Consider the following 144,179-nt stretch of genomic DNA (forward strand, 5'->3'; position numbering starts at 1 on the left):
CCAGGTGGTTGTGGCCTGGGTGGGTGTGGCCTACTGGGTGGGCGTGGCTAGAGTGCGTATGGCCTACTGGGTGGGCGTGGCCAGCTCTACATTGTTCGCATCAAGGGTGCCTATGGGGGCCTGGGCAGGAGTGGGACGGATCTGAGGGTCTCTGGCAGGAGGAGGGTCTCTGGGCCAGGGCCAAGGCAGTGGGGACCGTTCCCTCACTGTTTCCAGGATGGCTTTGTGGGCCACATGAAACCACTTCGCGGGCCGGATCTGGCCCCCGGGCCTTGTGTTTGACATGTCTGATTTAAAGCTAGTGTTCATTTTTGGACCAAGAAAGGAACATCGATGTATAGTTGACAGTGGCAGTTCTTTTATCTCACCAAGGAAAACTTTTTTTCAAATGCATAGGTGCAATAAGCCATGAAGGATCGACTTATCTTCCTAATAATGAAGGCTTGGGTTTGATCAACTCATCTGAGTTCATACCTGCTCACATGCAAAGTGGAAGGGCATGCCTTAGCTGATAAATATTCTAAATAAATTATCAAGGCATCTAAAAGCTTTCTTCCAAATATGTTTTTGATGAGCCTTACTTGTCTGTATTTCTTAGTTAAAGAGGGGAAATAACTTATTTAAAAAGACAGAAGACAGTTTCTTTCTTTCTTACAAAAAAATAATGCGGAAAAAAGCAAAGTGGATTTTATAAGGATTTGAATCCCATTCTAACCCTGATATTATATTCCACCATTCCCTTCCTTTCTCATCTCTCTCTATTAGCTTGTTAGTTATCAAATTACAAACTGCCCAGACAGGGATAACAGAATAACAGAGTTGGAAGGGACTCTGGGTGGTATACAGATAAAATATTGAAACACTAAAACTGTATATAAAATTTAAGTAAGAGACAGTGATAGTTAAAATTTAGCATTAAAAGTTAATTAAAAGGCAAGGGAAGGACCATCAAGGCATCAACCAGCCCTATGGCTGTGTGCTCCTTTCTAAGTGCAGTACAGCCATGTTTGCAAACCTTTCTAAAAGACCAGGAGATTAGAGGTTGCCTCAATTTTTGTGGGACCATATTCCAATTTGTATGAAGAATGAGCATGAACAATGCACATACCATGAATTGGGGAATAAATTCTATACCTGTTAGGGTCAACTGATAGTAAACACATTCATTCTAGTAATGAAAGCCAAGACAAAATGTATCTTGCTTTACAATACTTGATGAAGTCTTGCTGTCCTAGAAGTTAGAATACTTTTGAATATTCCATGTTGCAGTAGCAGATAAACCCATAGCATGATTGACTGAATATTGCTGGAAAAAAGGGAAGAACTCTAAAGGGTGACAGATTTTTATATAAAGAAGACAGAAGTTCTCAAACTGTAGGTGGAGACTTCTTGGGGCATTGCAATTTGGGGAATCCATTTTTTAAAAAAAAAATAACAAAAAAATATCAGGCTCACACAGAGAAATCATTCTTAAAGCTCACCCAGCTTTGTAGCAAAATTTTGATGAAGTTTTAAACAGAGAGGTCTCACAAATTCCTTTTCCATTTTCCACAAAGTTGGAGAAACCTGACATAAGGATACCCAAGCTCTCACTCTGTCACTAGCCTTCTATCCTCACCCATAGCTCACAATTTTGAAACTGGAAAAAGACAAATATCCAATCAGAGGAAAATTAAGAGACAAGGCAAAGGTTAAGCAAATTAAAGCAGGGGTCCCCAACCCCCAATTCGTGGACCGGTATGGGTCCGTGGCATGCCAGAAACCAGTCCGTGCAAACCAATGAAGCCCCATCTGTGGGATGCAAGCAGCATGCAAACCTACACCCCCTCCGGTCAGTGGAATAACCTCTCTCCATGGAACTGGTCCCTGGTGCTCAAAAGGTTGGGGACCTCTGAGTTAAAGGGAACAAAGTAGATTGGGACTTGCCAGAAAGTCCAATCCAAAGTGAGCTACTTGCTTATCCATCCAAGTCCTTCTTCATGACTCTCCTTTCCCTCATCCATACATTGTCAACCTTACTCCTTGTCCTCTTTGCATTCAGTTGAGAAAGGTTTTTCAGAAAGTATTTCAGAAATCTACCACCATCTCCCTTTTCTACAGATGGGTGTTTTGATTTGTGTATAAGGCTGACCGACTCTTAAATAACTTCCACATTTTCTCCTAGCTTCTTTGGAGCGTGCGACAACTTCCTTTTCTTTTGAGCTCTCTCCTGACCAGAAAGGATAGAGAGGCAGTTGCACAAGAAATGCAACTATTTCCTTTGTGTATTTTTTTTTCTAAAAAACACATATAATTACAAAAACACTCCAGTGATCCTCCAAATATATATAAAAGCACCAAATGCTCCTTCCATGAAGCAAAATATTAGTATTCTCATACTTAATGTTTCCTCAATAAGCACATAAGGGAGCATAATTTGGGAACTTAACACGCTAATATATCCCTTATACTGTTAAAGTGATCTTCCATTTTAACTAAATGATGAGTTAGTTCAAATCATTTGGAATCTATTCCACAAATCCAAACTGTTTCATCTGATCTATATTCTGGAATATGGATAACATTAGTGAGACAGGCTTCAGCTTTCGACTTATTTTATTAAATTATATTAATGTTTTGTTACAAGGGAAGGCAGAGACAGTAGGGACCGAAGAATGAGGAGAAATCTCTGCATCCCCTTCCTCCAAGCTTTAATTTTAATCCAGCTACGTCTACTGGGATTAGATTTTGATTTTTTGAAAGCCAAGGCTGAGATGACCATGGTAGGAACATACGCAATATAAAATGAAAGCTGAAATAATGATTGTGCATAATCACTAATTTTGTGTTTCCTGCTGAGCTTCAGAAAGGTGGGTCAGTCTTATTCCTTTCTCTATCACTAATAGGTTAAGACTGTTTATTTTGGCCATTTAGCTAATTTTGTCCTGCAAAATGGTTTGGGGTTAAGAATTGTTGATTGATTTGTGAAGATATGTACCTGCAGCATAATCATAACAAAGATATTGCACCAATCAATTATGCCTACGGTAGGCAAAAACATCTTGGGCATGAGATTTTAACATTAATGGCAGGCAAATATGGAACAAGACCCGTGCAGGCATATGGCTGAACTAAACACAAAGGTACTGATAGTAAAAAGGTTGCATTTTGTCTCATTATAAGCATCTTGAAATAATTATAGAGATCGCCAAAAAAACGTTCCTCCTTTGTATTTGTTCCTACGAGATAAGATGAATTTATGAGGACTTGCATTTTTTTTAATGTATTCAAATTCATGAATTTTTTCTGTCACACAGAAATATCCCAGTTTCATCGCTGGGAAATACTTGCATAATTTTTTTACAATATTCAACCATTTGCTTTGCCTTTCTGTTACATTTCATGCCATAAAGTTCTTCTAAAAATGGAAATTTGTAGCAAAATTTTGATGAAATTTGGGGTTGCTTTTAGTATGAATAGTAGGAGTTTGCCACAATGGCTTTTATCTTTGCCCCTCAGAAACAAGCCCCAAAAATCAGTCACTAACATCTACAGGGAAGAAGAGGAAATTTATTTATTTTTATTTATTTAGTTATATTTATATACCGCCCTATTCCCTGAGGACTCAAACCAAAATTCCAGCCATGTGAAATGACATTACACATGCTATGATGTCACCAGTGCTCCTTATGGATCTCTTGGGCCATATTTATTTATTTATATTTATCAAATTTATATACCGCTCATCTTGTGATGTGAGGAGACACTGAGAATTTTACAACATAAGTTGCTTTTCAGTGATATCAACAAACACAGCTGGCAGAACCCTATTGTGCTGCCACCACGTGGCTGTTTTGGAGAAATTACAATGTGGGCAGTCAGACCCTCCTACTCCATGATGTATTTCCTATTCCCTCCCCTTTCTGGGATGGACTTCCTCCTCCTTTGTCCCTGGAGATTTCTCATCCTCCATTAACCAGCTAACATGTGATAACAGCAGACATGTGCAGACGCTGGAAGTATTACCATTTTCCGACCTTGGAGATACCTTGGAAATATCTTGGAAATGCTGTACAAACGTCATCTTAATGCACCACACCTACTGTATTCGACTCTACATGCAATAAAGGTATTTCTATATGATAAAAGGTGTTTTCCATGAGTTCAACTATCTGGAGAGAGCTGTTAATGTTAAGGACATCTGCTTATTCTAGACCATAGAAGTCTTATCAAGAGATTAATTAAAGTACAATGGCTTGGATCCAGAATACCTATGATACATGCAGGATTAATGCTTCCTTTGACAAACACAATTAATTTAGCTGTTTGTTACCAAGTACTTTTTGAAACTTTTATTTCTTTATTTAATTCCTGGTCTTATTTCCTAAACATCTGCAAAGGAGTAGGACAGAGGTTGTGGAACATGAAGAAATGGGATGAAAAAGATCTACATATATCCATCCTCTGTGGGTTTTTTTCTCTGTATCAACCAGATGTGTTTTCCAGAGGATATACAAAGATCAAGAATTTTAGGAACACTTATCTTTCTTTATTGATCATTTCATTGTGGGATCCTACAATGAGAACGCACAAAGATCTGTGAGGGTTTCATGATCACCAAACATTGTTTGAACGTTATGGTTTGAGAAAGATCTCCTATAATACCATCCTCCCTCCACAGTGGGATGGGTTTGGGCAGAGACTACGTCTGAAGCCTTCTCAATTAAAGAAAGGATGAGAGGTAGTTTAGATAGAAGGCAAAGTGGATAGCATGGCAACCCTCTTGCTGGTTTTCAGGAAACACAACAGAGAACTCTGGACAGATGTGCAGGATAGACCCAATATCTTGGGAAACTGAGGTTCTTTCTCAGATAGCCATATAAAATAGATTAGTTCATGGAATCAATTATCATAGGACATACAGCTCCCCAATATGTAAATGTGGAGTGGATAAATAAAGAAAGGACTAAACCTTACAGAGGGCATTGTAACTCAATAGGTAGTCTCACTCTTTGCCCAAACTCTTTATCTTGGAGTACCAGATAAATAAATGGACCGATAGAGGATGGCCACCAAGTAGAAGAAAGATGGTGAAGCAACTGATATCCAGTCTCCCAACACAGTCAATGTTAGAGCCTGGGAATTGCAGTTTAGCAACTTCTTCAGGACTACAGATGCTCCAGTCTTGGAGTGATGATGGCGTGACTCTGCCTTGAATTATAGGAGGCCCCTAATCGAAGACTGAAATAAAAAAACAGGCAGAAGATTTTTTTTTAAAAAAGGAAATCCATCAATGTCAAAGTCCTCAGAAGCTGGTCCAGCAGTTTCTTGCGTGGTCCTGGACATCTTCACTTTTGCTGGGTTGACCTCCAGTCTTCTTGAAGCTTTATGAACCCCAGGATTCTGGTCGTTTCTCAGCTCTGTCCTCCTTCACAGGATGGCTCTGGAAAGTCACTTAAGTCCCTGCCAATGATCTCAGTAACTGGGGACAGTAGTCAGAAAAAAAGAAAGGGAGAGAGAGAGCCAATGTGAAGGAAAGCTCACCACACAGCAGCTTGTGAACTCACTAGGTGGCCTTAACCAAGCCACTGAAATTTCTAAGGCTTAGTCTGCAACCCTTGTCATTGTGGGAAATTATTATGAACAACAGTGCTGGAATTATAATTCCTAGGATCTGTTTCAAGCAAGGGTAGTGTGTTAACAGCCTACCAGGCCCCAGTGGGTGGATAAAGACCTTCTAATTTTCATCTGCTAGTTGGCTGCTCCATTGGTGGCTTAAGTTAATCATCTCATGAGCAAAGGAGGAAAAGGCAAGAAGATTGGGCAGAAACAGTGGGCAGTAATTTATTTTTCACGCTCATGAGATCTGCAGGGATTTGAAGGGGGAGACTAAAGGAAGTATTCAACCAAGTACTCATTTTGAGGCCCAGAGTCTCAGATTTAGCTTCTAGTATTTCCAGGTATGTGCACTGGAAAATTGAGACAATAATCTAGATCAGCAGCTGGAATGTAACATCCTCAAATTTATAATATGATCAATTTTAGTTCGGGTTGGTATATGATCTGTGAACCCCAACCACCATGGCTTATAAATCATGATTTATGATTTAACACTGTGTAAGTCTATAGACAATGGCAGTAGCTAGCAACCTTTAAAGTACTGAAACGGTAACGGGCAGTGGTGGCGAACCTATGGCACGCATGCCAGAGGTGGCACTCAGAGCCCTCTCTGTTGGCATGCGCACCACCACCATCAGCAGCAAGTCCATCAGGCCTCCACCACTGCCCGGAGCAGGAGCCCTACCCAGCACAAAGGAGGTGAAGCGGCTGAGTAGAGAAGGTAGAGCACAGGTCAGCAACCATTGTCGATTGGTGGACTGGAAGAAAAGGGAGGGGGAAGCATTTTACATGCCTGCGCGCACGCACGAGGCTGCGAGCATGCACGCGCTGCAAATGGGGCAGGGCTAGTGCCTGCGTGATACTCACTAGCCCTGCCCCGTTCTGCGTGATACTCACTAGCCCTGCCCCGTTCTTGCGTGGTGCAGCACCTTGAAGTACAGTGGCCCACTTTTGTGCCCCTGGTTTTTGCGTGCCAGAGGCGGCACTGCCCCCACCCACAAGGGCACCATAATGCTGATGCGCCCCTGGCACTTTGCAATAAATGTGGGTTTTGGGTTGTGGTTTGGGTACTCGATCTCTAAAAGGTTCGCCATCACTGGTATAGGGTTTCCTGCCTGAGGAGGGGGTTTGACTACATGACCTCTAAGGTACCTTCCAATTATTATTATTATTATTATTATTATTATTATTATTATTATTATTATTATTATTATTGTTGTTGTTGTTGTTGTTGTTGTTATTGTTGTTGTTGTTGTTGTTGTTGTTGTTTTGTTGTTGTTTTGTTGTTGTTATTATTATTATTATTATTATTATTATTATTATTATTATTATTTTACTAGTAGTAGTAGTAGTAGTAGTACTACTACTACACAGGGTTGGATTGAGTCTATTCTTGAATGAGAGACCACAGGGAAATCCCAGCTTTCTTCCTCTATAATTCCACTAAAATTCTTTGAAATTGTAGCCAGTCAATGCCCACTACCAATTGCTCCATCATTCAAAGTTTAAGGGTAGGTAGGACTCAGCTGGAAGTTTAACTCAACGTCCAATACTTTGAAAATAAGTTTAAGGTTAGTCCTATGAACACACTTGGGTTGTAGCTTATTTTCAAATTAGCCTGATTGGACCTATCTCTTGAGAATATGAGGGTTGGCTTAGGTTGGTTCATCTCTTTGAACAGGAAGTGGAAAGACTATAAATGCTATTTATTCTGGGCCAGCTGCCTTCTGCAGCCTGTCATTTTCTATGACATCATTTCTATGACTGTCATTTTCTATGACAGTGCCAGCATCATTCTGCTCTCTTTGCTAATTTAGTATTATCAGCAAGACACAACTCTGACACAAATGAATCCTGCTGATGAAGAAGGTTACTTTTTCAAGAGTGGCAAGCTGTCCAGCTAGCTATGCCAACCTTCCAACTGCCCTATCTCACAGGGCTACCAGATCTGGACTGCAAACCTCCATATGACCACTAGATGGAAGCAAGAGAATTTTCTGTCTCATTCCTGCCATCTTGGGGTGATTTTGATCTCTGCAGCTCTGATCTGAAAGCTTCAGGCAAACATTCAGACCAGGAGCCCTGGTAGCACAGTGGTTAGAATGCAATATTGCAGCTGAACTCTGCCCACAGCCAGGAGTTCGATCCTGACAGGCTCAAGGTTGACTCAGCCTTCCATCCTTTTGAGGTCAGCATATTGCCCCTCAGATTGTTGGAGGCAATATGCTGCCATTGTAAACAGCTCAGCGAGTGCTATAAAGCACTATGGAGCAGTATCTAAGTTGAAGTGCTACTGCTATTGCTATTCTGTCATTGTGACCTGATTTTGGCAGGGCTGAGTTTCCATATTTTGCAAACTGAAAAAAAGAGGAAAAACCCTGTCATTCTTCTTAAATTGAAACCAAATCTTATTGAAAGCTTCACAAATATACCTTTACCTTCTTCCAGTGTGATCCCATGGATAGGCAAGTTTTCCCGGAAGCCACCGCTGAACCCTGATTTCTCCAGTTCCTTGGGGCTAAACTCCTGGGATCCAAGGTCTGGATCTGTCCATTCTGGTGACCTCTCCCCACTGTGGGTTTCTCTGTGTCCTGGTGGGTGAGGACTGCGTTGTGGACTAGGAAGCTGGAAGTGTGGATGGTGGCAATCTAAAGCGTGAAGGTGGGGCAGGTTTGGAGGAGCAAGGTGGGGTACAGAGAGATTAACGCCCCCATAGGTCTCACTGGGAGGGAAACGGAAGGCTGGGCTGTAATGAGGAGGGGTTGAGAATGAGCAAGGGCTCCAATTGGGGCCATAGGGGGAACAAGGTGGGGAGCGCTCAGGACTATAAGAGAAGGGAGGTCTGGAAGGGGAGAAATCCATGGCCCCTTGTGCTGGCGGTAGTGAAAAAGGAACATTGGGAGTGATGTGTGTGAATGTATGAGGTGTGGAATCCGGATGTGGCTCTTCTTTGAAGATCACTAGAGAAGAAGAGGAGACGGTTGGCAGAGATCATCAAGCACAATTTAGCACCCAACCATTCTCATCTCCCATCTCCAGTTCTATCTACCAGGCAAATATTTGAAGCCTTGAGCTGGACTCCTTTTCCGGCGCCCATTGGAAATATAGAAGTATGTCTGAACGGGCCGTGAAACTCTCTTGTTGCTGTATTCGGGAACAGTGAGGGTCAGCAAAGCCTGTGGAAGGAGAAGAAAGTGATGTCAAGGCAAGTAAATCCAATAAAGAACGTTAATTCCACAATCTGGGTTTGTTTGTTTTTTCTTCAGATATAAGGACTTCAATCCCCCAGAATTTTCAGCAATGACCATGCTGAGGTATGTAAGGAATTCTGGGAGATGAAGTCCACATATCTGAAAGCAACCAAGTTAAGGAACCCAGGAACAGAATGTTTTTACTTCGATCACTGTCCATCATCTGCTGCTATGCTGAAAAAAATACTACCTCATGGCTAGGAAAATTATCTCCAATATTGTCCCCATAGATGATAGTTTATAATTCTCATTCTCACCTCTGTGCTTTTCAAGCGATTAACGTTTGCTTCCTCTTCCCACTGGAGTTTTCCATCTGAAACCACAAAGGAACTAGTTCACTGTGAGGCCAAAGGATCAGACATCTGTATTGGTGTAAGAGAGGGAGGCACAGTTTTCTGGATTAAGCCAAAGAGTCACTTAATCCAGCCAACCCCTTTGTGAAGATCAGAAGCAGGAGATGCTAAAAACAATCACAGCCCACACTTTGTGTCCAGTGGGCCCCATGACTGATGGTTTACTAAACCTGTCAATGGGAATTGTAGTCTTAGCTTTTAGAGATCACAACTATCATATTAAATCCAGAGAAAAATGTCCCTGAGTTTAAGACAATTCTTTCCCAAAAGAATGAGTAGAAAAACAAGCTCATGCTGTGCCAGTTTTCTGACCTTGTTAGCCCCAGTATTAGAGCTTTCCCTGTGTGTGTGTGTGTGTGTCCTTCCTTCATACAATCCCACATTTTCTTCTGAATAAATATTTACTGAAAATTTTAAAGAGAATATAAATACTAACTGAAACAAATACAGATTCAAGGGGGGTGGGGAAGAAAAAGAAAAAAGGAGAAAATGAAAGAACAAAGGTGTGGAAAGAAAAGATAAAGAGAAGTAGGAAAAAAGTTTATAATTCGTTTTGCAGCAAATACAAATATAATTGCAAAGTTATTCGATGGTTACAAAAAAGAAAACTTTTAGTTTTTTTTATATCCATCAATATCCCATTATTTTTTTCTCTGTTTCAATGCAACAAGTCTACAGGTTGACTTTAGAATATGGAAGTTGACTTTTCTTTAATCAAGGAAGTCAATTTAGCCCTCTCTGCAAATGTCATCATCTTCACCAACTACGGTATTCCTCCCTTGTAGGTAGCATTGAGCCTTTCCATACGTGAGCATGCAATAATGTCACTGCAGTTGTCAGATATTCCCCCCCACCCCATTTCCAACTGTTTTTAATATTCTTACCTGCAAATACGGCTACCGCAATTTGCAGGCATTTATATGGAGGGGTAAAGTTGTTCTCCAATTAAGCAAATGTGGTTAATTCAATTTGAATTCCATTCTTTTGCTCAGACGCCATTCTTTTCTGCCATGCAGCAAGGGAAAGAAAAAAGAAAGAAAGAAAGAAAGAAAGAAAGAAAGAAAGAAAGAAAGAGAGAGAGAGAGAGAGAGAGAGGGAGGGGGAGGGAGGGAGGGAGGAGGGAGGGAGGAAGGAAGGAAGGAAGGAAGGGAGGGAGGGAGGGAGGGAGGAAGGAAGGAAGGAAGGAAGGAAGGAAGGAAGAAAGAAAGAAGGGGAAGGGGAGAAATAAAGAAAGAGGAAGGGGAGGGAAGGGAAGGGAAGGGAAGGGAAGGGAAGGAAAGGAAAGGGAAGGGAAGGAAAGGAAAGGGGAGGGGAGGGGAGGGAAGGGAAGGGAAGGGAAGGGAAGGGAAGGGAAGGGAAGGGAAGGGAAGGGAAGGGAAGGGAAGGGAAGGGAAGGGAAGGGAAGGGAAGGAGGAACTGAACCAGACCTCACTTACCCGGGCCTCGTTCGATGAAAACAACCTTTGATTCTGGCAGAAAGTTGGCTCCGCTGATGACCATCTCTTCACCACCGTGCACTGAGCAGGCGCTAAGGCTATAATGCTCTACTTGTGGGAGTTCTTGAGCTGAGCGCTGGGCTGCAAAGAGGGACCAGGGAGAGTCTAAAAGTCTTACCTCTTGCATAGCAGAATTGGGGAATGAGATTACAGACCAACTCATCCACTGTATCCTATACATAAGAATAGCTTCCTAAAACATTTCTTTAATACCAACTTTCTTTTCTTCCATGTTTTCAAAAGCCAATCATTGCTGGGAAGGTCTTTTGCGCAAAACTCAACACCCTTCCCAGGCAAACTGGACACTGCAAAGTGTGTTTTAAAAGAAAAAAGAAAAAGCAACAAAATGCACTTGGATCTCTCCTATGCCTTGTGAGATTTTAGCAATTTCCCTTTGAGATCTCCTAGTGTAATCTTGGGGAGTTAGTTCTGGCAAACTCACAAGCTTCAAAAATAAATAAAATAAAATAATAATAAAATAAAATAATAAAATAAAATAAAATAAAATAAAATAAAATAAAATAAAATAAAATAAAATAAAATAAAATAAAATAAAATAAAATAATAAAATAAAATAAAATAAAATAAAATAAAATAATAAAATAAAATAAAATAAAATAAATAAAATAAAATAATAAAATAAAATAAAATAAAATAAAATAAAATAAAATAAAATAAAATAAAATAAAATAAAATAAAATAATAAAATAAAATAAAATAAAATAAAATAATAAAATAAAATAAAATAAAATAAAATAAAACAAAATAAAACAAAATAATAATAAAATAAAATAAGAGGCAATCCCATCTTCTACCCCTGTGCATCCTGTTCCTTCCCTCCTCATCTTTTAATTATAATTTTAACTGGATTGGAATATCTAGTTTTATTGTCTTGGATATATTTATATGTTATGATTTTAATGTTTTATGCTGTAAACTGCCCAGAGTTGTTTCATTACAAGATGGGTGATGAATAAATTTAATAAATAAATAATAAATAAATGTGTAACCGTGTGTGTATGTGTGTGTGTGTGTTACTTGTACCTATGCACGAGTATGTTTGTATACACATGGGCACAAATTTTGGAGTATATACTTTAAATTGACTGCCATTTTCCTTTATGTTCTCAAATCTGAAGTTTGCCTGGATGTTTTAACTCAGCACTGGGTAAAGGAGAGATGTCCCCAGGCAAACTTTGAACAGGAATAACCTTCTCAGTTGCTGGAAGCATCTATCATGGATGAACAGGTGAGTCTGCTGATGATGGACGAGAACTGAAAGGTCCCCTCTTTAGTTTCACGTACCCATCACTCTCAATATGGAGTCAACCGCCTCAACTTTCCTTTGAACCATCTTGAGGACAGACCCCAGCAGTCAGTTTAATACCCTGAGGTAGCAATACTCACAACATTCAATGGGCACAGAAGCCGTCTGGATGGAGACTACTTTGCCATTTCCTTGTGGGACATGAACCCGAAATACCAGCCGGACCCGTGTGTTTTTGCGCCCAATGTCCGTCTCGCCCTTGCGCAGCTCAATGTCTGAATTACGCAGTTTCAGGATTCCTGCACAGTCGATGCTGGAGGGTTGGGGAGTGGGGAGGAAGAGATCCAGTAGAGACCAAAGAAAAAAGAGAAATGAAAATTCTTCTGCTGGATCAATGGAACCTAGGTATCTTTATTTTTAAAGGAGTGAGTTCTAGTCCTATCTTAGGCATGAAAACCAGGTGACTTTGGGCCAATTATTCACTCTCAGCCCAACCCATCTCACAGGATTGTTGTTGTGGGGAAAATAGGAGGAAGAAGTATTGGGCGTGTTTGGGATTGGAGTCTAAACCATATGAAGAACGGTTGTAGGAATTAGGTGTGTCTAGTTTAATGAAAAGAAGGACATGACCGCAGTGTTCCAGTATCTATGGAGTTGCCACAAAGAAGAGGGGGGGGGCAATCTATTTTCTAAAGCACCTGAAGGCAAGAGAAGTAGCAGTGGATGGAAACTAATCAAGGAGAGAACCAACCTAGAACTAAGGAGACATTTCTTGACAGTTAAGGTAGAACAATTAATCAATGGAATGTTTTTGTTCAGAAGTTGTGGGTGCTCCATCACTGGCGGCTTTTAAGAAGAGATTGGACACCCATTTGTCTGAAATGGTATAGGATTTCCTGCCTGAGCAGGGGGTTGGACTAGAAGACTTCCAAGGTCCCTTCCAACTCTGTCATATTGTTATTATTTTTTACTCTGGTTTCAGGGCTCATAACAAGTTTTTCTAAAGTAGCCCATGAAAAAAATGGCAAAGGGAAATTGGAAGTATCTTAACTTAAAATCTGATCACCCATGATATTAATCAAGAAACATTTTGGATAACTGGAATATTCTAGTTTTACTTCTCTTAAATCAATAAATTCAAAAACAATCATGGATGAAGAAAGAGGATGAGATGGAGTGCAGCCTGGGAAAGTAGTAACAAATTTACTTGTTTTTATCTCACCTTTATTATTTTTTATAGACAGGACAGGACAGAACAGAATAGAACAGAATAGAATAACAGAGTTGGAAGGGACCTTGGAGGTCTTCTAATCCAATCCCTTGCTCAGGCAGGAAACCCCATCCTATTTCAGACAAATGGTTGTTCCACTGTTCCACTGGAGGCAGGTTGTTCCACTAATTAATTGTTCTAACTGGTAGGAAATGTCTTCTGAGTTGCAGTTTCTCTCCATCCATTGCTTCTTGTCCTGCCTTCAGGTGCTTTGGAGAATAGCTTGACTCCCTCTTCTTTGTGGCACCCTCTGAGATATTGGAACACTGCTATCATGTCACCCCTAGTCCTTCTTTTCATTAAATTAGGTAAAGGTAAAGGTTCCCCTGCACATGCATGCTAGTCGTTTCCGACTGTAGGGGCCAGTGCTCATCTCCGTTTCAAAGCCGAAGAGCCAGCGCTTGTCCAAGGACGTCTCTGTGGTCATGTGGCCGGCATGACTAGATGCCAAAGGCGCATGGAACACTGTTACCTTCCCACCACAGTGGTCCCTGTTTTCCTACTCGCATTTTTACGTGCTTTCGAACTGCTAGGTTGGCAGAAGCTGGGACAAGTAACAAGCGCTCACTGTTACTTGGCACCCAGGATTCGACCCGCCAAACTGCCGACCTTCTGATCGACAAGCTCAGCGTCCTAACCCACTGAGCCACCACGTCATTAAATTAGACATACCCAATTCCAGAAACTGTCCTATATATGTTTTAGCCTCTAGTCTCCTAATTATCCTTGTTGCTCTTCTCTGCACTCATTCTGGAGTCTCAACATCTTTTTTACATCATGGTGCCCAAAACTGGATGCAGTATTCCAAGTAACTCAAGTATTCCAAATAACTCAAGATGGCAAACATGCACAATATTTTCACCTCCTCTTTTCCCCACAATAACAGCTCTGAGGTTGGGCTGAGAGACAATGATTGGCCCAAAGAAACTCAGCCAGTTTTCATGCCCAAAACAGGACTACAACTAACAATCTGTTGGTTTCTGGACTAGCACCTTAACCACTACACAAAACTATCCTTCCCTATCTTTTAGAAACAACATAACATAACCTTTTAAGGTGCATAATAATATGTAATAATAAATTATACTGAGGGTATCATTAGGTGGAACTATAACTGTATTGTATTAGGTTTTATAAGGTACTACTGTAATTTATTGTTACATTGACTCTGGCTAATGTTCTTGTAAAGCGTTTAGAATCATCTGACTGAATCAGATTATAAATGTATTCATTCAGTCAATCAATCAATGTCTGAAACCAAGACTATTCTATTATTGTATTATACAGGTAGTTTTCACTTACCAATCACAATTGGGACTGGCAACTCTGTCACTAAGTGACATGGTGATAAAATGAAGTATCATGTGACCTTACTTAACAATAATTCCAACTGTGACCATTAGCAAATCACTGCATGTTGTTAAGCATGATGTCACATCACCATGACTTGTGAATTCCTACCAGCTTCCCCAATGACTGCCTGTTGGAAGTTGGTTGCCAAATAGTGATCGTGTGACCATGGGACGCTGGTACCTTTGTGAATGCAGGCCTTTTGTAGGTTATATCCCTATTATATTTAATTTAACATTCAACTGTTTTGTGAATACTTGGAAGATATGAATAGCCAAGAGGGAACACCCACAACAGATTGCCAGCAATAGGTTATTGATCTATGCTTTAACTGACTCTTTTCCAACAAAGGATAAGAAGAGAATTTTCAAGGCCTTTGGTCAAATGACGTTTCAACATTAAGTCTATGCTTATGTATTTTATTGAATCCCAAAATTTTTCCCAAGGCAACTGGACTTTCTTGTTTTTCTTTGAAGACGTTTCGCTTCTCATCCCACAAGCATTTTGCTTAGACGAGAAGCAAAATGTCTTCAAAGAAAAACAGGCAAGTCCTATTGCCTTGTGAAAAAACATCTTTCGGGTAACTATGACCTGGATGACTGAGAATCTCCATAGATATTTTATTGAATATTTTTATTTTCCTCCTTTTTTCATTTATATTTTATACATTAATTTCGCCATGTTTCCCAGCTGAGATCATCTTGTTTTTTAAAATTTGAAATGAACTGAAGATGATATTTTTAGGTTCTTCTCTTTCTCCTTCTTGAAACAAAAATTAAGAAGGAAAAGAAAAGCATGAGATTGAGAAAGGATCAGATCTTTCTTCATCTTTACATCATCACCATCACCCAGAAGGACAAATCCTCATCTCACCTCCTCATTTTTGGCTCCTAAAGGCAACTTACTTGGCTGCCATGTTATTCTCGGGCAGCAGAGACATCTCAAGAACTTTGGTTCCACTGATGATAGATTCATAACTTGTGGTGGCCACCATTTTTCCAGTGATGCGATGCACCTGGTAGAAAGCATGAGGACGTAGGTTTCGCTCATCTGCCGTACCAATGAACATTTGTAATGTCAGGGGTTTTTCATCGTAACCTAAAAGCTTGATTGGAAAAGAGAAGAATGTCATAAACCCATTTCCTTACTCAAAGCACAAATGACTTGAAATAAGGGGAAAATATCTATTATCTATTCAACACATACTTCCATGTGTCAAATATTTGGGGATTGGGGAGGACAATGCATTAAGACCTGGCAATGATTCTCAGACAACAGATTTTTAAATCCAACATTCCAAGCATTGTGAAATACATAATTTTAATGTGACTTTGTTCCTAGCCAATTGGCTGTGGATGCCTATCTTGGGTATTTGGTAGGGATCTTTTTTTGGGGGGGGAGATTTCCTTTTGTTCTTGATACAGGTAATCCTTGACTTACGAATACCTGTGAGACTAAAGTTTCTGTTGCTAAGTGAGACAGTTGATAAGTGAGTTTTGCCCCATTTTATGACCTTTCTTGCCATAGTTATTAAGTGAATCACCGCAGTTGCTGAGTTAGTAACAGAGTTGTTAAGTGAATCCGGCTTCCCCGTTGACTTTGCTTGTCAGAAGGTCGCAAAAAGGGGATCACGTGATCCTGGGACACTGCAAACATCATAAATATGAACTAGTTTCTAAGCATCCGGATTTTGATCACATGACTATGGGGACGTTGCAACGGTTGTAAATGTGAAAAACAATTATGTGTTGTTTTTTTCTGGCAAGCAAAGTCAATGGGGAAGCCAGACTCACTTAACAACTGTATTACTAACTCAACAACTGCCATGATTCACTTAACAACCGTGGCAAGAATGGTGGAAAAATGGGGCAAAACTCACTTAACAACTGTCTCGCTTGGCAACCTAAATTTTCGGCTCAATTATGATCATAGGTCTACCTATTATAAGACTACCTATATTTAAATGAAATCTTTTGTTTGTCCTGATTATTTCAGGTTTCAATTTCATTGGGTGAAATTGGTTCTAATATTTGGCTTCTAATATTTAGGATAGAATAGGATAGGATAGGATAGGATGGGATGGGATGGGATGGGATGGGATGGGATGGGATGGGATGGGATGGAATAGAATAGAATAGAATAGAATAGAATAGAATAGAATAGAATAGAATAGAATAGAATAGAATAGAATAGAATAGAATAGAATAGAATAGAATAGAATAGAATAGAATAGAATAGAATAGAATAGAATAGAATAGAATAGAATAGAATAGAATAGAATAGAATAGAATAGAATAGAATAGAATAGAATAGAATAGGACCTTGGAGATCTTCTAGTCCAACCCTCTACTCAGGCAGGAAACCTATACCATTTCAGACAAATGGTTGTCTGAACCATTTGGAAAAGGGGAAAACAGATCTTCCTTTACTTTGTCCACCATGCATAATTCTGTACACCTCAGTCATATCACCTCATTCTCCTCTTTTGTAGAGTAAAAAGCTCCAAATGACATGACTTTCTCTCATACAGAAGCCTCTCCAGCCCTTGATCATCTTAGTGACCCTCCTCTCAACCTTCTCCAGCTATGTTATGGTGTTTTTTTTTAAATCTGGTGGGATCAGGATAGGTTGTTTGTGCTGCAAAACCAGGAAATAAAAGAAAGGACATCTCAAAGCTCAAAGCTTCCAGGAGTCTGGAAACTTATCAAGGAGAGAAGCAACCTGGAGTTAAGGAGAAACTTCCTAACAGTGAGGACAATTAACCAGTGGAACAGCTTGCCTCCAGAAATCGTGGGCGCCAGCTGTCTGAAGTGGTATGGGGAGTTGGAGGTTGGACTAGAAGACCTCCAAGGTCCCTTCCAGTTCTATTATGATTAAGTATCCTTGAAAATGTCATGCTTTCAGTGGGGAGAAAGTGCTCAGGGGATGCATGTACTGTAGCAGAATTCTGTAGCAGAATTAATTCTGTAACAGAATTAATTCTGTAGCAGAATTGATCTCCAGATGCAAAAAAATAAAAATAAAATAAAAAAAAACCCAGATTTAGTTGGCACCCATCACCACTTCCAACCAGTAGGAGGAGAAAAGGGGTACCTGAATAGTTATCAAGAGTTAGTTGAAGGGGAAGGGCTGGCTGATATGACTGTGTCCTTCAGCTTCTCCAGAAGGCTAAATTCTGGAGGCTACAGGGCAAATCCCTGGCTTAAATTAAACCTCCTCTTCTATACCATTCATTCCTTGCCTTCACTACCATTCTCCCTTCCTCAGGAACCCACAACAGTGCAGCTGGTGACTTCAACAGTTCGGTGGTCTCGCCTCAAGGGGTTGGCCAGATGTTTTCCATCAGAAGCCAAGCAGTCACAGCTGCACCCGATTTGAGATGCTCCCTTTTTACATTTCTCTCCCCCCCCCAAGCTTACTGCAGATGGAACATTCCACAAAACTGGAGGGGGCTGGAGGGGAAACTCAGAGAAGCAGCTTGCCAACTTTGGAAGTGGAGGGGGGGGGGGGTTTGAAGAAAATCAGAAGCAAGTTAACTGCAAAAGTACTGTAAAAATGGAAAGAAGAAAAAGCTTCGATTAAAAAAAACTAAACTAAAAAAATAAAAAATAAACCAGAAACCTCAACAAGGCAGGACTTGATCTTTTAAGGAAAAGTGAGGCTGGAAAGCCAAGGAATTTGTCAGAAAAGTACAGGAGTAAGGAGTCTTTGTTTGTGCACAGGGTTTTCCCGTCTCTTCCAGCGCCACTTGCTTTCTCTACAGCTCACAATCTCGTGACGTAGAGATGGACGGAGCAAAGCAATGCTGTGATTTAGGAATTCGGAGCGTGGGAAAGGGCAGACTTGACTTGTGGCCTGGAAGGGGAGATTGAAGCAGGCCCAGGACGCAATGTCTAAATGGGAGGGTGGAGAGATAAATTGATCAAAGCCAGAAAGACGCTCTTTTCTTTCTCTCCAGTTAACCGGGGTGAAAAATCTCACAAATGGAAAATTTGAAGGATTAAAGTTATGTGTGAGGAAGAAGGACTGGGATCTAATACAATGAAGAGTTCATGATGGTCATATCAGCGAATGGAATGGAACGGAACGGAATGGAACAGAACGGAACAGAACAGAACAGAACAGAATAGCAAAGTTGGAAGGGACCTTGGAGGTCTTCTAGTCCAACCCCCTGCTCAAGCAGGAAATTCTATACCATTTCAGAGAAATTGCTGTCCAATCTCTTGTTTAAAAACTCCCAGAGCTGGAGGAACATCAACTCAGGCAAGCCATTAATCATCAACTCAGGCAAGCCATTAATTGTTCTCGCTGTCAGGATATTTCTCCTTAGTTCTAGATTGGTTCTCTCCTTGGTAAGTTTCCATCTTGTCCTGCCTTCAGATGCTTTGGAGAATAAGGTTGACCCCCTCTTCTTTGTGGCAGCCCCTCAAATATAGGAACAGAGCTATCCCATCACCCCTAGTCTTTCTTTTTGTTAAACTTAGACATACCCAATTCTACACTACACTTCTCATCATCCTATCTCATCCTGGCCCATCCTGGTGAACGATGGGGATTGTAGTCTAATGCAAAGAGAGGACATTTACACCCAAATGACATCAGGCTGAAAACCCAATTTTCCATCTCCATCTTTCTTTCATCATTATGAGCTCAAGCTGGCCAAATATCACCCACTCACTCCCATATTTAAAAGAAAAGGTTTTGCTAAGCTAAATATAGTGGGCATCTATTTCACAAGTTGTGAAGAGAAAAAAAAATCTGTGACATTTGTGCTGGGCTTTGTTTTGTTGCTTTGTACACAGCAAGGGAAGTCTTTGAAGTGGGAATAGTTTTCGTCTTTGGGATTTCTGGATGAAGCTTTTCCAACTAGACATTCCACCCCCCTCCAATTCCTGTTCCCGCAGCCTCTCAAAAGCTCTGACTTTTCTTTGCAGATTACTCCACATCTGAAAATGTCATACCACACAGACACATGCATACACAAACAAACAAAAAAAAAAATAACAGCCGGAGATTGGATGTGAAATGAAGAGGGATTCAAAATATAAAACAACAACAACAACAAAAAATAATCTTCAGGACAGCAAGCCGTGGAATCATTCTTCTTGAAGGCAACTGAGTTTGTAACATAAAAAAAGATGGAATTGTAATTATGGGATGACTTCAGAAAGGCATCAGAATATGCTCAGAAAAAAGTCTTGCCTTAAGTTCAAACTTAAATGAAGGCCAACAGAAAATTGTCTGCCTCTTTTCAGCTACTAAATACACCCCAAACTGGAAGAGATGTGAACAATTTCCTTAAACTGACAGGGAAATTTGTGTCACTGATGTCCTATTTTGATGTGTGTCTGAAGGAAGGAAGAACATGTAAATCCAATTTAAAACACTTTGCATTTTATAGAGCACTTCTGTACATAAAACATCCCTCTCTGACTATATTACCATATCTGAGAGTTAGAATTTGGCCTCTCTCACAGACACAGAAGGATATGGTTGGAGAAATGCATTTCTGAAGGAAAATGAGAAATACATATTTTTGTTCCAAGCTCCTTACCAACAATAGAAAGAAAGAAAAACCTAGCACAGTGTTTCTCAACCTTGGAAGCTTTAAGCTGTGTAGATTTCAAGTCCCAGAATCCCCCAGACAGCATGCTAGCTTTGGAATTCTGGGAGTTGAAGTCCATACAGCTTAAAGTTGCTAAGGTTAAGAAACATTATGCTAGCACATAAGGGGAAAAGATGGCTGAAAAATCATATTCTTCTCCCTTTTATACTGAGATACCAGGGTCTCTGATGGACTCAGATCCTGAACACAGAGTTGTAAAACATTCAAAAGTGAGACTGTCCCATACAATCTCAAGTGAAACGCATTATTTTAGAAGTTGGACTACAATGCCCATTGTACATTAATGGCAATGAGTGTGATGGGAATTGGAATTTGACAACTCCTGGTAAGATTCAGCTTCTTTCAGTCTGAAGCATCTGTATAAGACTAAGATATCTGTTGTACTTTGAAAATAAAGGTTGACTGATTGATTGATAAAGCATCTGTATAAGACTAAGATATCTGGAGGAGATCTGAATTGAGCCCTTTCTATTTAAGTCATGCTGTGATTCCTTGACTTTTGGCTTAACATGTTGCCCAGACTCAGCCACTGTGTTTGACAATCATCATGCAAATGAACTCAACTGTGGTTAACTTAAACGTGGCTTAGTGAGAGCCCTAATGAGAGGGACATTATTTTTTTCAAATAACTCAAAGTGGCAAACCTTCCTCTTCTTATTTTTCCCACAACACCAACCTTGTGAGGTGAGTTGGGTGAGAGAGAATGACTTGCCCAAGGTCATCCAGTTGGCTTTCATGGCTAAGATGGGACTTTGAACTCACGGTCTCCAGCTTTCTTGCTTGGTGCCTTAACCAATAGACCAAACTGGCTCTTTAATGTACTGCTTATTATGATCAAAGGACCATCATGGCAGCTAATAAGAAATTATGCCTAGCATGTTATCCCTCAGTTACCTTCACCACAGGATGTCCTCCTGGAGTGGCTTTCACGGCACCCCTGCTGCCCTCCGTCTCATAGTGGGCGCGGTGATGGGTTCGAGGCTGCACTTCGATCTTCAATTCATACTGCTCATACTGACTGGGGAGAGGCCAGTCCAGAGGTGGAAGAGCAGAAGATCTGTTGAGAAGTGAACGAAAGCAGAAAGACCTTTGAGGTTGACCTTGGTAGATCATCTCTACAAGGTGGAACAGAGGGATGTCAGGTCAATGTGATGGTAAGATTGGACAATTCAAGAAGCCGAAAGGCTGCCATCTCTGCAGTCAGATGAATATCCTGGAGATCAGACCATTTTTTTAACCAAATCTTGGTCATTTGGACAGCTGCTGAGGGTTGAACCCAGTCTCTTTTTGGCATAAAATATGGGGTTTACCACACAATTAGGGCTCAGATCAAAATCCAAGCAACACACCAGCAAAATAACATATTCCATCCCCCAAATATCACATCTGGCTGCCACTACAAGTCTTTAAACTTCTTCCCACCTCTAGTGTTCATAACTACTGGACATAACTATTCAGAACATTTAGAATCAAAATCAGCTGGAAGGAACCTTGGAGGTCTTATAGTCCAGCCTCCTGCTCAAGCAGGAGATCCTATACCAGGGGTCTTCAAACTTGGCCCTTTTATGACTTGTGGACTTCAACTGCCAGAATTCCTCAGCCAGACACGCTGGCTGAGGAATTCTGGGAGTTGAAGTCCTCAAGTCATAAAAGGGCCAAGTTTGAAGACCCCTGTCCTATACCATTTCAGACTAGTTGCTCTCCAGTCTCTTTTTAAAAAGAGAAACACCCACAACGTCTGAAGGCAAGCTGTTCCACTGGCTACTTGTCCTCGCTGTTAGGAAGTTTCTCCTTAATTCCAGGTTGCTTCTCTCCTTGATTAGTTTCCATCCTTTGTTTCTTATCCTGCCCTCCGGTGCTTTGGAAAATAAATGGACCCCCTCCTCTTTGTGGCAGCCCCTCAAATACTGTAATACTTCTATCATGTCCTCCTAGTCCTTCTTTTCCCTAGACTAGCCAAAGCAAAATCCTGCTACTTCCTAGTTTACTTCCTAGGTTACACAGGAAAAACCTCTATTGCAAGCATTTAAAACACTGCCCTCCCAGTTCAGCTGGAGAGATATTTTCAGTTTAGTAGAAGGAAGATCCAATCATATTCCAACTTCCCTTATGTCAGATTTTCAGTGCAAGAAGAGCTTTGCTCTTTACAACTAAAGTTTATCCATCTTCTATTCAGTGGCAACAAATACAGATAGTCCTCAATTTACAACCATTTGTTTAATCACTGTTCGAAGTTAGAATAGCACTGGAAAAAGTGGCGTATGACCATTGTTTCACACCTACGACCATGGCAGCATCCACATGGTCACTTGATCAAAATTCAGACTCTTGGTAACTGACTCATATTTGTGACTGTTGCAATGTCCCAGAATCATGTGATCACATTTTATGACCTTCTGATAAGAAAAGTCAATGGGGAAGCCAGATTCACTTAACAACCGTGTTACTAACATACCTATAGTGATTCCCTTAACAACGGTGGCAAGAAAAGTCATAAAATGTGGCAAAACTCATTTAGCAACTGTTTTGCTTAATAACAGACATTTTTGACTCAGTTTGTGATTTTAAGTCAAGGACCACTTGTATTTAATCCTGGTCTTAGAACCTGGCATTCTGAGGATATACTGCTTCAAGCTATGGAGGCTTTATTGTAGCTCAGCAAGTTGTTCAATTGTGCAAAGCCTTGCCATCATAGAATGCCATACTGAATTCCATGTATTCATTTTACAGTTATTTTAAATTTTGTAAAGGCAGTTTGGGGCTCTTTATTTAAATCAATTTCACAGTATCATTTCATCTGAAAGCGAAGGAGGAAAGGAGGGGAGGAAATCCTCTTTGTGCTGTTGAATATTATTCATAATTTTATGAACTTGCTTTACACCATTTTTTTGTTCATGTGGAAAATATTGATATTATATAAACGTGGAGGAATCAGGCGGTCTTGAGCATGTTATCTGGACTGAGTTCGACCCTGTTTCCCCTGATGATGTGGACAGGATCATGGGGAGACTGAGCACCACCACCTGTTTGTTGGATCCGTGCCCCTCCTGGCTAGCTTATGCGGCTCGGGAGGGAACACGAGGCTGGTTCCATGCAGTAATAACTGCTTCTTTGAAGGAGGGTGTCTTCCCTGCCGCCTTGAAGGAGGCGGTGGTGAGGCCCCTTCTCAAGAAGCCTGCTTTGGACCCGGCTGTTTTAAACAACTATCGTCCAGTCTCCAACCTTCGCTTTCTGGCGAAGGTTGTTGAGAGTGTGGTGGCGCATCAGCTCCCTCTGTTCCTGGAGGAAACTGATTATCTGGACCCGTACCAATCGGGCTTCAGGCCCGGACACAGCACGGAGACGGCATTGGTCGCGCTGGTGAATGATCTCTGGAGGGCTAGGGACAGGGGTTGCTCCTCTGTCCTGGTCCTATTAGATCTCTCAGCGGCTTTCGATACCATCGACCATGGTATCCTGCTGCGGCGTCTCAGGGGGTTGGGAGTGGGAGGCACCGTTCTACGGTGGTTCTCCTCCTACCTCCAGGGCCGCTCGCAGTCGGTGTTGACAGGAGGGCAGAGATCCGCCCCGAGGTCTCTCATTTGTGGAGTTCCTCAGGGGTCGGTCCTCTCGCCTCTCCTTTTCAACATCTATATGAAGCCGCTGGGCGAGATCATTCGTGGTTTCGGGGTGGGGTATCACCAGTACGCTGATGATACCCAACTTTTTCTTTCCACCCCGAACCAACCCAGCGATGCCCTCTCCGTGATGTCCCGGTGCCTGGAGGCGGTTCAGGTCTGGATGGGGAGAAACAGGCTTCGTCTCAATCCCGCCAAGACTGAGTGGCTGTGCATATCGGCATATCGGGTTAACCAACTTATTCCACCTCTAACGATGGGGGGTGAGGTGTTACCCCCCGTTGATAGGGCTCGCAACCTGGGCGTCCTCCTGGACTCACGGCTCAATTTTGAAGACCACATAGGAGCCGTGACCAGGGGGGCTTTTGCACAGGTTCGCCTGGTGCGCCAGTTGCGTCCCTATCTGGACCGAGACGCCCTACGCAGTTACTCATGCGCTTGTTACCTCCCGTCTGGACTACTGTAACGCTCTCTACATGGGGCTGCCCTTGAAGACCACTCGGAGGCTTCAACTGGTGCAGAATGCGGCCGCGCGAGTTGTAATGGGGGTCTCCCGATACTCCCATGTAACACCTCTACTCCGCGAGCTGCATTGGCTTCCGGTTGCCCTCCGGGTGAAATTCAAGGTGCTGGTTATTACCTATAAAGCCCTACATGGCCTGGGTCTGGGCTATTTGAGGGAACACCTGCTGCCGGCATCAAACGCCCTTCGCCCAGTGCGCTCCCACAGGGAGGGTCTGCTCAGGGTGCCGCCGGTGAGAGATTGCCGGCGGGTGACACCCAGGGATAGGGCCTTCTCAGTGGGAGCGCCTGCCCTCTGGAACCAGCTGCCGGTGGAGCTGAGGACTGCCCCCGACCTCCGATCATTCCGCCGGGGCCTGAAGACCTGGCTCTTTGAGCTCTCGGGCCCAGGCTGAGGAGAAATTTTTAATTGGGGTTTTAAGTATACAGGGTCAATTTAATATTTTTTAATTTGGTTTTTTTAACTTTTGTACGGTGGATTTTTTAATTTCCTGTAAACCGCCCTGAGTCCTCAGGGAATAGGGCGGTATATAAATGTAACTAAATAAAATAAATAAATAAATAAATTTAACAGTAGATCTTCTAATCTCTGTGATGATTTAAGTTAATCTGTTCTTATGTTGTTTTTGGTTTTATGGTACCCATTTTAAGGTGGGACCTCAAAATGCTCAGTTCATGGATTTAGTTAAAAGTGATCCTACAATGTTGAATAATAATAATAACTTGGGAGTCCTCCTAGATTCACGGCTTACTTTGGAAGATCACATGGTGGCCATGACTAGGGGGGCCTTCGCCCAGGTTCGCCTGGTGCGCCAGTTGCGGCCCTATCTAGACCGGGATGCCCTGTGTACAGTCACTCACGCGCTCGTGACCTCTCGTTTGGACTACTGCAACGCTCTCTACATGGGGCTGCCCTTGAGGACCACTCGGAGGCTCCAACTGGTACAGAATGCAGCCGCGAGAGTCGTGTTGGGAGTCTCCCGATACTCCCATGTTACACCTCTACTCCGTGAGTTGCATTGGCTCCCAGTTGTCTTCCGAGTGAGATTCAAGGTACTGGTAATAGTGTTCAAGGCCCTACATGGCATGGGTCCGGAGTACCTTAGGGAGCACCTGCTGCCGGCATCAACTTCCCTCCGCCCTGTGCGTTCCCACAGAGAGGGCCTCCTCAGGGTGCCACCAATCAGAGAATGTCGATTGGTGGCCCCCAGGGGGAGGTCCTTCTCTGTGGGCACCCCGGAGCTATGGAATCGGTTGCTGGTTGAGCTCCGGATGGCGCCCGACCTTTGCTCCTTCCGACGCGATCTGAAAACACATTTATTTGAACAAGCCGGCTTGGCCGGATGGGGGGTGGGTTGGGTTTTTTATTGTTCTTAATATTTGTATTTATTGTTTTTTTTACCTTGGGCATTATGTTTAATTCCTTTTAACTTTTGTATTTTTTGTATTTTATACATTTGCCCTGTTCACCGCCCTGAGTCCTTCGGGAGAAGGGCGGTATACAAATAAAATTAATTAATTAATTAAATAAATAAATAAATAAATAAATAAATAAATAAATAAATAAATGATAATAATAACAACAACAACAATAACAACAACAACAACAACAGACTTCCTTCAGTACAATTCAAAATTTAAATAGGGTTCTCAAAAGAAACTGGATCATCATCCATGGGGATGGAAATGACATTTGTTTGGTGTGTGTTTAAATAATAGTTACACCACTGTCCCCATTTTCATTTTCTGACACACTGCAAGGATGCAATTTTCATTTCTTTTCCTTTTTTCTTTTTTTCTTTTCTTTTTTTTTGCAATGTAGTTTTAAAATACAAGGATTAAAGAAAACTGCATGTAAAACAGTATCAGCTTGCTGTATGATTAAAAAATAGCAAATTTGTGTAAAAATGGGATGAAACTGTATAAGGTGTCCTCAACTTATAATCATAACTGGGACCAGAAATTTGGTCGTATGCCGTGATGGTTGTAAGTTGAGGCACCCAAGTTACCAGACCCAATGTTATGACCATTTTTATAGGGTTGTTAAATGAATCTTGTGATCATAGGTACAAACCCATTCTTCCAAACTAACTAAAAATGATGCGAATCGGGGTCAGATCACTGCAGGACGTTGCAACCAGTTGAAATGTGAGCCGATTGTGAAGTGCCTGAAATGTGGTAATGTGACATTTTACAACCATCGGAAGTGCTATATTTAAAGAACTCTTTCCGAAGCTGTTGTAACTCCAAATAGTCGTTAAATGACTAGTCATAAGTCAAAGACTACCTACATTTCCGAAAAAATTGACCTTTATAGCCAATGAAACTATCAAGTGATTTCCCCCTGCCCCCATCTTTATACAAAGGTTTCCTTAATCCTTTCAAAGCATCAGACTTTCTAAGGAAAAATATCCTGAATTTAGCCGCTCATGAACCTAATCTCAACTGCCAAAATTATTCTTAAGAAAACTGAAAAGATTGACTGGTGACCTCCCAATAGGTCCATTATCAGGACAAGAAGCAACGGATGGAAACTAATCAAGGAGAGAAGCAACCTACAACTAAGGAGAAACTTCCTGACAGTTAGAACAATTAACCAGTGGAACAACCAGCCTCCAAAAGTTGTGAATGCTCCAACACTGGAAGTTTTTAAGGAGAGACTGGACAACCATTTGTCTGAAATGGTATAGGATTTCCTGCCTTAGCAGGGGGTTGGACTAGATGACCTCAAAGGTCCCTTCCAACTATTCAGTTCTGTTCCGTTCCATTCCATTCCATTCCATTCCACTATTCTATTCTATTCTATTCTATTCTATTCTATTCTATTCTATTCTATTCTATTCTATTCTATTCTATTCTATTCTATTCTATTCCATTCCATTCCATTCCATTCCATTCCATTCCATTCCATTCCATTCCATTCCATTCTATTCTATTCTATTCTATTCTATTCTTAACCTATCCTATTAGCAAATAGTTCGGATCTTCATTTTAAATTCTTTCATTTTACATCCACTCTATTTGACTTTGGGGGAAAGCACTCATTAGAAATGCTGCAGATAAATTTTGAAAAGGACTTTTGAAAATTCTAACTGGTGTTTCTTTACAAATAAATAAATAAATAAATAAATGATGGGGTATAGTATAGAATGAAGCTGACCCTGAACTCTGGAATTATAAAAGGGACTGGCGGCATGCACCAAAGTAAAAAGGCTGTTCTACCACGCAGGCAAAATTCTTCAGATCCAACTGCTTACCTTAACAGGGAACGAAACCACAGTCTGTTTATGCCAGCAACCCATCTCAACAGCCCTGGAGCTGGGATCTGGGATGTGTAACAGGAGACATCAGCCTTTCTGCCTGGGCTGGCTTGACAAGTTGTTTTTATACAACAGACCCACTGGCAGTCAGACCAAAAAGCTGACAGAGCCTCAAGTGGCAAAGTCAGGCCAGCAGGTTTTAAGATGGCTAAAAGAATGGGGGTCTGGTGTGCCCTATCACCCATCACCCTGGGCCAAAAAACCCTAGAATTTGGGGGAAGGGAATGAGAGCTACAATCCGGCAAAAGCTTTTGGAAAAAAGATCCACGCTAAACTAACTACTTGGTAGAGTAGGGATGATAAAAGATAAAAAGGCAGATGCTGATTCCAGACTACTGTGGTGTTCTAATGATGAAGGGGATGATGAAAAGTGGGTACATGTAAGTCCTCAACTTATGACCACAATGGAGCCCAAAATTTCTGTTGATAACCAAGACATTTGTTAAGTGAGTTTTGCCCTATCTTATGACCTTTCTTGCCACAACTGAATCACTGCAGTTGTTAAGTCAGTAACATGGTTGTTAAGTCTTCCCCACTGACTTTGCTTGTCAGAAGATCACAAAACCCAGGACACTGCATCCGTCATAAATACATGCTAGTTGTCAAGTGTTTGAATTTTGATCACGGGGGATGCAGCGTGAGAAATAGGTCACTTTTCTCAGTGCCGTTGTAACTTCAAACAGTCACTAAATGAACTTTTGTAAGTCTGCAATCAAGAGCACAAATAATACAGAAAGAAACCAGTGTACAGACCTGTGTGGCTGAACTGAATAAGCTGTAACTTTCCATGGTTAAGGAAGAAAAGTCAGAAAACTTTCTCCTTGCAAAGTCTGTCCCTATAAACCACGGGTGGCCAAATGTTTACCAAAAGAAGTCCTTTTTTTTTTGGTTAAGGATTTGGGAGTAAATCAGAGGCAAAGGGAAGTAATGGCCCTGATCATGGCTGCTTTGAGAGTTACTAGTAAATCAAGCACAGGTTGTTTTGCAAATCTATAGAATTCCTAGAGAGCCAATCAGCATTTGCCCTTCCTGGAGGAGACCTGAGTGCAAAGAATTGTCAGCCAATCAGGGCTTATTTGCTTCCCAGGAAATCACATTTTTCTTCCACTACTTCATGGTCGCACCCAATAAAAAGAACTTAAATTGGTAGGGGTATGCCCATGATGGTGGCATGCCCATAGCTGCGTGGGCCTCTTCACCCAAGTATGCCAGCCTGCTGCTACAGTGAGATGCCAGCAGCTGCAAGATGAATGCAGCAGATCCTCTCTGAAAGGAGTGTGCAACTTGGCTTTAAATGCAAGGAAATGCCTGGACACCAAGGGAACAAATCATGTCATCAAGGCATGATGAGACCCAATAACACTAGCATCTGATTACGAGGGGTCCTCAACTTACAACCACAATTGAGCCCAAAATGTCTGTTGTTAAGCGAGACAGTTATTAAATGAGTGTTGCCCGATTTTACAACCTTTCTTGCCACAGTTGTTAAGTGAAACACTGCAATTGTTAAATTAGTAGCACGGTCATTAAGTGAATCTGGAATCCCCACTGACTTTGCTTGTCTGAAGGCCGCAAAAAAGAATCACATGACCCTGGGACACTGCATCCGTCGTAAGTTGCCAAATGTCCAAATTTTGATCATGTGACCATGGGGATATTGTAAAGGTCATGAGAAAAATGGTCATGTCACTTTTTTCAGTGCCGTTGTAACTTTGAACGGTCACTAAACAAATGGTTGTAAGTCAAGGACTCCCTGTATTTGATTACTGGAGGGCAACCAGTCTTGGTTTACTACACTCTGGAGTTGTAGAGGCAGTGAGGCGTTATCCCCCATCGTGCCTTGCTTCAAGGCATCTGCTTGACAGCTTCATAAAAAATGTCTCTCAACAAACTTTGGTGAGCTCCCAAAGTTTGCATTTCTTGACAAGAAATGGAAAGGGATGTTCTCCTGTCTCACATGAACCTCACGTACCTGAAGAGAGGACTGTGGCCTCCAAGACGTGCCTTGGACCAGGACAAGGGGGACGGCACAGCCAGATAATCCATCCCTTCTTTACGTGCGATCCCAAGTCCCCCGCTACCCATGGGGCCACCACCCACATCTTCTCCATTGCAGCTCCCTTCCTCCTTCCGAGTCAGTGCCACCGTCTGCTCGGTTGAGGTCTTGCGAGCTTTTTGAGGGATGCTTTCTGCTAGCCGGGCAGCAGGGCAATTAAACGGGACCACGTCATTGGCCAATTCCAAGGGGTCCCCTGGAGCCTCCTCACCCAGGCTACCCCTTCGGGAGAGGCATGGAGACACGGAAGTCTCCGAGCTGGAATAGCGTCTTTTGCCACAGGGGGAAGCTGGTCGAGGTCCAAGAAGCATCCACGTGTCCTCCGTTCCTCGACTTGGGGAGTAGCTGATACTGTAAGATGGCCAGGATTCTTCAGCAGATGACCATGGCTTGGGAGATGCTCGGGGCGAGCCCAAGGGAGAACTAAGAGCAAAACGAGCTGCAGCCTCATTTAACTCATGTTCCACATCATCTCCAGCAGGGGCCTCATCGTCCGAAAAAAAACTCCAAGGGGAGACACTGCCACTGCTAGCAGGACTTGGGGTGAAGAATCCGGAAGAAGGAGCCGCTTCCCGGTAACCCCCAAAAGCCTCCAGCAAGAGATAGTCCCGAGGAGAAGAGTCCCAATCATCTTCCTCCGTCCGTTGACTTGGAGAGATGGTGGTGATCTGGATGCTGGGGCATTCGAGCACCCGGGAGCCTCCCAGTCGTACCCGCCGGGCCGGCTGGCTTTCAAAAGTGTCACCATCCAAGTTGGCAGGGCGGGGTGGAGGAGAGTGCATGCCAGCATGGCTCCCTCCAAGATGCATAGGACACGGGATGCCCAGAGGAGAGGCATAAGGCGGAGGGTCCCCAAGAGTGAGCGAACAATAGCCAGGGAGAGTGTCTGCTTCCAGGTCTGGGGAAAAAATTAGAATTAGAATTAGAGTAACAGAGTTGGAAGGGACCTTGTAGGTCAGGGGTGTCAAACTCAATTTCATTGAGGGCCACATCAGCATTGTGGTTGCCCTCAGGGGGCTGGGTGGGTATGGCCAGGGTGGGTGTGGCCTAATGCGGCCCTATCTGAACCGGGATGCCCTGTGTACGGTCACTCATGTGCTCGTGACCTCTCGCCTTGACTACTGTAATGCTCTCTACATGGGGCTTCCCTTGAAGACCACTCGGAGGCTCCAACTGGTACAGAATGCGGCCGCGAGAGTTGTCTTGGGAGTTTCCCGGTACTCCCATGTTACACCTTTGCTCCGCGAGCTGCATTGGTTACCAGTTGTCTTTCGGGTGAGGTTCAAGGTTTTGGTTACGATCTTTAAGTCCCTACATGGCATGGGGCCGGGATATCTCAGGGACCACCTGCTGCCGGCATCAACTCCCCTCCGCCCTGTGCGTTCCCACAGAGAGGGCCTCCTCAGGGTGCCGCCAGTCAAGGAATGCCGACTGGTGGCCCCCAGGGGGAGGGCCTTCTCTGTGGGCGCTCCGGCATTATGGAACGAACTGCCGGTAGAGCTCCGGACGGCATCAGACCTCCGAACTTTCCGTCGTGGCCTGAAGACCCACCTATTTGAAATGGCTGGTCTGGCCTGATGGGGGATTATGGGTTTTAATTTGTTGTTTTAGATTTGTATTACTGTTTTAACTGGGCATGGGTTTAATCTTTTTTAATTTTTGTATTGTCTTTTTTATATATGCCCTGTGAACCGCCCTGAGTCCCTACCAAGGAGAAGGGCGGTATACAAATTAAATAAAACTTAAACTTAAACAAGTGGAAGTAAAAGATGGCGGCTAAACCTCCCTCAAAAACTCTTCGGAGTGCTGGAACATCTCCGACGCAACAATCATCATTGCAGGCGTTGCATCCTCCTGATGTATTGACACCGAAGGATCTACAAGATGCTCTTGAAAAACATGCTCAGGTAATTCTGGAATCAATGGGTGATAAATTTGCACGGATGGAGGAGAAATTGGAGAAATTGGAGGAGAGAATGGAAGAGAGGATGGAACAGAAGTTCAGTGTGATGAAGGCAGACATTTTGTCTTCAGTGTATAAAGTGGCTGAATGTGTGGAAGACCTGGATGAAAAAGTGGAAGATTTGACTCAAAAGAATGCCATATTAGAAGCAAAAGTATTGGAGAATGAAGATTTAAGAGACAAAATGGACAGAGAATTGAGTCTTGCTCAATATTACCAGATGCAGTTTGCTGTTAGAATCAGAGGCTTAAAAGAGAATATTAAGGAAGATCTAAAGCAGCTGATTTCTGAGGCTCTGGAAGTGGTATTGAATCAGCCAGCATCTGAAATAAAGGGAGGCATGGATAAAGTGTTTCGTGTGAATTCATGGATTGCTAGACAGAGAAAGCTGCCTAGAGATGTGGTGGTTTATTTTGTAAAGAGGGAAATTAGAGATGAAGTTATACAAGCTGCCTTTGATTCTAAAGTTGTGATTGCTGATCAAGAAGTTTTGGTTCTAAAAGAAATTCCTCCAAAGATTTTAAGGAGAAGGAAGGATTTTACATTTCTTGTGCAAGAGCTCAAACAACGAGATATAAGGTTCAGATGGGAGATCCCAGTTGGGTTGATGGTGATGCATGAAGGTAAAAGGTACCGTTTGGTTACTGTGATGCAGGCGCGTGATTTTTATAATAACGTTTTAAAAGCAACCCCATTATTACTTTTGGAAGCTGCAAAGAGATCTGGAGAAGGAGAACATCAAGAGGTTGAAGATGGACAGGCAGAGGAGAACGGTGCTGGAGGAGATCAAGCTACAACTTCTTTGGATGATCTTAGAGAGCAGAGGGTGACGCGTGCTGCTTTAAAACGATTAAAAAATAAAAAATAAAAGAACAAGATCAGCAGATGCCTATGGAACTTTCACAACGTACTTAAATCCAAGCAGTGGGAGGAGCACGGCCTAAAAAAGATAGTCCTATCAGAGCAGCGCTTTAAGAGCTTTGGGATGATATGCATGACAACTAAATTTTTAACTTGGAACGTTAATGGACTAAATTCACCACAGAAGAGGAAGAAAGTTTTTCAATATTTAAAACAATTCAAGATAGATGTTATATGTTTGCAAGAAACGTATATTAGGGTTGTGGATCAAAAGTATTTACTGAACTCAAGGTTGGGTATGCGATTTGTTGCTTCTGCAATGAATAAGAAAAATGGAGTGGTTGTTTATGTTAAAAGTGCTTTAACAGCAGACTTAATTGAAGCAGATAAGCATGGAAGATACGTTATGATAGAGCTGCTGCTAGAAGGCAAAAAGACGCTTTTAGTTGGATTATATGCTCCTAATCAACAACAAGCTGACTTTTTTAGTTTACTTTATACAAAGCTTACCCAGTTGGATTATAAATCTGTTATTTTTATGGGGGATTGGAATGGTGTTTTGGATGTACAGATGGACAAGGCTGGAGCTTTTAAGCGCGTCCCAAGTCATGCTAGATTGCCTAAATCTTTTTTTTTTTTTGAAATGAAGATTTTATATTAATAGTGTTTGTAGTTATTCTATATGAGCTAGAGAGTGATAGATTTTAGAGTTTACGGTTGTTAGCATGTGGTTGTTTATGATTCTTTTTTTTCTGTTTTTTATACCTTGTACTTAGCTCTGGGAAGTCGGGGGGGGAGGGGGGGAGGGGTAAGGAGGGAGGGATAGGGGAGGGGTAGGGGGGTTTGTTAAAGATAAAATGTATGATAAAACTTTTTAATAAAAAAAATTCTGTTGCTAAGTGAGACATTGGTTAAGTGAGTTTTGACTGATTTTATGACCTTTCTTGCCACAGTTAAGTGAATCAGTGCAGTTGATAATTGAGTAACCCGGTTGTTAAATTAACTTTGCTTGCCAGAAGGTCACAAGAGAGAATCACACGACCCCAGTACACTGCAACTGCCAAGCATTTGAATTTTGATCACATGATCATGGGAATGCTGTAAAGGTCGTAATTGTGAAAAATGGTCATAAGTCGCGGTTTTCAGTTCTGTGGTAAATTTGAATGGCCACTAAATGAACAATTGTAAGTCAAAGACTACCTGTACAGCACTAGTGCAGCTTTTTCAAAGAAGATCTATTTGTTTTCAAAAGCTCAGGTTTCTAGGTCTCGAGTCTGTCAAAACGAACACAACTACTGTCTGTTGTGGATGTGAACAAACATGTAGGTTTCAAGCTTGATTCAGCCTTCCAAGGTCAGTAAAATGAGGACCCAGATTGTTGGGGGCAATAAACTGACTCTGTAAACTGCTTAGAGAGGGCTGTAAAGCACTGTGAAGCAATATATAAGCCTAAGGGCTATTGCTACTGCCATTTATAAAAATGTGATTAATTAAACTATAAGCAATCTTGGATGGGTGTGGTATAGTTAAGATGTTGGTCCAAGTACATCCATAACCACAAAAATCCACTAGATCAGGGGTCCTCAGCCTGTGGGCCACAGCCCACTATCGAGCCGCGATCGCTTGGCCACCGGGCCACATGAAGGGTTGGCCAGTGCATGCGCACACCCTCCCACATTCAGGTTAGCGCCACCCCGAGCATCCCGCCGGTGCTAGTACCACCCCATCCCAAGCGTCCCACTGCCCTAGCACTGCCCTGAGCATCCTGGTGGAGCTAGCGCCACTCTGACCCTGTGTGTCCCATTGGCACTAGTGGCCCCCAAGCATCCTGCTGATGCTAGCACCGCCCCAGAATGTCCCACAGGCACTAGTGCTGCCCATTGTGTCCCACTACCACTAGCGCTGCCCCATTTGCAGCACTCAGGCCTGCACAAGCCCATTTGCATGTCCGCATGTGCTTGCGTGCAGCCGTTTGCAGGTGCGCATGCGCTCACGTGCTACCCATTTGCGCGCGCGCACGTAGTGGTGCCTGCCTCCCTTTCCGGGCCGCCAAATCAAAAAGGTCGGAGACCTCTGCACTAGATGACTTTAGGCTAACTCTTTTTTTCTTTCTCTCTGCAGGTTGTCCTCGACTTACAATGGTTCCCTTAGTGACCATTCAAAGTTCTAACAGTACGGAGAAGAGAGACTTATGACCATTTTTCAGTTACAACCTTTGCAGCATCCCCATGGTCATGTGATCAAAATTCAGGCCCTTGGCAACTTATGCTTATGATTGTTACAGTGTCCCAAATTCATGTGATCACCTTTTGCGAACTTCTGACAAGGGAAGTCAAGGGGGAAGCCAGATTCACTTAATAACCGGGTTACTAACTTATCAGCTGCAGTGATTCACTTGACAACGGAGGCAAGAAAGGTTGTAAAATGGGGCAAACCTCACTTAACAAATGACTCACTTAACAACAGAAATTTTGGGGCTCAGTTGTGGTGGTAAGTCAAGGACTACCTGTATTTCAATGCCAGTCCAAACTACTCACAGGGTTGTCGTGAGGGAGATGATGATGATGATGATGATGATAATGAACAGAGTGCTCCTGGAGAAGCTACCAATTTAAGTAGTAAATAAACAAACCCACAGGCTAGCCGCATGAAATGCCAACTATGCAATCCCAGCCTTGACTCGACTCCAGAGCCAAGAGTCCAAAGAGAAGGAAGGAAAACTTGAGCTGCCTCGTTCGGAGATTAGTCACCCAGATTTCGGTTTGTGGCCATCTCCTTATGCCAAGAGCCCACATTGAGCCCCGGGGCCTCTAAGTTGGGTATAAACAGTTGGTTAGAAAAACCACCCACAATAGAGAAAGGGATTGATTTTCCTAGAAGAAACAAACATTTGGATCAACATAAGAAGGGTATGAAAAAAATGGCAGGGGCGGGGGAGAGAGAGAGGGATACACTGATTTGTTCAATTTCCCCTCTTTCTCTCTTCCTCCATGTCCTCCAGCTTAGCCCCCCCCCTTTTGCAAAAATCTGCTTCCAATTTAAAGTTTTTTTCTCCTTCCCTTGATTTCATCTGCTCTTGAGAAGCTAGGCCTAAGCTCAGGAGACTCCAGGCGCGACTCAGCCTGATCCTGTCTCTCTCTCTCTCTCTCTCTCTCTCTCTCTCTCTCCAGCCTGCTTCCCTCCCTCCTCACCCCAGAGTTGTCCTTGGCTTTCTACGCAACACCATTTCCTGTTGCCTGCCCTGGAGTTTTGGCAGCCGACCCCTGTAGCTTTTGCTTTAAAAGACTTTTTTTCCACTGCCGTGCAAGAGGGGGAACATGCCTAAAGCTTTGCCTGGTGAAGCCAAACAAAGAAAAGTGGTTTCCTCTGTTTTTAATCAATACAGGCGAGCGAGTAGGAGCAATTCCAGCAATCACACACACACACACAAACAATATCTGGAAAAGCCAACAAATATTACATCAGACCCTGGAGTTTCCCTGAAGGCCAACAAAGAGGGTATTTTACAAGCAAGGGTCCACTACCAAAAAGGCCCCGTTTTTAGGATTTGTCTTTCCAACTGTTCTTGAAGAAAACTGTCCATGGCTTACAACCATTTGATTAGTGACAGTTCAAAGTTGCAATGGCAATGAAAAAAAGTTGCTTATAATTTGTCCTTGCACCTATGACTCTTGCAGCATTCCCCCCAAGGTCACCTGATCAAAATTTGGATGCTGGGAAAATGACACATATTTACCATGTTGATCCAGAATCATGTGATCACCTTTTGTAATCCTCCCAACCAGCTTTCCACAACGGTGAAAGCCAGATTTGCTTAACAACTGCATGATTCACTTAACCACTACAATGATTTGCTTAACAGCCATGGCAAAACAGGTCATTAAATCTGGCAGGATCCACTTAACAACCGCCTTGCTTAGCAATGGAAATTGTGTTCTCAGTTGTGGTTATACATCGAGCAATAGATGCCTCTTTCTACTTGTTAGTAGACTAATATGAACAAAAGTAAAAAAACCAGCTTATTGAAACCAGCATGTCAAACCAAGTGCAGCAACACAGGGGCAGATAGTTTATATATATCAGACAACTACGCAATACCAATATACCAGGGTTAGAACAATTAATCAGTGGAATGACTTGTCTCCAGAAGTTGTGGATGCTCCAACACTGGAAGTTGTAAAGAAGAGATTGGACAACCATTTGTCTGAAATGGTATAGGGTTTCCTGCCAGAACAGGAGGTTGGACTAGAAGACCTCCAAGGTCCCTTCCAATTCTGATATTCTGTTATACTTTTTATCTTATACCAGCTGAATAGTCAAAATCGTTACAAAAAAAGCAACTCTCAGTAGTATGAATAACGTACTCTAATTACAACATTACACCACTGTGATGAACAAAACAAGAGCTACTTATTAAACAGGAGGTGTGCAATAATTATTAATTTATTTAAAATATTAATACTGATACTTAAGGTACCACTCATTTTAAAGCCAATATACTCTGGGTAGCATATATCAAATGATAGAACAATATGTACAAATAATAAAAACAGAATGAAGAATTAACCATTGAATGGCCTGATTTGGGTCTCAAATTAAATATTTAAACCGAACAGGTCAAAGACTGAGATATTACTCACTCTTTTAATTATCTAGAAAATACATTTTACATACAGGCATGGTAAATCAAGCCTCCTCTTTCAATCTGATTCTAATGTTTCAAAGAAATTGAGATGAATGTGAGTAAATCCACCCAAATCCTTTTCTCTCAGCTATAAATTTCCCCTCTGTACAGAATACAGCACGAAGAGCACAGTGCATCTCTCTTGTAGGAAACACATCCAGCTTTTAGCAGGCCCATTCATATACAAACAGCTGAAAGCAGCTTTTTAAATACAAGCTTCGAAAAAGATGTGGCTGCTTTAATCATGTGCATCCTATATGTGCTTCACACACATTCTTGCACCTTGTGAAGAATTCACAACATCAAAGAATTCATACTATCTTACTGTTATTGACATTTGAGTTTCTTCCAGTTGCAGAACCTAGGAAAGTCCTCAAATCAGTATAAGGTAAAGGTAAAGGTTCCCCCCCCCCACATGCGTGCTAGTCGTTTCCAAGTCTAGGGGCCCCTTGCTCATCTCCGTTTCAAAGCTGAAGAGCCAGCGCTTGTCCGAGGATGTCTCCGTGGTCATGTGGCCGGCATGACTAGACGCCAAAGGCGCACGGAACGCTGTTACCTTCCCACCTTAGTGGTCCCTATTTTTCTACTTGCATTTTTACGTGCTTTCGAACTGCTAGGTTGGCAGAAGCTGGGACGAGTAACAGGCGCTCACTCTGTTACGCGGCACTCGGGATTCGACCCGCCAAACTGCCGACCTTCTGATCGACAAGCTCAGCGTCCTAACTCACTGTATAGGAGGGAATTTATCTCTACCTTTAATAAGATATATTTATTTATCCAGATTTTTTTCATCTATAGCAGTGTTTCTCCACCTTAGAAACTTTATGATGCGTGGACTTCAATTTCTAGAATTCCCCAGGCATATTCTGGGAGTTGAAATCCACATATTTTACAGTTGCCAAGGTTGAGAAACACTGGTCAGTAGGATCTCCATCTCAGCTGATTTAAGGATCAACTGTTTTGAATGTCCTCTGTTTTAAAACTTTAAATTCCAAGGTGCACAAGGTCAACACAGAATGTGACAGAACTTCACAGGTGAAGTCCACTTTCTGGGCCTGCTCCTACAGGAATACCAGTGATGAACATGGTGACCCCAGGTCCCATCTAGATGAACAATCCAGAAAGACTGCACTGGTCATCATGTCAAATACCTTAGAGAGCAGAGCAGAACATCCAACACAGTTACACTCCCCAGTTAATAGCTGGAATAAGTCAACTACAAAAAGACCAAGATTATTAGGATACATTCTGGAGAGGACAGGAATAAATCAAATAACCAGCAGCTTCCAAGCTTAAATTGAGGAGTCGGACATGTTCCATCGCGTTGTCCAATAATGGCAAAAGTCCAACTAGGTGGCAATTGTTTCAAGGCCATCTAATAGACAGTTTGTCAACACTGTCTGACAAGTTAGGCAGGATCACCTATTAAGAGGCACTTATCCCTTTCAGGGTAAATACACAGTGCTGATTAATATTCCACAGTTAGGTGTTTATGGCACCAAAGTAGAGTGACTATAGGTTTCATCTTTGAAACAGTTTAGGTATATCCTATTCTTCATCCCATATTTTCTAAAAATATCCATAATACTGCAAATAGCAAAATAGTTTCTGGTTCCATCTTAGATTTGGCTGGAACAATGCAATATTAAAGTTGCTTAAATCTGTGATAAATCTGAAAAATAAGGTGAAGCAAATGGATCTCTGCAGCCCTTTGAGAAGTAAGCCTTCCTCAACCCCAAAAGTTATGTTAAATCACACCAAATTGATCAGGAGAAAAGATCCTTTTGCAATAAGCATCAATGCAGAGTATGGCCAATGTCTTAACTAGCTTTAGCTCCCCTCTTCAAACCTTCGGCACTTGTAACTATCAACCAGGTTGTGTGATTGTTCACACACAGGACCTGAGACTATCATACATCATACATACCATACCATTTCATAAATTTCTATACATGGGTATGGGACATTTGGGAGAAATTAGGTTCAAGTGTCCAGGGAGATAGGTTTGGGGCCCAAGGTGGTTAAAACCTGCAAGAATCTCCCTGAGAAAAGATCTTCTAATCTTAGGACAATTTTTACCAAAAGAAATGATGGGTGGCTTTAAAAGCTGAAACAAACAGAAGGTGTCTACAGAAAGATTAAATGAAGAAAGAAAATAGATCTATAGTGTCTAATAGAGGATGGAATAAGGACATAAAATGTGCGTCATGATGGACAATTTGTCGCTTCTTCTTCTTTAGGACCAGGAGATGGTGGAAGAGGGTGAATGTTTAACCACAAGTCAAATGCTATGTTCTTCTCTTCAGAAGAACCCCATACATCCGTAGGTAAATAGGAGAAAGCAGATAAAGAAAACCTAATATCATCATCTTAAATCAAGTCACATTTTGTATTTACAGATGTCCCATTTGCTGAAAAATTGGCAACGCTGAAATTTGGCCACTTAAGTTTGGAGTAATTCAGGATGACACTATTGACACTTTCCCATCATCTTATAAAGCTTTGGATTTAATTGCTATCTCATCCACTTTACATTTCCCTAGAAAGGCAATTTTCTATCTTGCAGCAAGGGCAGAAACATGCAATAGGAAAATTTCTGCACTTAAACTCAATCCTGCAGATTTAGAACACTCTTTCGAGGAAATTCTGATTTTTATAGTCTAATATTATCTCACAGAAAGAAGAGTTGAGGCAGGCAAGTGGCTGGTGGTATGCCACATGCCATGAATGCAAACTACATGCTCTCTCTCACACACACACAAATAGACATATGCACACCACAAAGTTAACAGTCAGCATCTCTAGTAAAAGGGCTTAAATAACAAGTGCTAGGAAGATCCTGACATTTCCTTCCCTCATTAGAAGGAGGGACAACCCAAACAGATAGAATGCCTTTGACAAATCATAAAGGGGGGGGGAATTGACACTGTTTTTATCACCAACCTGATAGAACCTCCAGATCGAAGGCAGTATACCTTGAATTTCCAGATACTTAGGACAAAAAAGAAATAAGGATCCCCATTGCATACTTTCCAAAAGAACTAGCATGTCCACTCTTAGCAAAAGGAGGCTGGAGTTTGGTCCTTGAAACATCTGGAGAGCCCGGGGTCATCTGCTTACGCCCTAACACTCAGCACCTTGAACCACCTTTCAAATCAGGGTCGAGTTTCCAGCTGGCATCTTCCTTGCATCAGGAGGGGTGGGCTCAGCCCTCCCTCTCTTTACCTTAGAAACAAATACTTCGGAAAAGTTTGTTCCAAACTCCTCCTTGAACTAAATCCAATCCTCAGCTGGGCCTCCACCCTGTTTGGTGGGCCAGAGACAAACCCGAGACTCGATGCAGGGAAAGGGGAAACCAACAGTGTCTGAATCCAATTAAAGGGCCATTTCCCCGAGTCCCGGGCTGGGCTGGGCTGGCAGGGACCCCCGTTGCCTAGGAAATGGGGCGCAGACTCAAAAGACTAAAACTGGGGGGGGGGAGAGAGAAAGAAAGAGCTTTGCACTGTTGCAAAAAGCGCGCGTCAAGATGCAGAAGAGAGGCTTCCCTCTTCCCTACCCACGGCTCTGTCTCTCCCACCCCCGTTCTTCCCCTGCATCAAGCTTTGGATCCTGGCCAGTCTGGAGGAACTTAATTCTGTGGGATCCCAAGACCATCACAGCCCTCATCTGGATTTCATTTGAACCAGACGCAAGCCTGCCCAGCGACGGGTTGACCTTTCTTTTTGGCAAAAAACCCAGTTTCCTACCTCTTGCCTTCGGAGAGGCTTCTCGGCAGGGCTGCCAACTTCCTCACAGCAATGCCCCAAGCCAGAAAGCAGAGGGGCTCAAGCACCCCCACCCCACCCCGATCCACTTCTACACAAACCCCCCTCCCCACCTGCAAGGCTGCCAGGGGATCCTGAAATCAAGAATACGCCTTTTGCAACACGACCTCCCCATCCAGGAGGCACTTTTGCCTCTCCTTCTCCTTTCTGGCAATCAGGCTAGTGGAAATGCATGTCAGGCAAGCCACATTCCTTCCCCCCCCCCCAGTTTCGGCTTCCAAGCTGGCCCTTCCCAATGTGGTATTTAACGTTGAAAAGGTCATGTTCTAAGGAAACCACTTCAAGCAGATGTAGAACAGAGAGTATCAGATGACAATGGCTTGCAGCCCCCCCCCCCAATAAATGCATTGCAAGCTTGGTCTATTTTGTGCCCCGTATATCTTACACAATAACCCCATCCCACTAATTCTTCTTTCTAGATTTTGCATTTTAGGGTGTAGGAAAATCTGGCATTGGAAGAGAAAAAGAAAGAAAGAAAAAATACCTTGAGAAAAATATCCATAAGATACAATTCCTCAGAAGGACCAGGAACATTTTCAACTTTGGTGATGGTCCCTAAGAGTCTGGCTAAAGTCATACATCGTGTGCAGATAATGGGAGGTCAATTAATCTACATCAGCAAGGAATACAAATTAATTCTAAGTTTTGGTTCCTTGGCTCAATTGTTGCAAAGTTAAATTAATTACTTTGCTGGTGCAGACCCACCATTTTGATGATGATGATGATGATGATGATGATGATGATGATGATGATAATAATAATAATAATAATAATAATAATAATAATAATAATAATAATAATAATAATAACAACAACAACAACAACAAAAACAACGATGATGATGATGATGATGATGATGACAAGATCCAGGCACAATTTTTTTCTGTGTCTTTTTAATTTTATTATCCCTTTAATCTTATTATACATGTGTTCTATAATGTCTTTTCTTCCCTCAATAGATAAAGAGCACAATAACCGTACAGGATAGGCAATCATTAAATATATTACAGCCAAGGCTAGGAGTCAATAAACCAGTTTGCTTAAAACAGCAGGGTGTTCATATCAACACTATAATTTCATAAAACACACCTTTCCTGCTCAAATAGCTTGTAATCACCTTGAAACACAACTTTTACTTAAAAACAAAACAAGGTTAATTATTGGTCCAAGGCCACTTATTCCTAGAAAAATGCCAGGAATTTTATGTCATTTGTAAAAACTGACACACTTTTTTCCCCTCCCTCATTCACTTTCTCTCTCCCTCTCTCTTCTAATAACCAGAATCCCTTCATTTGCCTCTTTGACACACAAACGTAAACTTTCTGAAGCGGCAACGCAACATCTGGTTTGAAAGACAAAGAGCAAATGGAAAATTTAAGATTTTAATTCTGCACATTCACAGATGTGCACGCACGATAGGTCTGTAAATAGATGGGCATATACATGTACTTTCTCCTTAAAAAAAAAATTAGGGGGATGCAGTTCCTCAGTTGAATCAAACACGCCAGAAACGCACCTTTTCACAACTTTTTCCCTGCCATTCTTCCCTCCCTGAACTTCAGCATCCCTCCCTCCCCGTGCAAGTAAGGCATTGCCCAAATAGTGATCGCCCACCTCACCTTCCAAGGGGACCCCCATTGTTGGAGGGTCTTTTTCCTCCTCTCCAAAAATCAGCTTGAATTCTAAATCTTCATTTTCGCAGTTTGCAGCACCCATTTTTAAGACAAGAGAAACAGACAGACAGACCGTAAGAGAAACACAGAGAGGAAAATAGTGGAGTAAATGGATAGACGGTGCCTAATATGGTTAAGGGAAGAGAGAAAAAACACTTTTAAAACATTTAAAAGAAAAAAAGGATGGAGACCTCTGGGGATGGAGAAGAGAAAGTGGAAAGTGTTCCTTTTTCTAACTCAGAACTTTTCTTTTGTTGTTTCCCACCCTCAATATTGAAGCAATAATCATTATTAAAAAGAAAAGTTCCCCCAAGTTTTCTCTCTGCTCTAGTTGCCTGCTTCTCACTCCCTTGCTCTCTCTTGATTGGTTCTTTAAAGACCTCAAACCAGGCCCCCAGATGTCAGATTAAGCCCCACCCACCCAGAGGCTTGGGAAAGGAGGGGTAAGAATGTGCAGTGGGCTATCCTTTAATGCCCACTCCAAAGGGAAAGAAATCTTTGCCCCCATCCTCCCCTGTCTTCTTCTCCAAGATGGATGAGCCTACCTGGAGCTCTAGGAAAAGGCTGTGCAAGGAGAAAACTTCTAACAGTCCTCGGTTTTGAGGCTTGCTTCATGAGGGCGAGGTGGATGCAGGGCTCCGAAGCAGCAGAATGAATTTTTGAGTTTTGCAAGCCTCACGAATACTGTGATGAAAGCAAGCATGACGCTTAAGAAACTCCTAGCCATATAAATTGCAAGTTTCTGCAGAAGACTGGGAAACATGATGGAGCTGCTGCTCCAGAGAAGGAAGGGAGGGAGGGAGGGAGGGAGGGAGGGAGGAAGGAAGGAAGGAAGGAAGGAAGGAAGGAAGGAAGGAAGGAAGGAAAAGGAAGGAAGGAAGGAAGGAAGGAAGGAAGGAAGGAAGGAAGGAAGGAAGGAAGGAAGGAGAAGGAAGGAAGGAGAAGGAAGGAAGGAAGGAAGGAAGGAAGGAAGGAAGGAAGGAAGGAAGGAAGGAAGGAGAAGGAAGGAAGGAAGGAAGGAAGGAAGGAAGGAAGGAAGGAAGGAAGGAAGGAAAAGGAAGGAAGGAAGGAAGGAAGGAAGGAAGGAAGGAAGGAAGGAAGGAAGGAAGGAGAAGGAAGGAAGGAAGGAAGGAAGGAAGGAAGGAAGGAAGGAAGGAAGGAAGGAGAAGGAAGGAAGGAAGGAAGGAAGGAAGGAAGGAAGGAGAAGGAAGGAAGGAAGGAAGGAAGGAAGGAGAAGGAAGGAAGGAAGGAAGGAAGGAAGGAAGGAGAAGGAAGGAAGGAAGGAAGGAAGGAGAAGGAAGGAAGGAAGGAAGGAAGGAAGGAAGGAAGGAAGGAAGGAAGGAAGGAAGGAAGGAAGGAAGGAAGGAAGGAAGGGAGTGGGAGCAGGAAAGGACTTCCCCCACCCCCCCAAAAAAGATATTTGATACTTTAACATAACTGATGAAGATGTGAAGGTATCAAACCAGATGATATCTAGATTTTTTTGTGAGGAGAAGGATTTATATTCCATGTTTTTTTCTTCTTCAGAGGGTTCAAAAGGGTTCTCATATTCTACCAGCCTCAACCACTCTGTAAGGAAGGTGGAATTGAAAGACAGCTCAACCAGCCCAAAGTCATCTAGTGAGTTTTCATGGCTGAGGCTGAGCTCAAACTATGAGTGTTCTGTTCACTTCTAGACTCTGGGCTATAAAAGTCTCTGCACTCAGTTGCTTGGGCAGTGTATAACATCAGTCAGAGACAATGCAAGCCAACTTCTCCAGCCTTAGCTGACTAGAATTATGGGAACTGTCGAGCAGCAACATCTGAAACAATGACAGATTTGAGATGGAGAGCTCCTAGTTTAGAAGATACTGAATGATGTGTAAGCTTGCAGAAAGGATAAAAGGATGAGGGAGATCGAGAAACATCCTATTTGTTCTTTTTTTTTTCTTCTTTATCCAGAGCTCAGGGTAAACATTTATTTTTCCCTTTCCTTCCCTTTATCTTCCTAATAACCCAATTAAGTAGTTTAGGCTTAGAAAAGCAGTGTTTACATGGCAGTTGATGCATGGATAGCTAGAACAAAGTTTACTAACTAGCCCAGTCTTCTTGGTTCATGTGTCACACTGAAAGTATCCCCACTGGTGCACAGACAACAAACTATTTTTATTTATTTATTTATTTTAATTCTATTTATATCCCGCCCTTCTCCGAAGACTCAGGGCGGCTTACAAGCTTAGCAGTAGCCTTCATTCTATGTATATGCCTGCTTATTAGGGCTTTCACACACACACCCCAAGCGGCATTGTTACAAAGTCATCTTAATTGCCCCCAACAATCTGGGTCCTCATTTTACCTACCTGGGAAGGATGGAAGGCTGAGTCAACCTTGAGCCTGGTGGGACTCGAACCTGCACTAATTGCAGGCAGCTGGTGTTACTTAGGGAGGCATTAGCCCACTGCTCCACCAAGGCTCTTGATGGGAACATGTGCTAATTTGAGGCTCAAGCACCATGACATCCCAGATTGGATCTAGTTAATACAGGTAGTCCTCAATTTACGACCACGATTGAGCCCCAAATTGCCATTGCTTAGCAAGACAGTTAAGTGAGTTTTGCCCCCTTTTACAACCTTTCTTGCCACAATTGCTAAGTTAGTAACACAATTGTTAGGTGAATGTAGCTTTCCTATTGACTTTGCTTGTCAGAAGATCTCAAAAGTTGACCCCGGGACACTGCAACCATCATAAAAACATGTCAGTTGCCGTGTGCCAGAATTTTGATCACACAGCCAAAGGGATGCTGCAATGGTCAGATGAGTGGAAGACAAGAGCCATGGAAGATAAGAGCCATGGTGGCGCAGTGGTTAGAATGCAGTATTGCAGGCTGATTGTGCCCACTGCCGGCAGTTTGATCCTGACCGGCTCAAGGTTGACTCAGCCTTCCACCCTTCCGAGCTCAGTAAAATGAGGATCTAGATTGTTGGGAACAATATGCTGACTCTGTTAACTGCTTAGAGAGGACTGTAAAGCACTATGTAGTGGTATATAAGCCCAAGTACTATTGCTATTGCTATAAGTCACTGGCTAGGGAATTCTGGGAGTTGAAGTCCACATATCTTAAAGATGCCAAGGTTGAGAAACACTGGGGTTAGAGACCACAGGAAATCCCACATTATTGGCTAGCCTGTGAAGTCAGATATCCATTTCAGAAAGTGGCAAGGAGATTCTATCGTTGTACTATTCCAAGAAAATTCCATAGATGTGTTCATGAAGGCACCATGAGTTGAACTTGGCTTAAAGGAGTAGTAATGGCTTTGATTACAGCCAGGTTTTAAGTCCTACAATATTTGCTATTTTCAAAAGTAGGCAAGTTAGAATGGGCTTTAATTCTGCAAATTCAGCCCAGGAGAACAAAAATTCCCCAATGAACTACCTGAGGGGAGGGATATAATAAATTTTGCGAACAGCTCTGACAATTATATTTCCTTATGTGGGTTAGAAATGTATACTTTGTACTGAGATTGTGTTCTTCATCATGGAAACTCTGTTGGGGCAATCTTTACACAACAGACAACAGTAAACTAAGGCCAGTTAAAGATTCGTGACCGTATCTCTATAACATACAAAATTAAGCTGATTGAACATGCCAGCTTTTGGTGCAAACCTAAGCCATTTTGTTACCATATGGTATATGGTCCCATCTACTATGTGACTGCTAGATTAAGAAACTAGATTAAGATTGAATGAAGGCAATGAGGGCAAATATATATGCCCCAGCATGCCCCAGCATGGCTGGCTCAGGAATTCTGGGGGTTGAAGGCCACAAGTCATAAAAGAGCCAAGGTTCCCCACCCCTGCCCCAGGGTAATGTTGCAGGATCCTATCTGGGTTGGTCATTGGGATCAGAGGATTAGTTTTCTGAGCTTTCAGACTTGTGCTGGAGCCCGTCCTCAGGGAATTTCTCTCTCACCAGAATGTATGCTTTGGGCTCTTTTATACATAATTCTATGCAAAATACTACACACAGATTAGCATATATTCTAGTGAGAGAGAAATTCCCTGGGGATGGGCTCCAGAATGAGTTGGAAGCTTGGAAGAATAGAATAGAGCTGGAAGGGACCTGGGAGGTCTTCTAGTCTAGCCCCCTGCTCGAGCAGGAGAACCTCTAATATTTCAGACAAGTGACTGTCTAGTCTCTTCTTGAAAACCTCCAGTGATGGATCACCCACGATTTCTGAAGGCAAGCTGTCCCACTGGTTAATTGTCCTCACTGTTAGGAAGTTTCTCCTTGAATCCAGGTTGCTTCTCTCTTTGGTCAGTTTCCAACCATTGTTTCTTGTCTTGCCCTCTGATGCTTCAGAGAATAGTTTGACGCCCTCTTCTTTGTGGCAGTCCCTTTGTGGCAGTCCCTCAGATATCATGTCACCCATTTCTTCTTTTCTTCAGACTAGCCAAACCCAAGTCCTGCAGCCATTCTTCATATGTTTTAGTCTCCAGGCCTTTGATCACTTTAGTTCAGACATGTCAAACACAAGGCCCGGGGGCCAGATCCGGCCCGCGAAGTGGTTTCATGTGGCCCTTGAAGCCATCCTGGAAACAGTGAGGGAACGGTCCCCACTGCCTTGGCCCTCGCCCAGAGACCCTCCTTCTGCCAGAGACCCCCAGATCTGTCCCACTCCTGCCCAGGCCCCCATAGGCACCCTTGATGACAAAGATGTAGAGCTGGCCATGCCCACCCAGTAGGCCATACACACTCCAGCTGCGCCCACCCAGTAGGCCACGCCCACCCTGGCCACACACCCCCGGCCCCCTGAGGGGAACCACAATGCTGATGTGGCCCTCAATGAAATTGAGTTTGACACCCCTGCTTTAGTTGCTCTTCTCTGAACAAAGACTAAGCTTTTGGTCCTGAGGACTAACCCTTGGTCCTGCTAGATTAAGATCATCCTCCAGGACACAGAGAGGCAACAGTGACATATGATCAGAGTTCAAAGAATGTATCTTATGCGCTTATGGCAGATATTGTGACATAGTACTAGGTTTTGTCCTTGATGTGATTAAGTTGTGATGGTATTTTCATATGGAGGACCCTCCCATTTGTGCAAATGAAGCTGGTAGAGAAGAATTGCTTGGCAGAGAAGCACCTCCACCAGCAACACCAACAACATTGCTAAAGGCGGTTTTGATTAACCACCTAGAAATTCTTCCACCAGTTTTTTGGGATAACTAATTTCACTCAGTTTGCTTTCTTTAAAAGTGAAGAGAAGAGCAACAAAGATGATCAGGGGACTGGAGGCTAAAACATATAAAGAATGGTTGCTGGAATTGGCTATGTCTTAGTTTAATGAAGAGAAGGACTAGGGGTGACATGATAGCAGTCTTCCAGTCTTCTTTGCCACAAAGAAGAGGGAGTCAAGCTATTCTCCAAAGCACCTGAAGGCAGGACAAGAAACAATGGATGAAAACTAGTCAAGGAGAGAAGCAACCTAGAACTAAGAAGAAATTTCCTGACAAGTTAGAACAATTAATCAGTGGCACAACTTGCCTCCAGAAGTTGTAGGTGCTCAAATATTGGAAGTTTTTAAGAAGAGATTGGACAACCATTTTTTCTGAAATGGTCTAGGGTTTCCTGCTGGAACATGGGGTTGGAGTAGAAGACCTCCAAGGTCCCTTCCAACTATGTTACTCTATTCTGTTCTAAAAACCTAGAAATTGTCCCTCCACCTTGGAATGAGACATCTGAGCCAGAAGGTGGGTTAGGACAAGCTGGTGATTGGCTGGCTCAAGGAAATATGAACCACAAACGAGCCAATTACATTGTTATACAAATCCAGCTGTGGCTTCATTTGTGATTCACTGCGTCATTCAAAATCAGAAAAATGAAATTAGGGGCAAGTTTAGCCATTCGGTTAAATGTGATTTGCCCTGGCCTGCAAAGAGGCATCGAGTTGACTTTTTTTTTGCAGTGGGGGGGGGGTTTCCCCAATATATCCTGACTCAACACTGCCTTGAGTATAAATTCACATATTATGCTATTCCCTTATGCAAATCCTGATGGCAGGGGTTGCAGAAGACCTTAAGAGTGAGCCAGAAAAAAAGCATAATAGTTTAACGTGGTCTGGGAATTCTGAGACTGTCCTAAATCTGCCAGTTTTAACAAATGAGATTTCCAAGGGCTTCAGACCCACCACCTGAAAAGCCCACATCCCATCATTCTTAACTGTATGGCATTGGATGTTCCCCAGAGATTAACAGGCCTCCATTTCCCGTTTCCTTGGCCCACGGGAGGAAAGAGTGACGCATGGCCTCTGCAGAAATAGAGACATCATAGCCCAAAGCATGCACGCACGCACACACACTCCTTCCTTCCCGCTCTTTCTTTCTTTTCTTCTTTTCTGTTTTCCTTTTTCATTACCTTAATCAGAACCATCCCTTTTTTCAGCAAGCTGAGATGAGGGAGGCAGAAACTCAGTTGCAGAGAGCGAGCTTGGTTTGAAAACTTTTAACCACCTCTCTACACTGGAAGGGTGGGAGGACCTCTTAATAAGGTCAGTTGCTGTCCTTGAGGAGGTTTTCATGCCTCTTTCCAAAGCAATTTAGGGACTTGTTAGGAAAACTCTGGGAAGGATTACCCTTCAGCTTGGTTTCAAATGTCTCCTTTCATGTCCAATATATGTCTGGCTTTATTAAATAACAGACATGGACAGTGCTTTTTGCTGAAATTTCCTACCCATTGTTATACCTCCCTTTCCTCTCCTCTCCTCTCCTCTCTTTCCTTCCATTCCCTTCCCCTCTCCCTCCCTCCCTTCGACTTCTAAAATCAAGACTATCATACAAACCAACATCATATTGTTAGAATTCTATTAATTTAGAGATACCTGCAGAGCCTTATCATACATTCAGGATGCAACTAAATATCATTCTGACATCCATTTGGTATCATCGGAGGTTATTTTATTTCCCTTAATTCATCTGAACAAGCGACAATTGATCAGGCTTTAAACCACACTGGAGACCGCAAAGCCTGGTTTTTAGCCACACTGGCTGAGTTCGTACAACATCCTAAGTGACAAATAAGTGAATCCTATTTGGGATTCTATAAGGGACGCGGTGGCTCAGTGGGTTAGGATGCTGAGCCTGTCGATCAGAAGGTCGGCAGTTTGGCGGGTCGAATCCCGAGTGCCTTGTAACAGTGCCTGTTACTCGTCCCAGCTTCTGCCAACCTAGCAGTTCGAAAGCACGTAAAAATGCAAGTAGAAAAATAGGGACCGCTACGGTGGGAAGGTAACAGCGTTCCGTGTGCCTTTGGCGTCTAGTCATGCCGGCCTCATGACCACGGAGACGTCCTCGGACAAGCACTGGCTCTTCGGCTTTGAAACAGAGATGAGCACCGGGCCCTAGAGTTGGAAACAACTAGCACGCATGTGCGGGGGAACTTTACCTTTTATTTGGGATTCACAGACCTGGATTTGGGCTGGTGTACCTTACATACAGACACTTATCATAAGGCAGTTTGTCCAGCTTAGTAGTTTCTTGTGCACTACTCCTTTACAGTTGGACACCTATTGCAACTTGTGAAAACAGGCTGCACACTCCATTCCTTACTCACTGCATCTCTCTCCCTCTCTCTCCCCTTCCATCTGTCCATCCATCCATCAAGTTTCAGGATACAAGGAGGAAAGGCACACCCTTTCACAAAGCAGCAGTGAGAGCTACCACAACATTATCCCTTTTGCTGGATTTAAGAGATTTGGAAAGCTTTTAAAAATAATGGCAAACCCCTAGCCTAGTGGAACCAAAGAAGAGCAAAATCCAATAAGTAGAAATAAATCAATCCAATAAATAGAAATTTCTAGGAAGAAAAAATTCCCAGCTAACAACTAGAACAGAGGCAGCATTTGTTTCAAGGGGTCATACATCCCCTATAGCAGGGGTCTTCAAACTTGGCCCTTTTATGACTTGTGGACTTCAACTCCCAGAATTCCTCAGCCAGCATGCTGGTTGAGGCATTCTGGGAGTTGAAGTCCACAAGTCATAAAAGGGCCAAGTTTGAAGATCCCTGCCCTATAGGAATGGGAAAACATTTGGATAAGAACTGTGCTAAATTTCTTTTATATATATATAAAGGGTATATGACAATCTATTGTTGCAATTTCAACTGTTTCTTTTTTTTTTTGAACTCTCATCTTAGACCGGGTCTTTTTTATATATAACTTTATTGATTTTCAAAAACATCAGATTAAAAGATAAGCAAATAAGAACAAAATAATTTTAAAAATAGTATCAAGAAAAAGAGCAGATAGAGGTGCAAAAAGAAAAAAAGAAAAGAAAAAGTGAGAAAAATAGAAAAAGAATGACTTCCAATTTTCTTTGGTACAGATATTTACGAAAAGGATACATCAAATTCTTACTCTAGGGTTATAATCCTTTATCATTCTGATCATCAGATTCCAAAACCAACATTTCATTTCTTCCAGTCTTTCACAAAAAAATCCAAAGCTGATTTCCAGGTAGAAATAAAATTAGTCAAAGTCTTTTCTTTAATCAAAGCTGTCAATTTCTCCCTCTCCTCCGATTCCATCAGCTTCATCATCCATTCTCCCATTGTAGGTATTGGCGAGTCCTTCCATCTTTGTCCATATAAAAGACTCGCCACTGTTACGATACATAAAAGCAAAGTTCCATAAAACTAAGTCTTATATTCTGAGCTGAATGTAATTTGGAAGCAGTTTTAAGCTTCCATTAAGCTACCATTAAGCTGACTTTGTAATAATGCCGCTTGGGGGTGTGTGTGTGAAAGCCCTAATAAGCAGGCATATACATAGAATGAAGGCTACTGCTAAGCTTGTAAGCCGCCCTGAGTCTTCGGAGAAGGGCGGGATATAAATGGAATTAAAATAAAAAAATAATAAAAAAGTTTGTTTTCTGAAAGATTGCTTGCTAATTATAACAGACGAGTGCCATCTTGTGGTTCATCAGTTGCAACGTTTTTTGGCTTTTGTATCTTTTCTTAAATTGTCTCTAGTTGGTAGGTCTCTATCATCTGTCTTTATCTACTTTGATAAAGGAGAATATTTCAGGTTAGGATAAGAGCTTCACACTTTATCTTCCCTTCCTTCTTAATAAAGCTTGATTTTGCTAATCATTCTGAGAATGGGCACCTTTAACTGTTCTTAGTTAAGTGTTGTCCTAGAGATGAGTGGAAAGGCTGCAACCTAGTACAACATTTCTCAAACTTGGCCATTGGAAATAGGTGAATTTCAACTCCCAGAATCCCCCAAACAGCTAAGCTGATTAAACTAAGATGTCTATGGAATTCTGAGAGTTGAATCCATCTTCAAGTGCCCAAATTTGAAAAATATTGCTCTAATCACATGTCTCTGTCCTGCAGAGAGGAGGTTTATAATACAGTATAAAAATTATTTCACCTGTAACTTTGTTAAAAGCTAGTAAGACAGCACAGGTTGGGGGAGGCTGACCTCTCTCCCATGTTAAATTCTGGGGAAGAAGTTAGGTGAGATACATCTTCTTGAAGACAACTGGTGGCATTTTTATAAATAGTTTTAATTTTAATATGTATTAATTATTATGGGCATAATGGTTTAATTGCTTTTTAATTTTTGTATTCTGTTTTTTATTATGTATTGCCCTGTTCACCGCCCTGAGTCCTTCGGGAGAAGGGCGGTATACAAATTAAATTATTAAATTAAATTATTAAATTAATTAAATTAAATAACTCCTAAGCAGATACACCATGGCAAATGGTGGCATTAAGATGGGGACACCCAACAGGTTTCTGGAGAAGGAGCTTTGAAACCTTCCACCTTAGAAGCTAAACTGTGTCCCCACATATGTTCATTTTGAATCTAGGAATGGTCTGTAGCCTTGAAAGGCTTCTGGACCTCTAATTCCCTATTTTTATCTCCCAGGGGAGGGAAATCCTCAATTTAAGATGATAGAAAAGGAAATGTGGACTACATTTATCAATTTGTTTGCATTGCATCACCAACATTTTACTACACATTAGCTTTCTTGGGTCCCACATCCAACAGGCAACTTCAGAAATTGATTGCATTCTTGTGGCATTCTTACCCATAGTTAATGATAGGTCTGTCTTTCTTTGTGAATGGACCATGCATTTCCCCGCATTCCACATTCCTACATAGTTTTCAAATTAGCAGCAGTTGTTTCCAGTAGAATAATAACAGAGTTGGAAAGGATTTTGTAGGTCAGCTAATCCAGGCATGTCAAACTCACGACATCATGTGATGCCGCGCGATGTATTGTGACTTTTTCCCCATTGCCGGCAATGGGGTAGGCGCGGTTTCAGCATGGCGCATCCAGCCCATGGGCTAGCAGTTTGAGATGCCTGATCTAATCCAATCCCCTGCTCAAGCAGCATTTCTGGCAAGTGGTTGTCCAGTCTCTTCTTGAAAGCCTTCAGTGATTAAGCACCCACAACTTCTGAAGGCAAGGTGTCCCATTGGTTGATTATTCTGTCGGAATGTTTCTCCTTAGTTCTAAGTTGCTTCTCTCCTTGATTAGTTTCCTTCCATTTTTTTCTTATCTTGCCTTCTGATGCTTCGGAAAATAAGTTGACCCCCCCCCTTCTTTCTGGCAGCCCCTCAGATACTGGAATACTGCTATCATGTCACCCCTAGTCCTTCTTTTCTCTAGACTGGCCATACCCAAATCCTGTAACCATTCTTCATATGTTTTTGTCTCCAGACCTGTAATCATCTTAGTTGCTCTTCTTTGCACTTTTCCCAAAGTTTCAACATCTCTTGTAATGTGGTGACCAAAACTGGATACAGTATTCCAGGTATAATCTTACTAAGGCTTTATAAAGCAGTACTACTACTTCACGTGATTTAGATTCTATGGATTGGTTAATACTATCAAGGATTGTTTTAACTTTTTTGGCTGCTGCCGCACACTGCTGGCTCATGTTTAAGTGATTCTCCACTAGAATGCCAAGGTCCCTCTCACAGTTACTGTTTTTGAGCCAGGTTTCACCCACTCTGTACCCATAGCTTTGGTTTTTCCTGCCTAACAGTAAAACCTTGTTTTTCTCCACATTAAATTTCATGTTGTTTGGTAGGGCCCATTGTTCAAGTCTTGTCAAGATCTTTTTGAATCCTGAGCTTGTCTTCTGGGGTGTTGGCTATTTCTGACAGCTTAGTGTCATCTGCACATTTGATGAGTTCTCCTTTTATTCCTTCATCTAAGCCATTTACGAAGATTTGAAGAATACTGGGCCTAAGGGTATATGTATGATGGAAATATGTAGTCAATGTTGTAAGGCATAAAGAATTTTAAAAAAATTATATACAGGTAGTCCTTTACTTAGAACAGTTTGTTTAATGATGGTTCAAAGTTAAAAAGGCACTGGAAAAACTTATGATTATTTTTCACCTTTACCTTTGTTGCAGCATCTCCATGGACACGTGATCAAAATTTGGCAACTGGCTGACATTTATGACGGTTTCAGTCTCCTGGGGTCAAGCGATCACCTTTTGTGAACTTCTGATAAGCAAAGTCAATGGGGAATCCAGATTCACTTAACAACCCTGTTACTTAGCAACCCTCCCCGCTACCAGTTCACCTCCCAATGTCCCTGACCTGATGCAACCTCCCATTCACAAGACCCATCACAAGCTTCTCACAGATGACTCATACCTGACCTATCACAAGACCCTCACTTGACATACCCACCCTTATAAATAGAAGAACACTAAACTCCGCTGAAGATGTTACCTAGCCTGGTAACGAAACGTTCAGAAACAAACCCACAAGCTCGGAGAACGAACCTTCACCCCCTAACAGTAACTTACCCACTGAAATGATTCACTTAACCTGTTGGTTCATGAAAATGGACCAAGGTGTGAATCCTGTTCAGTTTTCCAGCACTGGGGGGTGGCATTGAAACCTGCAAATTTTTGTGTTGAGTAGGATCTCTCCCCCACCCCCATGCCACCCACCAGTGCTGAAAAACTGAATAAGATTTGCACCTTGCATGACATCTATCAAGATTTTCTATAGATTCGCTGTTGCTGTACATGGGCTTCCATCCTCCATGGACTCTATGGACTTGACTGGACTAGACTAGACTAGACTAGACTACACTACCTTGGAGATCTTCTAGACTAGTCCAACCCCCCTAGGAAACACTATACCATTTCAGACAAATGATTGTCCAATCTCTTAAAAACCTCCAGTGTTGGAGCATTCACAACTTCTGCGGACAAGTTGTTCTACTGATTAATTGTTCTAACTCTCCAGGTGCTTTGGAGAATAGCTTGGCTCCTTCTTCTTTGTGGCAACCCCTGAGACATCCATCCGTTTGCCTTGCCCCTTTCACGTGGCTGCTAGAAGAGGATTTCCTTGACTCTCCCCTTCCCCCTCCCTTCGACAAACGGCGGGGTTTCCCCGAGACTGCGCTACTTCCCTTCCGTGCACGTGGGAATGGTGCTCTGTTGGCTACGCAAAGCCCAGCCTTTCTATCCGGACGCTGGAAAAAGAGAGAGAAGAGGGGGGGAAAAAAGGGAACGAAAGAAACATCCTGAGGACCTGAGACCTCCCAAGCAATGATCAAGGAGGGAGGGAGGGAGGTGACGGCCAAATACATTTTCTTGCCTTCTTCCTTTTCGGAGATTTGCGCTGCGTAACCCTCGCCCTGCACCCTGGACGAGCCGGCCTTAGTTCCAGGCGATTTAGCCTGGCCGTGCCCAAAATTGGGAAGAAATCGACGGGCAAACGTGTCCTGGGAACCCAACCACGCCTACGCGCTAATAACTACAGATCGCAAGGCGTGTCGCTCGGTCGAGGACAGGAAGAAAGTTGGCAAGTGTTCGATGGGGCATCTAAACCGAATTAATTCCATCGTTACCCTTGCCTCCTTCCCTGGCCAGGTCGCTATTTATATCTGAATCTGAAAATGCGATTTCCCCCAAAATGATTCAATGGGGGGGAGGGGGGTGGAAAGTAAAGCCGGGGAACTCCTGTTGTTTTGATCTCTTCCCCAACCACACACACACACACACTCACACAAATAGAGACACAATTTCTCCGTTTTGATTGGCTCCCTTTCCCTTCAACTGGCTTTTCATTGGTTCCCGACTTCCGCCCATTTAAAAAACTTTCAGCAACTTCCTGAACTTCGCTTTTCTCGTCGGGGCGGCTTTTAAGGTGATCGTTTTCCCTCCGGGTAGTTAAGTTCAAGAAAGTTTTAATCCGCTGCGATTCCAGGTGAGTTTTCCCGAGGGTCGGACGAAGGGGCAGTATTGGGGAGTTTATTGCTGTGTCTCTTGCTTGCTTGCTTGCACGCATTCTTACGATCTATAGGCCCGCGGATCCTGGTCTGCTATAACGTGGGGAAGGATGCGGAGATTGGAATTCGGCGCTTTCCAAGGCGGCCTTAATTCTGCCATCTTATCTGAACATTAAACTGCATGGGCCGGTTTTAAAGAGGTCAATTTCCAGGGCTGTCAGAGGACCAGTTCAGCAAAGTCTTCTCTTCTTTTAAAAGCAGTTCGACCTAGAATGAAAGTACAATCACGACACTTTAGAGCAGGGGTCTTCAAACTTGGCCCTTTTATGACTTGTGGACTTCAACTCCCAGAATTCCTCAGCCAGCGTGCCTGGCTGAGGAATTCTGGGATTTGAAGTCCACAAGTCATAAAAGGGCCAAGTTTGAAGACCCCTGCTTTAGAGCAGGGGTGTCAAACTGCCGGCCCGTCGGCCGGATGCGTTACGTGGAAAGCGCGCCCACCCCATTGCCGGCAATGGCAAAAAAAAGTCCCGATACGTCGCTCACATGTCTGTTTTAGAGATATGGCTTAAATAAGCAGCTCTTCAAAGACAGAATTTACAAGGCTCCGTTTTGAAATTGGCACATTCTGCAAAGGGAAAGTGAGGCAGGAGAAAACTAATCGATTGGGCTTAATTCTTTAGCGAGGGGGGGGGGGTTTGGTTTTTTTGTTCTTGTCCAGTTTTCCTTTTTTTAAAAAAACGGAATAATATAGATTAAAAACTTAATAAATAAGAGACAAATGTACATGTAGCACATGGTTTTCTAAACAGATTGAGCAATGGTTGTCAAAATTCATCTATTTCCTAATAGTACAAGCTCTGAAACTTGGCTACTTTGGGAAGTGACATTTTTATCATCTGTGAAAAGTAATGACATTTAGGATTCCAGAAGGGAATTCACTTAGACTGGTGTGAAAAACAAGCAATAGGTTTTATCATAACATTGGAAGCACAGTAGCATATTAAAGAGATCAGGGCTACAAGAGGCAAATTTATTTATTTTTATTTTATTTTATTTTATTTTAATTCCATTTATATCCCGCCCTTCTCCGAAGACTCAGGGCGGCTTACAAGCTTAGCAGTAGCCTTCATTCTATGTATATGCCTGCTTATTAGGGCTTTCACACACACCCCAAGCGGCATTATTACAATGTCAGCTTAATTGCCCCCAACAATCTGGGTCCTCATTTTACCTACCTCGGAAGGATGGAAGGCTGAGTCAACCTTGAGCCTGGTGGGACTCGAACCTGCACTAATTGCAGGCAGCTGGTGTTACTTAAGGAGGCATTAGCCCACTGCTCCACCAAGGCTCTGAAATCCCTAAGCTAGTTGCAAATCTGTCTCAGTTGCATCCTAATCAGCCTGATTGTGATGGTCATTGTGGCTGATTTTTTGGCCTTTTGTGATGTCAGCATTTCAGTGTTGCCAAGAAAAGAACCTAAGAGAGGGTTTTTTTTAAAAAAACAAACTGTAGATGCAACCTAAGTAAATTAATCTAAATTGTAGGGACTTTGGGGCTCTCTGAGCTTGGTTGTTTTCTTGCAGACATTTCATTACGCAACTAACATCATCAGTGCTAGAAGGGAGTAGAACAGACATGTCAAACACAAGGCCCGGGGGCCGGATCCGGCCCGCGAAGTGGTTTCATGTGGCCCACGAAGCCATCCTGGAAACAGTGAGGGAACAGCCCCCACTGCCTTATCCCTGGCCCAGAGACCCTCCTTCTGCCAGAGACCCTCAGATCTGTCCCACTCCGGCCCAGACCCCCATAGGCACCCTTGATGCGAACGATGTAGAGCTGGCCACGCCCACCCAGTAGGCCATACGCACTCCAGCCACGCCCACCCAGTAAGCCACACCCACCTTGGCCATACCCACCCGGCCCCCTGAGGGCAACCGCAATGCTGATGCGGCCCTCAATGAAATTGAGTTTGACACGCCTGGAGTAGAACTTCTAGCACTGATGATGTTACCTAGCTGGATAATGAAATGTCTGCAAGAAAACAACCAAGCCCAGAAAACACCCAGGACCCCATACTTCAACCTGCAGATGTTCTTGTCAAGGTTCCGACTAATGATCCCAGCAAACTAAGCACAGCTGAGACTATCAAATCTCTAATGCAAAACTTTATTGGGTAAATCGTTTTGGCACAGTTGAAAGGAAAACCAGCTCCGGTTATTTCACGCCTCAATCGCTATATTAAAAGTATAGAAACCTCCCTTCCCTTATTGGTGCAGGTACAGTTATAAGTCAGAAAATTATTATGAGATAATGTCTTCAGTTCTCAGGAAACAAAATTTTGAATGACCTTGGTTCTCAGGCTTAGCAGCTCAGCACCTGCAATGCACATTCCATTCTTTCCCCTCTCCCCCTGGGTCTGTAAAAGGTAAAGGTAAAGGTTCCCCCGCACATGCGTGCTAGTCGTTTCCAACTCTAGGGGCCGGTGCTCATCTCTGTTTCAAAGCCGAAGAGCCAGCGCTTGTCCGAGGACGTCTCCGTGGTCATGTGGCCAGCATGACTAGACGCCAAAGGCGCACGGAACGCTGTTACCTTCCCACCGTAGTGGTCCCTATTTTTCTACTTGCATTTTTACATGCGTTCGAACTGCTAGGTTGGCAGAAGCTGGGATGAGTAACAGGCGCTCACTCTGTTACGCGGCACTCGGGATTCGACCCGCCAAACTGCCGACCTTCTGATCGACAAGCTCAGCGTCCTAACCCACTGAGCCACCGCGTCCCTTGGGTCTGTAGGCAAGCCAAAAAACGGAAATAGCAGAAGCATGAAATTTCTTTGAGCTTGACAGTTCTCTTCTATTGATACTTGGATGGCTTCACTTCCTTTTTTTCCCCTGGCAGGTGATTGGGGTATCTCTCCTTTGTCATTATCACCACACAAAGGCAATGAAGCCACGGCGACTCTACATAGCTATGAAAGATTTCACAGGGGAAGCTAGAGCAGGTGGAGAAGTCAAGATATCCAGGGGTACTTTACTAAGCCAGGAAGATGCCCGCGGGGTCTCCCCTGATGGAACATTTTGGGCCAAGGTCTTGGATGCAGAAAAGTTGGTCCGGGTATCACCACTGATGGCCAGAGAACTGAGCGGAGCCCAGTCTGGTTTGCTGGAAGCTGTGACCAACGGAGATGAACGTCTGGCACTCTTTAAGCAGGGACGGTTGATGAATAAACTCAGTGCCCTGGGGAAGGGTGACCGAGTGAGGGTCCAGATCACCTCTGCTTCCGGGCAGAAAGTTCCAGGCATTATCCGATACCGAGGACCCATAGACAAGAGCAAGCAAGATACCAGCATCATCTTTGGGGTGGAGCTGGTGGTGAGTAATACAGAATAAGAGGATAACAGAGTTGGAAGGGATCTTGGAGGTCTTCTAGTCCAATCCCCTGTTCAAGCAGGAAACCCTATACCATTTCAGACAAATGGCTGTCCACTTGTCTACTTAAAAACCTCCATGTTGGAGGTTGGAGCATTCACAGCCTCTGGAGGCAAGTTGTTCCACTGGTTAATTGTTCCCACTGTCAGGAAATTTCTCCTTAGTTCTAGGTTGCTTCTCTCCTTGATTAGTTTCCACCCATTGCTTCTTGTCCTGCCTTCAAGTGCTTTGGAGAATAGGTTGACCACCTCTTCTTTGTGGCAGGTGTGTGGACTCTTAACTCCCAGAATTCCCCAGCCACTAGGAAATTGTCCACACATCTTAAGCTTGCTGAGATCAAGAAACACTGGCCGAGAATTTGGGCTCACATGGATCAAAAAGGCTCTTATCCTCATTGGACCACCAGAATTCAGTGGTTAGCCTTGGGCATGGGTAGGCAACCTTGGCTCTTTTATGACTCATGGACTTCAACTCCCAGAATTCTTGAGCCAGCGTGGCTGGCTCAGGACTTCTGGGAGTTGAAGTCCATGAGTCATAAAAGAGCCAAGGTTGCCTACCCCTGGCCTTGGGAGATGCGCAGTTTCTCAGCTAAATATACTCCCACCAGGGTTGTTTGGAGGCTAGAGGGATGGAGAGTGAGATGAGGAATAGAGAATCTTTCTGGAAGAGCCATTGTCCTCTTTTATAGGGCTCAGCCGCCGGGAAGGGTTTTACAGATGGCTCCTTCAAAGGCCAGAAGTTCTTCTCCTGCCGTGAGAACTGTGGCGTCTTTGTACCTGTCAGCCGGATTGAGCCTGACAAATCGGTGGAAGGTAGTCCATCAGCACCTCAAAGAGGAGGCATCCGGGAATGTACAAGAGTCCAGCTTACAACAGGAGATCCCTTGTCGACCCCAGGGCTAACAGTTGGAGACCGGGTCTTTTTCAAGATGGAAAACAACACCCCTACTGGCAGTGTGGTATACTGCAACCATCTTCCAGGGAAATTTGAAGCCGGAGTGTTTGTGGGAATATTTCTGGTAAGTACTCGTCAGTTTCAGAGAATTTCAGTTTCAGAGAATCTCCCAAATGTTAATTTGACACCTTTTTTCAATACTTATTTTTTAATATACACTCTTTTCATAAAACTTTTTTCAATACTCGGTATTTTTTTATATAGGAAAGTCACATTTCTAAAAATGTTGAAACAGTGGGGGGAAACGTTGGCTGTTTTGTTTCCTCCACCAGTGGAAATTTGGGCGAAAATGGAAAACGTTTGTCATGCTGAATTTTATCAATAGCTTTTCAGATATAAAGTCATGTTAGTACTTTGTAGACTTTGTTAAATGTAATGGGGTTTTTTTCTTCCAGACATTTTGTGTTGTGAATGCATGTCTGTGTAACTCATTGAAATATATTGTTGATTCATGCAATTATGCATATATTGTTTTTATTTTAAGATATATATTGATTACTGTATTAATTAACTCAGTTAACTCTGGGCTCCTTACAGAATAAAAGTACGTTTAAAAAGCAGTATATATAGCATAGAAAGGAATGAATATATTTTTTGTTGTTGTAGTTGGAGTTACAAGTTGCTGAAATGTAGCCTATTTAGAAGAAAAAAAGGTCAGCATTGAAAAATAAAGAGGTTATGATTTTTGGATTTAGATCCCTCTACATCACGGGTCTCAAACTCAATTTCATTGAGGGCTGCATCAGCATTGCAGTTGCCCTTGGCGGGCCGGGTAGGTGTGGCCTACTGGGTGGGCGTGGCCAGCTCTACATCATTCGCATCAAAGGTGCCAATGGGGGCCTGGGCAGGAGTGGGACAGATCTGAGGGTCTCTGGCAGAAGGAGATGGGACAGGGGCAAGTGCCAAGGCATGGTCCACTGGAGGAGCCTCACTGGCCTCTCAGGCCTCGGGGGAGGGTTGGACGGTGGCGTGGAGGTCAAATCCCCAGCCCAGCCGTCAAGCACCCATGGCACTAAGCCCAGCTCCACTTCCCCAAGGTGGCGGCCAGCTGCACCTACCTCCTCCTCAAGGCTGCTGCTGCTGTGCTTGCTCTCCTTAGCCAGGTTGCTCATGATGGGTATGAGGGCAAAGTTAAAAGGGAGGCCCACTCCCTCTCCATGTGAGGAGACCTGGCTTTGTATCCAAACCTTTCTTAGCAATAGGATTGGAGACCCCCCAGGATAGGCCAGGAGGAGGGGGCAAGGGGATGGTGAAAGGGCAGCAGGGAAGGACTAAGGCAGGATTTCCCTCAGACCCTCCCTCCCTCACCTTCCTTCCTTCCTTCCTTCGAGTGGTGGGGAAATATTTGAGATGAGGCAGGGAGAAAAACAGGCAAGAAACGCAGCTGGGGAAGTGTCATCCTTCATGAGGAATGAAGAAATGCACCACTGCCTGGAAGTGGCCAGCACATGGCCCTCACCTACTTCACATATCCATCTTGGTGGGCTCTGAGGGAGGGGATGCCATGAGCAGCATGAGAGTCGATGTTACCTGCACAGTGCTGCCCAGCCCCCAGCCTGCCCGGTTTTGGCAGGCAGTGGGGCACTTTCCTGACAGTGCCGAGAGGCTGAGCCGGATGGCATGAATCTGAAGAGAAGCACAACGCTGCCCAGGCCCTAGCTTGCCCAAAGTAGGCACGGTCACATGTTGGCCACTTCCAGGCGATGGTGCATTTCTTCATTCCTCACAAAGGGTGATACCTCCCCAGCTTGCGCCCAGGGGGCAGTGCCGATGCGGCATGGGCAGGTCCCTCACTGTTTCCAGACGGCCTTGTGAAGCTAAGACTGAATGTATTTCAGCATAGATGACCACCATAAAATTGTACATTGGCTCCAGCTGGCCTGGGCCAGGGCCAAGGCAGCAGGGACCGTTCCCTCATTGTTTCCAGAATGGCTTCGCGGGCCACATGAAACCACTTCGCGGGCCGCATCCGGCCCCCGGGCCTTGTGTTTGACATGTCTGCTCTACATCAAACCAAGAAAAATTTTCAGCAAAAAAATAAAAAGCTGAGAAAAATGGAAAGAGAGAAATGGAAGGTCACAATTAGGGATCTGAAGCCCAAAAGATGGTTTAATGTGAGCACACAAGATGTATCTGCCAGCTGTGTCTGCCAGCTGTGTCTTTTCCTGGACGTGCTTGGTTAGACTTCCTTAACTTAAATGTCTCTTCATTCATGATTACGGAGCTACCATGTGAACCCAAGAAAAGATGCAGCATCTTTATAGAGAACTGCAAACAGGTTTGGTTTGCTCTAAACTTTACATCCAAAGTCTTTGGGTGGCTGGGGAATTATGGGAGTTGAAGTCCACACTTTTCAAGTTGCCAAGGTTGAAAAACCCTAAGGTATTGCTATTCCATCCATCTTCTTGACCACTTCTAAATCTTTCGGTAGGATGAGCCTGTGGGATCCTGGGATGGTTACTTCAAAGGCAAACCTCTCTGTCATTTTCCATCACCCAAATATGGGATCTTGCTCCCCATTTCCAAGGTGCATAAAGGTAAGATTTATCCTAATCAAGGTTTGGGAATATTCATGTATTTTTCACATTCTGCCAAAAATTGATCCTGTGTGTTTTTTGAACGAACTTTGATCATGGTTCATTTTTCAAAGATTCTGGGGAACTACCAGAGGACTGGAAAAGAGCTGATGTAGTTCCCATCTTCAAAAGAAGAAAAAAAAAATAGATCCAGAAAACTACAGGCCTATCAGCCTGACCTCAATACCTGGGAAGGTTCTGGAAAAGATAATCAAATAACAAATCAGTGAACACCTAGAGGCAAACAAAGTCATTACTAAAAGCCAACATGGGTTTGTCAAAAACAGATCGTGCCAGACAAAACTTATTGCATTCTTTGACCAAGTGACAAAACTAGTGGACCAGAGCAATTCTGTGGATATAATTTACTTGGACTTCAGTAAGGCATTTGATAAAGTAGATCACAACCTACTACTTGATAAGATAGAAAGATGTGGGTTAGACAGCATCACCACCAGATGGATTCGTAGCTGGCTGACCGGCCGTACTCAGCATGTGGTCCTCAATGGAACTACATCTACATGGAGGGAAGTGTGTGGTGGGGTGCCCCAGCACTCTGTTCTGGGCCCAGTGCTCTTCAACATCTTCATCAATGATTTGGATGAGGGGATAGATGGGGAACTCATCAAATTTGCAGATGACACCAAGCTGGCAGGAATAGCCAACACTTCAGAAAATAGGCTTAAGATACAGGAGGATCTGGACAGACTTGAACACTGGGTGCTATCTAACAAAATGAAATTCAATGGTGAAAAAAGTAAGGGTCTACATTTAGGCAAGAAAAACCAAATGTACAGGTATAGTATAGGTGGTACCTTGCTCAATAGTAGTAACTGCGAGAGGGATCTTGGAATCCTAGTGGACAATCACTTAAATATGAGCCAGCAGTGTGCTGCAGCTGCCAAAAAAGCCAACACAGTGCTAGGCTGCATTAACAGGGATACAATCAAGATCATGTAAAGTATTAATACCTTGGTAAGGCCATACTTGGAATACTGCATCCAGTTTTGGTCACCACGATGTAAAAAAGATGTCGAGACTCTAGAAAGAGTACAGAGAAGAGCAACAAAGATGATTAGGGGACTGGAGGCTAATACATATAAGGAATGGTTGCTGGAATTAGGTATGTCTAGTTTAATGAAGAGCAGGATGAGGGGGACAAGATAGCAGTGTTCCAATATTTCAGGCGCTGTCACAAAGAAGAGGAAGTCAAGCTATTCTCCAAAGCATCTGAAGGCAGGATAAGAAGCAACGGATAGAAACGAGTCAAGGAGAGAAGCAACCTAGAACTAAGAAGAAACTTCCTGACAGTGAGAACAATTAACCAGTGGAACAACCTGCCTCCAGAAGCGGTGAATGCTCCAACACTGGACGTTTTTAAGAAGAGACTGGACAGCCATTTGTCTGAAATGGTATATGGTTTTCTGCTTGAACAGGGGGTTGGACTAGATGATGTACAAGGTCCCTAACAACTTGATGATGATTTTTTAAATTATTATTATTATTATTATTATTATTATTATTATTATTATTATTATTGTTGTTGTTGTTGTTGTTGTTATTGTTATTATTGTTATTATTATTTTCCCTGTCAAACATAGACATCTTGGATAGTGATGCATTATTTTTTAAAACCACTGCATGTTACAATCTATTGAACATTCTCTGCAAATCATTTGGGTTTTCAACCAACAATACAGCCTTGTTTGCCTCCATATGATTTTTCTCCCCAACCAGCACATCGTTGATTAAGGGACAAGCATTCCTTATATATCTGTTCATAAATAGGTTAAATAACCAAGGAGGCTCTCCCACATTCTTTTTTTTGTGAGATTTTATTAAAACTTGCTCTGGAACTGTTGAGCTTTTCATTTTAATTCAGATTATTAGAAGGATAAGTTGTGGGTCCGAGCTCCAAATTGCACACTGGGAACAGTTCAGTTAGTAACCATTCAAAGTTACAGTGGCACTGAAAAAAAGTGACTTATGGCCGTTTTTCACACTTACAACAGTGAGTGTGATCAAAAATTCAGATGCTTGGCAACTGGTTCATATTTATGACGGTTGCAGTGTCCTGAATCTCGTGATTGCCTTTTGAGGTCTTCTGAAAGCAAAGTCAATGGGGAATCTAGATTCACTTAACAACCATGTTCACTTAACAACCATGAGCCTTGGTGGAGCAGTGGGCTAATGCCTCCTTAAGTAACACCAGCTGCCTGCAATTAGTGCAGGTTCGCATCCCACCAGGCTCAAGGCTGACTCAGCCTTCCATCCTTTCGAGGTAGGTAAAATGAGGACCCAGATTGTTAGGGGCAATTAAGCTGACTTTGTAATAATGCCGCTTGGGGGGTGTGTGTGAAAGCCCTAACAAACAGGCATATACATAGAATGAAGGCTACTGCTAAGTTTGTAAGCCGCCCTGAGTCTGAGTCTTCGGAGAAGGGCGGGATATAAATAGAATGAAAATAAATAAATAAACTTAACAACTGTAGGGATTCACTTAACAATTGTGGCAAGAAAGTTTGTAAAATGGGGCAAGGTCACTTGACAAATGTTTCACTTAGCAACATAAATTTTGGGGTCAATTGTGGTATCTTGAGGATTACCTGTATATTGGCATGAGATTGTGGTTAAAATATCTAGTGTTCTCTCTCTCTATCTCTCTCTTCCTCTCCCCCCATTCAAGAAGAAGTTGATAAAAGTCAAGAGGTCTTGAACAGCAACTCCTCCACCCCAACCTCAGATGAATATGAAGACTGCCCATCCCCTTCCTCCATCAGATATCCTCCACCAAGGAATGAGTGTTTATCCCAGAACTCTCCACCTTCAGCCCCTTCGTCAAATCTGGAGAACGTCAAGGAAGAAGAAGCACAAGTTTTTGAGAGAAAGAAGAAGAAAAGTGAGGCAGAAGAATCTGAGGAGGACAAGGACAGCAGCGAATATGACTACCATCTCTTAGAAATCAATTCCATGGTGGAGGTTTATAATCCACCCATCTATGGTGTGATACGTTGGATCGGAGACCTACCAGATGTAGATGAGACAGTTGCTGGCTTGGAGCTGGTGAGAAAGTGGAAGAAGAGAGGCACAGCCGAGGTTGCTTTTCCAAAAGGCAACTGGACTTTGTTGTTGTTTTTTCCTTGAAAACATTTCACTTCTCATCCAAGAAGCTTCTTCAGTTCAGAACTGAAGAAGTTACTTAGATGAGAAGTGAAACGTTTTCAAGGGGAAAAAAAGTCCAGTTGCCTTTTGGAAAAAACATCTTTAGGACAACTATGATCTGGATAATTAAGAATCTCCATAGACAAGAAGAGGCACATTTGCACATATCATTCTTACATTGCATTTCCATAGATATGCAGTCATTCCACATCACCTTCAGAGCGTTATTTCTCAGATATGTTAGATGCCTGCTAATTCCTTGATGCTAATCAAAATGGAGCACTAAATCAAAATCAGTCCTATTTATGACATTCTGTTAGAGAATAATAATGTGTTTCTCAGCCTTAGAAATTTGAAAACGTGTTGACCTCTTGCTGGTTGGAGAAGTTGAAGTCCATACATCTTCAAACACTGCATATTTTAACATATTATGGACATAGGGTCAACTGAATCCTCCTTTCCACTTTAGGCCAACAAGGTGTTCTTTACAAGTGTCTTCCACTTACAATCCTAGTTGGGGCTAGAATTTCTGTTGCTAAACTTGAGAATTTCTGTTTACTAACAGTAAGATATGTTAATAAACAGAACTGAAAGATGTCATAAATCACAGGACAGAGGGAAAAGGTTGAAGGCAATTGGGGATGTATAAACTCACCTCTTTTTACTTTTTCTAGGAGGAACCACTACCAACTGGCTGTACAGATGGAGAATATAGAGGGATCCGCTATTTCAATTGCCAAACAAACAAAGCCCTCTTTGTCAAGCTGCGCCACTGCCATCCTGACTCGCGTTTTGACACCTTGCAGAGTCCCGAAAATCCTGTTTTGCGATGCAACTCCCTAGGTATGGCTTAGAGCAGTGTTTCTCAAGCTTGGCAACAGTAAGATATCTGGAGTTCAACTCCTGGAATTATGAAATACTAACTACATAGGGGAATGGAATTCTGGGAATTGGTTTCAGATTTCCTGGCTACCCTATGGTTTAAAACAGCATTTCTCAAACTTAGCAAAAGTAAGATATGTTGATTTCAACTCTCAGAATTCCCCAGCCCACACACTGAGGTATGGAATTCTGGGAGCTGATGTCCATACATCTTAAAAGTTGCCAAGTTTGAGAACTGTTGGCTTAGAGAGACTGAGAGCAAAGCAGGCTTGAAGATTGGAAAGTTACTACTTCCTTTTATCCTCAGCAACAAAGGTTCTTGCAGAAGTCATTAGACTAAAGACAAGTCTCCAAACTTGGCAACTTTAAGACTTGTGGACTTCAACTCCCAGAATTGTGCAGCCAGCATGGCTTGAACCACAAGTCTTAAAGTTATTAAGTTTGAAGATGCCTGGACTATGAAGCATCCACCATCCCATAGATGTTGGATAGATTGGCTGGGAATGGAGGATGTAGAATTGTAGCAACTTCCAAAGGGTTATCAGTTCTCCTCTGGAACTGCTGATTAAACTTTCAGTTTAATCAATAATTCTCAAATTAGGACATAAAAAGGTATGAGTATAGACTGGAGAACCAAGTTATTACATTAGGTCTTCTTCAGGGATTGGGGTACAGGACCTTTCGAATCCCCATCTCCTTCTTGTTGCTTTTTTCTTCCATTGAAGTGAATGACCTGGTAAATGGAAGGATACAGGAAAAACTAAATCACTGAAATAATTATTTGCTTATATTTTAATACAGATCTTTTGGTTGGTCGGTTGGCTTTGCTTATGTTCTGGGGTTTTTTTTAAGTGGAAAGTCTCATCTCATTGGTTTCCAACACTAAATTGCTTTGGAGGAACACCCAACCTCTGTTATACATGTCTGTGTTGGAGGTAGAAGTTGTCTTGACACTCTTGATTATTTCACTCACTATTCCCAGTGTAAGGATGTTGATCTTATCATAATGAAGAGATGGGAGAGGACTTACTGATTCCTATTTTAGCCTATTTTAGTCCTGATGGGGAATCTTGGGATTCCTAGAAAGGATGAAGGAGCAACCATGCAAGCAGAGTGCTTGCATGGTTATTAGTTCTGTCCTTTGCTCTTTTCTCTTAGACTTTCGGGTTTATGCCAGTGTCAAGGTAGAAGAAGATACTCCACCACCACCATTGGGCAATCAAGGTTTGGAACTTCTCTCAGGGTGGAAGAAGGGGATCCAAGGTCATTGCAACTCTTGCTACCTCGATGCTACTTTGTTCTGGTAAGACTGGCTCTACCACCAGAGAGATGTATTGTTCTAAATTGGCAAGACCCTGCCTTTGATTTCCTCTTTGGGCCTGAAATGTCTGTGACCTACAATTAGTTGAATCTGGGAAGGCTTACCAAAACTTGGGAAATTGAGAAAAACATTGGCAGATTGTGTTCCTTTTCATGCAAGAATAGGATTAAGGATAAATGATGTGGAGAGCCACAATCATGTGGTGACTAAGGTCTTGGATTTGGTTGAAGGGAGCTCAGGTTCAAGTTTTCACTTGACCCACGGAGGCTATCAGAAAGGTGTATGCTGTCCACCTTCCCTTAAGCTCTCAAAGCACAAAGAGACACATGTTGCATTATGTCAAGCTCCCACATTCAGGGCTTTACATGACTTCTCCCTGGTGCCTCCTAGAGAATAATGTAACATGATTACGGAGCCCACTGGTAAGGAAGTAGTCCAGTCAAAAAGTCAAACATGACCTAGAGGGGTCTTGTTTAGAGAAGACTTCCCCTATTAATATGTACAACCATATGAATGAAGTATCAATACTGTATCTATTTCTTTCATTGTTCAGTGAGTTCTGGCTAGATTATCTGCAAAATACCTCACTGAAAAACAACACGGGTAGTCCTCAACTCACAAAAGTTCCTTTGGTGACCATTTGAAGTTACAACAGCACTGAAAACAGTGACTTACGACCATTTTTCACACTTACAACCATCATAGCATTTCCATGGTCATGTGATTTACATTCAGATGCTTGACGACTGACTCACATTTATGATAGTTGCAATATCCTGGAGTCATGCGATCCCCTTTTGTGACCTTCTGACAAGTAAAAGTCAATGGGGAAGCCAGATTCGTTTAACAAGCGTGTTACTAATTTAACAACTGCAGGGTTTCACTTAGCAAACGTGGCAAGAAAAGTCATAAAATGGGGCAAAACTCACTTAACATCTTTCTCACTTAGCAACATAAATTTTGGGTTCAGTTTGTGGTCGAAAAATTGAGGACTACCTGTATTGTCCCATTTTCCTATTCTATTCCCCAGTTTCCCTTATCCCAATTTGTAACCCACTAGACCTTCATCTCCTCTGCAAAGCTGAGGGAAAAAACACCAAAAATCCCATTTTTCTGCCCTGCTTACAGTATGTTCTCCTTTACTTCTGTGTTGGATTCCATGCTGCTACGCCCAACAGACAAGAACGATGGGGAATCTTACACCAAGACGCGAGATCTCTTGAGAACAGAGATTGTCAACCCTTTGCGAAAGTGAGTTTAAGTTTATTCTTTAAAAAGGATCCAGTTGCTCTTTTTGATGTATACATATTCAGTAAGCCAGAGAACAGCTAGGAACTTCAAGAAGCCTGGCATTCTGACACAATCAGTCATCAATAGACACATAGACATTAACAACATCTAGAGACTATGCAAAAACTAGCCAGGGATAGGGAACTTGGCTCTTTTATGAACTTGTGCACTTCAACTCCCAGAATTCCTGAGTCAGCAAGGCTGGTTCAGGAATTCTGGGCACTCAGATCAGCATACATTAACTCCAAGGTCAACTTCACACCAGCAATCAAGTAAGCAATACCCCAATCAAGAAACTGCCAAAGAGCCATTAAATAAATAAATAAACCTTTATTGTCAAAGTACAACATGTGTACATTGAGATTAGCTGAGCCTCCCCCCCCCGTGCTCTCTCCCCCCAACACACAGTGACAACAAACCCTCCATCCTACCACACCATGTGAACCAACTACACCACCCACCGGCCTCCCAAGTCAATTCTGCATAAGATTATGTCCCATTTAAAAGCCTAACAGCCCACGGATAAAAGCTATTTTTCAGCCTGTTGGTACGGCTGGCTATACTCCTATATCTCCTACCGGATGGTAAGAGAGTAAAGAGTAAAGACTCACTCCAGGGTGTGAGTCATCCCTGAGAATCTTCATTAGTAAACAGCCCAATTGAAGAATCCCTAAGAGCACCCACTCAGACACGCAAGACACCAGAATATAAACTGACAGAAAACAGCACTCCTTACTAGCACTGATGATGTTACCTAGTTAGGGTAATGAAACTTCTCCAAGAAAACAAGAAAGCTCAGAGAGCACCAAGGACTGCTCACTTCTAAGATTGCCAAACATTTCTTGTGTGGTATGGTGTGAGAATGTAGGGGTGGATTCCTGCAAGAGGGAGATTTCCCAAGAGGGTGAATCATCTTGAGTGTTTCTTTCACTCACCCTGAAATAGATTATTTGATCACATGCAAATTCTGAAAATCCAGCACATAACAGTAGCTAGTAGCTATTGTTATTGGTAATCATGGCCTTAATGGAAAGTTTTGGAAATACCTGAGCACTCTTTGGGCTTCACCAGTGAAGAAAAGATTTGGGGGATCCTTTCACAAATTCTGATAACTGAGCAAGATAAAACACATAGTTGCATCTTTAATGAAAAGCAGGACTAGGGGTGACATGATAGCAGTGTTCCAATATCTAAGGCAGGGGTGTCAAACTGCCGGCCCGCAGGCCAGACGCGTCACATGGAAGCCACGCCCAACCCATTGCCAGCAATGGCTAAACAGTCCTGATACATCGCGCAGCGTCACGTGATGTCACAAGTTTGACATGTCTGATCTAAGGGATTGCCATAAAAAAGGGGTGGGTGGGTGTCAACCTATTCTCCAAAGCACCTGAAGGCAGGACAAGAAGCAATGGATGGAAACTAATCAAGCAACCTAGAACTAAAGAGTAATTTCCTCACAGTTAGAAGAATTAATCAATGGAATGACGTGCCTCCAGAAGTTGTGAATGCTCCAACACTGGAAGTTTTTAAGAAGAGACTGGGCAGTCATTTGTCTGAAATGGTATAGGGTTTCCTGCCTGAGCAGGGGGTTGGACTAGATGACCTCCAAGGTCCCTTCCAACTCTGTGATTCTGTTCAACAAATTGCTACTGCAATTTAAAGTGTCATTTCAATCCCATTAGGATAATAAGGGAAACATCACCACTTCCTGCTCCGTTTTCACTTTATTTCATGTCTCTTAGTGGCAGGGTTGAATCCAGTTAATAGTGGGGTGGATGCCTTTAAGAATTCTCAGGGTTACTCTGGGAGAAAGGGGGAAAGGAGAAGGAAGGAGACGATTTTCCAGGAAGAGGTTTTTGGCTGATGGATCCACCCAGGCTTTTAATCGGTGAATCACATGAACATTCACAAGGCTGGTAGCTTTCAGAAATAAAGGCCTGTCTAAGGAACTGAATTCTGTGGCTAGGGAATCCTCAGGCTATTTTCACAGGCTGGACTCTCACACTTCCATTATCCCAGAATATGGTTTATTTGTTCTGGCTTAGCCTTATCTCCCAATCAAGCTGCAGTGCAGTTTGCAAACCCATAATAGGGGTAAACAAATCAAAACCAAATCACTGTAGTTTAGCCATACATGAGATCCAACACGAAATTTGTACAGATAGTTCTCAATTTAACGACCATCGCTTAACGATTATTCAAAGTTGCAAGAGACCTCCATGGAGGTACTTACAACTCCATTCCAAAGTTCTAATAGCTGTACGCCCTCCATGCTGTCACATGTCAGATGTTCGTCAGGCAGCACACGTTTACCTATATTTGCAGCATCCCGTGGTCACATGACTGCATTTTACAATGGGTTTTTTTTGTTTTTTTGCTGAAAACCAGCATTTACTTCTGATTTTTAACAAAACCGGCCCATAGTGAACCATTGCTTCGCTTAACGACCATGGCTTTTGCTTAATGATCAAGCAAAAAAAAAATCATAAAATTGGTTCGCTCACAAATTGGGTGTGGTCCTATTTTAAGATTATCATGATTTAATCCCATGATGGGCAAGCTCCATTATGATCATGACAGGAACTATTTGTAGCTCTCATGTATTTTATGGAAAGACTGACAACTCCTTATCTATCACTCTCTTGCCATCCCTTGAAAAAAGCAAACTTGGTGACTTTATAACCCTTTTGAGCGCATTTGTGTTGTGTGTTTTTTTTTTCTTTTCACCTGACAGGAATGGTTATGTGTGTGCCACCAAAATCATGGCCTTGCGGAAAGCTTTGGAAACAGCTGGGCACTCCTCTGGCTTCACCAGTGAAGAAAAAGGTTTGGGCCTGTGCATGTCTGAATGTGTGTGTGGGGAAGAGTTGCATAGTAAGGACAAGGAGTCATCTGGGCAATTGTGAAAGATGGAGAAGAGAAGGGAAGAGACAGGAGGGCGGGTGGAGGGGGAGAGATAAATATAATTTAGTGTGAAACTGGTCTAGTCTTCTAGCATATTATTAATTCTGGACCATACAGAACCATGTTGATGCATCTTTCTATTTTGTGGAATATTGTGTTCTGTCATAAACTGGTAGTGAGCACATCTCTGGGATCCTCTCTTGAACATCAGCAGTGTCCCACCTCTTTCCACCTACCTATCATCATTTAATGATCTTCTGGAAGTTGGGGCAATTAAGCAATATGAAGAGGTCTCCTTGCTACCTGAGATGGTTCCCAATGCTATTGAGCTTCAGAGGAAAAATGGGGACATAATTGGAAGGGTGTGTGTGTTATTTTATTTCTATTCTACTCTTCCTTTCTTTGCTCAAGGGAAGGCAGGTCTGTCTGAATTGGGCGTACAAAGAGGCAGACAAGATTGCCTCTCCATCTTTGCCTCTTTCTCTTGGCAGACCCAGAAGAGTTTCTCACCCTGCTCTTCCGAGTGCTAAAGATGGAGCCTCTCTTTCAGATCCGGTGAGAAGGATGAGCTGCTTTCTATTTCATAGTCTCATGCTGTACATTTGTGGTGTGCAGAACACCAGACTGTCTCAGATTCAAGATGCCCCATTTTGAGGCTCAAAACATTTATGTCTGTTTTATGTTTTATGTTCAAAATGAGGCGATTTCAATTACTCGGAGGAAGCTTGAAACACTTCAAAACAATTCACAAAGCAGTCCATTTCATACGTTTAACAACTGTTTCAAACTCAAAGTGGGGCATTTTGGAAATAATATGTATAGGCCTCTGCTGAACATTCATGACATTTTACACCAAGGTAATTTAAAATTAGAAGTCACAGATATTTGTGTGTGTGTGTTTGATTAGCTAGTATAGGTACAGGATAATCATAATATATAATAATTTTTACTTATAGAGCAATGAAGTTACTGTGACCACAAACCACCCCTAAATTTCTATTTGACCTTATTTTGATCTGTTTTGCTAGGCAGTATCTCTGTACTCCTTAGAATAGTTTTGCAACCCTGAGGGATAGAAATTTTGACAAAGAAAGTAATCCAGGGTAGACTGTTGCTTACATTCCCTACATTTAGAGATTTTCTCACAGTATATTCCAGACCAAATAGTATCCCCCAAATAGAATCTAATTCTCTTTTTTTCCCCTTTCAACCTAGCTCAGCTGGCCAGGACCCTCATGGTTGCATTTTCTACCAGATATTTACTGAGGGTCACCCAACTCACGTGGTCCCAACAGTTCAAGAACTTCTGGAGGGATCACTGATGACTGTGGATCTCAAATTCACAGAGGTGAGATGCAGAACCAGAAGGATAGGAAGATGTGACCTCAGATACTGTTTTCAGCAAGATAATTTGTATGACATTTGAAGGACCCCCTGGGGTACAGAAAGTTGATCTAAGGTCAGGCACATCAACAAGACGTTGGTTGTGCGATCAAAGTAATTTAGATCAATTATTGTAGCCACCATCTTTACTACAGAGTCCTCGACTTACAACAGTTCATTTAGTGATCGTTCAAAGTTACAACATCACTGGAAAAAGTAGCTTAGAACAGTTTTACACACTTATGACTGTTGCAGCAAACCCCCCCCCCCATGGTCACGTGATTAAAATTGGGATGCTTGGCAAGTGATTCATATTTATAACAGTTGCAGTGTTCCAAGATCATGTGATCCCCTTTTGTGACCTTCTGACAAGCAATGGGGAAGCCAGATTCATTTAACAGCCATGTTACTAACTTAACTGCAGGGATTCACTTAACAACTGGGGCAAGAAATATTGTAAAATGGGGCAAAATTCACTGAACCACTGTCTGACATAGCCACAGAAATTTTGGGCTCAATTGTGGTCGTAAGTCGAGGACTACCTGTATTAGATGTTCCTACCTTGGGCCAAGATGCCAGGATAAGATTTTGCCAAGTCTCCATGTGATGTTTGGGTTCATTCCCAAAGTCCTTTGGGATTTTGTAAATATAATAAATAAGTAAATGCTGTGGAATGGCCCTATTTGGAACGCACAAAAAGGTTTTGTTTTTTGTTTTGTTTTTAAAAAGAAAAGTAATTTTAAAATAATATTGTACTATGTGCATATAAGTAATATATCCCTATTTTAGTTAACTGTAGCTGTAAATAAATTGGAATCAATTATAATTTCTCATTTGGCTGTTCCCAATTCTTTAAATTATGTTTTAATTGTAATTGATGCTCTTTTTCTCCTTTAATCCAAGAAACACAGTGTGAAGAAATTATTTTTTTTAAAAAAAAATCCATGGTTATATCTTGGGGATATAAACTTATCTGCACATTCATCATTGCTGAGAGAACAAAAATTAACTCAAGTTAATTTTTAAAGCAGGACTGCCTTGAGTATCCTTGTCCAAGGCAGTTACTATGTATGCAGTACAGGTGGTCCTCAACTTATAACCACAATTGAGCCCAAAATTTCTGTTGCTAAGCGAGACATTTGTAAAGTAAATTTTGCCACATTTTATGACCTTTCATGCCAAAGTTGTTAAGTGAATCACTGTAAGTTGTTAAGATAGTGACAAGGTTGTTAAATGAATCTGGTTTCCCATTGACTTTGCTTGTCAGAAGGTCAAAAAAGGGGATTGCAAGACCGTCAAAAATACGAGTTAGTTGCCAAGAGTCTGAACCCTTTGATTATGTGACCATGGGGATGCAGTCAAAAACAGTCATAAATCACTTTTTTCAGTGCCATTGTAACTTTGAGAATGCTCACTAAGCAAACTGTTGTCGTTTCATGAAGTGGATTTGAAAAAACTGAGATTTGCCTTTTTGAGTTGAGTGTCCAAAGTGCGGGCTCATCATCTATAAAAATGTAAAGGTAAAGGTTCCCCCGCACATGCGTGCTAGTCGTTTCCAACTCTAGGGGCCGGTGCTCATCTCCGTTTCAAAGCCGAAGAGCCAGTGCTTGTCCGAGGACGTCTCCGTGGTCATGTGGCCAGCATGACTAGACGCCAAAGGTGCACGGAACGCTGTTACCTTCCCACCGTAGTGATCCCTATTTTTCTACTTGCATTTTTACGTGCTTTCGAACTGCTAGGTTGGCAGAAGCTGGGACGAGTAACAGGCGTTCACTCTGTTATGCGGCACTCGGGATTCGACCGGCCAAACTGCCGACCTTCTGATCGACAAGCTCAGCGTCCTAACATCTATTCTTCCTCCCAATCTCATCCGGGTGCTTCCATTCTTCTTGGCAGGCCCCTTCATGCCTTATCCTTCAGATGCCTCGGAATGGGAAGAACTTCAAAGCTTTTCGAACAATCCAACCCAGCCTGGAACTTGACCTCACAGATCTCCTGGAAGAAAGTAAGGGATGAGAGAGAAAAGTACATATCTCTGTCCTACAACTTCAATCCTGTTGTGGCTATACATCATCTGAGAATCTAGAACAAGGTTAAGGGCAAAACCTGGTTCAGTTTAGCCTCCTATTTCTTTATGTCAGTCCAGTGAGATAGACTAGACCAGAAAATCACAGGAAAGCTAAAGCTACTTTGTATTAACATAAACTATGATGATAACAACAACAACAACAACAACAGAATCTTGGAAATATGATTGTGCATTATCTCCCCTTGCTTGTGATAGTTCAGTGAAATTGGGAGGTGTTTGCCTGAGCCATTTCCAAAAATCTCCTAGTTCTGGACTTCAGCCTCTCTGGCTTAGGTAAAGATTTCTGCATATCTCCATCAACTTTACCTTCCTTAATCTCTTTGCCTATTATGCCAACTCAACATTTTGTGGAAGCTCCCAAACTGAAGTAACTACTTTCTTCTACTATTTACTCATAGCAGTTGGTTTCATGTAGTGGTGTAATGGTTAAAATGGTGGACAGGGGCCAGAAAGACCAAAGCTGATACGCCCTTCTTAACTATGGAAATTTTTTGGGTTACTTTGGATCAGTCTTACTCAATCTATTGAGGTGGTTGTGAGAAAAGGAAGAAGGAATGCTGTGGATGCTGCCTTGAGATCCTAAAGAACGGTGGGTTGTAAACCTAATGACCAATCAAGTAAGTAATCATGGGGAAGTTGGACATTCCCTTTGAAAACCCCATCTTCCTCTCCGTTGAAGCTTTTATCTTCCACAATTTCCTAGTTTGCCTTCTTTCTACCTAAACCTGTGGCCTTCACCACATCTTAGAACAATGGAGGACCATAAATTAATTCCATTCTTGCTGTAACCACCATTTCTTTTTGTCTGTTGGTGGCTTTCAAGTCACCAACTGATTTTTTCCCCCAGTTTTCTAGGCCTGGAGAAGGAAAGAAATGTTTGTGCCAAATGCCTTCCTCTTTATGGGGCAAACAAAATTTGCATCTCTCTTTTATTTCCCAACTTGGCAATCAATTACCGAGAATTGAATGTCATTTCCCATAATCCACAGCCAGCATGTCACTTTTAAGATAACCTTTATTGTCATTTTTTTTTACTATGGGCACACTAACACATTAAAAATGAAATTCTGTTGCCTGGTCTCAAAAGTGTACACATATAAACATGCTATATACAACATATGTATATACCTATGCCCTTAAATATAAATACCTACAAATAATAATCACTGTCCATCTTGAATACATAAAAAGGTTCACAAGATTAATATCATATAGAACAAAACTGTGACTGAATCTGGATGTTCTGCTTCGGATACCACTTCTAACCAACATTTCTGATTTTCCCATTGCAGCTCCCCGTGAGTGTTCTGTATGCCAAGGACTGGCTGTGATGGAGTGTCCAGATTGCTACCAGGATCCTAGTTTTGGCATCAGACACATCAAACAGTTCTGCAAGGTTTGCAATCAGCAGGTATCTTTACACTAGCTTTCTATTCCACGATACTCCTTTTAGCTATGCTTGTCTGATAAAGAATATATAGCCAAAGGATGCTACAGACTTTTCTAGTTAAGATCCTTGATGCAGAGTGGGGATGTGCACACACACACGTTCGCTCACTCGCCCACCCACCACTTCTGTGGCCCAGTCATCAATCCTACTAGAAAACCCAACAAAAGAAATCCTGAAGGCAATTAAGTCCCAGCAGGCAAAAACTTTATTGGGTACAGCATCTCAGAACTAAAGAAGCAAAACCAGCTCTGAGTTTTCCCACGTGAAAGCTTGCTTAGTTAAAAGATAGATCCGCATGCCCCCACCCCTTGGGTGTTCACATTGTCCAAGAGTACTATTTCTTTTTGTTATTGGAACAGTTCACTTCTCCATCGAGCATCTACAGCAATGACCTTGGCATGGTGCAGGCTCTCACAGTCCATCAACGGCTTCTTGGCATTCCATTCCATTCCCTCCCTTTTCTTTGACAAGGGGATGAAGCTAGCAGGCATTGTAGCAATTCAATTTTGACACCTCTGCTTTAGCAGATGTAATTCTGCTAAAGCTCTCAAGAGGACAAAGCCATGAGTATCATTGCCAAACTGCTCTTGGCAAAATCCAGTGTCAGTTGCAGCTACAGAATTAGCAATTAATTCAAGGTTTGAGCCTAAGACCCCAAAGCCATTTAAATAAAATTCCTGTGCTTGCCTTGCCTTATTTTTTTATTTGTTAAATTTATTTGCTGCCTATCTCACCATGAGGCTACTCTAAGTCAGCGGTCTCCAACCTTTCCAGCTTGGCGGTCCAGCCCAGCGCTGGTGGCAGGCATGCTCATGCCCTCCATTCGCACAAACTCCATTCGCGTAAGTGGAGGGCGCTCGTGTGCAAAGCTCCACTTGTACAAATGTAGCTTTGGGCTCATGTGCCCTCCGCTCACGCGTGAGTGCAGTCGTTCTCTGCTCACACAAATGGAGCTATGCACATGAATGGAGGGTGTTTTGTGTTTGCGTACGAAGCTCCAAATTTGCAAGTACCAGGCTCTTGCGCTCGTGCATAAAGCTCCACTCACACGAGCGGAGGATTTTTGCACACAAAACTCCACTTGCATGAATGGAGCCTTGCACGCGAGCGCAAGCACATTTTGCTTGCGAATTTGGAGCTTCGTGCGCATGCTTGCCCATTTCTCCTACGGCCCAGTTTCAAACATTCCATGGCCCGCTAGTGGGCCGCAGCCTGGGGATTGGAGACCCCTACTCTAAGTGGCTTATCCATCCAGGTATGTATAGTCTTTAAAAAGGTGAATGAGGAAGGATATAATCCTCTTCTAATATCTGAGAACTCGTTGAATAGAATACCTGCCCTATCTTCCAGAAAGAAGGATTTGGATTAAAGGAGAAAGCAGATAGTAGTTAATCTGTTAGAAGATGCTTATATAGAAGATACTTTAGAAGAGAAATTGGACAGTGGAAACAATTACTCAGCGATATGGTTCCTCTCCTTTATTGGATGTGGTCAAATGTAGATTAGACAACCATATGTCTAGTAAGGTTGGGCTTTCCAGAATTTAGATTCCTACACTAAGCAAAGGTTTAGGATTTGATGCCTAAAGGCTTCATAGATTCTGAGATAGGAGATACAAGCTTCTAGTTTTGTTTATAGTGGACCTTTTAAAAAAAAGAAATGATGTAATCAGTAATCAAGAAACCCCTTTGCAAAAAGAGCTATCTGAGTTTAAAAGGTAAAGGTAAAGGTTCCCCCGCACATGCGTGCTAGTCGTTTCCGACTCTAGGGGCCGGTGCTCATTTCCGTTTCAAACCCGAAGAGCCAGCGCTTGTCCGAGGACGTCTCCGTGGTCATGTGGCCGGCATGACTAGACGCCAAAGGCGCACGGAACGCTGTTACCTTCCCACCGGAGTGATCCCTATTTTTCTACTTGCATTTTTTACGTGCTTTCGAACTGCTAGGTTGGCAGAAGCTGGGACGAGTAACAGGTGCTCACTCTGTCACGTGGCCCTCGGGATTCGACCCACCAAACTGCCGACCTTCTGATCGACAAGCTCAGCTTCCTGGTGTTACTAAATATTACATCTATAGGCTTGCCCAATTGGAAAGGCTCAAGGTAGCTTTGTTTAAAATCTTGTGATGTTCTTTGGCCATTACTCTATAGGTTCACAAGCACCGGGCTCGACGGTACCACCAGCCCCGTCCACTGTATCTGCCTGAGGAGCTTTCCCACTTTGGCTCTTTTCCAGAGACCGTCCCACGTCAGAAAATGCAGCTCTTTGCAGTTCTCTGCATTGAAACAAGTCATTATGTGGGTTTTACCCGCCACGGCCCAGATGCCCACCAGTGGCTTTTCTTTGATAGTATGGCTGACCGTGAGGGTGAGTTGTTTCAAAACATCTTTTCCAAAGAAAGCCAAAGGTTTGCTTTTATCAATGTTATGTTTAACTTGTAAAATCGGACGAGAATCTTCCCTCTGATTTGTTGAATTCATTAGATTCAACTGACTTAAAGGGGGAAAAAAATCTGTCTGAATGTTGAAACTGAATCCTCAGGTTGGTTTGATTTGGGTTTTTTTTGAAGGGATTCAGAAAAAAATCTGTGCGCATGGGTCAAAGTATTAAATATTGTTCAGATTGACTTGAAAAGTATCCAATTCCACAAATCAATCAACTCTTCCAGTTTGCAGTTTGGTTGAATCAATCTCACGCCTATACTATGATTGCTTATAGCCAAGGTTATTTCTGCACACAAGTGAGATTTTAAAAAGTAAGAAATGGAAACTCTATTAACCTGGGCTCAGTTAAAATTTATCTAAAATAAACTGAAGTGAGCCATAACAGCTGGCAGCCCCTAATTAACTTTGGCTCATCTGGAAAAGCTGACTTTGATCAGACCTGGTTTGTACTTGGATATGGACCTCTAGAAAATCAGCATGGCCCTTGGCTAGAGTCCAATGTTTTTCATTCTTGGCAATTTGAAGATGTGTAGATTCAAATTGCCAAGATTAAGAATTACTGTGTTGGATTAAAAAATAATAAATTAACGATCAGTCGATCTATCAGAAGGTGGCAGTAGCAAGCTACTTTCATACTGGAACCAAGAAAATTTCTTGAATCCCTTCTTATAATCACCAGGCACTGAGATTTGCTCAATGGAATCTATACTTTTCTCTTACATTACAGAACTTGAAACATTTGATTCAAGTATCCGTTAGAACAGAAGCCATGTTATCCGCTGCCTGAAATCTAGACCAGATGCTTTGTTGCTTGGATAAACATTTTACAATGGTCTTCCAGCAAAAGCAAACATGGGGACTGGATGGGAATTTTTGCTTGGTTTGGAAAAATGTCCGCTCCAATGTCAGAAAAATTAGTACTGGGAGACATCTTCAGAGATGCCGCTGTTTACTGAAAGCATTTCCCATTGCTAAAATCTCACTGGTCAAAGATTGGAATTCTAACATTAAGTTGATTTACTTTCCTCTTCTGATTCTTCCCATGCGTACCCTCAGTCCTTATGCCTGTCTTTTGTTTCCCAAGGTGGATTGAATGGCTTTAACATCCCACGTGTCACACCCTGTTCCGAGGTAGCGGATTACTTGGAAATGTCCCCTGAAGCTCTGCAGGGCTTGAATCCCAAATCTTTGCCCTCTTATGCCCGCCGCTTGCTCTGTGACGCTTACATGTGCTTCTACCACAGCCCTTCCCTCAGCCTCTACAAATAAATGTTTGGATGAGAGACAGGAGATTTTAGAAGAGAGAGAAGTTATGTGACTGCAGAGATCCCTGGCAGATGTGGCTGGGAACTCTGAGTGTTTAAACCAAAACTTTTGGGAGAAATAACCACTGAGCAATTCAGAAATAAGGGCTATATATTGTTACCTAGAATTTTTCAGATAGACGCAATATTGGAATCTCTTCCTTCAGGACTAATCTCAATGAAATATTTAAAAACATTATATATAACATCCCCTGACCACTCTTCACCATTCATACGTAATGGCATCCACTTTAAGCAGCTTAGCAAAGGATATTTGGACAGTGTATGTGAATACAAAAAGATAGACTGTCATGCCTCTAAACCCATCCTCTACTTGGGTACTTCTAAACCAATCCTGATGAGTCTTTTTCTACTGCATGAAACGTTTGGGCTCTTACAGTCTTTTCACCAAGTGGTCACACTCCCAGATTAAAGAAGTATCAGAAAAACTGGATCTTCTCAGTGGTGATACCTTGTCTCCAGATACACAGACCTGATGCCAGTTCTGAGGTCCTTTCAAAATCACGTGGAGATTTTGAATTATGAATTGAAGATTTTTTTTCCAAGAGAGATTAAAAAGATGATGTGATATGGAAAAGCAATAGCACTTAAGACTTATGTACCGCTTCACAGTGCTTTACAGCCCTCTCTTAAGCAGTTTACAGGGTCAGCACATTGCCCCCAACAATCCAGGTCCTCATTTTACCGACCTTGGAAGGATGGAAGGCTGAATCAACCCCGAGCTGGTGAGAAACTGCCAAACTGCTGGCAGCCGGCAGAAGTAGCCTGGAGTATTGCATTCTAACCACTATGCCACCGCGGAAAAATTGGATGGAAAGACGACGATAACTAATTTTTAACAGAGTCTGTGTTAAAGAGACCAAAATTATCTACCAGATGTAACCTAGTGGTTATATTTACAGTTACATTATTTGCTAACAACATTGGACCAGCAGTATTTTTAGCTTTGAGACTCTTGAGATATTAGAACTTGTTAAATCCTTTACATCTTTTTTAAAAAAAACAACCTATTTTTGTAGATATTTGTTATCAATAATTCAGTATGATATGAAGATCCTAAAAAATAGCGGAATAAATAATTTGAGATTCTTATAATGGCCAGACAATGGGAGACTGAACTTCTCTAGCAAGAGAGTCACTGGACCTCAAATTATGATTTATAGAACAAAAACATTATTTAGAATTTATTGCACTATGTTATATATGTATAGAAAAGGATTTTTAAAAACAACATTTTGTTGGAGATAAAGAAGGATATTGGTTCTTTAAAACACACATTTTTACATTGTCTTGCACTTACCACGTTTTGGGAGAAAGTAGTAGATTATATAAATATAATTGTGACAAAAAGCTAAAATTTTCAGACAATAATATACCTTTGACCTACATATCTTGTATTTGGAATTTGATAAATGGGCAATGAAAATGGATTTTCTGTGTCCTTATTATGGCCAAATAACTGACATTATAGCATTGGTAAGATAAAGGTATGCCTCTTCACTCAATAGATTGAGGGCCTGGTTGCACTTATCACCTATAAGTGGACTGGCTATAGGTATAGTATATCGACAAATATAATGAAATGGGCTCATTTAAACAAAATGCCAAAAGTTAAAATGATTATATATGTGTGTGTGTGTGTGTGTGTGTGTGTGTGTGTGTGTGTTTTCTGAGGTTTTCGCGGGTGTTTGTATGTAGATCTTTGGTCATTCGGGTTTTTCCCCACATAGAATTGAAGGTATAAGAGCAACGTTTCGACGAAATCTCATCCGTCATCCTCAGGCTGGTGGCTTCAGCTTCGTTCTTCTGGGAGAAGTGTGTGGTAGTGGAATTTATAAATAAAGTGTGTGGTAGTAGAATTTATAAATAAATTCTTTGTCAGCAAAAAGAAATTCAAATACATAATGGATCGCAGTAGCAACTTGAGCCCTGCTTAATGCTCCTAGGTTGGAGCTGCAAGACAAAAGAAATCATAATAGAACTGCAATATAGCAGTTCAAAAACCTAAGGTGCATCAATCAGACCGGTCTGACCAGGAAAAAAACGTACACATACACACACACACACACACACACACGTATATGTATATTCATATATATATATGAATAATAATTGCATTAGATAACTAAATTCCACTTAGTGGAAGCCTGGGAAAGGGCAGCCACTGAGGCACTTGACCGGGTTGTACCCTTGCGGCCCCTGACCCGGTGCAGATCCCAGCGAGCTCCATGGTTCTCCACGGAGCTCCGGGAGATGAAGCGTCGGAAACGGGGCCTAGAGAGTCGTTGGAGGTCTAGCCGATCCGAACCCGACCGGTTGCGGTTAAGAACCTATATTAGGTCTTATCTCGCAGCGATGAGGGTGGCGAGGTGTAATTACTTCTCCACCCTCATTGCGTCCGCAGATAATCGCCCGGCCGCCCTGTTTAGGGTGACTCGCTCACTTCTTAATCAGGAGGTGAGGGAGGATCCCTTGCAGGGTCGTGCCGAGGAATTTGGTCAACATCTGTCGGATAAAATCGCTCGGATTCGGACCGGTTTGGACTCCAACTGGGCAGAGTCAGGCGATCAGGACACGGGCGGTCTTGTCAATGTTACCTGGGAAGAGTTTGATTCTGTGACCCCTGATGAAGTGGACAGGATTATGGGGAGGCTGAGCTCTTCCACATGTTTGTTGGACCCGTGCCCTTCCTGGCTGGTTTATGCAGCCAGGGAGAGGACACGAGGCTGGCTCCAGGCGGTTATATCTGCTTCCTTGAGTGAGGGTTATTTCCCCACCGTCTTGAAGGAGGCGGTGGTGAGACCTCTCCTCAAGAAGCCTGCCTTGGACCCAGCTGTATTGAACAACTTTCGTCCAGTCTCCAACCTTCGCTTTCTTGCGAAGGTTGTTGAGAGTGTGGTGGCGCATCAGCTCCCTCTGGTCCTGGATGAAGCGGATTTTCTGGACCCCTACCAATCGGGTTTCAGGCCCGGGTACAGCACGGAGACGGCATTGGTCGCTCTGGTGAATGATCTCTGGAGGGCGCGGGACAGGGGATATTCCTCTGTCCTAGTCCTATTAGACCTCTCGGCGGCTTTCGATACCATCGACCATGGTATCTTGCTGTGGCGTCTCAGGGGATTGGGAGTGGGAGGCACAGTTCTTCAGTGGTTCTCCTCCTATCTCCTGGGACGCTCGCAGTCGGTGTTGGCAGGGGGGCAGAGATCGGCCCCTAGGTCTCTCGTTTGTGGAGTTCCTCAGGGGTCGGTTCTCTCGCCTCTCCTGTTCAACATCTACATGAAACCGCTGGGTGAGATCATTCGTGGTTTTGGAGTTGGGTATCATCAATATGCCGATGATACCCAACTTTTCTTTTCGACCCCAAACCACCCCAGTGATGCCCTCGCTGTGATGTCCCGTTGCCTGGAGGCGGTTCGGGTCTGGATGGGGAGGAACAGACTTCAACTCAACCCTGACAAGACTGAGTGGCTGTGCATTCCGGCATCCCGGGACATTCAAAATGTTCCATCTCTTTCTATGGGGGGTGAGCTCTTACCCCCCGTGGATAGGGCTCGCAACTTGGGAGTCCTCCTAGATTCACGGCTTACCCTGGAAGACCATATAGTGGCCGTGACTAGGGGGGCTTTCGCCCAGGTTCGCCTGGTGCGCCAGCTGCGGCCCTATCTGGACCGGGATGCCCTGTGCACGGTCACTCATGCGCTCGTGACCTCTCGTCTTGACTACTGTAATGCTCTCTACATGGGGCTTCCCTTGAAGACCACTCGGAGGCTCCAACTGGTACAGAATGCGGCCGCAAGAGTTGTCTTGGGAGTTTCCCGGTACTCCCATGTTACACCTTTGCTCCGCGAGCTGCATTGGTTACCAGTTGTCTTCCGGGTGAGGTTCAAGGTCTTGGTTATGATCTTTAAGTCCTTACATGGCATGGGTCCGGGTTACCTCAGGGACCACCTGCTGCCGGCGTCAACTCCCCTCCGCCCTGTGCGTTCCCACAGAGAGGGCCTCCTCAGGGTGCCTCCGGTAAGGGAATGCCGACTGGTGGCCCCCAGGGGGAGAGCCTTCTCTGTGGGCGCTCCGGCACTATGGAATCAACTGCCGGTGGAGCTCCGGATGACATCAGACCTCCGAACCTTCCGTCGCGGCTTGAAGACCCACTTATTTGAATTAGCTGGTCTGGCCTGAAGGGGGAATATGGGCTTTTAAAATTGTTGTTTTTATTATTGTATTATTGTTTTTATTTGGGCATTGGTTTAATCTTATTTTAACTTTTGTATCGTAATTTATATATGCCCTGTGAACCGCCCTGAGTCCCTAGGGAGAAGGGCGGTATATAAATTAAATAAAACTAAACTAAATAAACTAAAACTAATAGAATTTTAATTACTGCTAAAATGCTACACCTTTTTTCTTTTTCCTTTGTATTTTTTATTTTTTAAAATAACTTTCTATGTATTTTTTTCCTTTTGGCAAAGTATGTATTTTTATCTTACCCAATGTTGTTTTATTTTAAAAAAAAGCTATAAAAGAATTTTAAAAAGAGATTTAATGGTTTTTCAGTATTGGGAAAAGTAGGCATTGCAATGTTGAAATTATGGGTTGGTTACTTCTTGTTTTTTATGGCTTTAAGGGCTCCTACTCCGTCTTTTAAAATGAAGTGTATTTATTAAAATTTGTCAAAATTTCCTTTGACAATCTAATGCAGGATTTAGCTTCTTTAAGCATTGACTATCATTGCACATAAAGGGACGCGGTGGCTCAGTGGGTTAGGATGCTCAGCTTGTCGATCAGAAGGTCGGCAGTTTGGCGGGTCGAATCCAGAGTGCCACATAGCAGAATGAGCACCTGTTACTCGTCCCAGCTTCTGCCAACCTAGCAGTTCGAAAGCACGTAAAAATGCAAGTAGAAAAATAGGGACCACTACGGTGGGAAGGTAACAGCATTCCATGCGCCTTTGGCGTCTAGTCATGCCGGCCACATGAACATGGAGACATCCTCGGACAAGTACTGGCTCTTTGGCTTTGAAACGGAGATGAGCACCAGCCCCTAGAGTCGGAAACAACTAGCACACATGTGCGGGGGAACCTTTACCTTTACCTATCATTGCACAATGTTGAATTATAGTATAGACACTATACAAGACAAATTTAATTTATTTATTTATTTAATTAAATTTCTATACCGCCCTTCTCCCGAAGGACTCAGGGCGGTGAACAGGGCATATCTTAAAACTACAAAAATACAAAAGTTAAAAAAGAATTAAATTATTGCCCACAATAAAAACAATAAAAAAAGATATATATAAATATTAAAACCCTAAGTAATTCCCCATCAGGCCAGGCCAGCTTGTTCAAATAAATGGGTCTTTAACCCGCGCCGGAAGGAGCGGAGATCTGGTGCCATCCGGAGCTCAACCGGCAGCTGATTCCACAAATGGGCCACCTACAGATAAAATGGCTCAATTTTTATGGTATTTTGATTCAAAATTTGAGGGTCTGGTTATCTTATTTATATGCAAATACATGTGGGAATTATGGATATTTTTAAGAAGTATCACCATGTATGGTCATGGATGATCCCATCTGTGGATAAGCTGAATTCTGAGAGTGATTTTGGCTTCTAGAATTCTGGCTTATCTTTATAAGTATTACAGTTGGTCTATTTTTGAATTTAATTTAAAACAATATACCGCACTGCACTATTTTTTAAATAACCTATACTAAGGATGTGTTTTACAGCATGGTTAATCAGGTCAATGGAAGTGTAGATTCTTGTGGGAACATCCAAAAGGGGATAATTAAACCAGTTAGTGAATTTAACTCAGAACAATTAATTGTGCATAGCATTAAAGTAGCTTTACCCAATCAGTTCTGTTATGAGAATCTATGAAAGCAGTCCTGTGAATATTTTTTACCACCTAGCCTTCTAGAACAGGGGTGTCAAACTGCTGGCCCATGAGCCGGATGCGTCATGCCAAAACCGCGCCCACCCCCTTGCCGGCAATGGGGGGAAAGTTGCGATACGTCACAACACATCATGTCACGACACATCATCTGACGTTCTGAGTTTGACACCCCTGCTCTAGAAGAAAAGCAGCACCTGGAAAAGCAATTCATTCATTACAAAACCCACAGCTAAGACTTCACAGCACATGGCACACATTCTAAAGTGTGGCTCTTTCATACCTATTGCCTGCTCAGTAGAGAAAAAGCCATGAATTTCTGCTGAAACTAGGGCTAATGGGATACTAGCAATGGTGGGCTTCAAATATGTGAACAACTGGTTCAATGCCACTTCCGTAAGTCCATTCTGAGCCTGGGCAAGAAATAATTAGCTACCGGTTCTGCCAAAGTGGTGCGAACTGGCTGAATCCCACCACTGGATACTAGCTACCAGAAAGTAGTAGAAGATTCGGAATCCTTAATATCTATTGAACCAATCCCTAGGTCTCTGCTTCCAGAAGCACAAGCCACCAGATTCAGCAGAATGGGAAACATAATTAAACCTGTTGTAGGAACAAGGGCAAACATTATCATTACAAAATACTATACCTAGGTTTCCCAGTTACACGCAGGACTATGATGTATTAAGGTAGAAGTCAGTATAACCTTTGTTCAGAGTGATCCAGTCCAAGAAGGCCACAGGTGAGAAGATACTGGTATATCCTTTTGTGAAGGACATAGGAGTTATGCCCAATTTGGAGAAATCATACACTTTTTTTTTTTTGGAGTTTTGAGCAGTTTAGGTTTTGAGGCATCTGAAGGACACCAGGTTAAAAGATGATTGAACTAGATCAATTAGTCATTAGGGATCTCTTTGTCTTGTTTTGTTTTGCCTTTAGGGCCACCTTTGTAGAATTTTGGCCACTGCCTTGTGGATATCCTTATTCCGTAGGGTGTAAATGATAGGGTTGATTAAGGGAGTGACCACAGTATAAAAGACAGCAATTTGCTTGTTATAATTGGAAGCTGACTCAGACTTTTGTTTCAGATACATAGAGATGAGGGTGCCATAGAACAAGGTGACCACTGCCAAATGGGAGGCACACGTAGAGAAAGCCTTGTGCCAACTAGCAGTTGACCTCATCTGAAACACCATGAGCAGGATAAGTGCGTAGGAGGTCAAGACAACTATAAGGGGACCAAGGATAACCAGGACCGATGTCCAAAACAGAATGATTTCTGTTACATTGGTGTCACCACATGCAAGTTTTACTACTAAAGGGAGCTCACAGAAAAAGTGGTTGATTTGGTTGGAGCCGCAGAAAGTGTGCTGAAAAGTCAATGTTATATTGATAGCTGCAATTAGGAAACAAATTGCCCAGGAAACAGTAGTTAGCATCCATCGATGCCTCTTGTCCATAGTTATAGCATAGGTCAAGGGATGACAGATAGCCAAGTAGCGGTCATAGGCCATGACAGCCAGCAGAAAGCATTCTGTGCCACCGAAGGTTGTGCTTATATACACCTGGATTGCACAACGGATAAAGGAGATGGTTCCACTACCTGATAGGAGATGAGCCAACATTTGGGGCACAGTGCTGGTGGTGTAACAGATCTCCAGGAAAGAGAAGTGACTCAGAAAGAAGTACATTGGAGTGTGGAGGTTGGAGTTGCACTGAACCAGCATGATGACTGCCAGATTCCCCAAAAGAGTAAGAGAATAAATGAGGAGGATTGTGGCAAAGAGTATCATCCGGGTTTTGTGGTGAGCAGAAAGGCCCAACAAAAGGAACTCCCTAACAGAGGTGAGATTCTCAGTCTCCATTCTGATTCCTACCTACACAAAAAAATACAATAAGAAGAAACAGTGACTGTGAAACAGACCTAGCAAAAGATCAATCTTAGGTACATGAAAAGCCATTTTGAGACCCCAGATGTACTCTCAGTTCATGCAGAAGACAAAATTTCTTGAATAACAAACATTCTATTACTCCAAAGAGTTTAAAGTAAAGGTAAAGGTTCCCCCGTGCTAGTCGTTTCCGACTCTAGGGGCCGGTGCTCATCTCCGTTTCAAAGCCGAAGAGCCAGCACTTGTCCGAGGACGTCTCCGTGGTCATGTGGCCGGCATGACTAGATGCCAAAGGCGCACGGAACGCTGTTACCTTCCCACCGTAGTGGTCCCTATTTTTCTACTTGCATTTTTTACGTGCTTTCGAACTGCTAGGTTGGCAGAAGCTGGGACGAGTAACAGGCGCTCACTCTGTTACGCGGCACTGGGGATTCGACCCGCCAAACTGCCGACCTTCTGTTCGACAAGCTCAGCGTCTTAACCCACTGAGCCACCGCGTCCCTTACAAAGAGTTTACCTGGGCACAAAAGTCAGAAAATTATTCTTAGTAAGAAATATATTACCTAGCTTATTACAAAGCTTATTTAATTGATTCACAAATGAATCAAACTTCCCCTTTACCACAATTAAATTTCCCTTATTAATTACAATGTAACTTTTTTAGTTTAATTTGCTTCTTAATATGATGGACTCTTATGGAAAATTATTGGATGGATAGTAACATCAGAAGATAATTCTGCCATGGTTCATTCTAAGGAACTATTGAATCACTAAAAATCCACCTCAGGTTTCCTGCCTGAGCAGGGGGTTGGACTAGAAGACCTCCAAGGTCCCTTCCAACTGTGCTATTCTCTTCTGTTCTGTACTCTACTCAGATTCAAGAAACTGACCTCTATTCTATTTTTTTTTGTTTTGTTTTCTTTCGTTTTTATAGTATTGGGGGGGAAAGGCCCATTCTTTTATCTCCTAAATAACTGGACAGAAAATGATCCACGTCCAGATTTATGTGCTAATGCTGACCACCGATACTGCACAGTACTCAGGAAAAGTAAAAATAAAAATAAAAAAAAACCCACAAGATTCCCCGTAGAAAAGAAGCTTGGATTTGTTTTATCCCCTCAGCTGAATGGTTTTCAATTATTGGCTTTTTGACGGCACTTACATGGAGTGATGACCGACTCAGACCTTCTCGGTTATTTCCTCTTTTGTGGAGAAGCGGGTAGCTTTCTCTCGAAGAAGAAGCCACTGCAGATGGCCGCGCCGGCCGCGTCTTCCCGCCTTTTGGGCGTTTATCAAGCTCATAGACCTGGTGCCGACACGGCTTGGCACCTGGAAGCCGGAGAAGCGAGCCGGAGGACGAGCCTTGGCCCCTTCTTTGTCTCGCAGGCTGGATTGAGCGCAAAAAAGTCGGAGGACTTAGAAGCTGGGCTGCCTTTGCTGCCGACGGCTTGTGCGGTCACCGCGGCCGGAGAGCACCGCGCGAGCGGCTGAAGGGACGAAGCGAGGGTGGAGGAGAGGCCGGCGGCTTCGTTAAACTATTATGAGCGGCCGGTTCTGTTCGCCGCCGCGCTGGTTGCTTCTGGGGGTGCGGGCGGTGTGTGTGTGTGCTGCCGCCAGCTTGTAACACTTCTCTTAACTCTTAGACTCTACTTACATCTGGCCGCACGAGAGTCCCTTTGGCTGCCTCTGCAGTCCTTTTATTTTTATTTTTATTTTTGCTGCCTGTATCTCTCGACTTCTTTGGACTGTAGCACTTGCTACTAAAGTCTGTTGTTGCTGCTGTGCTAGAAACTGAATGAATGAACCTTTATTGTCGAAGTACAACCATGTATACATTGAGATTGGCTGAGCCTCCCTTCGTGCCCACCACCACCACAACTCACAGTGACAACAAACCCTTGTTACACCATGTGAGCTGATTGCACAACACACCGGCCTCGTACATAAAAGTATAGAATTATTTCCCGTTCAAGAGCCTGACAGCCCATGGATAGAAGCTGTTCTTCAGCCTGTTGGTACGGCTGGCTATAGTCCTGTATCTCCTACCCGATGGTAGGAGAGTAAAGAGATACCGTCCAGGGTGTGAGTCGTCCCTGAGAATTTTCCTCACTCTTCCAAGGCAATGAGCCCTGGCGATGTCATCCAGTGGTGTCAGGGGACATCCCACAATGTCTTGTGCTGTGCTCACCACCCTCTGTAATACTTTCCTATCCACGGCTGTCAGACCTGCATACCAAACCACAATACAGTACGAGAGGATGCTCTCTATAGTAGACTGGTAAAAGAGGTCATTAGCCGTTGTTGTTCTACCCTGTTCTTCCGCAAGACTGTGAGAAAGTGGAGTCTCTGAATTACATTTCAGCAACCTCTTTACCTGAGACGCTTATTGGGACTATGGAAATTTAGAAGGGGTGGTGGTGGTTAGGCCGAGGAGTGGGGGAGAGAGAAAGTAGCAGTAGAGTAGCAGAACTACTCTGGGCTATGGAGTCCCTTCTTCTTTCCCTCAGCCAGTTCTAAACGAAAACATCTCTTCCTTACTTTTCTGATTGTAGAGGTTTTCCCACTGAGTAATAATTCTCTTTGGGATGAGAGTTGGGGGTGGTATTAGTTAAGTTAGGTGTGTGGAAGGGATCCCCCAAAGTGAGCTGCCCTCAGCCCTTTTTAACTATCCAAAAATCCCTCAAGGCTTAGTTATTTCCTCAGGCTTGGGGACCTCAGGCAATTTCTGAAGTATTGACAGGGCTCCAGGGTAATTAATACCTAATTCTTCACCTAATATATTTCTTTTTAATTATTTTTTAAGTTTTTTTCTTTTATAATGTAAAAGTTTTGTAATCATAATTGTCCATTTTTTTACCCTTAGTTCCATGGCACCACAATCTGAGATGGGTGACCAAATAAAAATGATGTACCGTATTTTCCAGCGTATAAGATGACTGGGCGTATAAGACGAAACCCCCCCCCCCCCAACTTTTGAGATGATTTTCAAGATTTTTCGTCTTATACGCCGGAAAATCAGCGAGCCCGAGAAGGCACGCCCTCCCCTTTCACTGTGGAGGAAGCAGGGCAGGCTGGCGTCTGGCGGGAGCTGGCAGGGCAGTCCTGCGCACGCGCATGCTCCCCGGCTCCTAAGGAGTCCTCGGGGAGCCATGGCAGGCGCCTCACGCTCTTCCCTCTTGAGGCAGCATCGGCGGAGCCATCCAACGTCGGGCGGGAGCCGGCAGGGCAGTCCTGCGCACGCGCGCGCTCCCCGGCTGTTAAGGAGCAATCCTTAGCAGTCGAGGAGCGCGCGTGTGTGCAGGACTGCCCTGCCGGCTCCCGCTCGACGCCCGATGGCTCCGCCGATGCTGCTTCAAGAGGGAAGAGCGTGAGGCACCTGCCATGGCTCCCTGAGGACTCCTTAGGAGCCGGGGAGCGCGCGCGTGCGCAGGACTGCCCTGTCGGCTCCCGCCAGACACCAGCCTGCCCTGCTTCCTCCACAGTGAGAGGGGAAGGCGTGCCTTCCCGGGCTCGCTAATTTGCAGCCAAGCCGGAGCCGAAAGGGGCTTTTCCTTCCACCCACCCTTTGGAATAGACGCAAGAGCTCCTGGGGTCTGGCGTTTGCAAGGGGGAGGGGAAGGGGCTGAGAGGCTCTTGGGGGTGGGAAGGGAGAGTCACGTTGGAGGGGGGACTGGACTAAGGAGGCTTGAAGTTGCTTTGCAAGAACGGGGGCGCTCGATTGATTTATGCACTATTTTCCGGCGTATAAGACGACCCCCCAACTTTTGAGATGATTTTCATGGGTTAAAAAGTCATCTTATACACCGGAAAATATGGTATGTATGTATGTATGTTCTGTCACAGTGCAAATTCCATGCTTTTTCTATCTGCCTTGTCATGTTGCACATGCTTAAACAATTCCATCTCGTTGCATACATCTACTCTTTTGCATTGTGTACCTTTTAACAGTTTACCTGGGAAATGGATGAGTTTTGCTAAACGTGCTGCCCAGAGTCACTTGATAGAGAGATGGACATCATACAAATTTCATATATAAATAAACAAGTAAGCTCTTGCTTAGGGGTGTGTCCTAAACAATGCCTGAACTGTTGGGGAAAAAGTCTAAAAGGGAATCTAACCAAATAGATAGCTAGAATTGTGTCAACTTGTCTTTGAGAACTTGAAACAAATACTTGTGTTTTCATGATTCAAAAGATAAATATTGAGGAGAAATATTCTCCCTTGTCATTAACTGTCCCATTTTGACTCCCTTCTGTAGGGAAATCTGAGAAGCTTCAAGATGAGATGAAGACAAACAATATCAACTATTCCAAAAAAAAAACCCATATACAGAACAGAAGGAGGAAGATGAAGCTGCTTTTAATGGGAAGAAGATTCCTAAAAAATTGCAAAAGAAAATGAAATAAACTACCAACCTTGTGCAACCAACAATGATGGGATGGACTAATGTGTCCTACAACAGTTTTGCATCCATTAAGCAATAATCTGATATCTAAATCAATTTCAAAATTTGGGATGCCAATTTTGATTGGAATTTTGCTCCAAATAGAGAGTTTTTAAGTGGAAGGGCATTCCTGTTTTTAACTCTGTTCAACAGTTCTCTAGGTCTTGTGTCATACTTTAAATGTAATTTTTTTTAATGCCATTTATATCCTGCCCTTCTCCAAAGACTCAGGGCGGCTTACAATCTAAGAAGCACAAATCAATGTGCTTAGCAATAGCCTTCATTCTATGTATACGCCTGCTTATTAGGGCTTTAATTGATTAATTTAATTTAAATTTAATTGAATTTAAATGTAATGTAATTGACATTAACAGAGAATCATTCTCAGAAGGGACAAAGTGCTTCCAAAATGGGTTTGGAGCCCTTTCACTTTATGTTGACTATGATATAATCTGTAAATTAATATTAAGCTATTTTTGTCTTAGCAATTGGAAGACATGAACACTATGTCTGTCCTTCTACAAACTGAAGTAAAACTTTATGAAGTTCTTATTAGTTAAGATTCTTCTCTTGCTCTCAGTTATTACAAACATCTGTATCTTTTGCTACTATGCTAAAGGTAATCTCTGCTAAGATGGCAAAAACATGTTTTGTTCAAAGTTTCCCAGCTTTATGTAATTATTTCAACTTCACCTCTAAATCCTGGGGGATGGCTGAGCCATTAGCTCAAATAGAATTATATTTAATGAAAGAGAATGTTGGAGCAGGGAAATTGGCTTAGAAAGAAATGTTGTTCTTAAAGGTGATGACATTTGCAGTATTGGTTATTGTACCTTTACCACGAGTGGTGTGCAGGATTGGCAGGGCTAAATGCAGCACCAGTGACCCTCTGCCATTTCTTCACAAGCAATATCAGTCAGGAGACCTCATTGTTATGAACATGCTCTCTCAGATCTATGTCTTCCACACAATGATAGACTTCAGCAAACCTCCCTCTAAGGATCTCTTTCAGGATACTGTGTAAGATTTTATACAGAGAAAACAAGTTAATTTGAACTTGGAAGTCTTATAATATTCATGTTAGCCTTATTTGGAATGACTGACATCATGTTTTCTTTGCTGGATCTTGATCCTCCCAGTCTTTTTTTTTTTCATTTATTATATCCTTTTAATAATATATATATTGTACAATAATAGGCAACCAGTTCAATAGCATATTTCAGACTAGCTGCAATTGTTTGATAGCTTATGGGCTAAAGACAGTTGTCCAAGAAAATGTAGAGTATGTTTCTATTTGATATGCATGCTTTGATTGAGGGTTTTTTTTATAGGACTTCCTGAGAGTCCACATCTTAAAATAATTTATACACAGAAAAGAAGGTATCATGTTCTCCTTTGAATTCTTTGTTGATCAACCAAGTTTTTAGATAATAAATTACTGAAGTCTGAAATGTTTATGTGTTTTAAAAAAAAATCTTCTTTTTCAATGATTATCATAATTTTTTACTTTACCTTCATTTGAGCATTAAAAAATTTGCTAGTTTTTACTGGTATTGTGCATGACAAACGAATAAAACTATTATTACAATAGAATACTCTTTGCCTACCCAATTTTTAAAACACCCAAGTTTTTCAAGATAAATTTAGATTCAAATTCAAGTTTTTGATAGATTTCTTTAAAAATCTGCATGGCATCCGGCCCTCTCAATTCCTGGCAAATAGATGGGGAAGAAATGGAGGTAGTGACAGATTTTATTTTCCTGGGCTCCAAGATCACTGCAGATGGGGACTGCAGCCAAGAAATTAAAAGACGCTTGCTCCTCAGGAGGAAAGCCATGGGAAACCTAGACAGCACACTAAAAAGCAGAGACATCACCCTGCCAACAAAAGTGCGTATAGTCAAGGCTATGGTCTTCCCAGTTGCAATGTATGGCAGTGACAGTTGGACCATAAGAAAGGCTGAGCGCCAAAGAATTGAGGCCTTTGAATTCTGGTGCTGGAGAAGACTCCTGCAAGTCCCTTAGACTGCAAGGTGATCAAACCAGTCAGTCCTAGAGGAGATCAACCCTGACTGCTCTTTAGAAGGCCAGATCCTGAAGTTGAAACTCAAATACTTTGGCCACCTAGTGAGAAGGAAGAACTCGCTGGAGAAGAGCCTAATGCTGGGAAAGGTTGAGGGCAAGAGAAGAAGGGGACGACAGAGAATGAGGTGGCTGGATGGAGTCACTGAAGCAGTAGGCGTGAGCTTAAATGGACTCCAGAAGACGGTAGAGGACAGGAAGGCCTGGAGGACCCCATTGTCCATGGGATCGCGATGGGTTGGAGATGACTTTGCAACTAACAACAATAACACAGTGAGCTAAATCATCTTCTGCTTCCCTATTTGCTATACAGCCATCACGCTATATTAGATACCCAAATGACTATCAACAATAGAATCTGTTTTGGAGGTGTTGAAGAAAATGGAGTGACTCTACTCCTGTAAAATGAATCAGCATCCTTTTGAAAATCAATAATAAGTGACTTCTAATTTCTGAAATAATTACCCAGAGTGATGAATATTGGAAGTTTGTTGGGATGAATACCATTTTCATAACCAGTGTTTTTCAAAGGCAAAATCTCAGTTATGACACTTCACATTCAGTTCAAAATAATCACAATGCTATTTTATCACATCCTCCTACATATTAAGTCCTTTCATTTCAGTTGAATGCACAGTAAAAAAAAATGTATTTTCCTTTTCAGGATCATGACTCCAATCTACCAGCACATCTTGGCCTTAGAATTTGCCATCAAGGAAATCAACAGAAATTCTCATATTTTACCCAATCACACTCTTGGTTTACAGATATATAATACCTACTTCATGACAAGTTGGACTTATCGTGCCTCACTGGAGCTTTTCTCTACAAAGAGCCAGTTCATCCCTAACTACAACTGTGAAACACAGCACAAACCAATAGCAGTCATTGGAGGACCTACTGCTGATGTGTGTTTACACATGGCTACCATCCTTTCCCTCTACAAGATGCCACAGGTATGAGCTTTGATGGAGCCCAGACCAAATAAATAACTATCAATGAATTGTTTCCTTATTGTAATGGGTGTGTTTATGCCATAGGAATAAAGAAATTATTTTTGTTATAAAGAGATTTATCTTAACAAAACTGATGACAAGAGAATTCTGCTATAGCATACTAAAGAGTCTAAGGTTATAGCCTTAAGCCTTTCGACCTTTTATTTATTGAAAGACCTGAAGATCAACAAGTGTGCTATGCCTTCCCAAGGATTAATTCACTATCAATGCTTGATTTAAGAAAAGCAATTATTAAAAATATAGAACATTCTGAGAACAATAAAAAGCAAATAAGTATCTTATGGGGGTATCTACTAATTCACGATTTCCAGTGAAGGAAAAGAAAGAAATGGGGGATGAATTCAGGGAATATACTGTATGTTATAGAAAAAGATGGCAATTGGGACAATAGAATTGGAGAAACTGGATTGATTCTAATAGGAATTTCACATCCATAGCATCTAATGTACTCTAAGAGACATTCTTCTATTGTGTGTTGTACTGTAAAATTGGAAAGCCAAACAGGAATTTATAGAAATATCTCTATCATATTTTAAATGGCTAAATAATATCACTACACACTATTTTTTAAAAAGAAAACACAAAAGAATAAGTGCTCTGTCTATTTCCTGTTATTTCTCTTTTCTTTTCTTTTCTTTTTTTTTTTGAAGTTAATATATGGTTCCTCCACTGATAGTAGTACAGAAAAAGAGGCTATTCTCTATCAACAAATGTTCCCAAGTATGGACCATCAATATAAAGGAATCTTTCAATTACTGTTGCATTTCCAATGGACATGGATTGGGATCTTGTCTGTGAATAATAATAGTGGTGATAAGTTTGTACAAGATCTGGTTCCCATGTTTGCCCAGAGAGGGATCTGTTTAGATTTCATTGAAACATTTCCTGTCATTGAATATTCAAATACCATTCTTGAACTGGTGGAAATGGAACTTCAAATGTACACGGTGGTTATGAAAAGCACAGTTAATGTAGTACTGGTTCATGGTGAAATTTATGGAATTATAGTTCTGAGACTTCTTTCCACTAATTTGAAAACTGAAGATGCATCATTATGGAGAAAGGGTAAAATCTGGGTGATGACTGCTGAGATGGATTTCACCTCCCTTCCCTTTCTAAGGAATAGTGACCTAGTCTTCCTCCATGGTGCTCTGTCTTTTGCAATTCACTCAGAGGAGGTGTTAGGATTCCAGCAATTTGTTCAGATGAGGAACCCTATCTTGGAAAAAGAAGACACTTTTATCAAGCTCTTCTGGGAAAGTGCCTTTGAATGTTCCTTCTCCATCTCAGTTATGAATGAACATGAAAATGTAATTCCCTGCACTGGAAAGGAGAAAGTGTTATCTCTTCCTACATCTGTGCTTGAAATGGATATGACTGCCCAAAGCTACAGCATCTACAATGCCATCCATGTGGTGGCACATGCTTTGCATTACTTCTATTCATCAATGGTGGAATACAGAAGTAGAGGACCTGAAGCCAAACTGGAACATCTGGAACAAAAGCTGTGGAAAGTAAATCTTCAAGCCATCCAAATCCGAAACCTAAATGATGATATTTCTTCATTTTTCCAATACTGCACAAATATAATTCTTGCTGCTGTTGTAATGTGCAAAGTCAAATACATGTTTTGTTTATCAGTCTTTTCTGGCATTATACCTAATTTTAAAAGTTCAGGTTTAAAATCTATGTATTCTCTCAACATCTTTTCTAGCCAAGCATGTACCTTTTTCCAATAACTCTTTGCTTTGGCACATGTCCACCAAACATGCTAATAAGTGCCTGACTTATGTTTGCATTTTCAACATCTATCTGACATTTTTGCTAGTCTTGCTGGCGGCAAGTGCCATCTCTAAAATATTTTATATAAATTTATAAGAGGTTGACATTGTCAATTTATAATTTCTTTCCCACAAATTTTACCATTTCTCTAATTCTATATTGTAGCCAAAACTTTTTGGCCATCTTATCATTGTTTCTTTAACTTATTTGCTTTCCATTTTCAAAGTTAATAGAAAATTATACATTTTCTTAATTAGTTTCTCATCAGAAGTTAATAATATCAAACAAAGTTTGCTCCTTGTAAAACCTATACAGTTTAACAGTTTATCATATCTAACTTGCATTTGTAAATGTGCCCACCATTTCTTGTTTAGATTTTAAATTCCCTTCAGAGTTTAGAATATCTCTATATGTCTGGATTTTTTTTCCAAAATCAACTGAATTTGGGTGTACAAATGCTTCCTTTGTTGAAAGCCACCCTGGAATTTTCAGATATATTTTACATTTTATTTTTCCCATGTTGTTAATAATAGCCATTGTCACTCTTAAATTATTTTTAATTTGTCTCTTTGGTTAAAAAAACATTTTGGTCTGAATGTATAAATTCAGTTAAAAATCTTTTCAGTCTGTCTGCTATTATTGAAGTAAAAATTTTATAATCCACATTTAATAATGATATCGGTCTATAATTTTTTATCTGTGTCAAGTCTGAATTTTCTTTTGGTATTAAGGTAATATTTGCTTCTGTCTATGTATTTGGGAGTTTAGCCTCCAACATAAGTTCATTGCACACATCCTTCAACAGTTCACTTAATATATCTTGTAAAGATTTATATAGCTCCACCAGTAGTCCATCTGGCCCTGGTGTTTTCTCTTTTTTTGTCTTCTTATAGCCTCTGTTATCTCCATCATTGTTATTTTTTCCTCTAGCATAGTTTTAAAAGTTTCTGAAATTTTTGGAAGATATTGAATCATTTTCTCCCTTGGAATTTCTTCTATATCATACAGTTTCTTATAGTATTCTTTAATTATTTTTTTATTTCTTCATTCTTAAATTGTAGGCAACCTTTTCCATCTACTAAATTTATTTATTTATTTATTTATTATTTAAACTTGTATACCGCCCTATTCCTATGGGACTCAGGGCGGTTTACAGGGAAAAATTAAAAATACATACATACAAAGTTAAAATCGATTAAAACTAAAATTAAATTAAGTCCCTGAATTTAAACTAAAACCCCATTAATAAATAATTAAAACCCCTCAGTCTGGGCCAGACAGCTCAAAAAGCCAAGTTTTCAAATCCCTGTGAAATGAGCGAAGGTCGGGGGCAGTCCTAAGCTCTGTGGGAAGATGGTTCCAAAGGGCCGGTGCACCCACAGAGAATGCCCTTCCCCTGGGGATAACCCGCTGGCATTCCTTGACCGGCAGTACCCTAAGAAGGCCCTCCCTGTGGGAGCGCACGGGACGATGGGAAGTTGATGCCAGCAGCAGGTGTTCCCTTAGATAATCTGGACCCAAGCCATTGAGAGCTTTATAGGTCATTACCAGCACCTTGAATTTCACCCAGAGGGCAACCGGAAGCCAATGCAGCTCACGGAGAAGAGGTGTTACATGGGAGTATTGGGAAACTCCCATAACAACTCGCGCAGCTGCATTCTGCACCAGTTGAAGCCTCCAAGTGGTCCTCAAGGGCAGCCCCATGTAGAGAGCGTTGCAGTAGTCTAGCTGGGAGATCACGAGCGCATGGGTGACTGTGCATAGGGCATCTCGGTCCAGATAGGGCTGCAACTGGTGCACCAGATGAAGCTGGGCAAAAGCCCCCCTGGTCACGGCTCCTATATGGTCTTCAAAATTGAGCCGTGAATCCAAGAGGACGCCCAAGTTGTGAGCCCTATCTACGGGGGGTAACACCTCACCCCCCATCATTAGTGGTGGAACAACCTGGTTTATCCGAGATGCCGGTATGTACAGCCACTCAGTCTTGGCAGGATTGAGACGAAGCCTGTTTCTCCCCATCCAAACCCGGACCGCTTCCAGGCAATGGGACATCACGTCGAGTGCATCACTGGGTTGGTTCGGGGTGGAGAGAAAAAGTTGGGTATCATCAGCGTACTGATGATACCCCACCCCGAAACCACAAATGAGGTCGCCCAGCAGTTTCATGTAGATGTTGAACAGGAGGGGAAAGAGAACCGACCCCTGGGGGACTCCACAAACGAGAGACCTTGGGGCAGACCTCTGCCCTCCCGTCAACACCAACTGCGAGCGGCCCAGGAGGTAGGAGGAGAACCACCATAGAACAGTGCCTCCCACTCCTAACCCCCTGAGACGCCGCAGTAGGATACCATGGTCGATGGTATCGAAAGCCGCTGAGAGATCTAAAAGGACTAGGACAGAGGAACATCCCCTGTCCCGAGCCCGCCAGAGATCATTCACCAGTGCGACCAATGCCGTCTCCGTGCTGTACCCGGGCCTGAAACCCGATTGGTACGGGTCAAGATAATCCGTTTCCTCCAGGAACAGAGGGAACTGATGCGCCACCACACTCTCAACAACCTTCACCAAAAAGTGAAGGTTGGAGACCGGACGATAGTTATTTAAAACAGCCGGATCCAGGGCAGGCTTCTTGAGGAGGGGCCTCACCACCGCCTCCTTCAAAGCAGTGGGAAAGGTACCCTCCTTCAAGGAAGCAGATATTACTGCTTGGAACCAGCCTCCTGTCTCCTCCCGGGCCACATAGACCAGCCAGGAGGGGCACGGGTCCAGTAAACAGGTGGTGGAACTCAGTCTCCTCATGATCCTGTCCACGTCATCGGGGGAAACAGGGTTGAACTCAGTCCAGGTAACATGCTCAAGACCGCTTGATTCCTCCATTCCAGACTCTGCCCAGTCAGAGTCCAAACCAGTCTGGATCTGAGCGATTTTATCCACCAGATGATGACTAAACTCCTCAGCCCATCCCTGTAAGGGTTCCTCCCTCGTCTCCCGATTAAGGAGAGAGCGAGTCACCCTAAACAGGGTGGCTGGGCGATTATCTGTGGACGCGATGAGGGCAGCGAAGTAATTAGACTTCGCCGTCCTCATCGCAGCGAGGTAAGACCTTGTAAAGGCTCTTAGTCGCAATCTGTCAGATTCAGACCGGGTGGACCTCCAACCGCTCTCTAGACCCCGTCTCCAATGCTTCATCTCCCGGAGCTCCACAGAAAACCATGGGGCCCAATGGGATCTGTGCCAAGTCTGGGGTTGCAAGGGTACAACACGGTCGAGTGCCTCAGTGGCCGCCCTTTCCCAGGCATCCAACAAGGCATCGACCGGGCTGTGAGTGAGGGAGACAGGTAAGGACCCAAGCGCCATCTGGAACTGTTCTGGGTCCATTAAGCGCCTGGGACGGAACCACCTGGTCGGTTCCACAGCCCAGCAGCGGGGGGTGGCACAATGGAAGATCAGCCGCAGGAGATAATGATCGGACCATGACAGGGGGACAGCAGTTTGTGAGCCCCCTCCCAAATCATCCAACCATTGTCCAGATAGAAAGACCAGGTCAAGGGTGTGACCCGCCCCATGAGTCGGGCCCTGAATTACTTGGGTCATGTCCATGGCCGTCATGGAAGCCATGAACTCCCGAGCTAACTCTGACGACCCTCCCAGGGAAGGCAGGTTGAAGTCACCCAGAACTATAAGTCTGGGAAACTCCACTGCCAACCCTGAGAGGGTGTCGATTATTTATCAGTTTCTTCTTTTGTTTTTTTTAAGTTTGTAAGCTAACCATCTTCCTGTTTTGTTTGCATTTTCAAAAAAGTTTATTTGCTATGCCAATTTTTCTGAATCCAGCAAATTTATGTTTTATTGTTTCCATTTCTCTTTTCAGAATCTTCTTTTGTGGATTCATTTGCAGTTTTGATTCTAATTTTTTCAAATTCTTCCCTTAATAATATGTATTGTTGTCATTTCTATTTATTTATTTATTGCCATGTATGTTATAGCTATACCTCTAAAATATGCTTTGGCTGTATCCCATACGTTTTGTAGTGTTGTATCTTCTTTTTTGTTTTCTTTAAAGAAAAACTCCATTTCTTTTGTTTCAAGTTTCAAGTTTTATTTAATTTATATACCGCCCTTCTCCTTGGTAGGGACTCAGGGCGGTTCACAGGGCATATATAAAAAAGACAATACAAAAATTAAAAAAGATTAAACCCATGCCCAGTTAAAAAACAGTAATACAAATCTAAAACGACAAATTAAAACCCATAATCCCCCGTCAGGCCAGACCAGCCATTTCAAATAGGTGGGTCTTCAGGCCCCGACGGAAAGTTCGGAGGTCTGATGCCGTCCGGAGCTCCACCGGCAGTTGGTTCCATAATGCCGGAGCGCCCACAGAGAAGGCCCTCCCCCTGGGGGCCACCAGTCGGCATTCCTTGACTGGCGGCACCCTGAGGAGGCCTTCTCTGTGGGAACGCACAGGGCGGAGGGGAGTTGATGCCGGCAGCAGGTGGTCCCTGAGGTATCCCGGACCCATGCCATGTAAGGACTTAAAGATCGTAACCAAAACCTTGAACCTCACCCGAAAGACAACTGGTAACCAATGCAGCTCGCGGAGCAAAGGTGTAACATGGGAGTACCGGGAAACTCCCAAGACAACTCTCGCGGCCGCATTCTGTACCAGTTGGAGCCTCCGAGTGGTCTTCAAGGGAAGCCCCATGTAGAGAGCATTACAGTAGTCAAGGCGAGAGGTCACGAGCGCATGAGTGACCGTACACAGGGCATCCCGGTTCAGATAGGGTCGCAACTGGCGCACCAGGCGAACCTGGGCGAAAGCCCCCCTAGTCACGGCCACTATATGATCTTCCAGGGTGAGCCGTGAATCTAGGAGGACTCCCAAGTTGCGAGCCCTATCCACGGGGGGTAAGAGCTTGTTGCTAATTCTATAAATTCTTTTTCTTTTAATATGGATTGATTCAAAGTTCATCTTAATTTTTTTTTTGGTATTCCTCTCCATGTCATTTTTAAGGGGTTGTGGTCTGCCCATGTACTTGGTTCTATCTCAATCTCCTGTATTGTTGTTGTTGTTGTTGTTAGTTGCGAAGTCGTGTCCGACCCATCGCGACCCTATGGACAATGTTCCTCCAGGCCTTCCTGTCCTCTACCATCTTCTGGAGTCCATCTAGGCTCATGCCTACTGCTTCAGTGACTCCATCCAGTCACCTCATTCTCTGTCGTCCCCTTCTTCTATTGCCCTCAATCTTTCCCAGCATTAGGCTCTTCTCCAGTGAGTCCTTCCTTCTCATTAGGTGGCCAAAGTATTTGAGTTTTAGCTTCAGGATCTGGCCTTCTAAAGAGCAGTCAGGGTTGATCTCCTCTAGGACTGACCGGTTTGATCGCCTTGCAGTCCAAGGGACTCGCAGGAGTCTTCTCCAGCACCAGAGTTCAAAGGCTTCAATTCTTTGGCGCTCAGCCTTTCTTATGGTCCAGCTTTCACTGCCATACATTGCAACTGGGAATCTCCTGTATACTTGTCCTCAATTCAGATGACTTCCAAATCGTGTCAATTCTGGACCAGGATTTGTGACTATTTGAATAAAATGTATATTGTAATTTTCCTGGATTAATTTCCCTCCAGACATCTTGTACCCCAATTTACTCTGTCATATTAAAAAAATCTTGGTAATCTTTTTCTTCCACTTTTTCCTGTTTTGCTACTTTTATTGGATTGAAATCTACTACTAGGCAAATATTTTGATACCCCATTTCTGTTATTTTTCTATGGAGATTTTGATAAAATTCTTCCTGTTATTATTTGGTGCATATATTGCTACCAACGTTTGTTTTTGATGTAGAAATATTTCTACCATCACAATTCTTCCTTCTTCATCTGAATAAATCATTTTAGAGTCTATTGTCTCTTTAATATATACAGTTACACCTCTTTTTTTCTGCTGCGCTGATGCATGGTAAAGTTTCCCAATTTGGGGGTATTCCAACAGTTTGTAATATTGTCTTTTAATATATGTCTCTTGCAAACAAATTATATATACGTTTAATTTCTGTAAAAAAATTTAAAAAAATTCTTTTTGATGGGGAATTCAGTCCATTTATATTCACTGAAAAAAATCCATTTTCTTTCTCCATTTCAATTACTTATATTTAGGTCTTGTTGATCTCATAGTCCTCTGTTCTCTGGCTATTCCCTCACTCCCTTGATCAAGTTTGTCTGTCACCTTGAACTATATCATCTCTGGTTGTCTCTCTGTCACTCTCTCTGTCTCTCTCTCTCTTCCCATTTAGCTTAACCGATTTATGAGACAAGTCTCGTTTAATAATACTATTGGACAAAAAATTTCTTTCAACCAAAATGGAAAATTGGATACTGGCTTTGATATTGTGAATTGGATCACATTCCCAAATCTATCTTTTCTGAGAGTCAGAGTTGGAAGGATTAAACCCATTGGTTCCCAAGAAGCGTTGTTCACCATTGATGAAGATGATATTGTATGGCCAAGGAGATTTAACCAGGTATGTCCAGTTTGATTTTGGCTTGTAGACAAATATCTTTCTGTAGTCCCTCAGGTTGTCTTAGAACAAAATCCCATAAAAAAACTAGATTCAGGTAAAAATATTTGAAATACTCCAAGATTCCTAAGTGTTCTCTGCACATATCTGGAGACCACCTGATGAATCCTTGTATGTATATGTAAGTTAAATCTGTGAATATGTAAGTTAAATCTGTGAATGGAGCTATGGGAGTATTGAAGAACTGATATTTCATGTCATATTGAATGAGTCTGTTTTCCCATTCAGCAAGACTCATCCAGATGTTCAAAAGGAAGGATGAGCCAAAAGATTTGGATTTTGTAGAACAATCAAAGGTAATAATGGTCTATCTAGCTTTCAAACATACCTAACTACCTTAACCTAATTTAGCTACCTAACTATCTTATCCTTATTTAATGCTATATAATGCTGGATGGTTGTATGGCTGAGTATTTTCTCCAATTGAAATAATCCTTTCTTGTGAATAAAGTAAGACAGAAACTTAACCATATATGAGGAAAGAGAATGAAGTCCAAGGATAGTCCTTAGCATCGTATTACAATTTAGTAGAAATTTGTCAAAGATAACATTCTCTCCTTTCCTTCATAAACAGGTCCAACCTCTATCTTTGTGCAATAGCAGGTGCCATTCAGGTTCCAGTAGGAGCAAGATAGAAGGGAAGCCATTTTGTTGCTATGATTGCCTAAGATGTCCACGTGGGAAGATTTCAAAAGAAGAAGGTGAGTTCTGGTATATGTTATCCTAGAAAATATACTTAAATATAATTATAAGTTACAACAGCAATAATGGTTTGCTAAATAAAAGACTTAGGAGGTGAGGGCTTGGCAGCACAAACAAACAGCCAACAATTTAATAGCCAGCCACCAACACTTAAATGAACATCTAAAAATCGACATATAACAGGCACCATATAAATACCACACACACAAAAAAAAAACAGCCCAAAGTACACTCTGCTAGAGAGAAGGTCTCTGAAGATGGGCTCCAACATGAGTCCAAAAGCTCAGAAGACGAAACATCTGGACCAAACCAGATTGGATCTTGCAATAAAAGATTTAGACTAATGGCCTAGATTAATGCTTCCACTTGACAGATGGATAGGAACTTGACTAGCATTCAGTTTATGGAATGATTTCAATAATGATACCAAGTAGTGAGTCTTAAAGCAAAGGGTTGTTCAATTCATAAGCCTACCCATGTATTTGATTTTCACATGTTGTACATCAACTCCTTTTTTTTCAAAGAAAGAATATAGTCCTCAGTTTTCAACACAATTTGTAAATTGTAAATTTATTTTCTAGACATGAATGACTGTTCTCAATGTCCAGAAGATCAATATGCAAATGTGAACCAGGATTTGTGTCTAGCAAAAATTGCAACATTTTTGATGTATGAAGAAACTTTGGGGATCATTTTGGCCAGTTCTGCTCTTTTCTGTTCTTCGGTCACAGTTGGAGTCCTTTGGATCTTTATTAAGCATAAGGACACTCCCATAGTCAAAGCCAACAACCGGAATCTCAGCTATGCTCTCCTTATTGCTCTCCTCTTTTCTTTTCTTTCTTGTTTATTATTCCTTGGAAAACCTGGCAAGATGACATGTCTCCTTCGTCAAACTGCCTTTGGTATTATCTTCTCTGTGGCCATTTCCTGTGTGTTGGCGAAGACCATCATTGTAGTTCTGGCTTTCATGGCCACTAAGCCTGGTTCTAAGATAACCAAATGGGTGGGGAGAAGATTGGCCATATGCATCGTGTTGGGCTGTAGCTTAATTCAAGGAATTATTTGCACTATATGGCTGACAACCTCTCCCCCATTCCCAGATGCTGACACAAATTTAGGGGTGGAAGAAATCTTTCTGCAGTGTAATGAAGGTTCAGTCTTCATGTTCTACTGTGTTTTGGGCTATATGGGCTTCCTTGCCATTATTAGCTTTACGGTGGCTTTTCTAGCGAGAAAATTGCCTGATGCTTTCAATGAAGCCAAGTTTATCACCTTTAGTATGTTGCTTTTCTGCAGTGTCTGGTTGTCCTTTGTTCCAACATACCTGAGCACCAAAGGAAAATATATGATTGCAGTAGAGATCTTCTCCATTATTGCTTCTAGTGTTGGGTTACTGATTTGTATTTTTTTCTCTAAATGCTACATCATTCTTTTGAAGCCTGCTCTAAACAACAGAGAACAGCTAAAAAAAACCAAATAAAAACATAAAATTATTTGTCTTATTATTTCCAATTGTCTGTAGGAAAAGAGAATAATTTAATATTCCAATCCAATAACACTAACCTAGAATTATACCCTTTCAAATCATCAGGTGTAATTCAGAATTTATATGAAAAAAATAAACTATTGTCATATACATACCATGTATTTCCTTTCTGTTGATCAGTATTTTTTTTTTAAAAAAATGATTGCAATCTATGGATTATTCTTTCAATTCCTGGCAAATCGATGGGGAAGAAATGGAGGTAGTGACAGATTTTATATTCCTGGGCTCCAAGATCACTGCAGATGGGGACTGTAGCCAAGAAATTAAAAGACGCTTGCTCCTTGGGAGGAAAGCCATGGCAAATCTAGACAGCACACTAAAAAGCAGAGACATCACCCTGTCAACAAAAGTGCGTATAGTCAAGGCTATGGTCTTCCCAGTTGCAATGTATGGCAGTGAAAGCTGGACCATAAGAAAGGCTGAGCACCAAAGAATTGAAGCCTTTGAACTCTGGTGCTGGAGAAGACTCCTGCGAGTCCCTTGGACTGCAAGGCGATCAAACCGGTCAGTCCTAGAGGAGATCAACCCTGACTGCTCTTTAGAAGGCCAGATCCTGAAGCTAAAACTCAAATACTTTGGCCACCTAATGAGAAGGAAGGACTCACTGGAGAAGAGCCTAATGCTGGGAAAGGCTGAGGGCAATGGAAGAAGGGGATGACAGAGAATGAGGTGGCTGGATGGAGTCACTGAAGCATTAGGCGTGAGCTTAAATGGACTCCAGAAGATGGTAGAGGACAGGAAAGCCTGGAGGAACGTTGTCCATAGGGTCGCGATGGGTCGGACACGACTTCGCAACTAACAACAACAACAACAACACAATTAGAGGAAAGTAATTGTCTAAGTGTGACATTGCCAGAGCCCATACTTGGATGTGGAAAACAGGCAACTTTGGGTATGGATCTATCTTAGATATGGCAGAACATATACTACCAGTCTGAATTAATGCCAATGTCAAGGTTCCGATAGACAAGACCAAATAAATCAGAACTCCGGGGCTTGAGATGTTCCTCAAAGAACATGTTTATTGGTTACATAGTATCGGCACTGTCAAAAGTGAAACCAAGTCTTGGGAAACCAATAAAATATTATTACAAAAAAGTGAAACCAAGTCTGAAGTTCTCTGCAAAAATTTAAAATATTACAAAGTTAAACTTCCCACCCCAGTGCTATGCAATTAGCTATATTCCCGAATAGAAGAGTTTGCCAGGCTTTCTAACTATATGCCCCAGCCCCTATCTAACTGACAGAAATAACATTGATTCCCATGGGACAGTAAAATGTTTAGACTAGAAGAAATCCTCCATCCCCTTTCCTATCATGTGGCAACTTAGAATGAAGGAAATGGCTGCAGCCAGGTTCGTTATAGAGTTGACACCCAAATTCCAAGACTCCAAAGAATCTCAACTCATGGTGTAAAACCTCACCTCACATGTCCTTTTGCCCCATTGACACCTGGAATGGAAATACTAGGATTGCAGAGAAGCACACTCAAAGTGTGAACTCTGTGACTTTTTTCTCTAAAAGTCTGGCTAGCACAAGTACACAGATCCCAACTTGATAGAATCTGTGTTGACACATGTCCTCAAATTCACTAGACATATTTCTACTTCCTTCATTTCCTTCTCGCTCCTTCCTTTCTCAGGAAGGGTGGTTGAAATTTTGACTGCAGTATATGAGGAGGAACATGTGGGTGAGTATATACCTTTAAGGAATAGTGTAAGATATTTCTAATCTTATGAATTTATAGAGGATACACACAGAAAAAATGTTCAGAAGAAATCAGCAATATTTGCAATACCATATATCGGAGGAGGAGGAGGAGGAGGAGGAGGAGGAAGTTGCCTATTTTCATGGGAACAAGACTATCAACAAATTGCATGAGAAAATGTCTAAATGAACTACCAACTCTTGTGTAGCCAACAACGATGGCTTGGGATTTAACGCAGGGGGTAGGGCCAGCGCAGCGGCGGGACGACACATCCTTTGGAAGCTCCTGAAGGATTGTCACTTTTCAGCTGTTTGGGGGGGGTCTGTCTGAGTTTCAGACAGATCAGAGCCATCCTGTAGGGATGGTGAAGAAGGGAGGCACAGTTTTGGCAGCACAGGAGGGATCTCAACCTCCTGGAGAGCCGACGGAAGCTTCCCAGACCAGCAGCTGTCAGACAGCCATTGCGAGCCGTCACAAGCCGGGGCAGCCACTTGGAAGATCTTGAAAGTAAGTTTGAAGGACTGCTTGGGTGAGATGACTGAGAAACCTTAAATGCTGGAAACTGGGGGTGGGGAGATAAGAAGAATTTGAAGCCGTGGAGAAGTGGGGAGGGGGAAGCTCCTCTTCCGGAACTGCAGCGGTGGATAACAATGGAAGGCAAAAGAAGACAATGAATCAAATATCTTGGCTGAGAAAACTCTTGAAGCTTAGGAAAAAAATAAGGGAGAGTAAGTGACCTTGAATGACAGCTGCTGGACTCACTGATAAGAAGTTTACAGAGTCTGATTTTAGGTTGGGGAATGGTGGATTGTTTTTTTACTTTGGAGACCATATTTTTGATTTTCTCTTCTTCTGGACTAAGGCACAGAGATTTTGAAACGAACAAAGAGCGTAACCTGTATGGATTAATTTCTTTTTTTTTAAGATATAAGGATATTTGGCTTTTTCCTTCTCTTTTTCTTTCCTTTTCCCCTTGTTCTCACCTTTTCTTGTCACTGAAATTTTTCGTACTCTTTTTTTTGGGGGGAGACCATTTGGATTATAATACCCCATCAACATTTGGATTACAAACTACTGGAGAAAATGAAGAAGACCACAACACACCCAGCAACAGCTGCCCTAATATCAGAGAGTCCGGTGGCAGAGAAGTCACTGGACAATACAATGCAGCAAGATAGATCCAACATGGAATTGAAAAATATGATACTGGCTCTACACACAGACTTCAAAGAAGGGATTGGTAAACTAGAAGAGGACCTAAAAGAGGTCAAAGAACTGATGGAGAAAAATGAACAAAGATTGCAACAAGCTGAAGAAAGAATTGAATTAACAGATAAGAGACTAGAGGAGATTGATAACCGACTTACATTAACAGACAGGAATCAGGAAAAAAATGATCATTGCTTTAGAGATGGATAGAGCTGATTACTGTATTATTTAAGATTCCAAAATGTTGAAGAAGAAAAGGGAGAGAACCTAGCAGATGTAATGGCGGGAATATTAGCAGAAGCATTGGAGGAAAGTAAGGAAAAGATAATTAATGATATAGATGAGATATTTAGAATACATACTAGATATGCAATGAGAAATACTCTCCCCAGAGAGGTGCATATAAGATTTACTAAAAAAGCTTTAAGGGCAGATATACTACAGAAGCTGAGAAATGTTAAAATAAAATTCAAAGGAAGAGAGATAGTGATGTTAAAACAGATCCCAAGAAGAGTGAGAGACCTGAGAAAGGAGTATCAATTTCTGACAAAATGCTTAATTAAAAAAGGGATTAATTTTAGATGGTTAATACGAGAAGGATAATGATAAATTGGCAACAACAAAGACATAGACTGGACACATTAGAGAAAGCAGAACTTTTCTATGATCAATACTTTGGGCAGCAAGAAGAAGAAAGGCTGAGAGGGGAAAGAGTAATCAGACAGCAAGGAGACGAGACAGAGAAGCAACGCAGTAAGTATAGCATAGAACAGGAGGAAAGGGTGTTGAGAGAAGGGACAAGAGCAAAAGAGGCAAAAGAGCAAAGAGAGATGAGAATAACGAGAGCACCTAAAACTTCAAATAAATAATCATGGCAGAAGAGATAAAAGCAATTTTGATAAACGTAAATGGACTAAATTTGGCTATAAAAAGAAAAAGAACACTAAATAAATTGGGGAAATTAAAAATGGGACATAATTTGCTTACAAGAAATTCATATTAAGAAACAACATAAAAATCTACTAGAATATCCAAAATTGGGAGAATTATATACCTCACTTGCAGGTCAGAGTAAAAGAGGTGTGGTATTATATATTCAAAGGGCGAATTTTAATGGTAGAAGTAATTATGAATTGTAAAAAAAAACTTTATTGGTAGCGATTTACACCCCAAATGAAAACCAAGAAAATTTCTATTCAAAATTACACCAGAAAATAATAGAATTGGAATTCGAAAGCATATGTATGATTGGAGATTTCAATGCTATCGTAAAGGCCAGGCTGGATTATAATACGACAAAAAAAACCAAGACCCTAAAGAGAACACTTCCAAAATCTTTTCATAATATGGTGGATGAATTAAATATATTAGATGTTTGGAGAGAAAAATATCTGGAAAAGAAGCAATATACATTCTATTCTAACAGACACCTGTCCTGGTCGAGAATAGATATGATATGGACATCAACAGACTTATTTACAAGTACACAAAATATAAACATAGAAAAAAACACATTAGCGGACCACAACCCAGTCACAATTATATGGAAAGGACACAAAAAAAGAGAACAAGATGGACATTAAATCAAACTGTATTGAATGAAAAAGACTTCCAGCAATATATGGAAAAAGAAATGACTTTCTTCTTCAAGGAAAACAAAACAGAAGATACCTCACTTCAAAATGTCTGGGATACGGCGAAAGCGTACGTGAGAGGACTTGCTATATCTTATATGGGGAAAAAGAATAAACAGAAAAGACAAATTAGGGAAAAACTGGAGGAAGAATATAAGACTCTTGAGAAAGAATTACAGAAAGATACACAAAACAAAAAGATAAAAAATTTAATGGAGTTGAACAAGCATAAAATGAACTTAATAGAAAATGAAGAAGTGGCAGTGAAAATAAAGGCAGCTAAACAAACCTTTTTTGAACATGCAAACAAACCAGGGAGATGGTTGACATATAAAATTAAAAAGGAGAAAGAGAAGAGATGGATTAAACAACTGGAAGATGCCGAAGGGACTTTACAACACCGGATTGAAGAAAAGAAAAAGATAGCTTGGGAATATTATGGGAATTTATATAAGCAACAAGCAGTTTCAGATGATAGGATAAAATAATTCTTGGAAAAAACAGAGATACCTAAAGTACCAGAGAAATTTAAAAAGCTATTAGAAGAGAAAATAACAATGATGGAATCAACAGAAGCAATTAAAAAACAAAAGAATGGCAAAACACCAGGACCAGATGGGCTACCAGCGGAACTATATAGAACATTGGAGGAACTGTTAGGCAATGTAATGCTGGAACTCTATAATGAACTCTTCTCTGAAGCTAAGATACCACATTCATGGTTGGAAGCACTTATTACCCTGATACCAAAGGAAGAAATGGAAATACAGAAAATAAAGAACTATAGACCGATTTCCTTGCTGAATGTGGACTATAAAATATCTGCATCAATCATGGCCGAAAGGCTTAAAAAGTTCCTAAAGGAATTTATACATTTGGATCAAAATGGGTTCCTGCCCAAAAGACAGATTAGAGACAATATGCAAATTATATTAAACTCATTAGAATACTATGAAACACATCCCCAAAAAACAGATGGCATTGATGGTTTTGGATGCACAGAAAGCATTCGATAATGTGAATTGGCAATTCATGATAAGACAACTACAGATTATGGATTTTGGGGAGAAATTTATAAATGTAATTAAAGCAATCTACAATAAGCAAATAGCCAAAATAATGATTAATGGAGATATGACTGAAAAGATTAATATTATGAAGGGAACAAGGCAGGGATGCCCATTATCCCCATTCTTGTTTGTACTGACACTAGAGATACTAAATAGAACTATAAGACAGAATAAGGATATAAAAGGTATGAAAGTTAAGAGAGAAAAATATAAGCTACAAGCTTTCACAGATGATCTAGTATTTATCTTGGAGGAGCCACTAGAGACAGGACCTGTATTATTAGAAAAAATAGAAAAAATATGGTGAGGTAGCAGGTTTGAAGATTAATAAAGATAAAACAAAAATGTTAGTGAAAAATATTACTGAAAAACAAAAAAAAAAGGATTGATGGGAAAGTTAGAGATACAGATTGTAAAGAAGGTAAAATATCTGGGAATTCACCTGACAGCAAGATGTATAACAATTGAAGATAACTATTATAAATTGAAAAGACAAATTGAAGTAGTTTGGATAAATGGGAAAAAGGTACAACTATCATTAATGAGTAGGATTGCAATAATCAAAATGAATATATTACCACGATTGTTGTTTTTGTTTTCAACAATACCGGTAAGATTGGAAAAGAAATAGTTTGAGTGGCTAAATAAAATAATATTGAAATATATTTGGCAGGGGAAAAAGGCAAGGATTAATTTAAAAATGTTACAGGATGCAAGACTCAGAGGTGGGTTTAGCTTACCTAATTGGGAATTATATTATCAGGCTGAAGCAATGTCATGGATGAGAGAATGGATTTTACTGAGGAATACTAGATTATTGACACTAGAGGGACATGATTTACAGTTGGGATGGCATGTGTTCATATGATATGGGGAAAATAGAATACACAGCTATTTCCAGACACATCATATCAGGAATTCTTTATTGATGGTTTGGGAGAAAATAAAGAGGAAGCATTATTTGAGGATTCCAGATTGGCTCTCAACTATGGAAGTATTAATACACCCCAATATGTTTAACATGGGAAACATTATAAGATATAAAAACCTACTAACAGACATGGGGAAGCTGAAAACCAAACAACAATTAGAGGAACAAGGAATAAAGATGGATTGGTACATGAGAACGCAAATACAATCTAGATATGAAAAAGATGCTAAAATTTTGTTGTTGTTAGCTGCAAAGTCGTGTCCGACCCATCGTGACCCTATGGACAACATTCCTCCAGGCCTTCCTGTCCTCTACCATCTTCTGGAGTCCATTTAAGCTCACGCCTACTGCTTCAGTGACTCCATCCAGCCACCTCATTCTCTGTCATCCCCTTCTTCTATTGCCCTCGATCTTTCCCAGCATTAGGCTCTTCTCCAGTGAGTCCTTCCTTCTCATTAGGTGGCCAAAGTATTTGAGTTTTAGCTTCAGGATCTGGCCTTCTAAAGAGCAGTCAGGATTTATCTCCTCTAGGACTGACCGGTTTGATCGCCTTGCAGTCCAAGGGACTCGCAGGAGTCTTCTCCAGCACCATAGTTCAAAGGCCTCAATTCTTTGGCGCTCAGCCTTTCTTATGGTCCAACTTTCACTGCCATACATTTATTTATTTATTTATTTATTTGTTTTTATAAACCACCCTTCTCCCGAGGGACTCGGGGCGGTGTACAGAGTAAGGTAGGTATACAGATTGAACAATAGTGAAAAACAATAGTAAAAACAAACTGGGACCCCAATTAGAGCTATCAGGCCAGGCCGGACTGCTGGAACAGGTAAGTTTTTAAGTCGCGCCGGAAGGTGCGGAGGTCGGGGGCCATCCGGATTTCGGTTGGCAAGCAGTTCCAGAGTGCTGGCGCACCCACTGAGAATGCCCTCCCCCTGGGGGCCACCAGCCGACATTCCTTGAGCGGTGGCACCCTGAGGAGGCCCTCTCTGTGGGAGCGCACAGGACGGTGGGGTGCAGACATTGGCAGAAGGTGCTCCCGTAGGTAGTCCGGACCCATGCCATGTAGGGCTTTGTATGTCATTGTTAGCACCTTGAACTTCACACGGAAGGCAACCGGAAGCCAGTGCAGCGCACGGAGGAGAGGTGTGATATGGGAGTATCGGGAGGCTCCCAAGAGTGTCCGTGCCGCTGCACTTTGCACCAGTTGAAGCTTCCGAGTGGATCTCAAGGGCAGCCCCATGTAGAGAGCGTTACAGTAGTCTAGGCGAGAGGTCACAAGGGCATGGGTGACTGTACGTAAGGCATCCAGGTCCAGATAAGGGCGTAGTTGGCGAACTAGTCGAACCCGGGAGAAGGCCCCCTTGGTCAACGCTCCTATGTGATCTTCCAGGGAGAGCTGCGAGTCTAGGAGGACACCCAGGTTGCGGGCCCTATCAACAGGGGGTAGTAACTTGTCCCCGATGTTAAGGGATGGGATGTTCTGAGTATCCTGGCTTGCCGGTACGTACAGCCATTCAGTCTTGTCCGGGTTCAGTTGAAGCCTGTTCCTCCCCATCCATTCCCGGACCGCTTTCAGGCAGCGGGACATCACGTCGAGGGCATCACTGATGTTGTTTGGAGTTGAGATGAAAAGCTGGGTGTCATCAGCATACTGATGGTACCCTACTCCAAAGCTGCGAATGATCTCACCCAGCGGTTTCATGTAGATGTTGAACAGGAGAGGCGAGAGGACCGACCCCTGGGGGACTCCGCAAGCGAGAGGCCTCGGGGTCGACCTCTGTCCCCCTGCCAGCACCGACTGCGAGCGACCCTGGAGAAAGGAGGAGAACCACCGCAGAACCGTGCCTCCCACTCCCAGTCCCCTGAGGCGTCGCAGCAAGATACCATGGTCGATGGTATCGAAAGCTGCCGAGAGGTCTAATAAGACTAGGACAGAGGAATGGCCCCTGTCCCGGGCTCTCCAGAGATCATTCATCAGAGCGACCAATGCCGTCTCCGTGCTGTAGCCCGGCCTGAAGCCCGATTGGTATGGGTCTAGATAAACCGCTTCATCCAGGATCTGAGGAAGTTGGTGCGCCACCACGCTCTCAACAACCTTCGCAAGGAAGCGAAGATTGGAGACTGGACGAAAGTTATTCAAAGAGGATGGGTCCAAGGTGGGCTTCTTGAGGAGAGGTCTCACCACCGCCTCCTTCAAGGCGGTGGGGAAGTGACCCTCACTCAGAGAAGCAGAGATGACCGCCAGGAACCAGCCTCGTGTCCCCTCTCGAGCTGCATAAGCCAGCCAGGAAGGGCACGGGTCCAGTAAGCATGTGGAGGAGCTCATAATCCTGTCCACCTCCTTAGGAGTCACAGGATCAAATTCCTCCCAGATGACGTCGACAAGACTGTCCATGTCTTGTTCTTCCAGCTCAGCCCAGTTGGAGTCCAGGCCGGTTCGAATCCGAGCAATTTTATCCAGCAGATATTGACCGAATTCCTCGGCTTGACCCTGCAAGGGTTCCTCCCTCACCTCTTGGTTCAGTAGGGAGCGAGTCACCCTGAACAAGGCAGCTGGGCGATTATCTGCGGACGCGATGAGGGTGGAAAAGTAGTTGGATTTTGCCACCCTTATCGCAGCGAGATAAGACCTGGTGAGGATTCTTAATCGCAATCGGTCGGATTCGGATCGACTGGATCTCCAACGGCTCTCTAGGCCCCGTCTCCGGCGCTTCATCTCCCGGAGCTCCGCGGTGAACCATGGGGCTCGCTGGGATCTGCGCCGGGTCAGAGGCCGCAAGGGTACAACTCGGTCCAGAGCCTCCGTGGCTGCCTTTTCCCAGGCTTCCACTAAGGCATCCGCCGAGCTGTGAGCAGGGAGTGCATGTGCGTCCCCAAGCGCTGCCTGGAACCTATCAGGGTCCATTAGGCGCCTAGGGCGGTACCATCTGGCTGGCACCGTGCACCCACGGTGGGGGGTGGCAAAGGGGAAGTCTAGCCGCAGGAGGTGGTGATCGGTCCATGACAGGGGCGTAACAGTCGTGGCACCCCCACCGATATCATCACGCCACCGTCCAGACAAGAACACCAAGTCTGGGGTGTGGCCTCTCTCATGAGTCGGTCCAGAAATTATTTGCGACAGGTCCATGGCCGCCATGGAAGCCATGAACTCCCGAGCCAGTTCGGACGATCCTCCCAGGGACGGTAGGTTAAAGTCGCCCAAGACCATGAGTTTTGGGAATTCAACCACCAACCCTGAGAGGACATCGAGTAGCTTGGGCAGGGCCGCCGCTGCACGATTAGGTGGTAGGTACGCCAGCAGCAGGCCCAACTGCGCCCCCGGGCCGTATCTCAGTAGGAGAGACTCACACCCGACCATCTGAGGGACGGTGGTCTCTCGCGGGCTAAGGGATTCCCTGATGATAACTGCCACTCCCCCGCCCCTCCCATGGGTCCGAGGCTGGTGCAGTACCTGGAAACCTGGCAGGCAGAGGTCAACCAGAGGGACACCACCCTCTGGGCCCAGCCACGTTTCCGTGATGCAAGCCAGGTCCGCATGCTCGCTCTCCACTAGGTCACGAACGAGGTGAGCTTTGTTAGCTACGGACCTGGCATTCAGGTAGACCAGCCTTAGCATAGGAGGCTGCACACCTTCGCTCCCGGGTCCTCCGGGGAAGTACAGAGGGTCGGAGCGTCTCACCGCTTGTACAGAGCGGAGATGACACTCCCGGTGACGATACGGCCCTCTGTTTGTGCACCTTCTGCCGTTCCTCACCATCCTGGGAATGGGCTGTTTGTCCGTACGCCACTGGGTATTATCGGCGACTGGTCCTCGATTTACACCGTCGCGAATGGTCGTAGGCCTGGCCTGCGTTATGGTGGCTGGAAGGCGTGCCTTTCCCGAGCAACCATAATCTTCTCCCACCCCCCTCCCTAACCCCACAAAAAACTTAACTAAGAACTTAATCAGGGGCCTCTTGTTGGGCTTATGCTGGAGGCCCCTGACCCTGCCCGGCCATCTCTCAGAGGCCCAGTGGTCGGGCCCGTCATCGAGATTGGATGTAGTGCAGGCGGGTCGCACCCAGGAGAGGGGGGAACCCCTGAGGGCGTGCAGTACTGTGCTGGAGTATTGAAGGAACATAGTCACAAGGGGTTCCGGGAAGGCAGTCCCCTGGATGGTGAAATTGCAGGAGGGTCGAGCCGGGTAGGTGGGTTTCTGGACCGTCACCCTGCCACTGCCACTTGGCCGGGCGAACCCCAGAAGCAGGCCACTCCTCATCCTCTCACGATGGGTTGTGACTCTGCTTCCGGAGGTGGTCCAGAACGTACTCTGGGTGAAGCATACCCCATAGAGCTCCCACCCCATAGAGCTCCCACCTCTATGGGGTTGCAGGTGTAAGGCCAAGCCACTCTGCCACCGTGGCTTGCACCCAGGCCCGTCATGTCCTGTGGGGAGAGAGTGGGCAAGGATGGTTGAGAGTGGGCAGAAGGCAAGGTGGAGGGATTCATTAACTGGCGTCGGCTTTGGTGGTTCAGCCGCCCAAACAGATTCCTCCCTGATACTCTGGGCGTTGTTCCCGGCCGCAGCTCCATAGGCCCCTATTGGTTGGGGACCGTCCGGAGCGTGACCTCCCAGAGGCATGGGAGTCCCTGGTGTCATGTCGCTGCTGTTGCCGTCTCTGTTCAAGGTGCCTCGTAGAAGGTGGCTCAGGGTGTGGGCCGTAGATGCCTCGCCGCCGCCGCTACCGCCGCTGTCAAAGGCCCTTGGGCAAAAACGGTCGACCGGGGCCCGGAGAGGCTGTCACCGCTGCCCTCGCCTTCGTTGCCGCCGCTTCCGCCGTGTAGTTGGTCCGCGGCGCCTCCTTTGATCTCTTGGAGACGCCGACGCCGCCCAGGAGAACGGTTATGGGGGCCAGGGCATAGAGGAGTCGTCGGCACCCATTCGGGACGGCTGCAAACGGCTCAGGGTGCAGGCCGGAGACGCTATGCCGCGTCCATTGCCCAGCGTCTCCTTTGGTGTGGATCTTTCGGAGGCACCGCCGCCTGGGAGCAGCCCAAGGTGGTCGAGGAAGAACAAGGCACCGGCCCCACTCAAGATGACTGCAGTGGTTCAGGGGGCGGGCCGGAGTCGCCACACCGCTGCTGCTAGCGCCGCTGTCAAGGCCCCTCGGAGGACGGTCGACCGGGGCCCAGAGAAGCTGTCTCACCGCTCGCTGCCGCTTCCGTCGTACAGCTGGTCTGCGGCGTCTCCTTTGATCCCTCAGAGACGCCGCCGCTATCCAGGAGCAGATTAGGCGGCCGAGGCAGAACAGCAACTCCGGCCCCGCTCAGGATGGTTGCAACGGCAGCAGCGGCTCAGGGGGCGGGCCGGAGACGCCACGCCGCCAGCGCTACCGCTACATTGCAACTGGGAAGACCATAGCCTTGACTATACGCACTTTTGTTGACAGGGTGATGTCTCTGCTTTTTAGTGTGCTGTCTAGATTTGCCATGGCTTTCCTCCCCAGGAGCAAGTGTCTTTTAATTTCTTGGCTATAGTCCCCATCTGCAGTGATCTTGGAGCCCAGAAAAATAAAATCTGTCACTACCTCCATTTCTTCCCCATCTATTTGCCAGGAATTGAGAGGGCCAGATGCCATGATCTTGGTTTTCTTAATGTTAAGTTTCAACCCAAGTTTTGCACTCTCCTTCTTCACCCGCAACAAGAGGCTCTTTAGTTCTTCTTCACTTTCTGCCATTAGAGTGGTATCATCTGCGTATCTTAGGTTGTTGATATTTCTTCCGGCAATCTTAATTCCAACTTTTGATTCATCTAGCCCTGCCTTTCTCATGATGTGCTCTGCATATAAGTTAAATAGGCAGGGCGACAGTATACAGCCTTGCCGGACTCCTTTCCCAATTTTGAACCAATCAGTGGTTCCATGTCCAGTTCTCACTGTTGCTTCTTGACCCGCATATAGGTTTCTCAAGAGACAAATAAGATGGTCTGGTACTCCCATCTCTTTAAGAACTTGCCACACTTTGTTATGATCCACACAATCAAAGGCTTTAGCATAGTCAATGAAGCAGAAGTAGATGTTTTTCTGGAACTCCCTAGATTTCTCCATGATCCAGCGTATGTTGGCAATTTGATCTCTAGTTCCTCTGCCTCTTCGAAATCCTTCCTGTACTTCTGGTAGTTCTCGATCCACATACTGCTGAAGTCTAGCTTGTAGGATTTTAAGCATGACTTTACTAGCATGAGAAATGAGTGCAATGGTGTGATAGTTTGAACATTCTTTGGCACTGCCTTTCTTTGGAATTGGAATGTAAACTGATCTTTTCCAATCCTGTGGCCACTGTTGAGTTTTCCAAATTTGCTGGCAAATTGAGTGTAGCACTTTTACTGCATCATCTTTTAAGATTTTGAATAGCTCAGCTGGAATACTGTCACCTCCACTAGCTTTGTTGTTGCTCAGCTTTTCTAAGGCCCACTTCACTTCACATTCTAGGATGTCTGGCTCGAGGTCAGTGACCACCTCATTGTGATTATCAGGGACATTAAGCTCATTCTTGTATAGTTCTTCTGTGTAATTTTGCCACCTCTTCTTAATCTCTTCTGCCTCTGTTAGGTCCCTGCCATTTTGGTCCTTTATCATGCCCATTTTTGCATTAAACGTTCCCTTCATCTCTCCAATTTTCTTGAAAAGATCTCTGGTCCTCCCTATTCTATTGTTTTCTTCTATTTCTTTGCACTGTTCATTTAAGAAGGCATTCTTATCTCTTCTAGCTATTCTCTGGAATTCTGCATTCAATTGGGCATATCTATGTTTTTCTCCTTTGCCTTTCGCTTCCCTCCTTTCCTTAGCTATTTGCAAAGCTTCCTCAGACAGCCATTTTGCTTTCTTGCATTTCTTTTTCTTTGGGATGGTTTTGGTTGCTACCTGTTGTACAATGTCGCGAACCTCTGTCCATAGTTCTTCAGGCACTCTGTCTATCAGATCTAATTCCTTAAATCTATTTGTCACCTCTACTGTATATTCAACAGGGATATGATTTAATTCATACCTGAGTGGCCTAGTGCTTTTCCCTACTTTCTTCAGTTTAAGCTTAAAATTTGCAAGGAGAAGCTCATGGTCTGAGCCACAGTCAGCTCCTGGTCTTGTTTTTACTGACTGTATAGAGCTTCTCCATCTTTGGCTGCAGAGCATATAGTCAATCTGATTTCTGTGTTGACCGTCTGGTGATGTCCATGTGTAGAGCCGTCTCTTGGGTTGTTGGAAAAGAGTGTTTGCTATGACCATCGTATTCTCTTGACAAAATTCTATTAGCCTGTGCCCTGCTTCATTTTGTACTCCAAGGCCAAACTTGCCTGTTATTCCAGTTATCTTTTGGCTTCCTACTTTAGCATTCCAATCCCCCATGATGATAAGGATATCATTTTTTGGTGTTAGTTCTATAAGGTGCTGTAGGGCTTCATAGAACCGGTCAATTTCATCCTCTTCAGCACCGGTGGTTGGGGCATAGACTTGGACTACTGTGATATTGAATGGTTTGCCTTGGATTCGAACTGAGATCATTCTGTCATTTTGAGGATTGTATCCCAGTATTGCTTTTCCTACTCTTTTATTGACTATGAAGGCTACTCCATTTCTTCTGAGGGATTCTTGCCCGCAGTAGTATACCTGATGGTCATCTGAATTAAATTCACCCATTCCTGTCCATTTTAGTTCGCTGATACCTAAGATGTCGATGTTCAGTCTTGTCATCTCTTGTTTGACCATGTCCAGCTTTCCTTGATTCATGGATCTTACATTCCAGGTTCCTATGGAGAAAAAATCTTTACAGCATTGGACTTTCCTTTCACCACCAGACACATCCACAGCTGAGCGTCCTTTCGGCTTTGGCCCAGTCGCTTCATTCTTTCTGGCACTACTAGTACTAGCCCTCTGCTCTTCCCCAGTAGCATATTGGACGCCTTCCGACCTGAGGGGCTCATCTTCCAGCGTCATATCGTTTTGCCTTTTGGTACTGTCCATAGGGTTTTCATGGCAAAGATACTGGAGTGGGTTGCCATTTCCTTCTCCAGTGGATCACGTTTTGTCAGAACTCTTGGCTATGACCTGTCCGTCTTGGGTGGCCCTGCACGGCATAGCTCATAGCTTCATTGAATTACGCAAGCCCCTTCGCCACGACAAAGCAGTAATCCATGAAGGGGGATGCTAAAATAGATGGTTTTAATTTGGGCAGAACAGAGTTAGATGAAATACTTACGGAAACTGAAGAAAAATGGATTAAAAAATGTATAGCTACTTATTATATAGGGAATTAGATGAGGAGCAAGTTAAGGAGTCAATGATAAAATGGTCAAGAAATTTTGGATATACAATTGAATTAGATAGATGGCAGTAATTATGGGAAAGAAACTATAAACTGACAATGACGACAGCATATAAAGAAAATATGTATAAGATGTTCTACAGATGGCATATGTCTCCAGAAAGACTAGCTAAAATGTTTAAGGACAGATCTATGAAATGTTGGAAATGCCATCAAATACCAGGCTCCTTCTATCATATATGGTGGACGTGTGCAGAAGCTAAAACCTATTGGAACATAATCAGATCATGGATAGAAAAGATGATACAACAACGTATAGAACTAAGACCAGAAATATTCCTGTTGGGTATTTTACCAGAGAAATATAGTAAAGAGAACACATATTTGATTATTCATATAATCACTGCAGCTAGGATTGTGTTTGCATAAAACTGGAAGGCACTGAAAGCTCCTCCAGAAGAAGAGGTGATCAGGAAAAAAATGGAATGTGCAGAGATGAATAGATTAACAATGATAATTAAAGGTAAGACAGACTCAGAGTATTATGAAATTTGGGGAATATTTTACGAGTGGGTGAAAAAGAGAATATGCTTAAAAGACGGCTAACATTAATTTAGATGGAAGAAAAATGAGGAGATAAGGAGGGAGACTCAGGCGACACAGTATTGCATAACTGGAGGTAGTATAAAAATTTATAGAAGTATATACCAAGAAGGACAGATTTATAGAAATATTGATGTAATAGAAAATTAATGTTATCATACCTAATATAGGCAGTTGATACCACTCTAATGGAAGAAAGTGAAGAAAAACTAAAGAGCCTCTTGTTGCGGGTGAAGAAGGAGAGTGAAAAACTTGGGTTGAAACTTAACATTAAGGAAAAAAGATCATGGCATCTGGCCCTCTCAATTCCTGGCAAATAGATGGGGAAGAAATGGAGGTAGTGACAGATTTTATTTTCCTGGGCTCCAAGATCACTGCAGATGGGGACTGTAGCCAAGAAATTAAAAGACGCTTGCTCCTGGGAAGGAAAGCCATGGCAAATCTAGACAGCACACTAAAAAGCAGAGACATCACCCTGTCAACAAAAGTGCGTATAGTCAAGGCTATGGTCTTCCCAGTTGCAATGTATGGCACTGAAAGCTGGACCATGAAAAAGGCTGAGCACCAAAGAATTGAGGCCTTTGAACTATGGTGCTGGAGAAGACTCCTGCGAGTCCTTTGGACTGCAAGGCAATCAAACCGGTCAGTCCTAGAGGAGATCAATCCTGACTGCTCTTTAGAAGGCCAGATCCTGAAGCTAAAACTCAAATACTTTGGCCACCTAATGAGAAGGAAGGACTCACTGGAGAAGAGCCTAATGCTGGGAAAGACTGAGGGCAATAGAAGAAGGGGACAACAGACAATGAGGTGGCTGGATGGAGTCACTGAAGCAGTAGGCATGAGCTTAAATGGACTCCAGAAGATGGTAGAGGACAGGAAGGTCTGTAGGAACATTGTCCATAGGGTCACGATGGGTCAGACACGACTTCTCAGCTAACAACAACAACCTAATATAGATGTTGAAAATCTAAGGAGAGGAGCTGCTCAGACATTACCCCTAAATTGTATTGGAAGAGGAATGGGAGGGAAGAAAGGAGAGGAGAGAGGGAAGAGAATTGAGAAGGGGGAAGGAAGTAGGAAGGTTAGAGGAAAAAAGGAGGAGAAGTGGGGAGAAATGAGAGGGGAGTGGTGAGGGAAAGAGGAGTGGAGAGGAAGAAGAGGAAAGTAGGAAAGAAAGGAGAAAGGGAGAAAGAAAGTAGAGAAGAGGAAAGAGAGAGAAGGAGGGTGGATACAGTGAAAGGGGAAATGGACGAGCAGCACCCAAACCTACGTGTATGTATCTATGTATTGCGGTATATTTGTTGACTTGTTTGTGGAAGAAATGGAAAAATAAATAAATAAATAAAAAGGAATGTGTGTGTGTGTGTGTGTGTGTGTGTGTGTAAATTTTTTGGCTTGATAACAAAGAATAAAGGGAGACTGATATGATCATTTCAAACTTATTTGTTCTCATCAGTCAGCCATACCCTTCTGAGATTTGAACCTGGGCCGACTGCGTCTTAAGCAGTTGTTTTAACCCCTAGACCACAGACTCTCTCTCCCTCTCTCTCTGTTAGCTGAGAAGCAAGGAAGATATGTGTTAAATGTTTGTTAAGCATTCAGAATACACTTGCTTAGTCCCAGACATGGGACAAATCTTATTTCCTGTTTCAGCCTAGCCCAAGGCCATCTACAGGCAGTAGCCACAGCAGTGGCAGCTCATATTTGTGTAAATTTTTTGGATTGCTAGTAAGGTAATCTAAATACTTAAATCCAAAAAATCCAAAAAATTTACACAAATATGAGCTGTCACTACTGTGACCACTGCCTGTGGATGGCCTTGGGTTAGGCTGAAACAGAAAATAAGATTTGTTCCATGTTTGGGGCCTAGCAAGGTAATCTAAATACTTAACAAACATATAACATATACATATACATATACATATACATATACATATACATATACATATACATATACATATACATATACAGGACTGACAGGCATTTTAATTATATTTACAATTTTTAATTTATTTTTAATTTTTAATTTTAATTTATTGCACAGATGATTTTAATTTTATTTTATATATATATATATATATATATATATATATATGTCAAATGCTTGTTAACCATTTAGATTACCTTGCTAGGCCCCAAACATGGGACAAATCTTTATTTCCTGTTTCAGCCTATCTTGAAGGCCATCGACAGGCAGTAGTCACACCGGTGACAGTTTTATATTTGTGTAAATTGCTAACAAAGAATTAAGGGAGACTGATATGCATTTCAAACTTATTAGTTTTCATCAGTCAGCCATACCCTTCTGAGATTCGAACCTGGGCTGATTGCACATTAGGCAGTTGTTTTCACCTCTAGGCCACAGGATCTCTCTCGCTTTGTTAGCTTGAGAAGCAAGGGGAGATATGTGTCAAATGCTTGTTAACTATTTAGATTACCTTGCTAGGCCCCAAACATGGGACAAATCTATATATATAATGATGGCTTGGGATTCTATGTTTGTACTCTACAAAAGTCTTGCATCTATCCAATACGTCAATGGTTCTCAAAATTTTTGATGCACACTTTAATTGGGGACTTTTGCCCCCAAACAGAATGTGCTTAAGGGGAAAGCCATTCTTGTTTTCAAATCTGTTTCATAATTTTCTACATCTTTTGTCCTACTTTCCATTTAATTCTAGGCATTCACAGAGAATCATTCTCAGAAAGGGCTGAAGCAATTCAAAAATGGTTTTTTTTTGTTAAAAGTATCCCTTTAACTTCACTTTGGTACCTGATAAACACTTCTGTGAATTAATTCCATTTATTTAAGCCTTTAGGGGACCTAAAGACTCCTCTTGTCCTTCTACAAATGAAGGAAATGTTTGGGAAGTTGTCAGTAGAATTAGGATTTTCTAATGCTCTCAGTCATTACAAACATCTGTATCTCTTGTCACCTCTCTGCAGAATTCTAAAAATGATCTCTCCTGACATAGTAAAAACATGTTTTCTTGTTTAATGTTTCCTAGGACTTTGCTTCTGAAAATTGGGAATTTTTCTACTGCAATTAACAATCCTTATGTAGTTATTTCAACTTCAGCTCTAAATCCGTGGAGGAGGGAGAGGGGTGAGTTATTAACTCAAGCTGAATTATACTTAATAAAAGAGAATGTTGATTCAGAGAAATTGAGTAAAGAAAATATGTGGTTGTCAGAGATAGTGATATTTGCCATGTTGGTTATTGTGCCTTTACCGCAAGTGGTGTGCAGTATTGGCAGGGCTAAATGCAGCATCAGTGACCCTCTGCCATTTCTTCACAAGCAATATCAGTCAGGAGACCTCATTGTTGTGAACATGCTCTCTCAGATCTATGTCTTCCATACAATGATGGACTTCAGCAAGCGTCCCTCTAAGGAGCTCTTTGAGGACACTGTGTAAGTTTTTATATATTGAAAGCAAGTTAATTTGAACAAGGAAGTCTTTTCATATTCATAGTTAATTCCAATGATTGGCAGCATCTTTTCTTCACTAGATAGCACTATCTTCGTCCTCCCATTCTTCTTCTTTTCCCATTATTATCTTACTTTCCTTTTCCTTTCCATGAGCCCCAGTCATAATCCATGATTGCTATGTGATGATTGCATCCTGCAGGGGAAAAAAACCCAATCTTTCTTTTATTTTTTAAATTTTTCCCACAATTATGTGAAAATAATGAAGCATGTTATATTAATATTTTCATTATCTTGGTGGGTCCTCATTACTAGCTATCCAGGACCACATGTTGCCTGTGGGCTGCAAGTTGGAAGTGCATGATTTAGAGCTTCTCCAACAGTTTGCACATTCCCTTTTATGCATCACTGAGTGAGGTTCTTTATTATATTCCTGAAAATCTTCATCTTAACCCTCTCTGACATAATGAAATAAGTTATGATCCACTTTGGGGTTATCGGTGAATAGTAATATGCTAGAGTGCTATTGTTAATCCTTTTTTTAGAACACCCAAGTTATTTCAAGAGGAATCTGGATGGCCCCAAATTAGGTATTATTACTATAGTCAGCTAAGCCATCTTCCGTTTCTCTGTTTGCTATAGAGCCATCAATACTAGCTCAGCCTCTGAAATTACTACAGTGGTGCAATGGAGGGTTTGGAGGTTTTAAAGAAAATGGAGTGACTCTACTCCTCCAAAAATCATTAGTATCCTTTTGAAAAATCAACAAGTGACTTCATTTTCTGAAATTATTACTCAGAAGGATGACTATTGGAAGATTGTCATAAAAATCAAAATGATTGCAATGTTTTTTCCATCAAATTAACTTGGGAAAAAGTATGTTATGTGCTTCCTTTTCAACTAAGTACCCTGGTGACAAAATATGTATTTCCCTTTCCAGAGTTATGACTCCAATCTACCAGCACATCTTGGCCTTAGAATTTGCCATCAAGGAGATCAACAGAAATCTTCATCTTTTACCCAATCACACCCTCGGTTTTCAGATTTATAATACCTACTTTATGACAAGTTGGACGTATCGGGCCTCACTGGAACTTTTCTCTACAAAGGGCCCGTTCATCCCTAACTACAACTGTGATACACAGCACAGACCAATAGCAATCCTTGGAGGACCTACCACTGAGGTGTGTCTACACATGGCTACCATCCTATCCATCTACAAGATGCCACAGGTATGACCTTTGATGGATCCCAGACCAAATAGATAGCCATCAATGACTTTCTATCCTTTTTACATGATCATGTATGGCAGTGATTCTCAACCTTAGATTCTCAATCTAAGAGAAAATATGATAAGAATATTGAGTATTCTTAGAACTGAAAAAAGAGAAAAAGTGTTTTAAGAGGTAGTCTGTCAATTTACAAATGCAAACTATGAGGAAATTTTGGTGTAAGAATGTGTCTTTGATCAAGTTTGCTCACACAGCTCAACAGCTTAACAACCTCCATGTAGAATGATTTAAATTTATATGGGAAATACAACTTGAGTCAAAATATGAGATATGTTTTGAGCATGAATATCTATATTGCAGCTTCAGCAGATAAATAGTATCACTAAACACTACCATTTTTGAAAAAAATATCCTATTGTCTATTTCCCAGTATTTTTCTTTTTCTGAAGATAATGTATGGTTCCACTGTCGAAAGTAGTACGAAAAAAGAGGCTGGTTTATATCAACAAATGTTCCCAAGTATGGACCATCAGTATATGGGAATTTTTCTATTACTGCTACATTTCAGATGGACGTGGATTGGGATCTTATCTCTGAAAAATGACAGTGGTGAGAAGTTTATACAAGATCTGGTTCCCATGCTAGCCCAGAAGGGGATCTGCTCAGACTTCATTGAAACATTTCCAATCATTGATGACTCAAGTAGCATTCCTGAGTTGGTGGAAATGGGACTTGAAATGTACATGGTGGTTATGAAAAGCACAGTTAATGTAGTACTGGTTCATGGTGAAATTTATGGAATTATAGTTCTGAGACTTCTTTCCACTAATTTGAAAACTGAAGATGCATCATTATGGAGAAAGGGTAAAATCTGGGTAATGACTGCTGAGATGGATTTCACCTCCCTTCCCTTTCTAAGGAATAGTGACCTAGTCTTCCTCCATGGTGCTCTGTCTTTTGCAATTCACACAGAGAAGGTGTCAGGATTCCAGCAATTTGTTGAGATGAAGAACCCTATCTTGGAAAAAGAAGATACTTTTATCAAGCTCTTCTGGGAAAGTGCCTTTGAATGTTCCTTCTCCATCTCAGTTATGAATGAAGATGAAAATGTAATTCCCTGCACTGGAAAGGAGAAAGTGTTATCTCTTCCTACATCTGTGTTTGAAATGGACATGACTGGCCATAGCTACAGCATCTACAATGCCATCCATGCGGTGGCATATGCTTTGCATGACTTCTATTCATCAATGCTGCAATACAGAGCTAGAGGGCACAAGGCCAAACTGGAACTTCTGGATCAAAATCTGTGGAAGGTAAAACCTTAAGCAAACCAATTACTGTATCTGCAACCCTGATCCTAAACTTAAATTAAATTCATTCTTCTAAAGAGAATGTATTTACTCAATGCCATCTTCTCTCTAGCTCTGTTCCAAATAATGTCATCATAAATTTTTATATCTGCATATGTATTAGGACAGTAGCATATAATTTTTTTATTTTATGTTAACAGTGTTTTTATTTGGCCTTACAATTCTAGGTTTTCCATGCTTTCCTGAATTTCCACATTTCAAGAATTACTAAGTACAGAGATTATATTCACCAGACTCACCAGAAGCAGTCTCTATCTTAAAAGGGGGAATGAATCTTATAATCCTTGGCTTCTATCTGTCTGTCTGTCTGTCTGTCTGTCTGTCTGTCTGTCTGTCTGTCTGTCTGTCTGTCTGTCTGTCTATCTATCTAACCTTGTCTTGGCTTCTTCTCCAATGTAGCTCAACAAATTTATGAAGGGGGTCTTATTCAATAATAGTGCTGAACAAAAGGTTTCTTTCAACCAAAATGGAGAATTGGAAACTGGATTTGATATTATGAATTGGATCACATTTCCCAATCTATCTTTTCTGAGAGTCACAGTTGGAAGGATGGACCCCAAGGACTCCCAAGAGTCATTGTTCACCATTAATGTGGATGATATTGTATGGCCAGAGAGGTTTAACCAGGTATGGCCAGTTTCTTTTTGGCTTTTAGACAAATGTCTTTTTGTCAGTCCTCAAAGTGTCTTAGATTCAAAATCCTACACAAAAATTAGAATATTTCAAGTATTCCAATATTCCTAAATTTTCTCCAGACAAATCTCTGGACCACCTAGTGAACCCTTGGTTGTCTCCTAAATTAGATGTGTGACTAGTGGAACTGAGATATTTAAGAGCTGATGTTTCTTATCATATTTACATGTGTATGTTTTCCCATTGATACCAAAAGCTGCAAAAGAAAGAATGTGTCAAGGTTGTAGCACACATTTTGGATTTTGTAGAAAAACTCAGATGATGCCTACATATTGACCTTATATCCTTATTTAATGTTAGATAGTGCTGAATGGTCATATGGTTGAGCACTTTCTCCAATAGAAATAAACCTGCTCTCATGTGAATAAACTAAAACAGAAACTAACCACTTATCAAGGCATAGAAACAAAGCATTATGGCAATCCAGTACTGTATTACCATTAAAAAAATTGTCAAAGCAAAGTATTTTCTTCTTTCCTTCTTGAACAGGTCCAACCTTTATCTTTGTGCAACAGAAAGTGCCATTCAGGTTATACTAGAAGCAAGATAGAAGGGAAGCCATTTTGTTGCTATGATTGTCTCCGATGTCCACATGGGAAGATTTCCAATGAAATAGGTGAGTTCTTGCATTTGGTATCCTAGAAAATATATACCGGTAGTACCTAAATAAAACTGTGGATCAAAAGAGCAATGAAAAGTTTAGACTAATATTCTGGATTAATGGTTCCACCTGACAAATTAATGGAGCAAAACATGGAAAATAACCAGCAGTCAATTTATGGAATGGATATCTGCAGTGATATCAAATAGTGTGTTTTGGAGCAAAGAGGTTTTCCAATATAACTTTATAGAAAGTCCACCACTGTAATGGTTTTTAAAACATTAGAAAACGTGTCTTTTTTGTCAACATGTATGGCTTAGTTTTGATTCTTTCCATGCAATTAGTAAGTTGCTAATTTATTTTCTAGATATGGATGATTGTTTTCCATGTCCAGAAGCTCAGTATGCAAATGTGAATCAGGATTTGTGCCTTTTAAAGATTGCAACGTTTTTAATGTACAAAGACATTCTGGGGATCATTTTGGCCAGTTCTGCTCTGTTCTTTTCTTTGGTCACAGTTGGAATTCTTTGGATCTTTATTAAGCATCGGGATACTCCCATAGTCAAAGCCAACAACCGGAATCTCACCTATGCTCTCCTTATTGCTCTCCTCTTGTCTTTTCTTTCTAGTTTATTATTCCTTGGAAAACCTGATAAGGTGATATGTCTCCTTCGTCAAACTACTTTTGGTATCATCTTCTCGGTGGCCATTTCTTGTGTGTTGGCCAAAACTATCATTGTGATTTTGGCATTCATGGCCACTAAGCCTGGATCTAAGATGACTAGATGGGTGGGGAGAAGATTAACAGTGTCCATCCTATTGTGCTGCACGTTGCTTCAAGGATTCATTTGCACTATATGGCTGACAACCTCCCCACCATTCCCAGATGCTGACACAAGTTCAGAGTCAGAAGAAATCTTCCTGGAGTGTAATGAAGGATCAGTCTACATGTTCTACAGTGTCTTGGGCTATATGGGTTTCCTTGCCATTATTAGCTTTACAGTGGCGTTCCTGGCAAGGAAATTGCCTGATGCTTTCAATGAAGCCAAGTTTATTACCTTTAGTATGTTGGTCTTCTGCAGCGTCTGGTTGTCCTTTGTTCCAACATATCTGAGCACCAAAGGAAAATACATGGTTGCTGTGGAGATCTTCTCCATTATAGCTTCCAGTGTTGGTTTACTAGTTTGCATTTTTTTCCCTAAGTGCTACATCATTGTCCTGATGCCTTCTCTCAACAACAAAGAGCAGCTAAGAAGACAAACCCACATAAAGACATAAATTATATGTCTCATTATTTTAGATTGTTTGTAGAAAAACAGAATCATTTAATGTTCTGGTCCAATACCATTTCTCTAGAATAATTGTTTCAGATCTTCAGATTTAATTCTCACTTGATAGACAAAATAAAATATTTCCATTTACTTACCATCTATTTCATTTGTCTTGACTAGTTATTTTTTTTAAAAAAAAATGGAATTTATGCTGCTACAGTTACTCCTTGACTTACAACCACAATTGAGCCCAAAATTTATGTTACTAAGTGAAACATTTGTTAATTGAATTTTGCCCCATTTTATGACCTCTCTCACCACAGTTGTTAAGTGAATCACTGCAGTTTTTAAGTTAGTAACATGGTTGTTAAGTGAATCTGTTTTTCCTATTGACTTTGCTTGTCAGAAGGTTGCATAAACTGATCACATGACCCCAGGACATTGCAACCATTATAAATATAAGCCAGTTACCAAGCATCTGAATTTTGATCATGTGGCCATGGGGATTCTGCAAAGGTCGTGTGAAAAATGATCATAAGTCACTTATTTCATCACCATATAACTAATATATATATATATATATATATATATATATATATATATATATATATATATATATATATATATATATATATATATATATATATATATTAGTTATATATATATATATATATATATATATATATATATATATATATATATATATATATATATATATATATAATATAGTTAATGTTTATAAATAACAAGCTTTCTTTATTTCTTTTATATTTTATTATAGCTGTGGGGCTGCATGCAGCTCATAAGCTGTGTGTTAGATATGCCTGCTATAGAGGATAGGCACAGAAAAGAAATTTACCAATACGTTATAAGAGAACAGGCAGAAATCCATTCAGAGATTTCCAAGTCAGTCTGAAAATATGGAATACAGACTTTCACAAACTTTCTATGTGATCAGTGGCTAGGTCCTTCCTTGAAAAGTAAGACAAAATATGTGTATATTTGAATCCATTTTTAAAGGTGTTTTTTATATTTCCACCATGCATAAAATGTTATTCATGTTGTTCATATATATATTTGAAGTTCCTTTATACATTCTATTATTCAGACATCATATCATGTAAATTATTTTTCAGACTTCATATGCCAACAATACAGATTATGTTTAGGTGGAGGGCATTCCTGTTTTTAACTCTGTTTAACAATTCTTTAGGTCTTTTGACAAATATTCCATGTGACTGGAGGCATTCAAAGAGAATTATTCTCAAAAGAGACTGAAGGGCTTCCAAACTGGGTTTTGAAATACAAGAAGCCCTTTAATTTTTGGCCCATGATATAAATCTCCTGTGAATTAATATTAATCTCCATTTATGTTAACACTTGTTGTTGTTAGTTGCTAAGTTGTGTCCGACCCATCGCGACCCTATGGACAATGTTCCTCCAGGCCTTCCTGTCCTCTACCATCTTCTGGAGTCCATCTAAGCTCACGCCTACTGCTTCAGTGACTCCATCCAGCCACCTCATTCTCTGTCGTCCCCTTCTTCTATTGCCCTCAATCTTTTCCAGCATTAGGCTCTTCTCCAGTGAGTCCTTCCTTCTCATTAGGTGGCCAAAGTATTTGAGTTTTAGCTTCAGGATCTGGCCTTCTAAAGAGCAGTCAGGGTTGATCTCCTCTAGGACTGACCGGTTTGATTGCCTTGCAGTCCAAGGAACTCGCAGGAGTCTTCTCCAGCACCATAGTTCAAAGGCTTCAATTCTTTGGCGCTCAGCCTTTCTTATGGTCCAGCTTTCACTGCCATACATTGCAACTGGGAAGACCATAGCCTTGACTATACGCACTTTTGTTGACAGGGTGATGTCTCTGCTTTTTAGTGTGCTGTCTAGATTTGCCATGGCTTTCCTCCCAAGGAGCAAGCATCTTTTAATTTCTTGGCTACAGTCCCCATCTGCAGTGATCTTGGAGCCCAGGAAAATAAAATCTGTCACTACCTCCATTTCTTCCCCATCTATTTGCCAGGAATTGAGAGGGCCAGATGCCATGATCTTGGTTTTCTTAATGTTAAGTTTCAACCCAACTTTTGCACTCTCCTTCTTCACCCGCAACAAGAGGCTCTTTAGTTCTTCTTCACTTTCTGCCATTAGAGTGGTATCATCTGCATATCTTAGGTTGTTGATGTTTCTTCCGGCAATCTTAATTCCAACTTTTGATTCATCTAGCCCTGCCTTTCTCATGATGTGCTCTGCATATAAGTTAAATAGGCAAGGCGACAGTATACAGCCTTGCCGGACTCCTTTCCCAATTTTGAACCAATCAGTGGTTCCGTGTCCAGTTCTCACTGTTGCTTCTTGGCCCGCATATAGATTTCTCAAGAGACAAATAAGATGGTCTGGTATGCCCATCTCTTTAAGGACTTGCCAGAGTTTGTTATGATCCACACAATCAAAGGCTTTAGCATAGTCAAAGAAGCAGAAGTAGATGTTTTTCTGGAACTCTCTAGCTTTCTCCATGATCCAGCGTATGTTGGCAATTTGATCTCTAGTTCCTCTGCCTCTTCGAAATCCTACCTGTACTTCTGGTAGTTCTCGATCCACATACTGCTGGAATCTAGGTTGTAGGATTTTAAGCATGACTTTACTAGCATGAGAAATGAGTGCAATGGTGTGATAGTTAGAACATTCTTTGGCACTGCCTTTCTTTGGAATTGGAATGTAAACTGATCTTTTCCAATCCTGTGGCCACTGTTGAGTTTTCCAAATTTGCTGGCAAATTGAGTGTAGCACTTTTACTGCATCGTCTTTTAAGATTTTGAATAGTTCAGCTGGAATACTGTCACCTCCACTAGCTTTGTTGTTGCTCAGCTTTTCTAAGGCCCACTTCACTTCACATTCTAGGATGTCTGGCTCGAGGTCAGTGACCACCTCATTGTGATTATCAGGGACATTAAGCTCATTCTTATATAGTTCTTCTGTGTAATTTTGCCACCTCTTCTTAATCTCTTCTGCCTCTGTTAGGTCCCTGCCATTTTGGTCCTTTATCATGCCCATTTTTGCATGAAACATTCCCTTCATCTCTCCCATTTTCTTGAAAAGTTCTCTGGTCCTCCCTATTGTTTTCTTCTATTTCTTTGCACTGTTCATTTAAGAAGGCATTCTTATCTCTTCTAGCTATTCTCTGGAATTCTGCATTCAATTGGGCATATCTTTCTTTTTCTCCCTTGCCTTTCGCTGCCCTCCTTTCCTCAGCTATTTGCAAAGCTTCCTCAGACAGCCATTTTGCTTTCTTGCATTTCTTTTTCTTTGGGATGGTTTTGGTTGCTACCTGTTGTACAATGTTGCGAACCTCTGTCCATAGTTCTTCAGGCACTCTATCAGATCTAATTCCTTAAATCTATTTGTCACCTCTACTGTATATTCAACAGGGATATGATTTAATTCATACCTGAGTGGCCTAGTGCTTTTCCCTACTTTCTTCAGTTTAAGCCTAAACTTTGCAATGAGAAGCTCATGGTCTGAGCCACAGTCAGCTCCTGGTCTTGTTTTTACTGACTGTATAGAGCTTCTCCATCTTTGGCTGTAGAGCACATAGTCAATCTTATTTCTGTGTTGACCGTCTAGTGATGTCCATGTGTAGAGCCATCTCTTGGGTTGTTGGAAAAGAGTGTTTGGTATGACCATCGTATTCTCTTGACAAAATTCTATCAGCCTGTGCCCTGCTTCATTTTGTACTCCAAGGCCAAACTTTCCTGTTATTCTGCTTATCTTTTGGCTTCCTACTTTAGCATTCCAATCCCCCATGATGATAAGGATATCATTTCTTGGTGTTAGTTCTATAAGGTGCTGTAGGGCTTCCTAGAACTGGTCAATTTTATCCTCTTCAGCACTGGTGGATGGTGCATAGACTTGGACTACTGTAATATTGAATGGTTTGCCTTGGATTCATTCTGTCATTTTGAGGATTATATCCCAGTATTGCTTTTCCTACTCTTTTATTGACTATGAAGGCTACTCCATTTCTTCTAAGAGATTCTTGCCCGCAGTAGTATACCTGATGGTTATCTGAATTAAATTCACCAATTCCTGTCCATTTTAGTTCGCTGATACCTAAGATGTCAATGTTCAGTCTTGTCATCTCTTGTTTGACCACGTCCAGCTTTCCTTGATTCATGGATCTTACATTCCAGGTTCCTATGGAGAAAAAATCTTTACAGCATCGGACTTTCCTTTCACTACCAGATACATCCACAGCTGAGTGTCCTTTCGGCTTTGGCCCAGTCGCTTCATTCTTTCTGGCGCTACTAGTACTAGCCCTCTGCTCTTCCCCAGTAGCATATTGGATGCCTTCTGACCTGAGGGGCTCATCTTCCAGCATCATATTATTTTGCCTTTTGGTACTGTCCATAAGGTTTTCATGGCAAAGATGCTGGAGTGGGTTGCCATTTCCTTCTCCAGTGGATCACGTTTTGTCAGAACTCTCTGCTATGACCTTTCTGTCTTGGGTGGCCCTGCATGGTATAGCTCATAGCTTTATTGAATTATGCAAGCCCCTTCGCCACGACAAGGCAGTAATCCATGAAGGGGAGGAATTGGGTATGTCTAGTTTAATGAAAAGAAGGACTTGAGGCTGTGTCCCAATATCTCAGAGGCTGCCACAAAGGGGCTCAAACTATTCTCCAAAGCACCTGAAGGCAGGACAAGAAGCAATGGATGGAAACTAATCAAGGAGAGAAGCCAACCTAGAACTAAGGAGAAATTTCCTTAGATCAATTAATTTGTGGAACGACTTCTCTGCAGAAGTTGTGGATACTACAACACTGGAGATTTTTAAGACAAGATTGAACAGCCACTTGTCTGAAATGGTATAGAGTCTCCTGCTTGAGCAGGGGGTTAGACCGCCCTGAGTCCTTCGGGAGAAGGGCGGTATAAAAATTTAATTAAATAAATAAATAAATAAATAAATAGACTAGAAAACTTCCAAGGTCCCTTCCAACTTTTTTATTCTGATAAATTGCAAGAGAAAATACAAAAAGTGGTTGGAGTTTTGCCCCAACCAAAGAGTTGCCCCAGAGTATATTTAAGGGGAGTGGTATTTCTGTTATTTACTCTGTTCAACAATTCTCTACGTTTTATATCATATTTTCCATATGATTCCAGATATTAACAGATTTTTTTCTCAATAGAGGCCAAAGTGCTTTCAAAATGGATTTTGGAGTACAAGAAGCCTTTAACTTCATTTTGGGTCCTTTTATAACTCTTCTGCAAATTAATATTAAACTATGTTTTTCTTTTTTTAAGATTTTGGAGTCATGAACTCCTCCTATCTTTCTACAAATCAAGGAAAAGATTGTGAAGCTCTCTTTAGAGTTCAAATTCTTCTCTTGCTCTCAATCACCACAAACATCCATATCTCTTGACACCACACTACAGAATGCTAAAAGCAATGTCTACTGAGTTTGCAATAACATGTTTTCTTGTTCATAATACTCTGCTGACTTTTCTACTGCAATTATCAGTCCCTATATAATTTTTTCAACTTCATTTCTACATTCTGGGGCATAATTTAGCCATTAACTCAAATAGTATACTTCACGAAAAAGAATTTTGAGACAGACAAATTGGCTTACAGAAGAAATGGTGATATTTGCAGTATTGGTTATTCTGCCTTTACCTCAAATTATATGTGATATTCACAGGGCTAAATGCAGCACTAGTGACCCTCTGCCTTTTGTTCACAAGCATTATCAATCTGGAGACCTCATTGTTGTGAATTTGCTCTCTCAGCTCTACATTTTCCAGACAACGGTGAACTTCAGTAAATGTCCCTCCAAGGAGCTCTTTGAGGACACTGTGTAAGAATTTATACCACAGAAAAGACGTTATTTTGAACCAGGAGGTGTTTTCATATTAATATTAGCTTCAGTTATAACGATTAACATTGCCTTTTCTTTGCTGGATGGCACTATCTTCATCCTCCCACTCTTCCTCCTTTTCCTTCATCATTGTCTCTGCCTGTTCCTCTTCATATGCCTCATCCATAATTCACAAAACATCATGTTATGCTCATTCTCTGCAAGAAAGATTTTTCAATGTTTTGTTTCAAATGTTCTTCAATTATGAGAAAAGAATAAAATGTTCCAAAAATATTAGGGATACACACTCATGCACCTAATTATTTTTTGCATGCTTTCCTTGGTTTTACACACACACACACACACACACACACACACACACAGAGAGAGAGAGAGAGAGAGAGAGAGAGAGAGAGAGAGAGAGAGAGAGAGAGAGAGAGAGAGAGAGAGAGAGAGAGAGAGAGAATATTTATATCTATCTATCTATCTATCTATCTATCTATCTATCTATCTATCTATCTATCTATCCATCCATCCATCCATCCATCCATCCATCCATCCATCCATCCATCCATCCATCCATCCATCCATCTATCTATCTATCTATCTATCTATCTATCTATCTATCTATCTATCTATCTATCTATCTATCTATCTATACACATACATATATATACCGCTCAAAAAAATAAAGGGAACACTTAAACAACACAATGTACTGTATTTAATAGTAGGATGTCTTATTTTCTGTTCCCTTTATTTTTTTGAGCAGTATATATAATCTCTCTCTCTCTGCCCCCCCATCGCTATCTATCTCTATCTCTAGCTATCTCTAAATTATCTATCTATCTATCTATCTATCTATCTATCTATCTATCTATCTATCTATCTATCTATCTATCTCCAAATATGAGGAAAAGAAGAGGAAAAGCTAAGGTAAGCTGTATGTTGGGAAGATTTTTTTAGGGTTAAAAAAAACCTCAAGAAGAATTCCTTTCTAAGGAAAAGTTGGAATATTCATATATACCTGAAGTTGAAAGCGCTAATTGTCCCGATTGGATGGAGCTCCATGCTTAGGGGGGTGAATCTGAAAGCTTTCAGCAGGTAACCTAAAATGTTGCCTGAGAAATGGATGGGTTATAATCTATTAGCTCTTGCTCAGTGTGAATTGGATTTTGTAAAGGGGATGTTTTAGCAAACTGCACTTAGGGCCATCCTGTGTTGTCCAAGAAGACTTAAGAGCATCTTTAACATTTTTCGTGATTTCACTTTTATACATTGCGCTGATTGTGGTTCTTTAAAAGAATCTTCCTGGGACTCCTCATCTTAAAATAATTCACACAGAGAAGAGAACATTTTGTGTTCTTCTCTGGATTCTTTATTGAACAGCCAAGTTTTCATATAATAAATTACTGGTCTGAAATATTTACCTTTTTTAAAAAAAATGTGGCTTTCTTTTTTAAGGGTTGTCATGAAAATATTTTATTTTACTTTCATTCAAACATTAAAAATACTAGTATTGACAAAAGTCCATTCTTGTTATAGTATATGGCATCAGAGTAATAACCATTTTTAAGTAGAATCTTAAAGATTGCCATCTTTAATTATCAGATTATGAAATGAAATGTCCTCGCTAACAACATGGAAAAAATTATGCTTCTTTTTTGGGATACCAGCTAATGGGTACTAATATGTTAGATAATAATCCAATTGCCATTCCATATTTTAAAACACCCAAGTTATTTCAAGATGAATTTGGATTGTTAAAACTGTGCATTATCAGTTATAGTGAGCTATACCATAGTCTGTTTAGGTATTTGCTACAGAGCCATCAAAGCTAGTTTGGACTCCAGAATTACAATCAAAAGTGAATGGTGTTTGGAGCCCTTAAAGAAAATAGAGTACTCTTCTCCAAAATGCAATGGTGCCCTTTTGAAAATCAACAATAAATTAATTTAATTTGTGAAATGATTATCCAGTAGGATGAGTAAATGTTGGGTAAAAGTCATTTTCATAACCAATATTGTTCAAAGAAAACTATGAAAACTTCATCTATGACCCTGCTCATTAAAAACAAAATACTTACAGTACTATTTTATCTATTTTTTATCTTTTATAGCTATTTTTTAGCTATAAAAGGGATGCAGTGGCTCAGTGGGTTAGGATGCTGAGCCTGTCAATCAGAAGGTCGGCAGTTTGGCGGGTCGAATCCCAAGTGCCGCGTAACAGAGTGAGCGCCTGTTACTCGTCCCAGCTTCTGCCAACCTAGCAGTTCGAAAGCACGTAAAAAATGCAAGTAGAAAAATAGGGACCACTCCGGTGGGAAGGTAACAGCGGTCCGTGCGCCTTTGGCGTCTAGTCATGCCGGCCACATGACCACGGAGACGTCCTCGGACAAGCGCTGGCTCTTCGGCTTTGAAACGGAGATGAGCACCGGCCCCTAGAGTCGGAAACGACTAGCATGCATGTGTGGGGGAACCTTTACCTTTACCTTATATAAATGTATATTATGTATATTTATGTATATTATGACTGCAAAGTGACAAAATGTGTATTTCCCTTTCCAGGATCATGACTCCAATCTACCAGCACATCTTGGCCTTAGAATTTGCCATCACAGAGATCAATAGAAATCCCAACATTTTACCCAATCACACCCTCGGTTTTCAGATCTACAATACCTACTTCATGACAAGTTGGACGTATCGTGCCTCACTGGAGCTTTTCTCTACAAAGAGCCAGTTCATCCCTAACTACAACTGTGAAACACAGCACAGACCAATAGCGGTCATTGGAGGACCTACTGCTGATGTGTGTTTACACATGGCTACCATCCTGTCCCTCTATAAGATGCCACAGGTATCAGCTTTGACAGAGCCCAGAACAAATAGATAACCATCAGTGCACTGTTCCTTTCTTTAAAAGGGAGAATTTATGATATAGGAAGGAAGGGGTTCTTTTTGAAATAAAGACTATTCTTAATAAAACTAAGGATTTCTGGATACCACAAAGGAATTCAGCTGAGCTGACTAATGTACGTAGACTTATGGCCATAACTCTTCTGATGTTTTATCACAGACATGTCAAACACAAGGCCCGGGGGCCAGATGCGGCCCATGAAGTGGTTTCATGTGTCCCATGAAGCCATCCTGGAAACAGTGAGGGAACTGCCCCCACTGCCTTGGCCATGGCCCAGAGACCCTCCTCCTGCCAGAGACCCTCAGATCTGTTCCACTCCTGCCCAGGCCCCCATAGGCACCCTTGATGTGAACGATGTAAAGCTGGCCATGCCCACCCAGTAGGCCATACACACTTTAGCCACACCTACCCAGTAGGCCATGCCCACCCAGGCCACACCCACCCACCCCTGAGGGCAACTGCAATGCTGATGCGGCCCTCAATGAAATTGAGTTTGACACCCCTGTTTTATTGTTTGATAGATTTAAAGGACTAAGGAGGGTGGTATGCTTCCCCTAAAATTCATCCTCTATTAAAGCTGTATTTAAGAAAAAAAGGTCTAAATTATATAGTATTTTCAGAACTATAAGAACAGAGAAGTAATTTATGGCATACCAACTGATTTACAATTTCTGGATTCCCTTAATGTTGTTGAAGGAAAAGAAAGAAGCATGATTAATTGAGAAAAATGAGTTATAGAATATGACAGAAATTGGGACAATAGAGATGGAAAAAATAGATTAATTGTAATGTAATCTAATCTAATGTAAAGTAGGAGGAGAAATTTTTGTATTTTTGTTGTTGTTGTTGTTGCAATGTAAAAGTGGAAAGCCAACCAGGTAAATGTTACAAACATTATTTTAGTAATATAAAATGCTCTTATATCTCATTTCCATGAAATATAAATTTTATGTGAAACGTGTTTTTTATCAAATTTGCTAATGGAAACGTGGGAATGATGACTTAATAATTTCCTCCTAGCATACTCTGAATATATATGTCAAATAGTCAAAATATGAAATGCTGTTGAGCATTAATATGTATGTTAGAGTTTAAATGGGTAAATAATATCTTTTCATCCTACATTTCAAAAAAGGAAGAAGAGGATAAGTATCATGTTGCCTATTGGCCTGTATTTTTCTTTTTCTTTTTTAAGTTAATCTATGGTTCCACTACTGAAAGTAGTACGAAAAAAGAGGCTGCGTTATGGCAACAAATGTTCCCAAATATAGATGGTCAATATAAGGGAATTTGTTTATTACTTTTGCATTTTGGATGGACATGGATTGGGATCTTGTTAGCAGCAGATGACAATGGTGAGAAGTTTGTACAAAATATGGCTTCCATGTTTGCCTGGAGGGGGATCTGTCCAGCATTCATTGAAATATTTCCTGTCATTGATTATTCAAATAGCTTTGCTGATCTGGTGGAAGTGGGACTTCAAATGTACATGGTGGTTATGAAAAGCACAGCTAATGTAGTACTGGTTCATGGTGAAATTTACGGAATTATAGTTCTGAGACTTCTTTCCACTAATTTGAAAACTGAAGATGCATCATTATGGAGAAAGGGTAAAATCTGGGTGATGACCGCTGAGATGGATTTCACCTCTCTTCCCTTTCTAAGGAATAGTGACCTAGTCTTCCTCCATGGTGCTCTGTCTTTTGCAATTCACTCAGAGAAGGTTTCAGGATTCCAGCAATTTGTTCAGATGAAGAACCCTATCTTGGAAAAAGAAGACACTTTTATCAAGCTCTTCTGGGAAAGTGCCTTTGAATGTTCCTTCTCCATCTCAGTTATGAATGAAGATGAAAATGTAATTCCCTGCACTGGAAAGGAGAAAGTGTTATCTCTTCCTACATCTGTGTTTGAAATGGACATGACTGGGCATAGCTACAGCATCTACAATGCCATCCATGTGGTGGCATATGCTTTGCATGACATCCATACGTCAATGCTGAAAGACAGAGCTAGAGGGCACGAGGCCAAACTGGAACTTCTGGATCAAAATCTGTGGAAGGTAAAACCTTAAGTAAACCAATTTCTGGCTACTCACTGTATCTGCCACCCTGATCCTAAACCTAAATGAAATACATTCTTCCAAGGAGAATGTATCTAAGGATGTAGTTTTACGAGCTCTATTCCAAATAATGTCATTAAAAATTATCATATATGTATTAGGACAGTAGCATACCATTTTTTTATTTTATGCTAACTGTTCTTTATTTGCCCTTACAATTCTAGATTTTCCATGCTTTCCTGAATTTCCACATTTCAAGAATTACTAAGTATAAACATTATCACCTGTCTGTCTATCTGTCTGTCTATCTGTCTATCTATCTATCTATCTATCTATCTATCTATCTATCTATCTATCTATCTATCTATCTATCTATCTATCTATCACCTGAATCCTAAGCCTCAATTAAATTCATTGTTCCAAGGAAAATGTAAAAAATATTTTTTCTTTTATTTTCTATTTTATTTTGGGGGGTATTTGCATGTGTATTACATTTTGGTTGCTTGATTTTGTGTTTGTGCTCTAAAGGATGCATTATTTTAATGCTGGTTTACCAGAGTCTATACTGTTATTGCATTGCCTACTATCTTCCCTTAAACTTTGAAGAAAATATTATTAAATGGGAAAATGAATGTTTTCATCTGGGTACCTGATCTGTTTATATCTATTTTCTCTTTCTTCTTTTTCATTGTAGCTAAACCAATTTTTGAGAGGTGTCTCATTCAACAATAGTGCTGGACAAAAAGTTTCTTTCAACCAAAATGGAGAATTGGATGCTGGATTTGATATTATGAATTGGATCACATTCCCCAATCTATCATTTCTGAGAGTCAGAGTTGGAGAGGTGGAGCTCATGGATTCCCAGGACGCATTGTTCACCATTGATGGGGATAATATTGTATGGCCAAAGAGATTTAACCAGGTGTGCTTGGTTCCATTTTAGCTTGTAACCAAATGTCTTTCTGTCATCCCTCAAGTTGTCTTAGTTTCAAAGTTCAACACAGAAATTAGATTCAGCTGCAATGCTCCAAGACTACTCAATATTCTCCAGAGTGTTACATGGTGTCTCAGCTCTAAGTTAGATTTGTGAATGAAGAGATTGGGGTATTTAAGAAGTAGAACTGATGTTTCTTGTCATATTAAAATAAAACTATGTATTTTCCTAATAATCTATCTACCTTGTAATTCTTATTTAATGCTACTTAGTGCTGAAGGTTGTATGTTTAAGTACTTTTTCCAAATGAAATAATCATTCTCTTTTCTGAAGAAATTGAAGCAAAAACTAACCACATGTGAAGGCAGAGAAGGAAAGCATTATAACACTGCTTAGTACTGTGTTACCACTAAATGAATTAAAAAAAAAACATATTCTCCTTTTCTTCTTGAACAGGTCCAACCTCTATCTTTGTGTAATAGTAAGTGCCATTCTGGTTATACTAGGAGCAAGATAGATAACAAACCATTTTGCTGCTATAATTGTCTACAATGTCCACATGGGAAGATTTCCAAACAAGATGGTAAGATCTTACATATGCTATTGTAAAAATATACCTAAATAAAACTGAATCAAACCAGCAGTAAAAAGTCTATATTAATACTCTAATTAAAAGTTCCTATTAACAGTTGGAAAGAGTAAAAGCTAGCAAATTGATCAGCTTTCAGTTTACTGAATTATTATTATTATTATTATTATTATTATTATTATTATTATTATTATTATTATTATTATTATTATTATTATTATTATTATTATTATTATTATTATTATTATTTATTAAATTTATATACCGCCCTTCTCCCGGAGGACTCAGGGCGGTGAACAGGGCATATAAATAGAAATACAAAAGTTAAAAAAGGATTAAATAATTGCCCAATTAAAACAATCACAATATAAAACCCATTAAAACCCTAACGTTCCCCCATCAGGCCAGGCCAGCTTGTTCAAATAAATGGGTCTTTAGCCCGCGCCGGAAGGAGCGAAGATCCGGTGCCGTCTGGAGCTCAACCGGCAGTTGGTTCCATAAAGCCGGGGCGCCCACAGAGAAGGCCCTCCCCCTGGGGGCCACCAGCTGGCATTCTCTGACCGGAGGCACCCTGAGGAGGCCCTCTCTGTGGGAACGCACAGGGCGGAGGGAAGTCGACGCCGGCAGCAGGATGGATTTCAATGGTGCAAATTTGATCTTGGAGCAAACAGGA

At 42.0% G+C, this 144,179-nt stretch overlaps 4 protein-coding genes across 4 annotated transcripts; 2 read left to right on the plus strand and 2 right to left on the minus strand.

The window, feature by feature from the left end:
* Positions 1–5,393: 5,393 nt before the first annotated feature.
* Positions 5,394–42,774, minus strand: LOC308677658 (nuclear factor of activated T-cells, cytoplasmic 4-like; the record flags this gene model as incomplete). Its single annotated transcript, XM_081344272.1, has 10 exons — positions 5,394–5,461; positions 8,037–8,558; positions 8,648–8,774; positions 9,107–9,162; positions 10,639–10,779; positions 12,106–12,278; positions 15,491–15,690; positions 21,106–21,268; positions 29,643–30,624; positions 42,678–42,774. The coding sequence occupies 10 exons, from the start codon at positions 42,772–42,774 to the stop codon at positions 5,394–5,396; spliced, it is 2,529 nt and encodes an 842-aa protein (XP_081200398.1).
* A 13,087-nt stretch (positions 42,775–55,861) lies between these two features.
* LOC308677657 (ubiquitin carboxyl-terminal hydrolase CYLD-like) lies at positions 55,862–83,205 on the plus strand. The gene is made up of 15 exons (XM_081344271.1): positions 55,862–55,958; positions 58,878–59,351; positions 60,097–60,426; positions 62,794–62,899; positions 65,625–66,001; positions 66,775–66,943; positions 68,141–68,285; positions 69,432–69,554; positions 72,328–72,419; positions 72,989–73,052; positions 73,713–73,845; positions 75,777–75,885; positions 77,262–77,380; positions 79,566–79,782; positions 80,944–83,205. Exons 2-15 carry the CDS (start codon positions 58,923–58,925, stop codon positions 81,126–81,128), a joined length of 2,598 nt encoding a protein of 865 aa, XP_081200397.1. The 5' UTR covers positions 55,862–55,958; positions 58,878–58,922; the 3' UTR covers positions 81,129–83,205.
* A 4,810-nt stretch (positions 83,206–88,015) lies between these two features.
* LOC308678606 (olfactory receptor 5AP2-like) lies at positions 88,016–88,945 on the minus strand (the record flags this gene model as incomplete). The annotated part of the gene is made up of 1 exon (XM_081345832.1): positions 88,016–88,945. One exon carries the CDS (start codon positions 88,943–88,945, stop codon positions 88,016–88,018), a length of 930 nt encoding a protein of 309 aa, XP_081201958.1.
* Positions 88,946–96,162: 7,217 nt separating this feature from the next.
* On the plus strand, positions 96,163–109,007 carry LOC308678607 (vomeronasal type-2 receptor 26-like; the record flags this gene model as incomplete). The annotated part of the gene is made up of 6 exons (XM_081345833.1): positions 96,163–96,450; positions 97,161–98,024; positions 104,578–104,805; positions 105,437–105,563; positions 106,146–106,918; positions 108,858–109,007. 6 exons carry the CDS (start codon positions 96,163–96,165, stop codon positions 109,005–109,007), a joined length of 2,430 nt encoding a protein of 809 aa, XP_081201959.1.
* Positions 109,008–144,179: the final 35,172 nt, after the last annotated feature.

The sequence above is a fragment of the Vipera berus genome (genome assembly GCF_964194415.1).
Source record: "Vipera berus genome assembly, chromosome: Z".
Lineage (NCBI taxonomy): Eukaryota > Metazoa > Chordata > Lepidosauria > Squamata > Viperidae > Vipera > Vipera berus.

Excerpts from the sequence above, each read along its gene's own strand:
- LOC308677657 (XM_081344271.1), top strand. The coding sequence starts at position 58,923 with ATGAAGCCACGGCGACTCTACATAGCTATGAAAGATTTCACAGGGGAA. Across the intron at positions 66,002-66,774 it reads CAGTTGCTGGCTTGGAGCTG|GAGGAACCACTACCAACTGG; the intron begins GTGAGAAAGTGG and ends TACTTTTTCTAG. Across the intron at positions 75,886-77,261 it reads CACAGATCTCCTGGAAGAAA|CTCCCCGTGAGTGTTCTGTA; the intron begins GTAAGGGATGAG and ends TTCCCATTGCAG.